Raw genomic sequence first — 144,179 nt, 5'->3', positions numbered from 1 at the left:
TGAAAACTAACAAAATAGAACCAGAGTCCTATTTCATTATTCCTAGATTGGGTATCCAGAAAGACTCAGGTCTGCTTTGAAGACTGATTTTTTTTCAAAGTAAACAAGCTTAATGTGGAGTTAATCAATGAAAGCCTTGCCCACATGAATATACAAAGTGGGCTCATCCTGACATGATCCCTCACATGAATTTGTAGACATATGTGAGTATTCTGCGACTGTTTCCAGTCGACTCAGAACATGACAAGAGGAGAATTTTTTTCTATTGGCTCCTGAGCAAGAAATGAACATGCAAAGTCCCCAAACTAGGCCTTATTCTCTTTCTTGCTTGACTGTATTTGAGAGGGAGGCAATAACTTCTGTAAGTCAATGATTAGGGAGAATTCTAATAGTTTATTCTCCCCACTCTAAGAATATGGTCCTGCTGTTGCCTCTGAATTTATTGTTTCTATTTTTCCTGCCTTAGGTGAAGAATTATCAGAGATAGAAAGGAAATGGCTTTGACCTTGTGAGCTTTGAAAAGTCTGGAGATCATGAGGGATATAGAAATTAGAGTCCATGCTAGTGTCTGCGGGCAGTCCATGTTCATGAAGAGCAAAGTTCTAAGCATCTTGCTAGACCCAACCCAGGCATGTCATGAAGCATGGATCCCAAAGAGTCACTGGTTTCTTCAAGCAAATGACATCTTCATTCATCAACTCTGCCATTTTCAAAAGCGAACTTGGAGGAGTGTAACAACCACTTTAACTTTCCCCAGGGAGCAAGGATGTAGAAGGGAGACTGCCTTCAGTTCAAGTAGAGGGATGTACTGTACTTTTGAACTTGCCATATTTTCTCAGTGACCTGGAAAAGAATTTAGCTTAAAAAGACCAGGGTCTCCTATTGCATCTGGGTCATTGCCAGCCATCCTGACCTATGTCTTGCCACTGGATACCCAAGACTCTGGAGGAGAAAGTGAGGCTGATGCCTGCACAACTCTGCCTCACTTAAATCCAATTTACTTGCCCCCAGTCAAAACATCCCCCTCCTAATGTCATTCAAGAATGAAGAATGAACAGCAGTTTTCTCAGTAAATATTCCTTTGTTAAAGCTGATTAGTTTTAATTGATTAAATGATACTCAACTGAGATTCACTGGTGATTGATATTGGGAAAATCAACAAACATTTACTATGGGTTAATCACTGGAAATGTAAATACAAGAAAAAAGAAATTTTAAAAAAGAATTTAAAAAAGAATTTTAAGATAGGAAGAGCTGAGTAGAGGAGAGAGGAGAGAGGAAAAGGCATTTGGGGTTAGATGGAAGGTCCTGAGAGTTAAGAGTAGAACTGAAGGAGGAGTGGATTGTGACCTGCCAAAGCATTTTCTTGAATGGAAGATCTGAGTAGGAATTCACCAGTGGGAGAAGGTGACAACTGCAGGGATAGACTCATTTGCATGGTGATAAGACCACTGAAGTAGAAATAGAAAAGTCCAGCCACAGGAAGAGATGTGGGAGAGAAGTGAGAATTTGTCAGAATAAGATCTCAAACTCATAGCTTTAGAATGGAGCCCCAAGCCCCCTAGATCCCTGAAAAAAAAATCACCTTGCTCTCAGAGACCTTTTTCTCATCAGTGAGAAAAAGATTTCCAGAGTTTACATAGGCTACCCTTGGATTCAAGATCCTTCTGTATTATTTTGGTGTTGGAATCCTTTTATACACTTAGTGAATGCATTAAACACATGAAAAATATTAGCAATAGAATAATCAAAAACCACAATAATAATCAGACTGAACATTGGCATAATGTAGTAGAAAGCAAGAGAGAGACCTGAGGCAGAAGAGACCTGGGGTTACTTCCTACCTCCAATATACTTTATGATCATAGGCAAGTCACAACTTTCCCAGTCTTAGATTCTCCTCTTGTTAAATGGACAAATAATTCCTGTAGTACTTGGCTTACAGAGCTGTTGAGATGATCAAAAGAGATAATATGTACTAAGTGCTTCATAAACCTTTTTTCATGCCAGTTATTATTATACAGCTCATATTCTGGTGTTTTCAAAGTTAAAACTGTGAAAAATACTTTTGGCAAGTGCAACCAAAATTGCCTGATGGTTCCTAATGATTTATTCATGACATCATGCATAAATTCTTAGGTTTTGCTCTTTTAAATTCTTTGGGTAAAATATGCCTTGCCTGTGTGTTGCAAAGTTAACATGTAATTTGGGAGAGGGGGAGGACTGAACTTAAAAGGTTTACCAGGACTTTTCTCCTGCTAATTACCCACTCTTTTTTGTAAGTCTGTTACTATTTCTTGGCTTCCTGTTTTTGGCATCTACTATCTGAAACAAAAAGTCCCTAATGTGTTCCTTTCTTGCCCCCACCCCCAACCTTGTAAGTTATGGATGAGCCGTCTTTTTTTGTAATTGGACTTTTCCAATACCCTTGTGGTTTCTTTCTCTTTGTAATCATTAAGATTCAGGTCCATCAGTAAAGTTAAGTTCCAGAATTGGAGTTTTACTCATCTTGAAATCTAGCTTTTAAAAATCAAGTGAATCCATATATATATATATATATATATATATATATATATATATATATATATATAGTGGGTACTATTGTTACGTTATCCTCTTGAAAAACATCAAAACGAAAAAAAAATCTATTCTTGGAGAATTCATTTGTAATGTTGAGCACCAGAAGTATCTTTGGGGGGGGGCTGTTATACTCTTTCTATGGCAAGGACAGATGCATAGCACCCAAATTTCCTCCCACTGAGCAGCCCCTCCTCAGCAACCATCCAACCCTTGCTGAGGTGTCTCAGGCTACTCTCAGTAAAATCAGGAGTTATTTGTTAATTTGAGTGTTGCCTAGCAGGAGATACTTTGTGAAGCTGACTTTCAAAATGTGAGTTCTATTTGTCTGTCATGAGACCAGTTGAGAGTGTCTCCATTTGAGACAGTCCTCTGATGTGCTGACCTGAAATAGAACAACTGTAATGAAGATATAGCATTCCAATGGAGGCAGATGACAGTTTTGCCATGTTCAACCCTGGCCAGGACATATCTGAATCTTGTAGTCACTTCTGAGTACAACATTTTAGGAAGAATATTAATAAAGTAGAGAATATCCAGAGAAAAATGCCAGAAGGGTAAAGGCACTAGGAATCATGCCATCTATCACAAAGGCATACATTTTTTTTTTTGTATTCTCTTCCCTAGTTAGTTTGGCAGCTCCTTGAGGGCCAGAAATGTCTCACTTTTCCTAATTTTATTCCCTCTGCTTAGAACAGCACTTAGCACAAAATAAACACTTAATAAATGCCTTTTTTTGTTCATTTTTTTCTTTCAGAGATATTTAGCACAACAAAAATCTTATTTGAAAAAAAAAACACCAAGCAATTTTTGTTGGTTATAATAAATACCAAGATTGTAAAGCTCTCAAATACTAATTTACTCTGCTAAGTTCTTTCATTAAAGATGGTATTTAGTAAATAAGTAATTACTTTGATTCTAGAATGCCTTAACTCTGAGAGCCAACAGTCTGGTTCCTTTAAATTCAAGAGGGAGCATGGCTGAATGGTTCATCATTTAAAAAAAAAAAAAAGGAAGATGCATCTTATGTGGTATAAGAAAAAATGGTTTCATTTCCCCTTGTTATCCTGATCTCTCACACCTTAATAAATGATCTTAATTTTCTTTTGGCTTATTTTTGTCTACTTATCCTCTTTCCTGATTGCCTATTCATTTATATTCATATGATTTTGGCATGCTAACTTCTCTCCAATTCACCAGTCTATCATGACATAACCTTCCTGATGTCATGGTCTTCTTACAAACATCATCATTTAGGTGTCTCTGTATTGTTGTACTCTTTTACTACTCCTAGCTTTGACTTAGTTGGGGGTATTGAGTGGAATATTCCCTCTTAAGAATTAATATTCCTAGTGAAGTCCTCTCAGGGTTAAAAATCATTAAAACAAAGACAGACTATTACTCTTAGACTATTCTTGAAAGAAAGAGAGGGAGAGAGACCTTACATTCCAAGTCAGGCACCCTCCTAATTCTGTTGGGGGGGGGGGGGGCACAGTGCACTATTTCCAGAGAGCCCTTGCATTTTTAGTTAGTTTCCTATTTGATGATTAAACTATCTTAATTTGGGCATTCTCATGAGAAAAACTTTGCATTTCAACAAAGCTCATAAGACTCCCCTTTTTTGATGATAAGTAGACTGTTCCTAGACCTTGTCTTCCAAGACAAGTTACATTACTTCAATTAGATAGTTATAATCCTGAAAGTTATTCTCACCATCTGGATGGTGAGATAATATTTTATGAAAACCTTTCATTCTTTTCTTTGTTCTGGGGTAGATTTTCACAAGTAGAATGTAACTCTCACAGCTAAACTATGAGTCAACAGAGAGGGATGACAGGAAGGAAGAAGGGATCGCATTAGGCCATATAATCTTGCTTGACTGTTAATTCGGGGTAGCTCCTTGATCTTCAATACCTTTGTGAGACTTGGAGTGTGCCCTTTTCTTGAGAAAAGCCAAAATAAACTTTTTTTTTTGCTCAGAGGAGTTTCTATATATTTTTAAGTGGATTTTTATCCCACATGTATGAACTCCATTTCTTCTCTGGTCATAGTTTTGAGGCTTTCACTATCTGATTCCATCCTTCTACCAATAACTTCATATACAATCCCAGCTTTCACTATTTGATTCCATCCTTCTACCAATAACTTTATATACAATCCCAGCTCTTTCTTTGAACCAGAATCTTCTGATAGCCATTGGCTATCTTTCCATTTAATGGTAACCCATAGCTTTTTCTAAGTTCTTCAAAGATTATAGATCAAAAATCAGAAAATTCAACAGTCTACATTAGGGAGGACAGTTTTGTCCCAAATGAGAGGTCGGTTGTGTCCCAAATGGCTCTTAGGTAAAATAATGGAGAGAGACTATGCTGGATTTGGAGTCAGAACTAAGTCCAAATCCTATCTCAGACACTTATTGTGTTACCCTGGACAAGTCACTTAACCTCTGTCTGAATCTTCTAGGTGACTCAATGGATACAGTGCTAGACCTGAAGGCAGGAAGACATGGTTCAAATCTGGTCCAGAAACTAACAGTCTAATGCTGGGCAAGTCATTTAATCTCTGCTTTCCTCAGTTTCCTCAATTGTAAAATGAAGGTAATAAAAGCACCCACCTCACAGGATTGTTGTAAGGTTCAAATTAGATAATATTTGTAAAGTGACACATATAGATACTATATAAATGTGTTGACAATAATGATGATGATGATGACGTGGTCTATGAAATGGGGATAATAGTACCTACCTCATAGGGTTGTTGTGAGAATAAAATGAGATAACATTTGGAAAGAAATTTGTAGACTTTAAAATATTATTTAAATTATGCCTATTATTCTCTAATGAATGCTAGTTTCTTTCCTCTTCTATTATTTTCCTTTGACATGTTATTTCTTATACAATTACTACTTCTGTTATGGAATTATAGAAACTATATTTTAGTTTTCTAGGCAAATTTCATGATTAGTTCCAAACTTAGGAAAACTTCACTTACCTCAAATGATAGTAGATTGGGAGAGGGTAATTTCAGGCTGACTGGACTCAGGGAAATTGTAGAATGATTGTAAAGTGCACACTTCTTTGAGAAGAAATAAAAACGGGGAGACAGGAACTTGGAAACAATTTTCTTGAGTCATGATACTCCAGAGGGAGTGTCACCAAGAAAAAAAAACAAAAATGTAAATGATCTCTGTAAATGATTTCTGGGGACAGAAAACTGGACAATTTGACTGATTCAATTAATATTTGAAAGACTGGAAAATTCAGAGATTAGAGTTGGGGAGGATGCTAATGGAGAAGTTCATATCAAGGATGCTATGTAAAGGTACTGTGCAGAATGGGGAAAAAAGGGTCGTTTAGAGAACTTCTGTGAGTAGAATGGTGGACATACTACCTTCAGAAGGTTTCAGAAAAAATAATTTTGTCATTTACAGAATACTTTAAAATTTACCAGATCACATTAACATTCTACATATGTTATTTCATTTGATCCTTACAACAATCCTAAGGGAGGTAGGTTCTATTATTAGTCCCATTTTCTAGATTAGGTAACTGAGGCTGAGATAGATAATGTGCCTACAATCACACTCTTAGTCTTTTTTACTCCAAGTCTGTGCTCTATCCTCTGTGCATCTATCCCTAGAGAGGATATCCACCTGTATCTGAATTTTAATTCTCTATGTTTTTGGAATCTTCATTGACTGGAAACAACTGCAGATGCTGCCTATCATTAATGGAGGTCCTGGGTTTGTGCCCACTGAGAGAGAGACCATGAGGGATCCCTATGGACACAATGCTTTGAAGCACCACCTCTGAATTACATACGTCATTAACCAGTAAGAATGAAAGTGAGGGCATAGTTTAGGCATTGTCATCGTTTACTTTACAAGTAAACAAATATTTCATCTGCGTTTCCCTTAGCTCCCTAGCTGGTGTGCAATTCAATTCCCAGGACTCTCTTTGGGCTAGGCAATCATTCAACATATCCTTCAAGAGGACATCTTTCCCTCCCTTCCCTGAAAGGGGTAGAGAGAAGATATGTGCCAAGAACTGGTCTTGCAAAAGTAAAATTGGCCAGGAGAAGCATAGGGTAAATCTTATTATGCCCCTTTAAAGCATTAGGTTGTTTTTTATTTTGTTTTGCTTTAGGGTTTTTTTTTTACAGTCCGAAAGAAGCATCATTTAAAAATTCTTCATACTTTGAGAAGCTGACTATGATAAATATATTGATAAATATAGGTTGATTTGTGAGTCACATTTGATGGATGGGGAAAGTTAGAAGGAGTTAGATAATTAGTAACTTTATGAGAAATCAATTCCTAATAAATACAAGAGTAAGCAAAAGATTCTCTCTTTCTCCACTGATATTTGACTTAATTCTAAAAATAATGGCAACAACAATCAGACAAAAGAAAGAAATGAAAGGAGTAAAGCTAGATAAAAACGAGATAAAATTATCCCTATTTGCCAATGTCATCATGGTTTGCTTGGAAAACTATGAAGAATCATTCAAAAATCCCACAAAAAATCCCTGAGACTATTAAAAGTTTCAGGAAAATAGCAGACTAAACACAAAATAGACTCAGGAAAATCAATATGTTTTCTATTTAGCAGTAAAAAAAATTCAGAAGGGAATAATAGAAGATAAGGATGCTATACAAAATAATTACAAAATGCGTAAAAGAACTGAAAGTCAATACCAAAGCATACCCAATAGCTATATGAATACAATTTTTAAAGAAAATTAAAGAAAAAAAGAATAACTTGGAAGAATGTTTAATGTCTTGACTATGATAATGCCACCTAAATGATAAATGCTACCTAAATTAATTTATAGATTTAGTTCTATACCAATCAAATTACCAAAGAAATATTTTATATAATTAGACAAAATAATAACAAAATCCATTTGAAGGAACCAAGATCTAATGTAGCTTCTGGTAGCATAATCAGTCAACATTGCAGCTAAGTTCATGGAAGTTTGAGATACCTAAAAAACTCACCCCAAACACTTCAGAAAAAATAGCCTCTGATTGCTTATTGTTGGCCATTATATCTGAGAGATTCATACTATTTTGCAAGGAAAATCTTTGAAATATTACTAAACCAGATATACTAAAAGGATAATCCTCCTTCAGGCCTCTGCTTCTTGTCAACCTCAAAGCATGAGGATGATTGTCTAAGCTGCCCCTGTGTTCATGGCCTCATTTATACTATCATCCTGGTTTTTTTCAAAAAACATATCAACTCTTGACTCCTAGCATTTTCACCATCTCTGGAATATTCTCCCTATCTCCACTCCCAGTACTGACCTTCCTGACTTCTCTCAAGTCCCAACTAAAATCCCACATTCTACAGGAAGCCTTCTTCAACTGCTCTTAATTCTAGCACCTTCCCTTTACTAATTGTCCTTTATATAGCTTGTTTTAAATATATTTGTTTTCTTGCTTTCTCCTACTTTTGGCTTTTTTTTTTTTGTTCCTAAGCACTTAGTTGTGGTGTATGGGGTGTTTAAGGAGGGCTGGAACCTCTGGGATAACTTGCTATGCATCCACCTTTGGCTCTCAACATTCACCTGTGTCTCCAAGAAGCTACAGCATATGCATTGGTCACACCTAATCATGGTAGATGGGCTAAAGTAGGTTGAAAGTAACCAAGAGAAGGGGTCAGCTAGTAGCATAATGGATAGAATACAATCCCTGGAGTCAAGAGGACCTGAGTTCAAATATGACTTTGGACACTTAATAATTATCTAGCTGTGTGACCTTAGGCAAGTCACTCAACCCCATTGCCTTGCAAAAACCAAAAAAGGGGGAAAAAAAGAAAGTAAACAAGAGACCTCCAATCCATTAGTGAGTTAGTGGGTGTCTGCCCCAAGCACATGAAGACTTCCCTTAGGGGAATGGGCAAGTGAGAACAACTGATTCCAAAGGCCATGAAAGCCTTTAAGTAGGTTCTGTGGAGGACTCGAGCTTGGTCAGACATTGAGGATACCAAGATCATTTACTGCATTTCAGGGCATCATTGGTCATCTTTATTTTCATCTTGCCATTGAAGTTGAATGACTCTGGAAGAGAAAAGAGGCAGACAATTTTGTGTAACTTTGCCTCACTTCAAATTAGTTCACCAATAAGTCAACACATTCATAATGTCATTGGTCCTTTTCAAAAATGAAGAACAAACACAACCAGAAGCACTTATCACTGTATCTGCCATATACCAAGCACTAAATAAATGTTTTTTGACTGACTCTGTAATGGAGCCTCTGCCTCCTGATTTCTTCTTTGCTTAGGTCCAGGACTTTGTGAGATATTAAAAAAAAGTAGCCAGGACCCCCTCTCTTCTCAGACACCCAAGTTGGGCAGTGGTTACCAATTAATTGCTGAAGAAATAGACCTAAAGGAAAATTATATAAAGGGAGGAAAAGTCACTGTCAGAGACAGTACAGATCAGAAAAAAAAATCTACTTGGCCTTTAATTGGACTGTAAATTGCTAATTAGCAGCCCTCACAAAGAAACTGTAAACCTCTCAATTAACCTTGAATATCAGTATCCATTCTGTGATTTAAAAAAAAAATTGTTTAACATTTCCTTTTCTGTGTGGAAATAAAACTACCTGTTCCAAATCTGATCATGTCTATATTCTAGATATCTTTTTCTTCTCCCTTGATCACCCATACCCCACCTTGATGGGGAGGATCCCTTAGACTAGAGTCAAAAATAGAATTATTCTTCAGGAATATGATGAGAAGACAGAGCAAACCCTGAGGGTAGGTAAAGGACAAGGAATGATGAAGTCCCTTGGATTATAGTCTAGTGGTGTCAACAAATTAGGTTTTGTGCCAGCTTAAAACCTCAAGGAAAATCATTTTGTAAAAGTAGAAATATGGGGGGAAAGCATTTCTAGACCTCAAATTATATTATAACATAGCCAATCAATAAAATTCTTTGGAATTATATCACTGACCAAAGGACAATAAAACTGGGCATGCCCTTTGATCCAACAATACCATTACTAGGGGGAATGATCCACATGTACAAAAATATTTATAGTAGCTCTTTTTGTAATGACAAAGAATTGGAAACTGAATGGAATGTTCACAATTTGGGGAATAGCTGAATAAATTACAGCATATGAATGGAGTACTATTGTTCTGTAATAAACCATGAGTGAATGGACTTCAGAAAAACCTGGAAAGACTTTCATGCTTTCTGAATGAGGTGCTGAGTGAGGTGAGCAGAACCAGGAGAACACTGTACACAATAACACTAACATTGTGAAATGATCAACTATGGTAGAATTAGCTCCCCTCAACAATTAAATAAATGATCAAGGACAATGCTAAAAAGACTTTGATGGAAAAGGCCATCCACAGAGAAAAACCTATGGAGTCTGAATGCAGAGCAGAGCATAATATATTCACTTTTCAAAACTTCTTTCATGCTTTTTTCTCTCTTTCTCATGGGTTTTTCCTGCTCTTTAGTTCTAATTCTTCTTTCACATCGTGACTAATATGCAAATAAGTTAAATATAATTATACATGTACAACCTGTATCAATTTAATTACTCACTGTTGTAGGGAGGAGGGAAGGAAGAAAGGGTGGTAGAAAGATGTGGAATTCAAAAGCTTGCAAGAAGATGAATGTTGAAAATTATCATTGCATGTAATTGGAAAAAATAAAATAATATAATATTTTTAAATGAGCTATATTGTTGGGTAGTACAATGAATAGAACACCAGGCTTGCAGTCTGGAAGACAAGTTTAAATCTCACCCCTGACACTTAACTTGGACTAGTCACTTAACCTCTGTTTGCTTCAGTTTCCTCAACTGTAAAATGGGGAGAATAATTGTCATCTTTGAAGGGTTGTTGTAAGATAAAAATAACTGTAAAGTAGTGTGCACTATATAAATAAATGTTAATTATTTATTATTTATTATTCATAAAGTGCTTAGCATAGTGGCTGATGTACAGCAAGTGCTATATAAATACTAGCTAATATTATTAATTAAATAAAAAATAAAAATATCATTAAACAGAATATACAAGATATGATAGGAGCAGTACCTGTTTAATGAAGGTTAGGTTTGTTCTCCTTTAATGGAGCAGGGAGGCTGCCCTCACAAGTTATTAGGCTCTAGGGAGCTGGACTTTGAATTACTGGTTTGGCTTCTTAACCCCTTGAACTCAACCTGTGGGAAACTTGAGAAGTTTTAGCAAATCTCATTCTGCACTATGAAGACATCTTTCTGATCAAGTGTTGTAATTGCTGGATTGAATGTGGAAATAGATGAAAGTAGTGTTTGATTTCAACTATTGCAGGATTTTTAAAACCTAAACTTTTAAATTTTGTTGTTATTAATAAAATCGTTTTAATTGTATTTTATTTTATGACCCACAAGTTTCTCATTGCCTGCTAATCCTAAAGCTAAATCACTGGAATAAACTCAAATATTCCAGACCTAGACTACCATAAGAAAGAATCAGAAAGAATTGAATTCATTATCCAGTGTTTAATAAACCTGGAAAAGATAATTTGCTTAGAAAAGAAATCTATTTGATGGAAATTCTGGAAAAACCAAAAGGCAATCTGACAGAAATTAGATTGCTATCTTATACCATATATACCCAAGGAAGTCAAAGAAGAAAATAAAAAAAGAAAGAAAGGCCCAACAGAAACCAAAATATTGAGAGCAACAGTTTTTATTGTAGACAAGAACTAGAACTAAAGTAGATACTCACAGTAAAGTATGGCCAAATCAGTTGTGGTATATGTACTTTTGCTGTTGTTTATCTTTCATTTTTGAAGAGGACCAGTGACAAGTTGTGGTAGATTTGCATCAGAGAACACTACTAGGCTGTAGGAAGCAAAAAATATAACAATATGGATAAACATGGAAAGATTTATTAGAACTGATACACAGTGAAATAAACAAAAGTAGGAAAAGGACTTGCATACTGACTCCAACAATGTAAATGGAAAGACCAACAAAACCAAAATGGTTGAAACTAAAGACAGTGGGCTCTCTCCTCCTTGCTAAGTGGTCTTCAAGAAGAGGCTGGACGACTGCTTGTCCAGAGTGTCTTAGAGTAGCTATTCTTTTCATGTAGGGATGATCACTGAAATCTCTGCCAACTCCTAAATTCTGATTCTTCAGTTTTGTGAGTGCTGCAAATTTATAATCTATCAATAAACAAGGACTTATTAAATTCCTACTATATGTCAGATACTGTGCTAGATGTTAGGGAATGAAATATAATAAAGGAAATAATCCCTATTCCTAAGAAACTTGTATTAAAATAGCAAAGGTTGGCCCCAAAGAAGAACTGTGAGAAGGTACTTCCTCCCACTTTTTTCTCTTATATGGGGGACTATGGATGTGGAACCCTGAATATATCATTATATTTTTTAAGTATGTGGGTTAGTTTTGCTGATCTTGCGCACACACACACACACACACACACACACACACTCACATGTATAATAACTTTTTATAAATTTATTTTATTCCTCGTTTCAAGGGATTATTCTATAGACTAGGAAAAGGGATATGTTGGCAAATGTAGGAGTTATAAAAATAAGTGATATCAAAATTTAATTTCTTTTTTCTGTTGTTCTTAAATTTAATCTTATTTATTTTTTTCATAATTTAAGTTCTGAACTATCTCCCTTCCCCCACTCCAACTCCTGTCTTGCACAAGAGAAGGTTGCCATTTGAAACAGATAGATATACATCTTATATACACATATATACATATATATGTAGTCACAGACATTTTATATATGCATATATATATGTATATATTATATATGTAAAGTCATACTCTACTTCCATTTATCGGTTCTTTCTCTGGAGGTGGTACTTGATTTGAATATTTATAGTATTCAGAATAACTTAGTAACTTCTTTGTTTACAATTATTTCTTTAACAGTATTGCTGTTACAATATACAATGTCTCTTGGTTCTGCTCATTTCATTCTTCCTTATTTCATGCAAGTCTTTCCAGGCTTTTCAAAATCTAACCTGCTCATCATTTCCTTACAGCACAGTAGTATTTTATCGTTTTCATATACCACAACTTGTTTAGCCATTTCCCTATTAATGAGTATCCTTTCAATTTCCAGTTCTTTGCCACCACAAAGAAAGCTGTTATATTTATTTTAGAGCATGTATGTTCTTTTCTTTATTCCCTGATTACCTCAGTGGTGTTGCTGGGTCAAAGGATATACACAGTTTTATAACTCTTTGGGCATAATTCCTCCAAAATGATAGGAAAAACTCACAGTTCCACCAATAGAGTATTAGTGTCCAACAAATTTAAATTTCAAATATGTATTTTCATATATGTATCTACATGCACATATATGTACATATATGTATATGTATATATAATTACTGTTGACAGTTTAGAACTATTTGGTGATGACCATAAAAAAAGTTGAAATTGCTTTAAAATATACTGCTATTCTCTGCTTTGCAGAAATGAGGGACTGTGACCCTAGAATATTACATATATTGTCAAATACAGTTGATATCTTGGTTGGTATTACTGAAAATTTTTTCTTTTTTTTTTAGTATAGGAAGTGCCTCACTGGATAGGGAAGGAAAGGAATTCAGAAATAAAGAATATCACCTGTGTGCTAGTAACTGTTTAACAATTGATGTTCCCATATTTTTAAATTTAATCTTTATTATTAACATTTCATCTGTCACTTTCTTAAGTCTGGAAATCAATAAAATTATAAACCAAACCCTGTATTTGAAATTTTTGCCCATTTCAAAGGTATAAATACTCACCTGGAAAATTTATCAATTGACTCTCAAGAACTGGTAAAAGCTTTTTTCAGCACACCCATGATAGATGTAAAAACAAAATAATAATAATATTTAAAGAATAAAATATAGAATTATAGATTCTGTTATCTAAGGGAAACAGGGAAGTATCAGCATAGGATTTACTTCTTCAACAGAGGAAACAAGAAAGTAATAAAGGCGAGCTAAGTCAAGAAATCAAAGATGGAATATGATTGCACCAAAAGAAATGATGAAATAATTTCAGAGAATCCTCCCTACTAGAATGAAGTGACCAGAACCAGAAGAACATTTTTTACCAAAGAGCAATTTCGTTTTAGGTTTTTGTAAGGCAAATGGGGTTGAGTGGCTTGCCCAAGGCCGCACAGCTAGGTAATTATTAAGTATCTGAGGCTCGATTTGAACTCAGGTCCTCCTGACTCCAGGGCTGGTGCTCTATCCATTATGCCACCTAGATGCCCCAAAAGAGCAATATTTTAAAGAAAAACAACTTGTGGGCAGCTAGGTGGCATAGTGAATAAAGCACTGGCCCTGGAGTCAGGAGTACCTGGGTTCAAATCCGTCTCAGACACTTAAGAATTACCTAGCTGTGCGGCCTTGGGCAAGCCACTCAACCCCATTTGCCTTACAAAAACCTAACCCCCCCCAAAAAAAAACACAACTTTTATCTGGCCTCAGACACTTAATAATTACCTAGCTGTGTGACCTTGGGCAAGTAATTTAACCTCATTGCTTTGTTAAAAAAAAAAACAACTGAACAATATAAGAACTCTGATTAAAACATTTACCATTAGTATGTCCTGAGGACCTATGATGACCCACCCTTCTTACAGAGAGATCATGGACACAAGATAAAGAGAAAAATATTTTTGCATGGTCACGGTCACTGGGGGGGTCTGTTTTACTTGACTGTGATTATTTGTTACAAGAATGTATTTTTCCCCCTTCTAAATTTCTTTTGTTTTGAAGAGATCCGAAGGGAGTTTAGTGATGCCAGGAAAAAAGAGAGGGGCAATTGTAACATTTAAAAAATACAAAGAAATGAAGAGAATGAAATTCAGAAGGAAGCATAGACAAGCAGGATAGTTTTTAAAATAGTACATGGAATTTATTACCTAGCTGTGTGACTTTGGGCAAGTCACTTAACCTCGTTGCCTTGTTAAAATTTTTAAATTTTGCTTTTTAAAAACGCAAAGGCTATGAAATAAAGTTTCATATAGAATTTTGTTAAGTGTATAAAAATGCACTTTTTAAATATTTAATTTCAGAATAGAGAGAGATACTTTTTACATTAAAATTGAAAAGGACTTTAAGCAACCAAAAGCCAGAAGTTACCCCTTTGCTATTTTTTAAAAATCATATTTTATTTTTTCCCAATTATATGTAAAAACAATTTTAGCATTCTTTTTTAAAATTTTAAGTTCCAAATTATCTCCCTCCTTCCCTGCCTCCGTGAGATAGTAAGCAATCTGTTATAGATTATACATGTGCCACATGTTATTTTCCAAGATTGAAGCTACTTTACTTTGGACTCTGTATGCACTTATTTGGTAAGAGAATGTATCGCAGACATTGAGGGAAGGATGTCTTGTGCCTATTTTTCTTCTTGTATTACCTTAGGAAATACTCCTTTCTAAAAAGCTTTAAAAAAAAAAAGAAAGAAAGGAATATTACAGAAGTAAACCCAAAAGGGGGTAATCTCACTCTCTTTGGAGAAATAGATCCAAGAGATAAGCCTTCCAGGCAGAAAGAGTCTCTAAGCAGCATGAAAGAGAGATGACAGTGCTTTCAATAGCGGAGAGGAACAAATCCAGAGGCTCTAGCTATACCACCCACCTAGCAGAATTGTCCATAGGTTGAGGACCTCCTAAGGATAGAAAAGACATCTGAACTCTGAAGTACAAAAGCCTCATTATTAGTATACTCTATTTGTACCCATTCTTTCTACTGATATTGTATGTATACATGTATGAAAGTGAACCTAGAGGTTTATGGGGGAAATATTCTGTAGCTGTTGTTCTTCCTATTCTGACAAGAGACACAGACAGAGGCAGAGTGATAGTGATAGAGACAGAGAGTGAGAGAAATTAAGAGTGAATAAGAGAGAAGAAAAATAATAGAGACTGAAAGAGAATGAGGAAGAGGTAATTAAAAGAAAATGAGAAACAGAAACAGATAGACAGAGAGCAACAACCCCCCAAAACTGAGAAGAAGACAAAATAGATCCATGATGATACCTCATCTAACTGGAAAAAAAGTTGATAGGTCCAAGAGAGGAAGGGGGAATTCCTTTCCAGTACTGGATTAAATGACCACTAGAGTCCTTTCAACTCTCAAATTCTGTGGTTCTGTGAAATATTTTAAAATCACTCAATTGATTTAAGTATAGTCAAGAGCCGAACTCCTAATTTTCAATCTCTTTTTTTAATCCTAGTCTTCAGGAACATTTCAAGGACCTCTAAATCCTAATTCACTCCATAATTCTTTAACTCTAGTATTTACTCATCATCTCTTTCATTAATTCTTATTCTACAATATTTCTTGGACCTGTTCCATTACTCCTTCTTTATATAGGAAGAATATGACATATTAGAGAGTGTGTTGGACTAAGTCAAGCAGACTTAGTTTTAAAATCCTGCCTTTCACTCTTACTAGCTATGTGACCTTGGGAAAGGCATTTAACCTGAATATACATTGCTTCATTTATAAAATGGAGAAATCAAACTTGGAGTACCTGCTACATTGAATGTAAAAAATATTATGAACCTTAAAGAATATTATATATATATATATATATATATATACATATATTATAAAATCAGTTATCATTATAGCCACAGTTTTGGACCAGGGCCTAGCCACATCAAACTTCAGCTAATACAATAGCTTTCTAGCTGGTTTCTCTTCCTCTAAACTATCATAACAGAGCTTCAAAAATCATCTTCCTCAAGGATAGTTCCCTGTTTTCAGAAGCATACGATAGTTTAATTTCCACTCAAGTTAAGCAAAAGTTTCTAACCATAGACTTCAAATCTCCCTAATGATTGTCTTAAGCAACATTCTCTCACCAACTCTCTAGACCCTCCTTCATTTATGTTACATAAAGGCTCAGACCAGTGGTTCTCTTTGTGGTCTGGGAATCCCTGGGGGTCCCTAAGACCCTTTGGGGGAATCCACAAGGTCAAAACTGTTTTCATAATAATATTAAGATCTTTATATTTCTAATGTGGAAAATGCTAATAAAAGTTCTTTGGAGTCTTCAAGAATTTTTAAGAGTGTAAAGGGGATCAAGGACAAAACGTTTGAGAATTATTGGCTTAGACCTTTCCCACCAAAAAAATTTAAATGGTATTTCTCTCTGTCTTTCTAAATAATTCTCTTTTCCTTTTTCCAATATTTCATGCATGCTACTCCTCCAGATCTGAAAGCTTTTTACTCAACCACATCCCTTTCAGTCTCGAAAACACTGTTCCCCAACTTATCTCCCACCCAACTTCCAGATGGCTGTACTCACCCAAACTTCTGATAGCCATCCTCTAAGCAGAAGTGAAACCTATCTGAGTAGCAGTGATTGGCTATGGGCCCGATTTCATCTTTGCTTTTATGTTTTCATATTTTTCCCCTCTGTTTGTCCTGTATCTCCCTCAATTAGGGACCATGTCCCTTATGTCCCACTCCTGCGCCACAGCACCCTCATCTGTAAAATGAAAATGTTTGACTAAGTGGATACTGAAGTCTCTTCCAGCTCTAGGTCTATATCTGGTAACATAAGAAGACTTTCATCAATTGATACAGAAGAAAACAAAGTGGGACCAGGGGAATCCTATACATGATAGCTAAAATAATGTAAATAAAAAGGACACATTTAAAAATAATTGTTTTGAGTAATTTCAATAATTATAATTATTGAGTAATTAAGTAACAATTGAGTATAATAATTGAATAATTATAATAATCTAACTTGATTCCAGAGAATAGGCAATGAAATGAACTTCTGTGTCTAGCTAGGAATGAGTGGACCTAGAGGTGGAACATGCATATATATATATATATATATATATATATATATATATATATACTTTGTAAAGTGTCAGTTGATTTTGTTTAATTCTTTTTCTTTGTTATAAGGGACAGTTTGAGGTAGAAGATACCAGATAAATATCAGGAAATGACTGTGATATAAAAGGGAAATGTATCAATAAAACTTATTTTATAATTTTTTTTTAAATTAACACAGAAGGGAGCGGCTAGGTGGCGTAGTGGATAAAGCACAGCCTTGGAGTCAGGGTTCAAATCCGGTCTCAGGCACTCAATAATTACCTAGCTGTGTGGCCTTGGGCAAGCCACTTAACCCCATTTGCCTTGCAAAAACCTAATAAATAAATAGATGAATGAGATAATTAATTAATTAAATTTAATTAATTAACAGCTCTGTAGACCTTCAGCTTGGTAGTCAGTCTAATAATACCTCTTCTTTCCCTCACTTTCTTTCAGAACTTCCCACACACTGAGCCAAATCTGGCACTTTGCATGTCAACCTCCCTGGAAAGTACACTGCCAACGTAAGTGAACTCATTCACAGTATTCAAAACTTCTCCATTTACTGTGTAGAATTACATAGAAAATATAATATGTGAGGTAAAAGGATGAAACTTAAGACTGGAAAGGTAAGTTTGGACCAAGTGGTGAAGGGCTATAAATACCAGAGGATTAATTAAAAATTAATAAATAAATAAATAAAAAACAGGGAGGATGGATTAAATGACAGCTAAATCACCTTACAGTTCTTCATCCTTTCAATACTGGATTAGCCAATAGATACCCAATGGGGTTTTTTTTCACCTTCATTCCATCTTCCTATCCTGCATCTGCCAAAATTTAAAAGCAACTCTTCATCTACAAACCCTGCCTTCACTCTCAGGAAATCTTAATTCATGATCACATTGCTAAGGCTACAATAATCCAGAAGCAACATGTCCACTTAAACTTTTTGCTTCTAGGTTGGATGGGTCATAGTGAGTAAAATTCTTATTCCCTATTTCCCAGAGAAGCCTGCTCCTTTTTGAAGTAATTCCAGGTCCTGCCAGCTTGGGGAGCCTGAAACCAGGAATCAAACCTCTGCCTGAATTCTATTAAAGATAGTGTCTAAGGAAAACAGGCTCCAGTGAGCACTCTGCAGAATCCCAGACAACAGAGAGTGATTCCTTACTCCATACACCTCAGTGAGGTGATTATAATAAAGGTTGCTGTGGATATAAATTCCAAGGAATGTACTTCCTTGTGCTCAGTGAGTAAAGGCAGACAAATTAGGTAGGGTGCCATTCAATAATAAAAAACTACAAGGGTAAAATTTTGAATCGCCTCAAAGGTGTTTAATCTGGAAGACGAGCATTGTACCTATGATTAAATACAGTTTATTAAATTGAATATAGATGCAAATACAGAGTACGTCTTCATTCAGACAGAGATATTCTGAACTAAAGCATGAAATCTATTTCAATATCAGAAAAGGAATCTGAACAACATAAACTAATAAAAAGTTCTTTTTTAATTGCTTTTTTTTGCTACTAATAAAAAATAAAGGAGGGGAGAGGGAATGCGGAATTCCACCACAATTATTGGACTTAGAAGAGCCATAGTTTGCAAAGATGCATGAAATGTAACTTCACTTCAGTATATTGAATCTTTTCTCTTGTGAATGATCTACCTTATCATCTTTGTCACTTAGCTTCCCTGACCTCTGTCAAAACTCAGTTCAAATTCCATTTTCTGCAAGAGACCTTTTCTAGTCATTTCCCCTCTTCTCCATCTCTCAGCTGCTAATTCAGATTATTTCTATATACTCTGGATATAAATATATATATATAATATATATATATATATATGTTTCCCCAATAAGAATATCTGCTCCCTTGCTACTATCTCCAGGTAGAGAGGTGATGGATTCGTTATTATTTTTTTAATACAATTAAAACAGGAATTTATTTTGTTTGATTCTACATGTTTATAACAGTTTTTTCTTCCTTGCTTTCTCAAGGATATAGTAAAGAAGGAGGGAAAGATTAAAGATGTGAAAAGAAAAGAAATTTGAATTTAAGAAAATAAATTAAAACAGGAAGGAAGAGAAAAGAAAATCATATGTGCCCCTTGAGAGCAGGGTCTGTGTTGGTTTTTTATTTCTTTGTCTTTTTTTGTTTTGTTTTGCCTTTGTCTGGCACATAAGTTCTTAAAAAATGCAGGTTAACTAAGAGACAGAGGTGATTAGGGCCTTCTAGAGATAAGGGCTAGTCTGGACAAAAGCAAGGAGATAGAATTTCATGGGTAAAAAATAGCAAGTATAATAATAAATCTGGAAAGGTAGGTTGGGGCCAGGTTGTGAAGGGCTTCAAATACCAAAAAGAGGGTTTATATTTGATACTAGAAGCAATAGGAAACTGCAAGAAACTCTTAAGCAGGGGGATGAAACAGAGACATGCTTTATAATGGTCACAATTGAAGACAGTGATTTTTCTAAAGTTCCTATCTGACCACACCAATTAACTCCATTAATTTCCTTAGTACCTGTAGGAGTAAGTATAAATTCCTCTGGTATTTATAGCCCTTCACCACTTGGTCCAAACCTACCTTTCCAGTCTTAAGTTTCATCCATTTACCTCACATATTATATTTTCCATGTAATTCTACACAGTAAATGGAGAAGTTTTAAAATACTGTGAATGAGTTCACTTACGTTGGCAGTGTACTTTCCAGGGAGGTTGACATGCAAAGTGCCAGATTTGGCTCAGTATTTGGGAAGTTCTGAAAGAAAGTGAGGGAAAGAAGAGGTCTTATTAGACTGACTACCAAACTGAAGGTCTACAGAGCTGTTGTACTGACCTCATTGCTATATGTCTGTGAAACCTGGACAGTCTACCAGCACCATGTCAGGAAACTGAATCGTTTCCATTTAGGCTATCTTGGGGGGGGGGGCAGCTGGGTAGTACAGTGATTAGAGCACCAACCCTGGAGTTGGCATAATCTGAGTTCAAATCTGACCTCAAACACTTAATCATTACCTAGCTGTGTAACCTTGGGCAAGTCACTTAATCCCATTGCCTTGCCAAAAACAATCTAAATAAAATAAATTATCTTGGGAAGAATCTAAAGATCACCTGGCAGGAGGAGATACCAGATCCTGAGGTCCTTTTTCCAGCTAAACTACTAAGCATTCAAATGTTACTACAGAGAGTGCAACTACAACAGACTGGCCAAGTTGTTTGAATGCCAGACATACATTTGCCAAAAGGACTATTTTATGGAGAACTAATACAGGGCAAGTAGTCACAGGGAGGTTACAAAAAGCTATACAAGGACACTCTCAAGATTTCTCTTAAGAACTTTATAATTGATTGTGCAGCATGGGAGACACTGGCACAGGACCACCCAGCATGGCTTGTCCTTATCAGTGAGGGGGATGCGTTCTATGAGCAAGGCAGAATGGAAGCAGCTCAAAGGAAACATGGGATGCACAAGATTAGAGAACCACCCCAAAAGTTCATATATACTATTCTGCCCAACCTGTGGAGAGCATTCCAAATTTGTATTGGTTTGATCAACTATAGCTGGACACACTGTAACTTGTCTCTAACACAATGATGTGGTTTTTGTCTTCTTTAATAATGAAGGACAAGAATCAACTAACCACATAACTACATATGTAAACATTGTTTCCCTCATTGTTTTAATATTTGTACTACTGTCTCATTGTCTTAATTTTGTCTTTATATTCTCAAGGTACAACATAGTGCCTAGAATACTTAAAAATGCTTCTTGATTGAATTATTGATTACAGGCATGATGATCATATTTTCCTACAGACATCTCTCATGGTCCTCACTGTCTCTTCTTATGGCTTATGACTGGCCCCCTTTGGGATAAAGGTTAGTATGTTCCTCCAATCACTAGGCTCTACATTCTGAAGGGTGCTGGAGATTGGGCATGAGGGAATACAGTGAAGGCCATGAGCTATGAGCAAAGTTAAAAGTCTGTAGAATGGGTCCATCAACTCTTTATCACATTGGGGAGACCTCATCCTTCATCCTGAAAGAGTGGAAACTGAGAATGGCATTAAACATTAAGGAATCTTTGGTTATATATATATATATATATATATATATATATATATATATATATATATATATATATATGTATGTATGGAAGGTAGATTGGCTAATGCTGAATTTGAGGGCTGTTTGTGTGTGGATTCATAGAATGTTAAAACTGAAGGGAGCTTAAAGAGAATATAAATCTAACACTTTTGTTTTCAAATAAGGAAACTATGATCCAAAGATGACCTCCCAGACAGACCTGAGCCATTTATCCATCTACCACATTGTTGCTCTAATGAGTTTAACATCTAGTAGGAGCACTGGAACCCCAGAAGCACAGAATTTTAGAGCTGGGAGTTCAGGGGTCATTTCCTTATATACAGTTTTAATTGTTAACATATTTTTCTAGTATCAAATCTAGATTTACCTTTTTGCCACTTCTAACTACTATTTCTAGTTCTGCCTCTGGGGTCAAGCAGAACAAATCTAATCCCACTTTAATATGGCAGCCTTTCTTAGACTTTCAGATACACAACAAGCTTCTCCAGGGTCTTCTCTTCTCTGGGTTAAATACCTCTAATTCCTCCTTATATAAAATGAACTTAAGACTTTTCACTGTTCTTATTGTCCTCCTCTGGCTGTATCTATAAGAGATGAGAAATATTCTTAAACTGGAAAAGTTCAAACATTGGAATGAGAAATCTTTGTGTAGACAAGCAACCTAGGCAAATTTCTATGATTTATAGCTTCCCCATCTTCTATTTTGCTGCATTCTCCCCACCTTACTTCAGGTTGTCTGCTGAGAACTTTCACTCTAAAGGAGCTAGAGATCTTGTTATAAATGCCAATTGAGTTTTTTTTAACATGACTGTGGAAGATAACTGACCCCAAAAATACATCACTACTATTCCCACTTCAAAGAATGAATTCACTAAACACAAACTTCCCAGGTGATTTACATCCCAGTTCTACCCACCCTATTTGCCAACACACACACACACACACACACACACACACACACACACACACACACACACACAGACACACAGAGTCTTCTGAACTTACTTCCAGACTTTCAGAAGCCAAAGTCTGATTCTTCTCAGATGACTCTATGGCAATTAGAGCCAGGGTAGAAAAGTATGTATAACCCTGATCTAACTCCAGGTAGAAGGCTAAACTGTCCCAGAGAGATCAATCTAGGTTGAAGACAGAGGGACCAATTCAATTTGAGAATCCTAAAATTAACAATGCTGATCTGAATCCTCAACTTGTCTCAGGAGCCCCCCAATCTCCTGCCTGGAAACTGAATAACCCCTGAAAAAGAGACCAGAAATCTCAGGTGGTACTAGACTAGTTAAGACATTAGGCCTCTAAATCTCTAAGACGGGACTTGGTTGAAACTGGTCTAAAGGATAATTTAAATAATTAAAAATAGTGTTTCAATGTACTGTTATTCAACAAATATCTACCAGGTGGTTAGTATGTGCAAAGCACTATAGTAGTCATTGGGGAACAAAGAAATAAGTCACAATCTCTACTCTCAAAGTTCTTTCAATCTGATGATTATAATGATACTATTATATTATACTGTTATATTGTATTGTCTGGTCCTATATTGTATCATAGCATATTATATCATTTATGTTTTATATTATGTTATATATTATATTATATTACATTGTGTTGTATTATATTGAATTATCAAATATCCTATACTGATTATATATAACATTATATTATATTATGTGATTTGCTCACAGTCACACGGCTAGGTAATTAATTATTAAGTTTCTGAGACAGAGTCAGTGCTCTATCCACTGCACCACTTAGCTGCCCCAAGCCAAAATAAATTTAGGAGTTAATAGGACTATAACTTTAGTGCTATTGGGATTTCAGAGATTAGATTATCTAGTCTGATCCATTCAATTTATAAAGGAGGAAACAAGACCCACTTAATGACTTGCCTGGGATCACACAATTATAACACAAATAAAGCCAGGAAACACTGAACCAGTGCCTGAGATGGAATATGTATATTCAATCAATCAACAAGTACTTATTAAATGCCAACTATGTTCCAGGGGACAGATCTATTTGACAGACGTACTATAAGTAGAGATTCACAGGGGGAATCATTGGGTAGAGCATCATTATTTAACAAATGAGAAAACTGAGACAAAAAGGTTGCATGACTTATCTAAGGTAACACAATTAGCAAGTATCTGGATAGGATCTAAATCATGAAAATCTTCTTGATATGATACTTTGACAAAAGTACGTAATGCTTCATTGATAGAAATCATGCCATACAAAAATATGTGCTTGTCCTGTTTTTGATAGAGGAAGTTCAATAATGCCTCAACTCTCCTCTATTTCATCATTTTGTCCTGATGTGGCTTTTTTTTTCTGTTTGTACTGTAGGGCACTGCAGTGTCTCCCAAGTTTTATCAGTGACAGATTTCCATTAAAAAAAATAATAATAAAGAACTGATTGTCTCTAAAGTAGATTCAAACACTGAGACAATGACTACAATGAATTGGTTCAAAGCAGCCAACACCATGAATGCAAGGATGGATTTCAAGTACTAGGTGGGCACTAAACCTCCTAGTCTTCCTGAAAGAGCAGCTTCTGAAAGCCTGGCTAGGATCTGGGGTAAAGTTCAAGAAAGTACGAATTTTGTGCTGAACTTAAATGTTGCTCCTTAGAATAATTTGCGCCTTGGGAAGGAAGAATGACGTTGAAATTAAATGGGTGTCACTGTGTCTGACTCTATCCCTGGCTCTCCCTAAGTCTTTGTCTATAGCTCCCTCTCTAAAGTGGTGTGTTAGAACTCCACTGGCAGCCAAAACATCTGAGGGAGCCAGAGGAACGCCCAATGTGGAACAATAGATACATTCTTGATGTCAATAGTAACCTATTTTTTAAATAATAAAAAATATTTCCTCTCTGTGATGTGACATTCTTCAACTATGAGTCAATTTTGGAGTGATAAGATGAACAAAATATTATCTCTCAGAATCTCTGTCCCCTCACCCCCACCACGCGCGCGCGCGCGCGCACACACACACACACACACACACACACAAAGAGCTAAAAATAAGAGCCATTTCCAAAAAAGTAAAACACAAGAACCTTCACCTGAATCTCTTTAATTTAAAAACATAGCAAACAATAGGTGATCAGGGCTAAAAAAAATTCTGATAAAAATACCAAAGCAAGGCTGTCGCTGACAGATCATGACTCTAGATCTGAATAGAACTTGGAATCATTTGCTTCCGTTCTCTCACTTTACAGATTTTACAGGAAGACCTGACTTCAAATTTGGCCTCAGATACTTACTAGCTTAGACACTCTGGGTAAGTCACTTAACCTCAATTTAAAAAAAAAAATTTTTTAAGACTCAGTTGACTATCACAGGTAGTAGCAACAAAAAATAATCTCTGAACCCAGGTCCCCTAACTCCACAACCAGTGTTCTTGCTGTGAGGTGGATAAGAGGCCAGGAAGTTCCAGGTTCAAATACTGCCTCTGAAAACTCACAAACTGGGGCTCTCTGCAAATCTTTAACCTGTCAAATCAATACCCCGGGCAACTTTGTAACCCTATAAATTGCAGAAGTTGTGGTGGTGGAGTTCCGCACTTAAATGGAAACATTTTAAAAAATATTTTTTTAATCTTTTTTTTTCTATCCATCTTCCCCTTCTCCCCACAATTTAGTTGATCTTTACCTTTTATTTCTTATTTGGCTTGTTGTCATGCAAACAGGGTTTGTTGACAATACTAAGAAAAACTCCCCAAAGCAAAAAAAAAACACAAAAAGACAAGAATATGATTATAGTTACATCTGTTTCTCCTACTGCAGGGACAGCTACTGTCCTGTCCCTGGGCCCTCCCTACTTCCCCCTACTTCCTGTGCCCCAGGGTTTTTGTAGCTTTGGGACTGAAGCCAAATCATCACTGCCCACTGGAATAAAGGAGGAGTCAGGTCTAGGGGCTACTACAACTGCGGCTGCAACTGCTGCTATTGCTACTACCAAAGCTGCCACTGCAGTGCCACTATTTCTTTGCAAATGACTGAGGCCCAAATGCCACTTCCAAAGAGGACAGCATCTCTAAATCCTAGAAGAGACAAGACCTCAAAGAGAAGGGGGGGGGGGGGATAATTTAATTCCAACTTTTGGAATCAATCACATCCAGCCTGGGAGAAACAGCCAACACTCAGCATGTTCCTGGTTTCAAATGAAACAAAACATTTTAATATTGACCCATTTCTTCTTGCTCCCCAGAGATTCTCTGTGGCAAACAGCTCTGGGTGATAAGTGATTCTTTTGTTCTGTTTTTTTGGATTTTTTTTGTTGGTCTCTTAACCCTTGACCTCCAAATAAACTTTATTCAAGATTTTATTGAAGAATTTTTTAGGAAAGAATATGACAGTCAGAATTCTGCAATGAAACTGGTCCAAGACTTCTAGAGTGCATGGTAAGAATTCTAACTTCAGAAATTTTGGTGTGATAAAGGCCAAACTGAGTTAAACTTCATACCAATATGGTAGAAAACAATCTATATGCTGCTCTTTAACCAAAATTTGTCAGAGACATATTCTTAACAGATGAGCTCAAATGAGCTGAGATTTGGCAAATCAGAAATACTCTCTGATCTAAGCAACTTGCAAATGATATTCATAGTAGAAAGGTGGCCTTGAAGTCAGGGAGACCTGAGTTCAAGTCGCACCTTTGACATACCCTGGCTATGTGACTTTGGACCAGTCACTTAACTAGCAGTTTTTGAGGCAAGTCTCTGACATGAAAAGTTACAGGGAAAAACTGTCAACTTGAAAAGGCATTTATGAAATGCCTATGATGAACCAGGTACTGTGGTAAGCCCTGGAGACAATGCTTGCTCTCAAGGAGGAAGAGACAATTCAAAACAACTATGTTAAACAGGATAAGAAGAAGGAATCTTAGAGAGAAGGCACCAGCATTGAGGAAGACAAAGAAAAGCTTCTTATAAAAGGTAGAATTTTACACAGGACCTGAGAAGTCTATAATATCAGGAGGTGGAAATCAGAAGGGAGAAAATTCCAAACATGGCCAGTGGGAGAGTGGAATTGTAGAGGGAAGTGCTGGGAGAAGGGGAGCCAGATAGCAAAAATGTCCAGAATTGAAAGTTAGAGTGTCTTAGGAGGGTGGGGAGGAATAAAGTGTCAAGAAGATTGAAAAAGTAGGTAAGGGGTTCAAATCTGAAAGTCCTTGAAAGACAGAGGACTTTCTATTTGATCTTGAGGGTGGTGGGGAGCCACTGGAGTTAACTAACTAGAAGGGGTGATGTGGTGAGAATTCCTTACAGCAATAAAATCTCTAATTATTAACTATACCTGTAAAACAAGCAAACAGAAAAGGGATTCTATAGCAATGAAAAGCAAAGAAGTATAGCTTAGGTTCAGATAAAGGATGCTGACTCTGAAACTAGAAGACACAGGTTCAAATCCTGCCTCTTACATTTACTACTTATATGACATGTCAGTGTGATAATACATGATTTGCTAAAAATACCTTATTAAAGGTAAGCAAATCATTTATCCTCCCTAGGATGCGGCTTCCTCCACTAATAGCATCTGAGACACTTTCCTGCCTTATGAACGTGTGAATTACTTAATTGACCAATGGGGGAAATGTCTTCTAGAGGTAATCTAAAGGGATACCTCTCTTTATTGGATTGAACAAAAAACAATCTCACACTTATAGATAGCTTGGCAGTACAGAGGGTCAGGCCTGGAGTCAGGAAAAAGTGAGCTCAAATCCTATCTTAGATATTTATTAGCTGTGTGACCCTGACCAAGTCACTTCTCTTTCAAATGCCTCAGTTTCCTCAACTATAAAATGGAGAAAATAATAGCACCTATCTCAACAGGATTGATGTGAGGATAAAGTAAGCTATTTTTAAGGTACTTAGCACAGTGTCTGATTTATAATAGGTGCTACATAAATTCTAATATTATAATTATTTTTCAGCTTTTGACCACCAATAACCTGTCTATGATCTCATTAAAGAAATTAAGTTCTTGGGGCGGCTAGGTGACGCAGTGGATAGAGCACTGGCCTTGGAGTCAGGAGAACCTGAGTTCAAATCTGACCTCAGACACTTAATCATTACCTAGCTGTGTGGCCTTGGGCAAGCCACTTAACCCTGTTGCCTTGCAAAAACTAAAAAAAAAAAAAAAAAAAAAAAAAAAAAAAAAAAGACTGACTTCTAGGCAGAACACAGTCTTTGAAGAAATTAAGTTCTTTCTCTGATACTGATTAAGTCTTCCATTCAAAGGAGACTGATGAGGTCTCCTATTCAAATGACACTCCTCAGACCAGGGCACTGTTATAATAGTTTCTTAATTTTAAAGAAATTAGGAATTTTAAACTGAGGACTCAATATTATATGGTTCCACACTATACACTACAAATACTTTATTAAATTGTTGTTATTGAGTCATTTCAGTACTGTGTGACTCTTCTTGACCCCATTTGGGGTTTTCTTGGCAATGATACCAGAGTGGTTTGCTATTACCTTCTCCAGCTCATTTTACAAGAAGAGGAAACTGAGGCAAATATGGTTAAGTGACTTACCCAGAATCACACAGCTAATAAATGTCAAAACAATGGGTCTTTCTTTTCTTTTCTTTTCTTTTTTTTTGCAAGGCAGTGGGGTTAAGTGACTTGCCCATGGTCACACAGCTAGATAATTATTAAGTGTCTGAGGTCAAATTTGAACTCAGGTCTTCCTGACTCCAGGGCTGGTGCTCTATCCACTGTATCACCTAACCACCCCGAAGTTGAGTCTTTCTGATTCCAGATCTGGTGCTCTATCTACCTCATGATCTAGCTACCTCTCACCTTATTAAAAATCTTAGTCATAAACTCTCCCCACCCCATTTATTGCTGTCTAATTCTACTAGACATATTTTTGACAACACCCCATACAGTATGTTGTTTTTCATTGCTGAGATTTGAGAACTACGCACTCAAATTTGGAACATATATTGACTTCCTCTTCCCCCCCCAAGAAAAGTGTACACTTGGGATCTAGCCTTAGTTTGAAATTTATCATTAAATTTATTGTATGAATTTATACATTAAAAAGCAAACAAATCAAACCTTAAAACAAAACCCAACCCATAAAATAATACATATATTATATTAGAAAAACTTTACTGATGTCTATGTCCCTGTTAAAAAAAATCCAAAGGATTTCATGCACACACACACACACACACACACACACACACACACACACACATCTTGGTTATTTCCATATAGAATATATATATGTATAAATGTAACAAACATCTGTGGAGTTTTTCCTAATATAATACCCATTACTATATATCTATCATATATATAACATATATTATACCTGTATCTATACACATACTTATATAGAGAGAGAAATTTATATATGGTATATATGTATTTTTGAGCATTGAAGATAAAATCTGAATGCAGGTCCTCTGAATCAAGTCTGTGATTTTGTCCATGTTCTCTGATGCCTCCTACTCAAATGAAAACAAACTAGGAAGAAGAAGAAAAAGGGCCAGAAAAGAATGAAAGTGAAGCAAAAAACCGAAATGCTCCCTGCAGGTCATGTGCTTAGCTAGAAGCCCTAGATTTCTAAGCACCATAATAATTCAAGGCCAAGATTCCCAAGTGACCGTTGGTGTTAGGCCACAATATTTTTGGCAGATAGACAGCTGCAATGTCTGTTAACAACCGATGTAATTCAAAGGGCCATTTTTATTAACCTTGCTTGTTTTTCTATGGAAAAAATAAAAAAGGATGTCTATGCATGGTTACCCGACTTCAACACTAACAGGAAGGAAAAGTCTAGGTAATTAGCATTTTAATCCATAAAACAACTTTTCTTTTATTATATAAAGTGATTCACATTAATGATGAGGCATGCTTCATGTTGCATGACATGTAAAAGATTTAAAAAAAATACTACCCAAATTCCCCCCACCCACTCACAGTTCAAACATGGCAAGGTACAGTTAGTCATTAAATGACAGCTGTTGGATCTGTTGAAAGAAATTCTAAGGGCTCTCTCACTTATTGTAAATGTGACCCCAAAGTTCAAAGTGGTTGTCTTTGGTGAAGAGTGTACAGCTTCTATCAATTTACCGTCATAGATATCACATATACACACACACACATATATAAATATAATCATTTTGGGGGGAAGTCCTTTTTGAGACTTTGAGTATGTGATCTGTCTGATGTAGGGTACTGAGAAATGGGGCCCTTGTCTAATGTGATGGGATCTTCTCCATTCATTATGGGAATAACACTATACTTTCCTTTCCACTAAGAATCCCCTTGCTTGGTTAAAGCCACATTAAAGTCAAAGCCAGGAATCAGAATTAGTCTTGATCAAGCAAAGTCTAGCAAGAACTGAACTCAAGAACCAAATTTTCAAACAGGTAGGCTTTTCTTATACAATACAGGCCCTGCAAGATGTGGGAAAATTCAAGGAAGAAGGTACTGGGACCCTTCTCTATATATAGGAACTGAGAGATGTAAGGACAGCCAGAAAGCTGATCCTATTGGCATTCGTGTCCTATTCTTCCTTTCCTAGTAAGCTGCACTCCTATGAATTTTTCCATCAGGCTTCAGGAACTTCTTCAATCTGGAAAATCACTTTAGTCCTGGAATTCATGCCAATACCTGATGGCCCCCCTTCTCTTTAATTAAAGGATGAAAGGCTCCTCTCAGATTCTCTATTTAAGGAAATTATCTCTTCATTTCTCATCAAATAGCACTCCTCTGTATTTTCCTATCATTCTCTCTCTCTGTCTCTCTCTCTCTCTCTCTCTCTGTCTCTGTCTCTCTCTCTCTCTCTCTCTCTCTCTCTCTCTCTCTGTCTCTCTCTCTCTCTCTCTCTCTGTCTCTCTCTCTCTCTGTCTCTCCCCTTTTGTTTCCCTCTCCTCCCTATCCATTTTCCCCTTACTTTTATGTCTGGTCTTCTCCAAAAGAATGCAAGCTTCTTGAGGGCAGGAATCATATTTCCTTTTGCTTGTCTTAAGATATGAAGAGACACTTCCAGAGCTAAGGCCCAGCAAGCAAGCTATTATACCCTGAGATTAGCATAACAATAATTCTTTGTGTTCATCTTCTGGATAGCTTCACCCTCTGACAAAATTCCACATAATTATTGTATTGCTTTGACCAGTACCAGGTGTTCTCAGAGCTCTGACAAGCACCAGACTTGTACCTCAGCTAAGTACCCATGTTCTGGTCATGAAGACCTGCAATGAATCAAACTTGTCTCATTGTTGCTGTTAAACCTACATGGCTACAGCTCACTTCTTAGCCATTGGTATAAGTAGTGAGATCTCCCCACACTGTCTTGGGTCACCCCACTAGGGCAAGACCCCTGCCCATGTATCTAATTCTTCTCCTTGCTTGGAAGCCAATTCCCTCTCTTTGAAATTAACTTCTGTTTGATTCCTGACTCTCCTGTCTCTAGCCTGTCTGTTGTATTTCCAGCACTTAAGCTAGTGAAAGAGTTTAATAAATGTTTTTTGAAAAGATAAATAAATAAATGCTTATTGCTCTAACCATCAGACCACAAGGTTCATGAAGGCAGAGATATTGTTTTATAACCTCCTCAGTGCCTACCTAACAAAGTGCTTTGTACACAGTAGGTGCTTACTAATAATTGCTCTTTTTGTTGAGAGTGTTATTTTTTAAAGGCTGATCAATAAAAGATTCTACCACACTTTGTCCATTGTGCTCCCAAGTGGTTGAAAAATGTAAAGGCCTTCCAGATTTATTTTTCCTTATTACTAATTTTTAAAATTAACTTTTTATTGCTTAGAGATAGGAATAGGGATTGCACCTCTGATTTTATTGGAAGAGGGTACTCCCAGTATAGAACTTCCCCTACCAAAACAGTGGTCAGTATCTTTTCTCCACCTAATAGTCACAGAGAATTTCCTGGAAGTGCTGAGAAGTTAAATGACTTTACCTAACTAATAATATGCGTGAGAATAATAATGATAATTATAATAATATCTGGTTGTTACAGAATGCTTTTAGATTTTGCCAGTGTTACATATATCATCTCATTGGATACTCAAATAGCTCTGGAAAAGAGATATTATTATTATTATTATGATGATGATGATGATTATTATTATTATTCCTAGATACAAATAAAAAAATTAAGGTAGGAAGATTGTTTTGTCCATGGTTACATAACAAGTATGTAACGGCAGAATTTGAACTCAGGTTCTCCTAACTCCAAGCCCCTCAGTCTAGCTTGCATATTACCTAGATGCCTAAAATGAAGCTCCAACTGCCTCAATTTCAGAAGCTTTGTTTTTGTTCTAAGATTCCTGTGGTTCCAGGTCTACATATGAATCCAAATCCTCCCAGGAGGGAATGAGAAGCAGAACCTGGTCGGTTCTTCCTGGCTTTGAGCTTATTCTCTGACTACCATATTCTTCTGGGAAAAGAAACAACATCAACAAAACAACAATAATATAATAGACCTATGTTTCTGTGAGACACATAGAAGAAACAGAAGAAACAGTGGACAGAGTACTGGACCTGGAGTCAGGAAGTCCTGAGTTCAAATTCAGCCTTAGTCACATACTATTTGTGTATCCTGTGCAAGTCACTTTATCTCTGTTTGTCTCACTTTCCAAATCTTGTAAAATGGGGAAATAATAAAGGTGCCTACCTCCCAGGGTTATTGTAAGGACCAAATGAATTCATATTTCTACAGCACTTTTTAAACCTTAAAGCAGTATATAAGTCCTGGCTGTTATTATTACTGTTGCTATTAGGTTTACAAAGTGTTTCTGTGAAGTTAGCATTACTTTTCAATTCCTTAGCTTTCTCATCTGTAAAAAGAGGACTTGGATCAAGTGACTTTTAAAGTCTTCCAGCTCTACCCCTCTCTACCAGAGATAAATAAAGTGAAGCACAGAGAAATTGTTTTAGGTGTAACAGGATAAAGCACTAGAGTTGATATCACTCCGTGTGAACAACCTAGAAGTCTTGCTGCTAGTTGGATCATAATGACAGGCAAGGAGAGACAGACTTTGCAGAGGGTGTAGAACCAAGGCTCTAGGGTTATTGAGGCATTCAACGAGGACGTGCCTGCTTTGACTGCTTCTCTGCCTCACTCACTTCTCGGGGTGACCCTCTGCTCATGGTGTCAGGTGAAAGCAGAGAAATCTTTAACCACAGGATTTGACAAAGATCCAGAGAGAAAGCTGCCAGAATTCAAGACCAATTGTTGCAGCCAGTTCAGTATCAATACCCCTAGGAGCAATATCTCTCTTCTTTAGGAGAATCTTTGGGTTTCCCCATCCAGGGGAAGTTGATATAAGGACTCATCTGGAAGACAAACTGTCTTTGGACATAAATTTAGTGAGACCAGCGAATGCGATGTAGGAACTAAACTCAGTTGAGCCTACTCCCCCTCTTGCCCACCACCCTCTCCACTCAGTAGGACCCAAGAGGTGTTGGATGAAATATTTGTATGTTTGTTTTGGCCAAAGTTTTGAAGTAAATATCTCTTTAGAAAAGTTAATCATTATCAAATGATTAAATGGACTGAAATGGCCCTTTAAAATGGGAAGGGAAAAAGTAAGAGAGGCTTGAACTCACAGTAGAGAAAATATATACCCACAAACCCCTGAGGGTATAAGAGAACTCTTGTGGGAAAATGTAACCTGCCTGGCCCTGATAGAGTGGGGTCAGACTTACTATGTGGTATCTTTTTTTTTTTTTTGGTTTTTGCAAGGCAATGGTCGACTTGGTCGAGGTCACACAGCTAGGTAATTATTAATTTGGATTTGAATCAGGTCCTCTTGACTCCAGGGCCAGAGCTCTATTCACTGCACCACCTAATTGCCCCATTATGTAGCATTCCTTTTTTTTTTAAGGTTTTTGCAAGGCAAATGAGGTTAAGTGGCTTGCCCAAGGCCACACAGCTAGGTCATTATTAAGTGTCTGAGACCAGATTTGAACCCAGGTACTCCTGACTCCAAGGCTGGTGCTTTATCCACTACACCAACTAGCCTCCCGATATGTGGCATTCTTAACATGTAGCAATCTAATATAGCATCAGGATGAAGTTTTATAATTATTCAAAAACTGTTGCTTTTTGAATAAATGTTAAACTGATTTTATTCAGGTAGAGAGGATTCTGGATGTGGAAGGCCGCCCCCTCCATGAAGTCAGATATAAACAACTGCTCTGCAATTCATAACTTTAGAGATTTTCTAGACATTATGTATTAGAAGTGAGACTTGAACCTATGTCTTCCCGACTCAAAGACCAAATTTCTATACAGTGAGTCAGCTGGCTTCTTTTTATGGGGTTTATACTGTAAATAAAAGGTAGCACAAGATCATAGACTGAGACTTCGGAAGGACCTCAGAGAAAATCCTTTTATTTTTATAGATGAAGAAACTGAGGTTCAGAGAGATTAACTTGCTCAAACATGGAATAAACATCAGAGAAGAAATCTTAATTCATGTTCTCAGACCCCAGATCCATTCACCCTGCTTCCTCCTCAAACAGTGTAAATCTGCTTGCTTAAAATAATTCTGGACACAGCTCTCTCAAAACCAACAGGATCTTCTTTGCCCAAAGCAATATCATTTCATAGACAGAAAAATCATTTATTCAATGTTTACTATATGGCTGGTATTGTGTTAAGCAATGAAGATACAAATACAAGTAATGATGACAGTTTCTGTCCTCGATGGGCTTACATTCTTTTTTTTTAGTTGTTTTTTTTTGCAAGACAAATGGAGTTAAGTGCCTTGCCCAAGGCCACACAGCTAGGTAATTATTATGTGTCTGAGGCCAGATTTGAACTCAGGTACTCCTGACTCCAGGGCCGGTGCTGGGCTTACATTCTAATGGAGAAAAACAATATATTAGAGGCATGGTATGGAACTGTCTATGTGAAGCAATATCAAATTCTGGGTAGAATAAGGCAAAAAGTCACTTAGCCAAGCCAAGTAACAGTTGACCAGGAACATACAAGAACATGTCTGTTTCTGAAATACACATTTATGGATCGCTTTTTTTCATTTTTATAAGTTGATTCATTTAACAAAGAGTTGACTTCATTTTTTTTTTTGTACAGCATAGATTCACTCCATTATTTTTGCAAAACTTGATGTTTGGTGAAACCACATTAGGGGGAATGCTTAATTCTACAGTAACAAATGTCATCAATGAAGGGTCAGGAGCTATTCTGTGGTGGGGTTTGGTCATAATTCATTTATAATGCTAATGTGAAATGAGACTTGTTAGGGCCAGTTACACATTATTGGATTAGCTGAGGCTTTGTCACGTAACAGAATTAAAATAACCTTTCTGATTTATCTGAAATATCTTCTTTGTCTTGTTAAAGCAACATAAAAAGGGGAAAATATGTCCAATGGAAGGATTCAGAGATATACATTTCAAAACTTGATTTTCATACATTACATGTCACCTCCATGGGCCTCAGTTTCCTCATGAGTAAAATGAGATAGGTAGGCTAAATGATCCCAAAGATACCTTCTAAGTACTAGGGTCATAGAAGTAATTTTTCTGAATTTTTTTTTTTGGTTAATTTGCAAAGAATGGAATTGACCTAAAGTTCTTCCAACTCTGAAGACAAATTATGGACTTTCCTCTCCCCAGGAAACAGAGAATTCCTCCTGAACGAATGAAAAAATTTATTAAGCACTTATTAAGGTTATGAGCTTATAAATACAAAAGTCAATTCTACCCTCAAGGAGCTTACATTCCAATAGGAGGAGGCAACCACTATTAAGAATGCTTGGTTTGGGAAATAACAAGGGTGGTGACTGAAGTTAACTGACATGTTCTCTCTAGGAAAAAAAATATTCATATTGATTTGATTAGTTTTCCTAAAACCAAAGGTAGAGATGATTGGACTGATTGATTAAACAATGTCATCAGTGAAGGGTCAGGAGCTATTCTGTGGTGGGCTTTGGTCATAATTCATTTATAATGCTAATGTGAAATGAGATTTATCTCATTCTCTATGGGTTGATGGATTAAACAGAATGTCAAGGAGGATTTGGTCTGTGCATTTATAACCTTACAACTTACTATAAAGTTGTTTTCTATTTGGGGGTATGAAAAAGAGTGATTTTAAAAAAAACAGGAAAAATGTATAGACTAAATATTCATTATCATGTTCAAGTAATAATGGAATATAGTCTAAGTACTGAATTGAACCTTTCCTCTTCTGGGCAACCAGCAAATTCTTCCTTGTTTTAGAGTGGAGTAATTGCACTAAGTAGCAAAAAAAAAAAGTCTTAAATGTTAATTAGATCTAGCAATCTAACAGTTATCATAGTAACTAGCACTATCTGCTTCTACAGATGTCTAAAGAAGGTAAAATACTCATTATTTTGGAACAATTTCTTTTCAAAAATAAGTATTTATTGATATATTCTATTTCTTAGATCATGAAAATTATTCCAAGCTTCTGAGACTGGATTATTTAAGATAGCTGATATTCTGATAATTTGTGTATTTTATATTTTAGAGGTATTCTGCTTTTTCTTTTGTGTGCTGTTTTGTTAACATATAATTGTACAATATGTCCTGATTTTTTTAAGGTTTTTTTGCAGGGCAAATGGGGTTAAGTGGCTTACCCAAGGCCACTAGGTAATTATTAAGTGTCTGAGGCCGGATTTGAACTCAGGTACTCCTGACTCCAGAGCCAGTACTCTATCCACTGCGTCACCTAGCCGCCCTGATGTCCTGATTTTAAAAAATTTTATAACTTTAGCTAACTTTTCCCCTTGTCCATTTGCTATTTTAATGATTTGATTTTCTGCTCTTTTTAATAAGATTAGCTAAGGATTTATATATTTTATTAGTCTTTTTAAGGAATAAGGTTTTAGTTATTTATCATTTCTATGAGGTTTTTTTTTCCAATTTATCTATTTCCCCCCCTCTAATTTTTAATATCTCCTCTTTTATGCTTATTTTAGGTTTATATGCTGATGTCTTAATTTTTTTAAAATGTATGCCAGTTCATTAATACTTTTTTCTTCTATTTTTTAATTTATGTTTAAAGGATATGATTTTGCCCCAGAGGACTGATGCACTTCAGAAATTTTGATATGCTGTTCCATCATTATAATTTTCTTTTACATAATTATTATCTCTATGATTTGTTCTTTGACATCCTCATTATTTAGGTTTTCATTTTTAGTCTCCACTTCAAACCATACCTTTTGTTTGTGGTTCCTAAACCAGCTACTACTTTTATTGTGTTACGGTCTGAAAATTTCTCTTTACATTTTTAAAAAATATCTTGGTGGGGTGCAGCTAGGTGGTGCAGTGGATAGAGCACTGACCCTGGAGTCATGAGAACCTGAGTTCAAATGCAACCTCAGATACTTAATACTTACTTAGTTTTGTGACTTTGGGCAAGGCACTTAATCCCATAACCTTGCAAAAACCAAAGCAAAAACAAAATAAAATATCTTTGAGTACATGGTCAATCTTTGTAAAAATTTCATGTGGTGCTGAGAAATATACATATATATATATATATATATATATATATATATATATATTTCTTTTGCTACCCCATTTAGAAGATGCCATAGTTTTTTAATTCCTGTTTCTCCAGTATTTTTTCAGTTTCATAGTTTCCTTTTTATCTTTCTGTGAGACTTATCCAAAGCTAAAAAAAAAAGGAATAATGAAGTCTCCTGTCACTTATGTATTATCATCTGTGTCTTCTTGTAGGTGAATAATGTTTCCTTTTATAAATTTAAAATGCTTAGGCATTTAGAGTATGTAAGTTTATTATTGATATTGGCTTGGTGTTTATGGTTCCTTTCAACAAGTTTCCTTGTTTATCCCTATTTATTTTTTGAATGTTTGTTTTTACTTTGTTAGATAGCATGATTGAAACTTACATTTTTGGATTCATTTAATGTATAGCAAATTTTTTTCATCTTCTCAGTTTTCTTTTGCATGTGTCTTTGTTTTGCATATGTGTTTCTTGTAAATAACAGATTGCAGCCTGTCCTTTTATGTTTTGTTGAATTGTTTAATCCATTCACATTTAAAGTTATAAGAGTTTAGGCTTATATTTTCCTCCATCTGTATCTAATACTGTTTTTTTTCAAGATTTGATTATTTTCTCTCTTCTGCTTGTAAGTTCCTTTTTCTTAATCTTAAAATGACCATTCCCACTAGCTTTCTTTCCCTCACATCTAATCCCCTCCATTAGATTGTGACCCTTTTATTTGAGGGGTTTTTTTAAGTTCCTTTTTCTCTCCTGCTTTTATTTGGTTATATTATTCTTCCCCCTTTTTCCCCTTTCAATCAAGTAGATTCTCCCTTCCCTTCTACTCCTCCAACTAATGCTGTTCATTAGTTTGGGGATTTTTTTTTTGATCTTTAGAGTTTTGGTGTTATACATTTTAATAGCACACAAAATCTGTCTTTGAAGGAATTCATTCTCAATACAGAAATAATTTAGTTGTCTAACATGGAAGCTTTGAAATGGGGCAGGCAGAGGAAACATGTTTAAAAATAAATATCAAACATAAGCTTAAGATTCTGGGAGTCTATAGAAAAACTTGACAGAATAAAGATAGATTAAAGTAGAAATAATAACCAAAAATCTTCCTCATTTCCACAGAGGATTGCTAAAACTAAATTGATCCCTCCCCCTCTATTACACATTCTTTTCTGATGAAAAATGTCCAAGTTCTCAAAGAATATTTTTATACATTCATGACATTGGTGGAATTTTTCTTCACTGTGTCTTCACTGATATCTAAAAAAGATTTGAGCTTTGACTATAAGCTTTCCCATACTCACCACATTCATAGGGGTTTCCCCAATATGGATTCTCTGAAGATTAATAAGTCCAAAATTCTGACTAAAAGCTTTCCCACAGTCATGACATTTATTTAGTCCTACTCTAATGTTGAATAAGAATTGAACCCCAGCTGAAGGCTTTCCCCACACTCATCACATTCATAGGATTTCTCCTCACTTGGATTCTTTAGTGTATAATAAGAGTTGAGCTTTGGTTGAAGAGTTCATCACTTTTATATTGTTTTTCATGAATATTTCCCTGTTTTCTTTCAAACCTGCCTTCACACTTGATAAGATGTCTCCAAAATTGAAATCTGAACAATGTCTATATAAAGGGTGCCAGAAATATAATCTTGTGATTCTATGCCCTAAGAAATCTCCTGATCTGGAAGGGACATCTTATTCTCAGTCAGAGTATCACCATCACTGCATCTTAAGGAGTGAAACTCCCAGGTTTCCCACTTAAGAACATTCTCCAAGGGCAGGGGTTGTGTATTTGATGACTCTTCAGCTGTTTCTTGAGATTCCATCTCCTCCATAAAATCTTCTTGTGCCTGACAACTGAAGATATGTGATGTACTGGTTCATCAAGTTCTCTCTCCAAATCTTCCAGAACGGTCGCTGCCCCCTCTCCACTTTCTGGATGATGTTCTTGAACCTAGATCTGGAATTCCTTGGGGCAAGTTGGTCAAAAACTGCTTCAAGACCAGTACCTCTGGGATATGCTCATTTATGTGTTTCTTTGGTCTAAGTTGGAGATGGTAAAGCTGATGGAGTTGGCTCAGGGTTTCATGGGGCCTTAGTGAATCCTGGTACCTAAACTACCTGAATTGTTGGTGAAAAATCTTTAGACCATGGCAGCTATTCCACTGGACACTAGATCCCTGATCTTAGATGTGTTCCTCTTCTATATTCACTCTCAAAATACTCTCTTTTTCAGTTATAGTGGGAGAAATAAATATTGAATCCTTACTCAATTCGACAAACATTCTGAATTAGAATACCTCAGAAAGAAACTTACTTTAGCTGGGATCCAGTCTTAGTTACCTTTGTTTTATTTTTTTATTAAAGATTTTATTTATTTTCAGTTTTACAATTTTTTCTCTAATCTTACTTCCCCCCCACCCTCCACAGAAGGCAATTTGTCAGTCAGTCTTAGTTACCTTTACCTCTTTTTCAACATCACTCCTACTTCCAAGAAGACCTTTTGAAGACTTCCCCACACCCCCAGCCCTCACTATTCTACCCAGAAGCCCTCGTCCACAACCCTACTTTCTGCAGAGGAACCTTCCTCAGAATACTCAATTCTCAATGGGTCTGTAGCTGGGAATGGAAATGGAATTTAAATGTCACAACAGGGTTGCCATGGAGAATCTCAAGTTCTTGCTCAATCCTTTGCTTGCTTCCCTATCTTTCCTCACAAATCTCTGGCTGTGGGTGCAAGTGTCTCCATTTGGAAGCCTTCATAGACAAGGATGAAAATCCTTGCCCCTCAGTCTCAGTATCCCCATTTCTGGTTGCCGGACTTCCAGCATTTTTGTACCCCTTTCCAGAAAGTATTTCTCTCACTCTTTTCATTGTCCATCTTCCCTTTATGTCTACTCTAAATCCTCATTATCTGATTCATAATGCTAATAATTATCTGGTCTCTCTCTCTTTTCTTTGTATTTCTCAAGAATCAATGCTTCTGGGGCAGCTAGGTGGCAGAGTGGATAGAGCACCAGCCCTGGAGTCAGGAGGACCTGAGTTCAAATCCAACCTCAGACACTTAATAATTACCTAGCTATGTGGCCATGGACAAACCACTTAACCCCATTGCCTTGCAAAAACTTAAAAACAAAACAAAAAAAGAATCAATGCTTCCAGTCTAGGTCTTTCTTTCTAGGTAGTTTTTGCTCCTGCCTTGTTGAGCTTGCCCCATGGATTCCCCTTTTCCACTTATGTGTCACACCCAAAACAATGCTAACCATTGTAGTAGCCACTGTCCCATTGTAGGACTCTTCCATACTGCATCCTGAATTATGCAGCCCAACATTGGCTCTATAATTTACTTCTCCTGGTTACTTTTTCCCCCAATCGCCTCAGAATTCTCCTTTCTAGATCCTAGCATTTCAAGTGTCAGTTGCCCTTAGGAATTCTAATTCCCCCCCTTCCTCCCAAAGTAGTCTTTTCAAGCACTAAATTCTCCAGGTCACATTCAGTGAGAGGTCCTTTCACCCTTCTACCAAGGGGTTTACTGGGGTGGCTGCTACATATATTACCTCTTTTTGGAGCCATAGGTGAGAGTTGAGTGAATCAGGTAGACACTAAAGTCAAATAAAGCAGCCCTGAAAAGGATCCAATAAGCTATCACACAATCATCAAGCACCTTCAATAAGCTAGTTATTGTGCCTAGATACTCAAAGGCAAAACAAAATCGGTTCCCTACTCTCAAAGAATTTACAATATAACTGAATAAGATAATATATTTTATACACACAAACAGACACACACATGCATTATGCACATAAGACAGAGATCGATATAAATTTGGGAGGAAAGTACTAGCAGAAAGGTAAATCAAGAAAGACAATCCTTGAAAGAAACTAAAATATCTAAGAGGAGGAGATAAGGAGAAAGTATATTTCAGACATGGAGAACAGTCACTTCAAAGGTACAGTTGGAGAGTTGTGTATGTAGAACAGTTTAAAAAAAAAAAGCTAGTTTGACTGGACTATATAGGAAAGGAAGGGATATCCAAAGAGAAAGAAAAAGTAAATGAGTGATAAACACGCCTATGCCAGTTCAGGTAAGAATCTGGAGGTAATAGAACATTTCGCTCTGTATAATTGCTTACACAATTCTCAATGCAGATCTACTATGGAACAGGTGTTTCAATACTATTCTAAGAAGACTGTAAAGGAATACACTGGAGCAGATGTCCTTCACACTGAATTAGTCATGATGATCTGGATCATAGTTGATGATTAATATTTATTATTATATAGACAATATTTGACCTACTGTGATGGATAACTGGCTGGATATATACAGATGGATCTGTTTATGTGTAAATAAAGACTCTGGAAGAATTAATTTATGATATTCACATAGAGCATCTTTAGGAAAATACATTTCTTAAGATAGTCTTAAAAGCTTAAGATAGACAACTTTGGAAAAGAAGAAAGGAAATGTATATATTTATGCTGCTGAGTGACTTGGAGTGCTATTGACTACAGACACTAGACTTGCTAATTGAAGATGTGGGCTCAACTTTAGCTTTGTTTTCTAAGAAAAGTCACCAAATTTCTCTGAGACTTGGTTTCTCTTCTATAAAAAGAAGGGTTTGGATTCAAGATTGCTTAAGCTTCTTCCACCTCTGTTGTTATTATTGTTGTTATTCAGTTGTTTTGGTCATGCTCAACTCTTTGTGATCCTATTTGGAGTTTTCTTGGCAAAGAATGGTTTCTCCAGCTCGATTTTACAGATAAGAAAACTGAGGCAAACTGGGTTAAGTGATTTAGCCAGAGTCTCTCAGCTAGTAAGTGTTCAAAGTTAGATTTGAACTAGCACAATTTGAAGAAGATAATTCTTGCTGACTTCAGGCTCTATGCTCTATTATAAATGAGATGACAGTTTTTCTTCAAAGCCCTTACAACTATATAAGATCTGTCAAGAGTTTATAACCTACAAACCCCAAATCATTTCCATGCCACAATGAGGTATTAGAGTAAGATTTCAGGGGAGAAATGTAGCTATCTAAATAACATTTTCTTATATGTTGAGGCAAAGATGTCTAAGAAATTTGTTTTTTCTTGCACAGTGAGAGTTTCATATGCCCAGAAAGAAAACACCCCTGTCTACAAGAAAGCCAAGATTTAAAAATGCCAAACTGGCTGAACTATAGCTTCAAAACCCATTTTAAATTAACCTAAAAATCTGCAAGTGGTCATTACATACTGGGGTGGGAAAAAAGAAAAGGTTCCAAGACATCAGGTGAAAATTGGCACAGAATCAAGAGCTTGGGGAAGGGGAAGAAGGGTTCTCTTTGAAAAGAATAATTTTTATAAAAGTGAGAAGCAAAGAAGGAAGAAAAAGGAGTGAGAGGAGGAGAAAAAAGGAGGAGGAAGAATAGGAAGAGAAGTAAAAGGGATGAGAAGGAAGTGAAGGAGAAAGAGGAGCAGGGGAAAGGAGAAGGGGAAAGGAGGAGGAAGGAGGAGAAGGGAGAGGAGGAGAATTTTTTTTACAGCTTTTGTGCTTTGCAAAACACATGTTATTTAATTAGATCCTCACAACACCCTATGAAGTGATCTTATCGTCCTCATTTTACAGATGAAGAAACAGACTGAGTGAGATTAAATGATTTGTCCACACAACAAAACTGAAATGGTCAAGTTCAGATCTTGCCTTCAAGTCCAAAACTGCAATCACTCTCCCAGCTAACTGCCTGTATCCTATCCTCTCTGATAAAGAAAAGACTCTTTTACATTAAAAATTCTTAATGACCAGGAACTTTCTTTTCTATATTTGTATTCCCAATATTTAGCATAATAAATAATAAATGTTTATTGATTGACTTTCACTCTATAAACAATGATCACCCAGTCAAAAAGGATTTAGCTAGGGGCGGCTAGGTGGTGCAGTGGATAGAGCACTGGCCCTGGAGTCAGAAATACCTGAGTTCAAATCCGACCTCAGACACTTAATAATTACCTAGTTGTGTGGCCTTCGGCAAGCCACTTAACCCCATTTGCCTTGCAAAAACCTAAAAAAAAAAAAAGATTTAGCTAGCATTTATTTTGTGCAAAGTATAGTTCTAGGCACTACAAAGACAAAAATGAAAAATTCCCTACCTTTAAGGAGTTTATTCTATTAGATGAACTAGTTAGCTTTTCTTTTCTTTTTTTTGCTACTGTAGTTTCACATATTGAGTTTCTTACAGTGAAGTATACAATACATAGGAATAGCATGAAGATACAAATCACCAGAGTAGAACAAACTGGAAATGTGCTTTGGCAAGAGACATCAAAAAATCACTCAAACATTTTTTCAATTATCTTAGGAAAAAGAGGACCAGAGAAAATCACACACCCTTTTATAGACAGGAAGGGAAAACTAATAACAAAGGACTGTAAATAGTCAGAGGATTTTAATGTCTTTTTCACTTCTGTCTTTACAGAGATCAAATGTAAACAATTGACCAGGGCAAATCGTAGTTGTGAGAGAAAAATGAAAAGTTCAGTTTGAATAAGGGAAAAAGTGTATCCACAGAAACTGGCAGGGTCTGCTGACATGTCATGAATCACTAAAGGAATCCTTTATGAAAAATATTCTAAAGGACTTGACTTGAGGTTTTTTGGTCTAGTGAAAAGAAGGTCAAGGCATAAATTGAATGTCACCTCCAAGGACATAAAGTTCATTTTTAGAGTTCTCTAACCAGTTCTCTGTCTGGAGGAAGCTAAAGGAATGGATCAATAGGTTCTTAATATGGGCCAAGTATTACACTAAGCATAGGGAGACACAAGTACAAAGGCAAAGATATCTGCCTTTTTGGATCTCACATTCAAATGGAAGAGTGGGCTTCAACTGAAGTCTGAAGCTTGAAGTGTAATACAACTTCCCAAATTATCTGCTGGCGTATTGAATCTCTCCACTAAAGCCCTACTCTACCACAGCATCATGGCAGCGGATGTGCTTAAAGAGTAACCATATGTTACACATATTACAATACTTCAAATATTTGAGACAATGAATGTATCACTCCATATCATCTCTCTTTCAAGTAAAACACTTTATCCTGAGTATATCTTTTTATTATTTTCAAATTACATGTAAAGATAGTTTTCAACATTCATTTTTTGTAAGCTTTTGAGTTCCACATTTTTTTCCCTTCCTCCCTTCCCTCCCCACTCCCCAAGTCAAATAGTAATTTAATATAGGTTAAACAAATACAATCGAGTTAAATTAATTTTCATTGGTCAGATTGTGAAAAAAGAATCGAGGGAAAGGGGGAAAAGCCATAAGAAGGGGAAAAGGGGGGGAAAGTCACAAGAAAGAAAAAATAGAATAAATTTTTAAAAGTGGAGAAAAAATAACTTTTATCCTGCACATAGTTTATTTGTATAAAGTTGTTTTCATGTTTCACATTGTTTCTCCCATTAGACAATGAGTTTCCTGGGAGCAAGGTCTGTCTTTTGTCTTTCTAGGACTTGGGACAGGAAGTGGGATATAGTAGTTGCTTAATAAGTCTTTCTTTTTTTTTTAGGTTTTAGCAAGGCAAATGGGGTTAAGTGACTTGCCCAAGGCCACACAGCTAGAAAATTATTAAGTGTCTGAGACCAGATTTGAACTCAGGTACTCCTGACTCCAGGGCCAGTGTTCTATCCGCTGCAGCCACCTAGCCACCCCTTAAGTCTTTCTTGATTGACCAAACAGCTTAATTTTTTTTTCAACTAATCTTTGTATGGTTTGATCTTGGAGCATCCTACTTTCCTCCTCCAGTTTCTCCTCTGAACAATCTCCAGTTTTTTAGAATTCTGTATTGATTGTGAGACATGGAAGATACTGGCATAGGACCACCCAATATGACATGCCTGAATCATATAAAAGGTGCTGTGTTCTATGTGCAAAGCTAAAAAGAAACATGAGACAAAAATTTAGAGCTATTTCTACTCCAAATGTTCATATTTGTGCCAACCTAGGGTTAAGCCTTCTGAGTTAGCATGAGTCTGATCAGTCACAGTCAGTCACTGAACATTGATTTTGGTACAGGGATGTCATTTTGGTCTTCTTTGAGAACAAAAGACAACAATGGATTCTTCCTTTGTCTTATACCTTGCCCAGTGTCTAATCACTGATTAATTGTTAATTGATTAATAGATTAATTTGACATTTACACATCAAGGACAGAATGAAGACCTATCTAAATAGATAGATAGAGAAAATCTCATTTGATTCTCATAAAAAAAAATTCTAGGAGGTAGATGCCATTATTTATCCCCATTTTATAGATAAGGAAACTTGTCATGACATAAGAAAAAAGATTTGAGAGGTTAAGTGCTCTGCCCAGGGTGATATAGTTAGTGTCAGAGTCAGGATTTGATTTGAAGACCTTGAGAGCCAGTTAGAAAGAAACTCAGAGGAAATCTTGTCCAATATCTCATTTACAGATGAAAAAACTGAGGCCTAGAGAGGTTAAGTGATTTAGCCAAGGTTACTCAAGTAATCCACTTCAGAAGGATTTGAACTCAGTTCCTCTGAGTTCAAAACTAATATTCTTTCCATTTTACCACATTGAGAAAGATTTTTGCTCTATATAAAGAAATACTTCCTCACAATTAGATTTTGTTATGTGTATATGTGAATGTATATGTATAAATATGTGTATCTATATCTATCTAAATAGATTTAGTAAAATGTATATTTTTAAATATATAAAATCTCATTTGAGTCTCACAAAAAACCTAAGGGAAGATGCCATTATTTATCCCATTTTATAGATAAGGAAACTTGTCATTATATGTCATTTGTCATGACTTGAGGAAAAAGATCTGAGAGGTTAAGTGAACTATCCAGGGTGAAACAGTTAGTGTCAGAATCAAGATTTGAACTGAAGTCTTCCTGACCCCAAATCCAGATCTCTATCCACTAGAGCCATCTAGCTATTTTATCAGCTTTTGACACTATGTAAGAAAAGCCTTAATGATTCAAAAATGGAAAGCATGGACTGACTGCCATGGGATATAATGGCTTCACTGGAGACTTCCAACTAAAGGCCACTTTGGGATTCTTGTTCCAGATAGTATTGGATTAGATCATCTGGTTCTTTCTATTTCTTCCAGAATTCTCTTTCATAGGATTTTATTGTTTTTGAGTCATTTCAGTCTTATCTGATCCATCAGGACCCCACTTGGGTTTTTCTTGACAAAGATATTGGAATGGTCTGCCATTTCCTTGTCCAATTCATTTTATAGATGAGGAAATTGAGGCAAGCAGTGTTGAGTGACTTCCCCTGAATAATAGTAAGTATCTGAGGCCAGATTTGAATTTAGAAGAAAAATCATCCTGAATTCAGGCCTGGCACTCTAACCACTGTGCCACATAAATGCTAACTATAATTATTATTCTGAAATTTAGTTCACTCTTCTCTACTTCTTAGATTCCCTGGCTTATCTCAAGGCTCAACTTAAAAGTCACTTTCTACATGAGGACTTTCATGATTCCCCTAAGTTAATGTCTCCTCTTTCTCCCTGAAATTACTTTGAATGTATTTGTGTATTTGATTTGGATATATATTTTGTATTTTATCTATATGTTTTCTTTGATAGAATATCAGAGCTCCCTTGAGGTAAAAAATTTTACCTCCCACATCTAACACAGGATCTAGTAGGCCCTTAATAAATAATAATAATTATTAATAATAATAATATTAATATTTCTATAGCACACTACTATTTGCTATATAAAGTGCTAAACACTTTACAAATATTATTTCCTTCTATCCTCACAATCCTAGGAGGTATCTATTATTGTTATCCTCATTTAACAGAAGGAGAAATGAGGCAAACAGAAGTTAAGTGGTTCTCCAAGATCACACAGCAAGAAAATGAGAGCAGATTTGCACTCTGTCCTGCCTGAATCCAGATCTAGTATTCTTTCCACTACTTCTTGTTGATTCTTGATTGATTGATTCTTTTTTTTTTCAGGTTTTTGCAAGGCAAATGGGGTTAAGTGGCTTGCCCAAGGCCACACAGCTGGGTAATTATTAAACGTCTGAGACCGGATTTGAACCCAGGTACTCCTTACTCCAAGGCCAGTGCTTTATTCAATACGCCACCTAGCCAACCCTTTAATAGATTCTTTAGAAAAAGCTTCACTGTGGAATATTATTGTTCTGAAAGAAATCATGCTTTGCCAGACTTCAGAAAAGTCTGGAAAGATTTGCATGAATTGTTGCTGAATGAAGTGAACAGAACTAGCAGAACATTGTATACATCATCTGTGAAATAGTAAGGTGATCAACTACGTTGTATGCAGCTCTTCTCAACTATTCAGGGATAAAGGACAAACCTAAAAGACCAATTATGGAAAATGCCATCCACATTCAGAGAAAAAGCTATGGAGTCTGAATGTAGAGAAAAACAAACTATGTTCATTTTTTAAGCTCCTTTTATGTTTTTTCTTTCTTTTTTGTGGTTTTTTTCCTCCTTATCTAATTCTTCTTTTACAATATGACTAATATGGAAATATCTTAAACACAATTGCACATGTACAACTTATTTCAGATTGTTTGCTGCCATGGGGGGGATGGTAGAAAAAATGTGGAACTCAAAAGTTTGGAAAAGATGAATGTTGAAAACTATTTTTGCATGTAATTGGAAAAAAAAACCCTTCACTAGTTCTCAACCATCCACCAGATAAAATTCAAAATCCCCACTCTGACACTCCTTGCCCTCCATTTACCTTGACTGTTTTCCAGTCTCCTTCCCAATCCTACTCCATATATCCTGGGCTCCAATCAAACTGGAGCTAGGTGGTACAGTGGATAGAGCATTGGTTCTAGAGTCAAGAGTACCTGAGTTCATATCCAGGCTCAGATGCTTTACATTTACAAACTGTGTGACTCTGGGGAAGTCACTTAACCCTGGTTGCCTCACATCAGGACCATTTCCAGTCACCCCCAACTCTTCTCTGTTCCCTGGACCCAGATGTTTCCAGAAGAGAAAATGAGGCAGGTATCTTGTCACTCAATCAAATCCAATTCACTTGCTTGTCAAGACATCAATTTCCTGATATCTTGGTCATCTTCAAGAATGAAGGACAATATCAAACCTTTCACTTCTTGTCTCTGTACTGTCCATGCTGCTTCCCCAGCCTTTCAAGCAGGGGAATTTTCTCTCTCTCTCTTCCTTACATTCCTCAAAGTGCCCTTCAAAGCCCAAAAGAATTTTGGCCTCATCTATGAAGGTCTCTCCCACCATCTCTGCCTTCAGAGAGTGTTCATGAAACCTTGAAACTTTCTGCCTTTCATTTCTTTCATTCTAGTGCTAGCTTATGACTGGCTTATGACCTCTCTCCCTGACTAGACTACAAGTTTCTTTGGGAAGAACTGATACTTTTTTTTTCAAAATTCTTGATAGCATGCAGCAGTGCAGTGCTCAAGTGAATACTCAGTGAATGAATCCAATAGTGAACCTGTCATAGGATCACAGGACAGCAAGGACCTCAGAGGCCATCTAATCTTTCAACTCCCTCTTTTCACAGATGAAGAACATGAAGCCCAGCAAGGTGAATGACTTACCCAAGGCTACCTAGGCAATCAATAGCAGTGCTTGGGTATGAACTTAGGTTGCCTGTCCCTAAACCCAGTATCCTTTCCACTCCTTGAGGCAGCCTCTCCAAAAGGAAGATGGGCACTGCCCTAGCCCTATCCTTTGTTTTTGGACTGTTAGTTCCTAACAAGCAGGGACTGGATTTTTGTCTTGAGTTTTCAGCCCTGTTGTGTCTAATCCTTAAATCAGAGAATGTACTCAAAGTGTTAAAATCCTGTGAGGAGGTAATTTTTATAAAAATAATAGAAAATACAAGGTCCCTAGTACAGATTCCTTTATTCAAAATGAGGTGTGTGAGCAATAGGAGTTACCCTTCATTCACTATATACATATATATATATATATATATATATATATATATATATATATATATATATGTCTTGTTTGTACACAGCACCTTGTATGTTGTCTTCCCCTTTAGAATGTGAACTCCTTGAGAGTAGTAACTAGTCTTTGCCTATCTTTGTATTCTCAGTGCTTAGGATGGCAGATGCTTAATAAGTCCTCTCTGTTCCCCAGCTACTCTCCTTGATACAAAACAGTAATTTGTTGGATTCACTGTAGTCACTTGCCTGGGACCAAAATGCACTCTTTTCTAAGAAACAAGGACATAGATGTATCAGATTTCCCAGATGGAGAAGACCACTGATGGAGAGTCCATGGAACTGTGTCAGTCAACCCACCAAAGAGTGAGGTGACACTGTGGTATCTTCATTAGAATATTCTAGCATGCCACTAATAAGCCTAGATGAGGGAATCGGGTCAGAGGGAATGTCTGATGACTATAGTGTTTATATTTAGAATCAATCCTTGCTTTGAAAAAATGAAATATTAATCTTCAAGGCTTCTGTGCTCATTCTAGATGATCTTTGCCATTTGGTAGCATCCCTCCCCTCCCCCCCCCCCAGGTATCCTAAAGTTCTCTGAATTGCCCTGGACCTCAGTTTTCTCATCTGTGAAATGAGGGGCTTGGACTAGCTGATCTCTAAAGTCCCTTAAGAGGCAAAGATCATTTTGTTTTTGTCTTTAGAGAGAGGTAATAATAATAATGATGATGATCATACACTGGATTTGTATTTGAAGTCAAAATGAATTGGATTTGAATTCTTCTTAAAATCCTTAAAAGCTAGATGACCTGGACTAGTCACTTAACCTCTCTAATACTCATTTTTCTTAAGTAAAAGAGATAATGGCATTTACCTCATAGAACTCTGAGGACCAAATGGGAAAGTCTGCAAAACACTTTGTCATCTAGATAAAGTAGGTGATTAACAGATGCTTCTTTTTTTGTTTATTTTTTGCAAGGCAGTGGGGTTAAGTGACTTGCCCAAGGTTACACAGCTAGGTAATTATTAAGTATCTGAAATTGGATTTGAATTCAAGTCCTCCTGACTCCAGAGCCTGTGCTCTATCCACTCTGCCACCTAACTGCCCCAACATATGCTTCTTTAAATTATTATCATTTCTGCTTTAAGAACCTAGAAACATGGGGCGGCTAGGTGGCATAGTCGATAAAGCACCGGCCCTGGAGTCAGGAGTACCTGGGTTCAAATCCGGTGTCAGACACTTAATAATTACCTAGCTGTGTGGCCTTGGGCAAGCTACTTAACCCCATTTGCCTTGCAAAAATCCTAAAAAAAAAAAAAGAACCTAGAAACAGAACATGCACCATTAGGCTTTTGGCTGCCTGTCCCCTATCCCTTTCATCATCATGAACTTTTGGATGAATAAAAATCCAAGAATCACATAAATTATGACTGCTGGCGTGACATATATACATGTACATGTGCATGTATATATGTATATCTGCATGCAATGGCATACATATGTAGACCCGTTCAAGAGAAGCTGTGTACCATCATTCATTTAGCAAGGAAGCTGCAGCTTTAGGTCACATTCTAGAATCTTCTCTATTTAGTATCATCTCTATTCCTTCCTGTCCCCCACTCTAAGTATTACTCTAAAGCTCTCTAGGACCTCATCTGTAAAAAGAGAGACTTGGACCAGCAGGTCTCTAAAACTCCTTTAAGAAGCAAAGATCACTTTGCTTTTGTCTTTTTTTTTTAGGTTTTTTTTGCAAGGCAAATGTGGCTTGCCCAAGGCCACACAGCTAGGTAATTATTAAATGTCTGAGGTTGGATTTGAACTCAGGTACTCCTGACTCCAGGGCCGGTGTTCTATCCACTTAGCCACCCCTGTTGTTGTTTTTATAGAGAGATTGTTCCCTTCATCTAAGCCAAGCACACTCTTGGTTTTTAATTTTTTTCCTTTCCAAGAATACTTGTTCCAAGGGGTGGGGACACTTCAAGGCCCAGGAAAAAAGAGGAAAACCTCTTCCCCAAAAGAACATAGTTGTGTAGTTCCAATCTGGCAACTTTTCAGAAGTCATACAAGTAGTACTGAAGGAAATTCAATAAGTTAGATGGAAACTCAGATCCCAGCTAAGATGAGAAGCAACATGGTACTACCTTTTGTGAGCCAGTCACTTAATATCCCTGGGACTCAGTTTCCTCACCTGCTAAATGAGGAGTGGACTAGGTCGCACCTAAAGTCTCTCCCAATTCTAGGGTTATGAACATATAAATCCCAATGTCCTTCCATATAAGTCATCCATATAAGTCATGGGGAACTTCAATACTACACATGTAAAATAAAACAACAAGCATTTATATATCAGTCATTAGAGGGCACTTGGAACAAAGGGTAAGCAAATAGTAATGTGACATTTCTGACAACTGTCCTATGCTTTCTTGGTCATGGACACTAGACCTACCCCTGAAGGGACTATTAAGATCATAGAATTACAGATTTAGAGGTAGAAGGGAATTTAGTGATTACCTAGTTTGACATCATTTTATAGACAAGGAAATTGAGGCCTAGAGAGATAAAATGACTCACTCAAAGTCACATATATAAAAAAAGGCCTTGGGGCAGCTAGGTATCACAGTAGATAGAGCGCAGACCCTGGAGTCAGGAAGACCTGAGTTCAAATTCAGCTTCAGACATTTAATAATTGCCTGGCTATGTGACCTTGGGCAAGTCACTTAACTCCCCATTGTCTTGCAAAAACCAAAAAAAAGTGTGTGGGGGAACCTTAGGTGGGATTCAGTCTCTTGATAATCACTGCACTACACTTACCTGATTTCTGTACCCTAACACCTAGCAGTGAGCCTCATCCATGGCTAGTACTTAATATTTGTTGAACATTTCCTCTGAGGAAATAATTTTTCTTTTTAAAAATTTTTTTTCAAAATAAATTTATTTATTTTTCCCAACTACTTGCAAAGATAGTTTTTCAAAATTCACTTTTCCCTAAGGTTTTGAGTTCTACATTTTTCTCCTCTCCCTTCCTTTCCCTCTAGCATGAATAATCTAATATAGGTTATACATATTTAACTATGTTAAACATATTTCCATATTAATCATGTTGATAAAAAAAGAAAAAAGGGGAAACCATGAAAGGGAAAAAACATAAAATATAAAACAAATTTGAAAAATTGACAATAGTATGCTTGAATCAAAAGAACATCTTAAAATTGAACTATTTATAAAGTATTGGAGGTAGCTAGGTGGGGTCTAGATAGAGCTCAGAGCCTGGAATCAGGAAGTACTAACTTCAAATCTGGTTTTAGACACTTACTAGTTGTGTGATTTCTGGCAAATCACTTAATCCGAATTGCCTGTTTGTTTCTTTAACTGTAAAATGAGCTGGAGAAGGAAATGGCAAGCCACTCCAGTGTCTTTGCCAAAAACAAACCTAAATGGGGTCATGGAGAATAGGATGCAACTGAAACTACTAAACAAAATAGAAAAGCTTAAAAAAATGCCCCCCCCCCCAAGTTGGAAGTTAGTATGGAAGAAACTTAGATTAGTCCAACCCCTCACACCCTATAACAAGATAAGTCCAGATGGATACAGGATTTAGACATAAAAAACAATACTATAAGCAAACTAGAAGATCAAGGACTAGTTTACCTGTCAGATCTATGGAAAGGGAAGCAGTTTATAAACAAGGAAGAGATAGAGAACATCAATAAAAACAAACTAGATGATTTTGATTACATTAAATTAAAAGCTTTTACACAGACAAAACCACTGCAACCAAGATCAAAAGAAATACAGTAAACTGGGAAACAATCTTTACAACTAGGATTTCTGACAAAGGACTCATTTCTAAAATATACACAGAACTGAGTCAAATTAAAAAAAAGCCATTCTCCAATTGACAAATGGTCAAAGGATGTGCAAAGACAGTTTACAGATAAGGAAATCAAAGCAATACATAGTCATATGAAAAATTGCTCTAAATCATTACTTATTAGAGAAATGCAAATTAAAGGATATCTGAGGTACCACCTTACACCTCTCAGACTGTCCAATATGACCAGAAAGGACAATGATCTTTGTTGGAAGGGTTGTGGGAAATCTGGGACACTAATACATTGCTGGTGGAGCTGTGAACTCATCCAGCCTTTCTGGAGATAGATTTGGAACTATGCCCAAAGGGCAACAAAAATGTGCATACCCTTTGATCCAGCAATACCATTACTGGGCCTATACCCTGAAGTAATGATGGAAAAAGGGTAAAAACATCATATGTACAAAAATATTCATAGCAGCCCTGTTTATGGTGGCAAAGAATTGGAAATCAAGTAAATGTTCTTCAGTTGGGGAATGGCTTAGCAAACTGTGGTATATGTACATCATGGAACACTATTGTTCTATTAGAAACCAGGAGGGATGGGAATTCAGGGAAGCCTGAAGGGATTTGCATGAACTGATGCTGAGTGAGATGAGCAGAACCAGAAAAACACTGTACACCCTAACAACAACATGGGGGCGATGTTCAACCTTGATGGACTCGCTCATTCCATCAGTGCAACAATAAGGGACAATTTGGGGCTGTCTGCAATGGATAATACCATCTGTATCCAGAGAAAGAACTGTGGAGTTTGAACAAAGACCAAGGACTATTTACCTTTAATTGAGGGGGGGGGACTGCTATCTCTTATCCTTTATGTTTCTTCCTTACAGATATGATTTCTCTCTCATCACATTCAATTTGGATCAATTTATACCATGGAAACAATATAAAGACTGGCAAATTGCCTTCTGGGGGTGGGTGGGAGACAAGTAAGATTAGGGGAAAACATTGTAAAACTCAAAATAAATAAAATCTTTAAATGAAAAAAAATGCCCCCAAATTAATCCTGGATCCTTTCCTCAAAATGTGCCTTTTCTATTTAATAATGGACTTTTTAGGGGCAGCTAGGTGGCACAGTGGATAGAGCACTGGCCCTAGAGTCAGGAGGACATAAATTCATAATTCGACCTCAGACACTTAAGAATTACCTAGTTGTGTGACCTTGGACAAGTCACTTAACCCCATTGCCTTGCAAAAAAAAAGACTTAAAAAAACCTGACTTTTTAGCAAACAGCTGGGTACCTCACAACTAAGACTCAGAAACATCCAATAATCTCAGACACCTGCTAAAACAAATGCTAGAGATGGTCTATAATAATTAAACTAGAAACTTCAGAAAAAGCAGATAGTTTTGCAAGTGCATACTATTAATTCTTCATGATCTAAAATTTGCATGATGAGTTAAGACAACAATAACCCCAAACTTGCAGCTGTTCAACCACCAATTGGTAAAGTCCTGTCCCTCTGGCACAAGCAGCTGCAAACTAGCCTTCTCTGTTTATTTAAGTTGGTTATTCCTGTGCAGCAGAACAGATGCTTCAGTCTGGTCCTAGGTAAAATGTATTTGAAATAATTCTATCCTTGTATTGCAGTCTGGTCTTATAACCTCTCCCGAAGAGCCCTGAAAAATATGAAGTCAAGGGTCAATAGTTCCCTGACCATGTAGACCTCTGTGATAAAACTTTTCCAACACTTGAGGCTTCTGTGAGCCCTCAGCTCACTTCAGATGAGCCATGAACCATATTGCCCCTGTATCTTCCTGACTTCTGAGGGTGGACCATAGGATGATGTCATGCAAAAGGAGGCAATCATGCCTAAAAAGGCCCCAGGGCCAAGACACCCCCCCCCAGGAGACTAGGTTCTGTATTTCTCCCTTTCCCTAAACATTAAATGGAAAGGGAAGAGGAACTTTCTTCTTAAGTCTTGGTGATTTCTTGTTAAGGATATAAATACATGCATGTTGAAAGCATATTCTCAATAAGATTATTAATAACTCCGTGTCAGGATGGGAGGAGTCATCCAAGGCAGGATCACAGGGTTTTGATTCTAAATCTGTTCCCTATTTTTGTGGTCTAGATATGGATATATACAGGGTAACCCTTTAAAAACTGATTCTTTACTTGAATACAAGTGGACTTATGTAAATGGGGCTGTGCATACACATGCAAAGCTCATTGTAGGGGCAGCTAGGTGGCGCAGTGGATAAGAGCACTGGCCTTGGAGTCAGGAGTACCTGGGTTCAAATCCAGTCTCAGCCACTTAATAATTACCTAGCTGTGTGGCCTTGGGCAAGCCATTTAACCCCGTTTGTCTTTCAAAAAAAAAAACCTAAAAAAAAAAGCTCATTGTAAATTAATCTAAACATTGTAGAGGCTATGGATGAATTTGAAGTTAAAAAAAAAGTCACTGGGTACTATGACCTCACTCACTCTTATTAATCCTGGGTGGAAGCTTAAGGACCATCAGGTCCAGTTCCTCTGTTGGTTGTATTCATGTTAGTCCTGGGAAGGAGCCTAGGGACCATTAAGTCCAGTACCCCTCTTTTACAAATGAAGAAACTGAGGCAATAGGGCTAAAATGACCTACCCAGGGGACATGGTATTATTAGTAGATTCCAGTCAACAATCCAAGTCTCTTAGTTGCTGGTCCACTGAGCTTTCTATCAGACCACAATGACTTCCTTACACACATATACTCACACATTTTCTCTCTTGTTGGGGGTAAGTCTTAATATAATAAAATGGAATTTTAATTTTTAAAAATGTTTATCAAATTGTAAATTGAGCCTAAAAATATTGCCAACCCCCCCTCCCAAAAAGCAGTGAATGGAGTTTAGTCTAGTCCTTCATCTACCACTACTTGAGTTGGTGATTTTGGACAAGTTGCTTAATGTTTTGTTCTTCATTCTCCAAGATCACCTTGATATCTGGGAGGTGATGCCATGACAAGCAGTGAATTGGATTTGAGTGAGGGGATGCAATGCTAAATGACCAGCCTCACCTTCTCTCCAGTCATCTGGGTCCAGCGACCAAATAGGAATCAGGATGACTGGAAATGGCCCTGGATGGGAGGCAATCAGGGTTAAGTGATTTGCCCAACATCACACAGCTAGTGTCAAAAGTCTTGAGGCCAGATTCGAACCCTCATCCTCCTAACTCCCAGGCCAGTGCTCTATTCACTGAGCCACCTAGCTGCCCTAACAAGTTGCTTACTGGCACAGTGGATCCATTTTCCCAGTGGTAAAATTAGGGTAATCCAACAAGGTAATCTCTGGGTTTCTTTTACAGAACTGATATTATATGATGCCTAACTGGAAGACTCTAGTGAAGTTTTGATTGTAGGTAAATGCAGATGTCCACAATTCTGAGTTTCCTTAGACCAATCCCCATCCAATTCATTGTTTGAGTACTTTGTATCAAGCACTATTATCAAACAAGGAACATCTTCCTTCCTTAACTCTACCTCTTAGAATTCTTACAAGGAAAGAGAAATAGAGAAAAACTGAGAAAGAAGAAAAAGAGGAAGAAGGGGTAGGAGGAGAAAGGGAAGGAGAAGAGGGAGAAGGAAAAAGAGAACAGAGGGTTATATGCAGAAGTTAAAATTTTTAAATGTTCAAAATGATAACAGTTCCTGTATTCAAGAAGTTTACATTCTGGTAGAGGGAATGGAATAAAGATCTAAAAATAACTCTTAATTCAAGTTGTTCCCTGAACTCAATGTTCTATCTCCTCTGTCCATGCCTTTGCAAAGGTTTTCTGTTTCAGAAATGCACCCCCTTCCTCATCTCTACCTCTTAGAATCCTTAGAAGAAAAATAAAGAGAAAAAGAAAAAAATGAAAGAGAAGGGTTAAATCTATTGATATTTATCATAGCAGAAATTAACATTTAAAATCACAACACATTAGATGTCAACATATTTTTATGAAAAATGTTTTTCCAAATTAAAAAAAAATCAGAAAAAGGAGGCATTGTTGTACTTATTTTTACAAATATTTCAAATATCTGACTTAATAGAAGACAGCTGGATTCTCTTATCTCCTTCTTGATGAGACCTGTTGCAATATATTGTTTTGGCTGAAGCATGTGAAGAAAAGCAAGCCTCAAACAGCTAGATAGTTGGAAAGGAAAGAGTATTTTAAAAGACAAGTTAGATTAATGAAAATAGTTTTGACCCCCCAATATTCCCCCAGAAAGGGTCTTGGGGGTTCTCTAGAGAATCTATGGAACACAAAGGTGGAAAAATTGCTTTTACTAAAGCTGGTTGATATCTTCTCATCGGTATGTCATCTCAGAGCAACAGTTTTTAATGGCATTGGTTTATTTGGCATTATGTTGAACTCTATGGACTTCCCCTGCCTTCTTAAAGAGTAATGTTTTATATGCATGAAATAGATACCATTAAAAAGAAACCAATTATATTGAGGCTCAGTTATCAAAATAATTCAAACAAAAACAGCAAAAAAAAAAAAAAAAGACAGTCCTAGGTTAAGCCCAACAAGGGTAACATCACTTGCCCAAATCACACGGCCAATATATTCAGATGGGACTTGAACTCAGATCTTCTTGGCTTCAAGGTCAGCTTCCTATTCATTATACTATATTGCTTTTCTAAGACCAGGGTCCATTTTTTGATCCACAATAAACTGTAAGACAAGACTTAAACCTGAGGACTGAGTAGCCAGTTCCAGACACTGGCCTCCAGTTTCCAGTCATGCTAACATTCATGCTAATCTTTTGGGTCTATGATCTCAGAATCATTCAGGATTATAGTTTTATAAGCCTAGATTAGAATTAGCCTAACTCATGATGACCTAACACCCCAATGGCAACATTCTTCTCAATAGATATTACTTAGTTCCTACTGTTTCCTTCCTAATAAAAAGTAGAGAGAAAAGCTCAGTAGAGACCAAAGGATATGTATTGGAGTGGAAGATGTGTAGGAAACAGCAAGGGATTGATACCAATAGGCTTGACACTTAATTTCAAGGAGGGGACTACCTAAAGCAAAATTATAACTAAGTCAAGGATCATGGTAAATGAATTAATAAGCAGCTGTCTACCTGGCAACACCATATGCAGAAGATAAAAAATATGTTGATAGTGATGACACCTTGATCTATTGCCAAGCTTATGAGGTTTGATAATGCTACCTCCCCAAACATATCCATATATTTTTAAGATTTGCCTACAAATCTGAACTTGGATTTGGTGGTTCCCTCCTCCATATAAACCAGGTTCTATCTGCCCCAAATATTGTGATAGCTGGAAAGTTGTGCAGATTCTATGTATGTGGAAAGAATCAACATTCTTACCTATGCTGCTTCAAGTATACTCTTCTGGAACCTAAACCAACATTTCAAATATTTATTGGGGAGCTGTTTTGATTGGTTGTTTCTCTTTTTGAGAAATGCTCCTCAGGGAGTAGTCAGGTGTCATCCTTGCCAGCATTTTCTCAAAATCTTTCCATTTCTCTGGATGACATTTTCCCATGGATTGTAGTCCCATGAGTACATGGGAAAATGAGAACCAGTTTAGATTCAGCAGTCAAGCCTGCCACCTAGAGTCTAAGGGCTCAAATCCGTCAGCTCCTGGACTCACCTGCCCTGGATATGACTGTTTGACACCTCAGAGGGCTGAAAGAGGACTTGCTGTCACAACTGGACAGAAAACATGCTTTTTAAAAGCATCTCATGAGATGAGAATGGTCAAGGTGGTAAGGAAGAGTATGTTCTGAGTTCCACAAACATATTAAGTACCTACTCTGTGCAAGGAATTTGGGATATGAAGATGAAAAACAATAACTTCTGGGGCAACTAGGTGGCACAGTGGATAGAGCACTGGTCCTGGAGTCAGGAGGACCCAAGTTCAAATTCAGCCTCAAACACTTAATAATCACCCAGCTGTGTGCCCTGCAGCAAGTCACTTAACCCCACTGCCTTGAAAAACTAAAAGAAAAACACCAAAAAGACAAAAAATTCTAATTTCTGCCATAAAGGAGTTTATTTTCCAAAGGAAAGAAGGATGGACACCTATGCAATTATGTTAAATATAAGACAGTCTGGGATAGGACAAAGTTCTCCCAGAAAATTCAGGGAGAGAGCTCACTTTTACCTGGAAGGAACAAAGTTTTCATGGAGGTGATCTCAGCAGGTATAGATGGGGAGGGAGAGGGGAAGTTTCAGGCATGAGTTAATTTGCATGGAGGTGGCAGAGAGGGTAAGACTTGGAAATATCCTGGAAGTAGTCAGTTTTCTAGATGAAGAGCAAGAGAAGGGGAGTGAAATGAAATTAGGATGCAAAGGTAGACTGTAGAAAGACTATTTAATTGTTCAGTCAATTTTCAGTCTGACTCTTTATGACCCCATTTGGGGTTTTCTTGGCAAAAATACTAGAGAGGTTTGCCATTTCCTTCTCCAATCCATTTTACAAATGAAGAAACTGAGGCAGAGTTAAATGACTTGTCCAAGGTCATACATCTGGTAAGTGTTTGAGGACAGATTTGAACTCTGAAGACTCAACTTTCTGACTTCAGGCCTAGCATACTGTCCACTGCCCAACCAAACATCTAGTAAAGGTGTTTTTTATTTTATTCTACAGGAAATGGGGAACAACAATTGCTTTAGAGCAGGGGAGTGGGATGGCTTAAACTCTGAATGAGGAGGATTACTTGAGCAACTATTGCTCAGCTAGACTAACTGAATCAATTCTGGGAGCCTAAGCTATCCCTTTGTTTCCTAAAGGGGGTCCTACTATTTGATTCCTTTCACTGTTAATGACTCTTTTCTCCCAAGGTGAAAATAATTCATATTCCACAGTTTAGAAAAACTCCATATCAAGAGATATAATAGAAATGGGGAATACAAAATGTCAAAGCAGTCCATGATGTCACAATCAAAACTGGAATCTCATTCTGGAATGTCTTACCTGTAAGAATAAACATGACTATTTTTCAATGAAGAACAAGTACAGTGGTAAAGTTAGGAAAGGTAGTCTTTATTAATAAAAACATGGAGCTTTGATTAAACACACATCACAAATGAAATACATCATGGAGAAAATACAAATGGGGTGAGAAGCTTTGCACAATGCCCCCCTGAGTTGCCAAAGAGCTCATGGGATGAAAGCCCAAAGATCAACAAGTTCTCCATCCAAATCAAGCCTAAGAAAATAATCACTATTCCAGACACCAGTTTAGGGAAAATATATCTAAAATGCTGAATTGTTGCCCCCCCACCTTTATCCAATTTTAAATCCAACTAAAACAAGTTTTTAGTGTGCAAATAATTTTCTTTTGGCCAAATAGTAACCCCAGTTCCTAAAGCATACACCTTATCATGACAGAGCATTCATTTCAATCAAAAAAGACAGGAGTCTAAACAAGATCAGTAGACACTTAAAACTAGAAATCTAGAAAACAACCAAAAATTATTTATTTTCCCTTTTATTTTTAATTTTAATAGTACAACCCAGACCACTGAGAAAAAGCTTGGAAAGAGCAAAGAACAACTCCCAGCAACTATGGCAAGAAGCAGACATCTTCAACTGTCCACTAGTCTTCTTAGCAATGCCAAATATTTCAGAATTCCGGTTGTTGCTGTGGAGAAAGAGTATCACTGGCAAATACTATTTATGGCATTTTGGATTATGCTTGATGTTTAGATATTCAAAATCACACACACATTAATATGCTTAGAAACTAACAACTCAATATTCTAACTAAAATAAAATTTCCTTTTGGGGTTTGACAAAAATACTCTTACAAGGCAGCAGTTTTTTCTGATATTGTTTGAAAAGCAAAGTTATACCTGCATCAGTAGCCATCTCCCACCTCCAGTGCTACATTTGTGGCAAATAGTTTATATCTAGAAACATAGGATTCCTTTTTCCCTGTCCCCAAATGGCTCACCTTTTTACACAGACACTACAATGCACTGGATAGCTTCTCTTCTTATTCAGGGGCTCTTTTTTGGTGGAATTCAGAGGAACAGGGTTGCAACATCTTTTTAGGGAGAGGACAGGCACATTTTTTCATTCTCGGAGCTCTGCGTGCTTAAAAAGTCTGAGTTGGCATAAGGTATTGGAGCCCCTCTAGAAGATGCAGTGCCCAGCAGATGATATCTACTGCTGCTTCCAAGTGCATACAAGGCTCTGCTTTAATTCTTAAGTTCTGACCCATCAGAAGCATCATTATTCAGGGCAAAGTTAGAAACTTTCAAATGGCTTGGGAGGACAGTGAAGTCCTTCCATTTCTCTTCCCAAAAAGATGGTGTGTATCTACTCATGGGTTGGGTTCATTAAGTTCAAAAAAACAAAAAAGAAACCCAAACCAAAAAACCAATCATTTTCTATGAGGTAGCTGAGGTCAACTCCCAAGTCCACAGTTTAAACAAAAGTGTTTAATCAATACTCAGGCATTTATTAATGAACACTGTTCAGGTACTTAAAACACTTTCTTTGGGCACAACACACAGATCCCTACAGACACATAGGAATCCTAAGAGAAGCCTATTATAGAGTGAGGGTAAAAAATAAACCTATGCAAGAAGGAGCCTTTGAGGTGGTCCTGGTGACAAGGACTGGGATAGAGCCTCCAACAGAACTCTGAGTGAGCAACCTGCTCAAAATTGCCCTAACTTCTCAGAAATACCTGGACTGAGCCCCTGGTTTAAAGACACCCCTCACCCTCAGCAGGTTCAATGGCTCAAGGATAACTGGAGACCAAATAGGGAACATGGATGCTCTTCTATCTCATCTCTTTCTTCCCCTCTGGCATCAACCCTAAAATCACCCAAAACAAGGATCCCAGAGAATCACGCTGCTCTCCTCTAGCCCTCTAATTGATGTCCTTGAGTTTTTTTAATTGTCAGCTCTCATACATACAATGCTATTTTCTTCCAGAGGTTTTTTTGGTTAATGAATGGCTTAAATATTTCTGCATAGAGGCCTGGACCCACAAAAGCTACTCATGATTCTAATACTAGTGGCATATATATATATATATTATATATATATATATATATACACACACACACACATAAGATATATATATATACACACATACATAAGATATATATATACTCACACATGTATATAATAATCATCATATATACAAAGACACACATTTGTGTACATACAACAGACACACATACATGTGTGAGTGGGCACACATGCCCCTCCCCTCCATAGTAGTGCACTGTAACTGAGCAGCATCCCTTTTGCAAAAGCAAGCTAAGGCTGGGATCACATTGGGGAAGAGTCTGAAAAAAGAGAGGGTACCCAGAAAATGAATGGAGAAGCCCTTGATTCCTTCACCTCTACAACAGTCCTCCTTCACCATCGTCCTATTACCCCTGGAGGCCCCTCCTATCCCAACACCACATGGACTGCAAAGAGGTCCAGTACACTACAGCGCATACAGAATAATATGAAAGACAAGCAGGAAGAAGAGGAGGAAGAAGCTGCATCCCGTTGAGTTATGTTTCTGTAGTATAGTTATTGCAGGTTAGTGATGGCAGGGTCGAAAAGCTATTCCACCGCCTCCCGCCAGGATTCTGCTGGGGTGGTTCTGCACGAGCTTGCTCTTTGTAATTACCCAGAATGTTTTTGGCTTCTTCAGCATCCTTCAAAGGGTTCTCTCCATATTCTTCTTTTAGCCACTGCCGAAACTAGAGAGGTTCAAACACAAAACCATCACATACACACACACACAAGGACTAATAACCCAAATTGTTTAGATTTTCTCATATGGCATCGGGGACACTATCTTGATGCAAGCCCTCATCTTTTTAGTTACATGTTTAGTTCATTGGTTTCCTCTTTCTCCAATTTATTCATGTAAGCATTTAGAGCTATAATATATCCCCTGAGAGTCACTTTGAATGAATCCCATAGGTTTTGGTATGTTATTTCATTATTATCATTCTCTAGGATAAAATGGTTAATTCTTTCTATAATTTGTTTTTTGGTCCACTCATTTTTTAAAATGAGGTTATTCAGTTTCCAATTTGTTCTGGGTCTATATCTCCTTGGCCCAGTATTGCATATGACTTTTACTGCATTGTGGTCTGAGAAAGATGTATTCACTATTTCTGCCTTTCTGCAGTTGATCATTAGGTTTTTATGTCCTAGTACATGGTCAATTTTTGTATAAGTTCCACGTACTGCACAGAAAAAGGTATATTCCTTTCTATCCCCGTTCAATTTCCTCCATAAGTCTACCATATCTAATTTTTCTAACTATTTACCTCCTTAACTTCTTTCTTGTTTATTTTATGATTCGATTTATCTAGATCTGAGAGCGGGAGGTTGAGGTCTCCCACTAGCAGAGCAAGCCCTCATCTTAAGGTGAACTACAGCTAGATCTTCTGATAAAAGAGCCTTCTGCTAGATCTTCCTCAAACTATTTTTCCCCTCTTCCACAGCTATAATGATCTTCCTAAAACACTGTTCTGACCTCCCTCTTCATTAAACTCCAATGGCTCCCTATTACAGATCAAATATAAAATTCTCTGATTGGCTTTTTAAAGCCCTTCATAACCTGCCCCCTTCCTGCCTTTCCAGTCTTTTTAAATACTCTACTCTTCCCAATGAACTTAGTAGCTTCCTTGATGTTCCTCCATATCCTATTTCCCTTCCCACCAATGCCTAGAATGCTCCCCCCACCCTCTTTACCACTGACTCTTATTTCTCCTCACTACTAAGTTCAAATGCAAGAAGTCTTTCCAAGTCCCCCAGAGTTCCTTCCTTCTACCGTTAGCTTCCTTTTAAACTTTGACAACAAAGAATGAACAAAACCCCCTTTTTTCATTTACACTGTAATATTTTGCATGTATATCATTGTCTGAATGTTATGTTCCTCCATCAGAAGAGGAGATCCTTGAGGATAAAGACCATCATTTTGCTTTCTTTTGCAACCTCACAGTTTAGCACAGTGTCTCCCTCATGATGTTTGTTGAATAAGAACTGAATGACCAATGGCTGTACCATCTGCTGTTCCAATAATAACAGGTTGAGAGACATCATTATCCTTGAAAGATTCAAGACTGAGGTCATTGAAAAAAGCAAAATGAAGCCATAATGTCAACAACCTGAGTGTGAGAAAATGAGCCATGTACAATGCCTCAAGACTTGAACAGGATGGAAGGAATTGAGAAACCTGGAGCAAAAAGACAAAGAAATGTTCTGCAAGTCATCCTTTCTGTAAATTCAAAATAGAATGGAAATGTTTAATCCCAAAATGTTGTTTGGGCTCTGAGTTCTCTAGCATAAGTCAAGGAAAGGGTTTTGCTATATCTGAAACTGTCAATATGCTTTTAGGGTCTCATTGAATGCCATTTCATGAAATGATTTTCCATATCTAGTGGTCCAAGAATACCATCTATACCACAGAATAAATAACTGCATCTAAGTTACTGTTCTCATAACCCTCTCTGTTCCTAGGCTCACCTCCTAAGTACACGACTCCTCACCCTCTATGCAAAGTTTCTTTATTCCATTGTAGCAAAAATGCTACTAAAGAAATCTTGACTTGTTAAGCTAAAATGTGAGCCAGAGGGTTCCAATAAGCCAAAGACCTTTTGAGTGTTGGGTAAAGAGCAAAGGAAGGGACATCAGATGCTGGTTCAATCACCGCAACTCTCTGTGGGCCTTTGGGCAAGTCATTTTCCCAAAGCTGAACCTCAGTTTCCTCATCTGTAAAATGAAAGAGTGGGGCTGAGAGATGATCTATGTGGCTGAAGGGGATTGTAGAATCATGATTAATTACACAAAGGATGCTTTATGATCCCATAGTTTTAATAGCAGAAGGTCCTAGTGAAGAAGCTTCAGTCAACATACAAGGAAAGCTCCCAAAATTACCTGGTGAACTTCATTCTTTTCAAATTCCTGGAGCTGCTTCTGGAAGCCCAAGTTGGGATTGGCACAAGACCTTCCTGCCCGAACCATGTGTAATGCATCTTCCCAGCCAAAATCAGTAATTGTCATAATATAAGCTACCACCAAGGTCACACTTCTAGAAACACCAGCCAGGCTGAAGAGCAAAGAGATCAAATGCAATTTTTTTAAAGAAGTTTTTTTATTTTAATTTTTTCAACTAGCATTTATTTTCTCTTCCTCTTATCTCCCCTTGGGGGAAAAAAAGTAAAAATGAAACCCTTGTATAAATATGCAAAATTGAGCAAAATAATTCCTACGTTGGCCACGTCCAAAAATAAATATCTTCTAGATTAGGAGTCCATCAACTCTCTTCTGCTTGACCAATCCTTCTTATACCAGGACATGTTCCATTTAATTGGCCAAGATCTTTTGACAAACCTTCACTTTACTTACTGTCTAAACTCAGTGCATTTCTGAGTAAAATCACCTCTGTCTTTCCCCCCACTGGGGAACTTTGCTTTAATAGTGTTTCATCAGTACAGTAAGATGCTTCACCAGCCCCTTTCCAAGGTGTATTTTGCTCTATGGATTCTTCAAATACTTTTATGAAGTCAATAAACATGGCAGGAGCCTATAGCTCCCACTCCTCTTAAGTGAGAGGCTTTTAAAAATCAAACATTTAATTAACTTCCTACCTGAAGGGCCATTTCAAACACAAGCTTATACACAAAAAAGCAGTTCAGTTAAGCTGATGCTCTGCATCACCCTGAGAAGTAATGTTATCTCAAGGTCCAAGTAGGATTCTGGGGAGTCCCAAGGAGGGGATGTGAGAAAGGGAAGCAAGACAAAATTCTAAGTACTAAAAATTCAAGTATTCAGAAGGCAGTCTGCCTAAAGTATGAGTGCTCAGGTCAACAGAAGTAATTATATTCAAATACAGGTTAAAAACACACTCTAACTGCCAAGAGTATATGACTATCCACCATTTGATTGATTACCTGCCATTTTCCAGTAATTCTATGGAAATCTCCATTTGCCCATATAATTAAAAGGTAACTGAAGACTGACTTTTAAATTAAATATTAATCAGCATCATATTAAAAATTTTCTAAAATAATTGTCTTCCTAGAACCTATTCTGAAGCAACTTCGTTATCTGGCTTGCTTTCTTTTTTTTTCTTTCTTCTTCTGGCACAGTGATATCATCATCCTTTCTACCAAGAAGGAATTATTGACATTTATAAAGAGTTGTTAATTCACTAAATACCAGTTTATTCAAATAGAAACTTCATTCCAGACTTCTCAGAAGCAGGTGGAGCTATCCCCACCTCATGTGAGATAGGAGTCAAATATTTTCTTTTAACAGATAGAAAGGCACTATTCAAAAATTGTCACTGAATTGTCAAATGAAGTCAGTAATGGTACTAGGTATGGTCATGGGAAACAGCAAGGGCAGTCAGACAGCACAATGGATAGTCTTTAAACTTGGAGTCAGGAAGACTTCTCTTTCTGCATTTTCAAATCTGGCTTCCCACTTAGTATCTGTCTGACTTTGAGCAAGTCACTTAACTTGCTTGCCTCAGTTTCCTCATCTGTAAAATGAGTTGGAAAAGGAAATGGCAAGTCACTCTGGCATCTTTGTCAAGAAATCTCTAAACGAGGTCATGAAGTCAGATATAACAAAACAACCAATCAGCAACAATAATGGAAAATAGCATTATATTCAAGTTAAACAATTTAAATTAAATCCTGACTCTGAATTACCTGGAGTGCTGTTTGCAAAGCTCTGGGAAAAAGCAGCATATCATTATAAAAATGACAGTTATTACTGCTATTAATTTGCATAGACAGGAAGGGAAGAGTCAGGAGCTATGATGAAATTTCTTTTCTCCTTAAGTGCTGGTGTAAGCTTGTATCCTACTCTTCATGACTACTATCTTATAAGGGTTTCTTGGCAAGGATACTGGAATGGTTTGCCATTTCCTTCTCCAGCTAATTTTGCAGATAAGGAAACCAAGGTAAACAGAGGTAAGGGATACTGCACTAGTGTCCGAGGTCAAATTTGAACTCAGGTCTTCTTGACTCAAGGTCCTATGTACCATGTAATCTAGCTGCCCCTATTATTTACCTATAAAATAAACACTCGCTAGTTCATTGCTGTATCTGAATATGTAGTACAAAATCTGCAAGATAAAGCTGGGAATATTCTTTCATGTTTCTAAGATAAAATATTTAGAAAATATGCTTAAATCCATCATAGTTTACTGTTTTGCCTTTTAAAATAATAGCTCTTTCCTCCCTTTAATTCATTATATATATATATATATATAAATATGTATGTATATGTGTGTATCTATCTATATACACACACCAATATGTGTGCAAGTAGCTACCAGTAAAATGAATCAAGTTTTAATATGCTCCAATGAATGTATTTAATCATTAAAAACAAATAAAACAGTTTATAATTAGAGAACTGGTAGAAAATGCCCCAGTGGTATCTTAGTAACTAATACTAAATAAGATGAAACACCTACGTGTTAAATGAAAATTTCCCAGGAAAGGGACAGAAGTGTCTAAAGGCCATTCAAGTTTCAGGAGTGAAACTTGTCACTGGTAGCTATGCTACTGGAATGCTAGGGGGAAGCTTAGAAAGTGCAGTTTCTTTTGCCCCTAAACCTCAAGGGTCAATGCAATCCCTAACAGCAACTCAGAATGAAAAACAACTGGGATCTGGGTGCAGTCTTTGGTGAATGAAAACATTAACTAAGATAAATGTATAAAATAGTAGGAGGGGAAGGGAAGGGGGATGTGAAGCAGAATGTTGAATTCAACAAGAATTTATTAAGTGCCTGCTATGTGCAAGCACTGCTCAGGTACTAGAAAGAGATAAAGGCAAAAATGAACAATTAATTACTTGGGTTGAAGGAATATTAGAGATCATTTAATCCAATCTAATAATTTTCAAAAAGAGAATACTGAGGCTTAGAATCATTTAAATGATTCTTCCCAGAGTCACAGCAATATTAGATGGGCAAAGCAGGGAGTCTCTTGACTCAAGAGCTTTTTCTGCTGTCATCCAATACTAGGAATGAAATGATTTGCCCAGGGTCATACAGCTAGGAAGTGTCTGAAGTCAGATTTGAATCATGTGCAGATAGAAACTATAAGGAATCAAACTAATAATTTCACAGAAAAAACCAGGTGGCCAAAAAATGGATCAGTGAAAGTACAAGATTGTTCACAAACATATTCTTAGGTAGTAGATATACGTACCAGTGTACAAGACAGCCCTCACCTCTAAGCCGGCATTCGTGAATAAATCTGATACTCTCTTTAAAATGTCTTGACCTGGGTAGGGGAGAAAAAACAAAAGAGAGAAGCAGTAAAACTCAAAGTTAAGCGGCCTCTGAATAATAGAAATATCTAATTGGAGCTTCTTGTAAAACCTCAAATGCCCCAAAATGTGGCCCAAGCTGTCTTGGTCTGAATCCATCTTTGTAAACGACACGGATGAACATGTGAAACTCACAAGAGTGAAGCCCCTAAATATTATTTTCCTGTTTTCCACTCAGCAAAGGATCCACATGGTGTCCTTCTGGTCAACCCTACCTTCCCAAGTCAGAATCCATGACAAAGAATCCCGTGGTTGAGCTCACCACACCCTCGGTCAAGTCTAAGGGTGATAAATATGATAACTCAGACTAAGCAGGGTATTGTGCTGCCACAATTATCTATTGTCTATTTGGGAATAGGCATAAAGTTTATTAGGCTTCCATTTCTTAGCTTCCAAATTCCCAAAAGTCAATCTGTTGAGAGCTACCAAGGCACATCAGAAAATGTATGAGACCTGAATCAGGGACTGTTGATGCTATTCAGTACTGAGTTGTTTTTTAGTCATGTCTGATTCTTCATGACCCCACTTGGGATTTTCTTGGCAAAGATACTAGAGTGGTTTGCCATTTCCTTCTCCTTATAGATGAGAAAACTGAGTCAACCAGGATAAAATGACCTGGCCAGGGCCATACAGCTAGAAAGTGTCTGAAGTCAGATTTGAACTTGGGAAGATTGTCCAGGCTTCACTGTAGCACCTAATTGCCACAGGATTCAGAAACCTGGACTGATATAGACTAGATCAGGAATCTCCAAACTACAGTCAGAGGATCGAATTCAATCTACTCTTTACTTCAGTATGATCTTTAAGCTACGAATAGTTTCTACATCTTAAAATTCAATAAAACTTTAACTTAAAAAGGAAAAAAAACCTTCTTTGCTCACTTGGAATTGGCCTAGTTTACTGATCCCTGGACTTAGATGACTTCTGTAATCTCTTTTGCCTCAAAAATCTATAATCTTATGACCACACTAACAAACTAAATCTTAGTCCTATATAATTCTCTACAACTCTGGCCAGCTTTAACTGTACAATCAAACAGGTCTTCCTTCAGAATGGCATCAACAAAATAAAGGATATGGGGCATAGATGACATTCAACAAAAAAGCAGATTTTGAAAACTACTTCCCTTGGCCCACCCTCCCAAACAGCATGCTATACCTTGGATGGCTCTCTTTTTTTTCCTATACCTATACCTATACCTATACCTACTGGGAACTATACCGTGTTACTTCTGGAGAGAGAGAAAAAAATCTTGGGGTGTTTATAAACTGACATTGAGGACATCTTAAAATAATTATTTTTGTGCCATTCTTGTACCCTAATCCCCCCAGCCAAATCATAATTAGAAACATTTTCTTTTTTAAAGAAGCAAGGACATATTTCAGGGTGAGTGGTTTCTCACCCTGTATAACTAACCTGAGCATAAAAACACAAGGAATTGTCCTCGGGTTGATATAATGGGGAAAATAACATGCAGTTAACTACTTTGTTAGTTCTATAGTGTAAATGATAATCTATGATGGAAGAAGTTAGCAGCTGAACAGAGCAGGAAAGACCTCCTACAAAAGATGGGTTTTGGACTGAGTATAACAAGAAGCTAAAGGGTAGGGTAAGGAGGAAGCACACTCCAGGGATGGAGACCAGTCAAACAAAAAAGGCAGGGAGATCAGAGATGGAAGGTGGTGTTCAAGGAGCAGTTGTTTAGGGGGCGGTTAGGTGGCAGCTAGGTGGCGCAGTGGATAAAGCATAGGCCCTGGAGTCAGGAGAACCTGGGTTCAAATCCGGTCTCAGACACTTAATAATTACCTTGCCTTGGGCAAGCCACTTAACTCCATTTGCCTTGCAAAAACCTTAAAAAGGAGGGGGGGGGGGGGAGCAGTTGTTTTCAGAACAACTATGCTTTCCTGCCTAGTCCAGAGCAGGGTAGGGTAAAACACCTCAAGGATAAGAATTTAGGAGTGGGAAAAAACTCAATCAAAAAATCAAACAGTAAAAGATAATCAATTTGCAAAATTCCAATAGAAAAATCAATTGCCATGAAGCAACACTGAAATGAAAAAAATCAACTACTTTCTAGACACACACATATATATGCACACAAATATAGAGAGACATATAGGTATATATCTCTATATGTATGTCTCTATAATTGATATTTATACGTATCATAAATGTTTTAAAGTTTTTAAAGACCTTTTATACTTTTTTTTTAATTTAAGCTTCACAAAAGTTCTCTTGTATAGGGAACACAGGTGCTATCTCCATTTTACAGGTAGGAAAATTGAGGCTCAAAGGGATGACTGATCTTGATCACAAAGTTATGAAATACAGAAGGTGGGGTCTGAACCCAGGTCTTCCTGATTCTCATGCCCAGCATTCAACATACTATGCTACACTGCCTCTCTATGTTTATATATCTAAGTATATATGCCTATAACAAACACATGTGGAGTTATAAATATATTCTACCCAGTGGAAGATTCTAAGTAGAGCTAAGATCAGCCTTTGATTCCTACTCAATTCTCTCCTTATTAGAGGCCTGGAAAATTATGCTGTCAAATTATTTACAAAGCTATAAACTTTCATCATGAGTGCAGGAAAATGGATCCACCTCTTCCTCTCAGATGTGAAGAGTAGCCTCCCTGAATGCCTGCATTCCCAAGTCAGTTAGATAAGAGGGAAGGAACACAGAGCTGCCCTCACAAACTCTGGGGCAGTAAAGTATAATGGGAGGAGCAGAGGAACTGGCATAAAGGGGGATGAGTTCAAATCCCAACTCTACATTTTAGTTACTTCCTGTAACATCTTGGGGAAAGTCATTATTTCTCCTGGAACCTCAACTTTCTCATCTATAGTATTTAAGATATTTAACCAGAAACTCTTTTAGGATCCTTCCAATTCTGAATCCTAGGATCCTAACCAGAAAAAACCTTTACCACTCACCCTATCCACCTCACCATCACCATCCTCCCCTCCCATACCTCACCCCCTCCACCCCCTTTGTAAACCCTCAGGTCTGAGTGTCTTTCCCCTTCTTTGTGGTATACTTTGCTGATAGAGGGGAGATCTGGGTCAATGATAAAGGGATATATAAGAACAAACCAAAAAGAAAAATCGAGAAATGACAACCATCTAAGAAGCAATAAAAGGTTCTAAGATGACAAAGCCACATTTAAAATTAGACTGTCATAAAAAATACACCCACTACCATGTTCCAAGATGAGGCCCTCCAAAATCTCATTGAGCAGCTCCAAAATCAACGACAGAGTGCAGGTATCTAAGTTCAATGATGACGATGGCCTTTTACCGAAACTTTAGAATGGGGACAATTTCTTGCATCTGGTTCTTACACCTGCATGCCCCAAACCACTCCCACTATGAAACCCAGTTTCTTGCAGCTTATTTTTGGGTACCATGTCTATTAAAGTCAGGGCCTCTCTCACATGTAGTAACCAAGGGGATGGAGGATCACTGTCAACAAGGCATCATCTTCCTGATTCAGTACAAACTAAGGTTAACCAAGACTAGAAATGACACAGGCCTTTTAGAAAGACAAATCATAGGGTCACAGGCACATTAAAAATAGCAGTCCCTTGAAGAGTCATTTTGATAGCCTCTTTGCTTTATAGATGAGGAAACTGAGATTGGGAAAGACAAAGCTCAAAGGTAGTATCAGGACTGCCTCAAACTCAGGCCCAAACCCAATGCTCATTCCATCATCCTACTTCAGTCTATAGGTGGGTCTATTATGATGGATGATAAAAATAATGTGACCAAGCCTATAGGATGGAGTTCAGAATCTTTCCCACCACTTGGCAGCAACATAGGAAAGCATCTGGGACCCCAAAGTCAGGTCTCTCTGGCAGAATTACTGGCTATATGGTTTCCTCCACAGCTACTAAAGAGGCAACAAACAGAAAATGTTAGGAAGGGAAATGTTCAACCAGGACTTATGACTCACAGCTCAGCCAGGCATTAGATTAATTTAGACATTCCTAGAAATGTCTTTTTCCAAGAAAATCAGAAGGTGGGAAAGCACATTATGACTTCGGTGTGGACCTCTGTTGTTTGTGTGTCTCAGGGTATTTCCAGGGAAGACTTGTGACATAAGACCTAGCTATGGTCATTAAATTTCTCTCCTCCACCCTGGGAAAAACCCCAGACCTCAAATCATTATTATTACTTAATTCAAATTTGGAGCAGAAACACAGGCTGCCAGTATAATACCTACCACAAATTGTTTCAATAAATGTAAGTTTCCCTTTTTCGCCACTCATTTGATTGGCAACTCACTCCTAGGTCAATGAGAAGTTTTACAGAAAAAGCAGTGAGTGTGAAAGAGGAAGGATACTAGGTCCCACTAGAGGGAAATACCTCCTTCAGGCTCTATGTGTATCTGCACCAATTATACAGAGGAAAGACCAGAAATAATTACCTGGATAAATATGAATAAAGCACACTATCAAACCTCAGTCATTTAATTTTTTTAAAATGTTGTTAAAAATATTTTCTGGGGGCAGCTGGGTGGCACAGTGGATAGAGCACTGGCCCTGGAGTCAGGAGTACCAGAGTTCAAATCCGGCCTCAGACACTTAATAATTACCTAGCTGTGTGGCCTTGGGCAAGCCACTTAACCCCACTGCCTTGCAAAAAAAAATACACACACACACACACACACACACACACACATATATATATACACATATATTTTCTGATAAGATCAAAATTGGACTTGGTATAAAGATACATTTTAAGAAAAAGTTGACAAGTCTGGCTTGCAAATAATTTTCAACATTTTTTTGTCAATTAGTATCATAAACTTTGGAATAAATTTGACAAAACTGTCCTTACTCTTCACTCACTCTTATACCTAGATATACATATATGCATAAAAATATTTTATATATCTATATCACCAAACACACACATAAACACACCTAGTCTTTTTCCTGAAGTTCAATTCTTTAACAACTGCCTATTCAACATTTCAATCAAGATGTCCCCCACATGTATCTCAAATTCATCACGTCCAAAATTAGACTCATTATCTTCCCCACACCTTCTTCCTTCTTCTGAACTTCCTTATTTCTGCCTAGGGGAACACTATCTTTTTGGTCACCCAGATTGTCTGAGTCAATCTCGGCTCTTCCTTCTTCCTCACACCATAAATTCAATCAGATGCTAAATCTTGATGCTTTTAGCCCTCTAATAATCTTTCCCATTAGTCACCTTTTTTCCCCAACTCAAGAGATTCACTGCTCCTGTTCTGGCACTTATCACCTCTCACTTGGATTACTGAAATATCCCATTTGGTCGAGTTTCTCCATCTTCCAATCTATTTTTTTTTTCATTGCTACCTAAGGAACATTCAGAAATTGGGTCCAACTATGCTAATCCTCTACTCAATAAACTTCTATAGCTTCCTTTTACATATAGAACCAAATAAAATCTCCTTTGCTTTGCATTTTAAGACTTGAAATTTGGCTCCAATCTACCTTCCTAACATTCTAGATCATTTTGCTTTGTATACTCTCTGGTTCAGTCAAAACTGCCTTCACGCTGTTCCTTTTTGTCAGTCAACAAGCAGTGTACAACAAAGCACAAGATTAAGTACAGAGAATACAAACATTAGCAGGAAGAAGACAGCTCCTACTCTCAAGTAGCCTACACTCTAACAGGGGGAAGACAATTCAAAAAGAGAAGCTGAAGTGTGGTGGAAGTGGAGGACTAGTCAAATAAAGTCCAGAGTTCAGGCTTAAGAGGAATGAGATATGGCTGGCCTGGATGCTCGCCCAAACTGAAGATTCTGGAAGAAGTCATTCAATCAGAGGGAAAGGTCCAAGGGAAGGAAGGGGTTCCAAAGTATGTTGTAGTTATTGTTCATCCTTAATTCAACAAAAGGACCAATAATGCCAGGAGGGTGATGTCTTGTTTTGCAAACGAATTGGATTTAGGTGAGGCAGAACTATGCAAAGTTATGAGGATCACTCTCCACTAGAATCACCCAAGTCTAGTGGCCAGATATGGATCAGAACAACTGGCTCTTTCCCCATTCCCTTCCCTCCCCAGCTATTAGTGCTTGTCAAATTACCGTAAACTTATTTTCTATATATTTATATGTATTTAAGTTGTTTATGAATTCTCCCCCATAGAATATAATTTTCTTGAGGGTAGGGATTTTTTTTTTATTCTTTTTATTTGCATCTCTGGCACATGAAAACATTCAATAAATATGGATGATTACTGATTACTCACTCACCAAAGCACGACCGAATCTTCTTCCTGCCTAGCCATCTTTGGCTACAACTTATTCTTTCTATGCATAAACTAAGAAAATGCAAGCAATTTCTTTCCATAATCAGATGTTTTCCTAAAAGTTCAATATAAAAAGATCATGGATTAGTAAAATCTATTACAACCCTGCTACCATTAGGCTTTGCCTCATTTAGGCAGTATTGTTTTCCCAAGACACACAATAAGCCATATTGCCTGGAACCTCTCTTTTCTGATCTACTATCAATAGAAGTTCACAGAACTAGGAATAGTTCATGAATGGCTGTGCCAAGCTTTGTGAGGTATACTTACCCCACAGACAAGACTTGAGTTGAGGTAGCACCTATAAATGAGACTTGAATCACCCAGAGTCGATATCATAAAGAGCCATTTGAACAGAGGTCATCAACTTAATAGTACTTCAACTTATTCCAGTTTGAAAGCAGAAGTATAAAAGGATTTCAACATGTCATTTTGGGATTGGGATTGAACAGATTGATAGTTTTGACTGCTGTCTTAAAGTCTGGTGGTTGCTCAGCTCTTTTTTTTTCAAATTGTGGTCATTTCCTTTCTTAATTTTTTAATTATGTATCTGATAATTACCAACAAACATGAAAAGAAAGGAAAACAGAATTGTATATGAAAATGTGTACATTTGTTACTTATGGTATGCTTTTTAAAGCATCCATTTAACATGATAGTAACAAACCCTGTTGCTGTCTGCCTCGAGCTTTCTTCTTCTCTTTTCTCTATATTGTTTTTAATGTTTCAATTTCTTCCTTTTCTTCTTGTTTTGTGGCATTACTGTCATTACCCAGCAACTCTCTCTCCCCAAAACATTAGAGTTCCCTCCCTCGCTCCTACCACTTCCACTTCCCAATGACTCTCTCCACCCCCTATCCACCAATAGAAATCTCCCTTATAACAAAGATTGAGCTGGTAAACAAAATAAATTCATCCTTAGTCACATCTGACAATGGATTCCTCATCTAGGTCAACTATGCAACAATGTGGATAGAGTACTAGGCCTGAAGTCAGGAAGATTCATCTTCCTAAATTAAAATCTGGCCTCAGACACTTAACCTCAGCAAGTCACTCCACCCTTTATGCCTCAGTTTCCTCATCTGTAAAATGAACTGGAGAAGGAAATGGTAAAACCACTCCAATATCTTTGTCAAGAAAACCCCCAAAAGGGTCAGAGAGAGTTAGACATGATTGAAATGACTGAGCAACAACAACAAAGTCCACCAGCTCTTTCTCAAGAGGCAGGAAAAGGTATACTCTGGTTATAATTTAACTTGCATTCATCCAAGTCTTCCAGTCTTCTTTAGTCATTATGTAAAACTCCCTGTTCTTATTTGTTTGATATTGGTTTAATTAAGTCTTCACAAGTATCTCTAGGTACTACTGACCACTGAAATATATTCATTTTAACATTTTTATTATTAAGGGATAGACAATATGCTCATCACATTTGCAGAAGACACAAAGTATTGCTATTGTTTGTCTCTCACTTTCAAGAGGGCCAATAACATCACAGAAATGGACTTAAGGGAGGCAGAGTTGCACAAAGCCATCAGCTTCATCCTCTCTGCCTGTTACCCAAATCCAGGTGGACAAGATAAAAGTCAAGACGACTAGCAATAGATACAGTGGATGACCCTAGTATCTTGGATGCCTGACCCAAGCACTTCACAGCATCTACTAAAATCCTTTTGTGTCCATTGGAACAAACTGTTATCCATCCATTCCTCACTGGAAATTATCACATGCTTAGGTTAGATACCCCACTAATTCAGTGATGACTTTGAGACCTGACAGCTACATGCCAATTGGTTTAGCTTTCTGCTGAGTAAGTGGAGTCACTGGGAATAGCTTCTTGGAGTTCCTATCTCCTGGGGGGCAGGTGGATACTAAAGGCAGAAGAGGTCTCCATAAGCCCCACCCAAAATATGCATTCCCTAGACTCTATGCATTGAAAGGGAAGACACAAAGATAAATAAGACATAATCCTTACTCTCAGGGACTTTATAAAATAATCCAGTAGTTAAGTAATTGAAGTAGATTCACCAGGTATAGAGGAAATACTCTTCCTTAGCAACCACTATGAAATAATATTTTAAATATCATCTTTCTTTACTATAAGAACCAAAACCAAGGATGGGGGGGAATGAAAGAAAACCCTGAAAAACTCACGAGATCTATTAAACCTGGTGCTAAATGTGACAAGTACACCAAGGCTATAGACATAATAGGTTGAGGTGAATCTAATCTCCTTAGGGTTTAGAGGGAAAAAAAACTCCCCTTCTAATATTTAAATATAAATCATTGCACAGCAGGTACTTATGACATATTGGAGACATTCTGATATATATATATATATATATATGATGACAGTATTTATATAGCACCTACTATGAGAAGTACTTTACAAAAACCTCATTTGATTCTCACAAAAATCATGGGAAATAGGTACAATTACTACCCCATTTTACAGTTTAGGAAATGAAGGGAAACAGAGGCTAAATGACTTACCTGAGGTCACACAGCCATTATCTATCTGAAGCTGAATTTGAACTCAGGTCTTCCTGACTCTAGGCATAGATAGCATTCTATCCACTGCATCATCTGGCTGGACAGAATACTGTATATGCAACAAGGAAAAAAGACTTGTGTTCAAATCATATCTCAGATGTTTACTAGCTATGTGACTGAGTGGGAAGAAAAACCCCCATCTAATTTTTTTTCTCTCTCAGTTTTCTAACCTATAAAATTAGGATATTGAGGATCAAATGAGTAAAGAAAAATACACACATACACATACACGCACACAAACATGTCATGTTTGTTATATACAACATATTTTATAAAAAGTGTTTTTATATACATATTCACACACACATAAATACCCATGCGTATTTATAAAACAACTTATAAACCTTAAAGCATTACTTGAATGTTAACAATTGCTATTACATTATAAATATAATCTTTTCTTGTTATAGGAAACAGAAAAGAAAAAGCAAAAGCAAATATTTCTAAAAGCTTTTGATTCTCACCCCCTCCACCCCAATGTTTCCTACATCATGTCAATTATATGACAGTTTAGTTAGAAAAGATACAATGTTAATCAGTTATGAAGTCATTCTTTCCTTCATTACCTTATGAGAGGTGTTCCTGTAACATTCTTCCTCCCTTGTCTTCCCTTCCCCCACCCCCAACTTGGTTAGTTATGAGGTTATTTAACTCTGAGAACTTGAACTTTCACATTTCCTGATTCTGAAGAACAAAATATTGGCAGAACTGAGGTAAAACTCAGAAGCCTTAATGTGATGTCATCATGGGTTTCTGCATTTTAAGTTGCTGGAAGGACTTGGGGAAATGATTAGGGACTAACAAAGATACAGACTGAAATGACCTTTAGATAATTAATCACCACCCCGGAAGCAAATGGGAGCTGAAAAACCAAGAAAACATACCAATCTTCAAAGGTCAAATTATGTTGCACCCAGCCTAAGAACAATCATGACATGTTTGGGTAATTCATTACATCTACTGCCAAAGTTGTGTGGACTGTGCTACTAATTACAAAGGGAATGGTGGCATTTGATGCATAGATTCTGAGTCAACTGAGGAACAGCTATATGGTCCAAATACATAGACTTAGGAATCAGAAAGACCTGATGTCAAATTCTGCCTCAGACACTTATTAGTTCTGGTACTCTGGAAAAATCACCTTACCTTTCGGCCTTAGTTTCCTTTCCTGTAATGTGCAAATTTTAAAACACTAGTTATATTATTATTATTATTAATTGAAACCACTTAAGGTAGATGTTATTTGGTCATTTCTGACTTTTCATGACCCTATTTGTGGTTTTCTTGACAAAGATATTTGGAAAGATTTGACAATTCCTTCTCTAGCTCATTTCATAGATAAGGAAACTGAGGCAAACAGGGTTAAGTAGGGTCACAAAGCTAATGAGTTTCTAAAGTAAAATTTCTTAAAAAATACAATAAAACTTTATTTTCAAAAATAAACAATAGTCTTAGCTCATGGGCCCCACAAAAACAGGCAGGTCACATGTGGCCTGCAGGTCAAGAGTTGCTAACCTCTTACATAGACTATTAAAATATAGTTTATCCTTTGAGACTAAACACTACCATAGGATATAAAAAAACCTAGTGTATTTCATAAATTACCAGGTACATACATAGCATCATCATCAGTATTAATATAACAAATTAAGCTGTACTACAGCAATAAAAATGAAAAGTTCATTATTAAAAGAGAGCTGAATGCTTGAATAAATGGAAAAAAAAGGTCTCAAGAGAGCAGATAATGAAACAGAGCTACCCCCACATGGTAGCGGATGATAAGGATAGAATATATACATTCAGAAGTGGTTACTGTCTTGGATATTTTTGCTTCATTGTTTTCCTTTTTCACAAGGGAAGAGTCAGAGGGGAGTGATCGAGGGTGGAAGACTGATATCAAAAATAAAAGGCTTCAATAAAACATCTTTAAAATAATGATCTCAATAATCTGTCAATAATAAGGGAAACAGAACAATTACAGTAGGACTGTTTTGTGTTTTAAAACTTTCGGAGTACATAATTTCACTATTTTACTAATGTCTTAAAACTTCAAGTTTGAATGTGTCCTTTAATGGTATTTGCTAGATGTTTAATATTAAAATATCTCCATGAGAGAAATTATGTTCTTTGCTTTCTCGCCAACTGAAACAGAAAACTACTGGTTCACAGAAGGCTTCAAAAGGAAGACAATAAATCTTTCTGGTTGTACTTATCAGCTGTTTGGCTGTTCTCTCGGCACATCCTTTCTCCATATCCATGCAGCTATAACTACTTCTTGAGACCCTAATGTGAACTCTCATCCATCCAGCATGGTGGAATTATGCAGGAAAGCAAGTGATCTGATACAGTGTGACCCGTTTAGATCACTAATTTAGATGAATATGTGTGGACAGGAACTGACTCACACCCAATAAAAGAACCATGTAGGATTATCAGGTTGTGCATGCACTTCTGCTTTAGGACCATGGATTTGACAAATAGCAGACTGAACCTATGTAATAAACAAACCAAATTCACATATTATGTGTTCATAATTACTAAATGAACTGACTCACATAAATGAATTCTCCTGACGACTGACACTGACCCCCCTCTCCTTTAAGGGATAAAAAAAGTTTTAACCATATCTGATCAAAATCTTTCTAAAATGTACCACACACTCCCCCTGCCTTATCAGATTGCTCTTAGCAGAACTTCATCTTTTCCCACTGACATAGAAGCATCAATGATGCTGACAAGGTGTGAGGCAGCAATGCCCTCCATGGTACCTGGGATAGGCAGTTGCCTGCCCTTCTAAGGTTCAGAGCACTTTACAGATGGGGATTCTGTCAAAGGCTGAACCATGAAAAACCAGAGAAAGAAGTTCATTAGCATGGCAGAAATCCCTTGAGATTAGAGAAATCCTACCCAGTTAAAAATAGCTACCAAAAACATCAGCCAGAACAGCACTATGATCTTCAGAGAAACCCAGATCTGTACTTCCTTCCGTTCAAAGCATGCCCTTTCAACCACTTCTGTTTCTCGGCACAGCTTGTTACCAGGGAAGTTCTGAAAACTTTCTTCCCTTCACTCCTTCCAAATCCAGGGCCTGTGTATTGTGGGATTATTGATTTTGATCAATGACTGGATTCCCTTTTCCACCATGGCAGATGGAAGATCTGATTTGCCAAGAATTGACAGATTAAATTTTCCTTCTACCTTTTCCTTACCTACGCATGCCTCCTCTTCCTGACTATGATGTAATCCTAATCACTCTTTCCTAAAATGTGTGTGTGTGTGTGTGTGTTTATAGAAATAGCAACTAGCAACACATAGTGAATAGAAAGTTGGCCTTGAAGCTAGGAAACCTGGGATTCTGGGCAAGTCACTTACCTTCTCAATGTTCTAGGCAATCTCTAAGACAATTGAAAAGATAAGCACTTGTATTGGCAAAATTTCCTCATCCAGGAGATCCCTATAATCATATTAGGTCTGATCCCTATCCCTATGTGTGTGTATATATATGTATGTGTGTGTGTGTGTGTGTGTGTGTGTGTATGTGTGTGTAGTCACACACACATACACATATACACACACAGATAGAGCCAGTTTGGAGAGTCCGTGAACTAGTATCCAATCTGTCACCTCTCTATCCCAGGGGCTTCACTAAAGAGTGAAATCAAAGCTGAATGACATGGAAGTACTGATAATCTTCAGGAACCATTTATATCCCAGTAAAACACAAAAATTAGATTAGTAAAATTAGTATAACAGCTATATTATTAATACTTTAGTATCACATATTACTTTTTCCTCAAATAGGTCTTATTTCATTTGTCATCACAATATTCTTGTGACCTGGATATGTGGGCAGGTGCTATGAACTCTATTTTAATAATGGAGAAACTGAGGTAGATAAAACTGAAGTCGCTTACCTATGAAGAGAAAAAGAAAACTGGAGCCTGACAGTTTTTGACATGAAAGAACTATTCACCAGACCCTCAGGGAGAAAACTAATAACTTCAAATGAGTTTTTCCTTTAAAAAACAGTACACCAACTGGTTAAGTATGGTTTCATGATTGGGTGTGAATGTGTTGTTTCTTTAAAAATAATTAGCTCAAATCTTCCATGGGGCAGTGAAAGTATAACAAAGAGTGTTCAACTAGTCAAAAAGGATATATAAGTTCTAATCCCATTTTCAATGCGCTATCCACCTATGTCCTCCAGCAAGTCACTTCACCTCAGATCTTCACCAGTAATAATAATAAATTAAATAACAAACAAGCATTAATGTAGTATTTTTTATAATGTGCTTTATAATTATTCTCTCACTCTGGGAAGTGGATGTGATTATTATTCCCATTACAGATAAGGAAACTGAGGCAAAGGGAAGATAAGTGATTTGCCCAGGATCACATAGCTGGTAAGTGCCCGAGGCTGGATTTGAGCTTATGTCTTCCTGACTTAAGCCTTGATGGCTCTATCCACCTGCAACTTAAAATTTTATCTGAATAATCACTAAGATCCTTTCTGGCTTATAATTGCTCGGCTCTTTTATTTAGCTTTTAATATCAAAAAATAGCAAGAAAAACTTACAAGTTCTGAGAGGGTGAATCAGCAGCAGGAATACACAGATACTTAAGTCCCTGTAAAATAAAACAGAATATTGTTATTCTGACTGTAAAGCAAACACACATGCACACATATACAGACAGACACAGACACATACAAAGTTTAAAGGAACCACTTGATCAGGTTAAAAAAAGAAAGAAGTTTTTCATGAGCATTTTGTTGCCAAGAAACAACCCAAATTAGTACTTTCCTTCATATTCCTGATTATTTTCCATGACCAAATGCTCCTATGCCATAATGTAAATACTCAAAATGTTTTTAGAACAAATCCTTATTCTGAAAAGTAATAGTGAGTGGTTTCCAGTTATTAGGTTTCAAGCATCCCCACTGTCATTTTGTATTGTGTCCATTCCATTTAGGATCCAAAATTAACAAAGCAATTGTTAACAAAAGGCTTTAAGCATTAAACCAAATGACTGATGCTGTGCTATACTACTCTTTGATAATAGGCACCACTTAATTACTTCTACAACCAAAACTGCTTTTGCTTAATTTGTTAACTTTTAAAATATTTAGTTGTGTTTTTGGTGCTAAATCAGTGATTCATTTAGAACTATGCATTCTGAGAAAAACGTCCCTTTGCCTTTCCTGCTTCTGCACATCTCTGAGGGTAAATGGGGACTACCCTACTTCTTGCAGAGAGGTTTAAAGTAGTTCCTAAAATGAGTTCTAAACATACAAAATAAGTACCTGGCTTATGAAATAGTCCTATGGCTGTGCTCAGAAGATAGGGCTTTTAAAAAAGTTGGGAAAGGTCCTTTAAAACCCTTCAAAAAACGAACTAGGCTTCCAGAGCTCTCAGACATATTCAAAATACATCTCACAATGTAGACAATAGAGAAAATAAAAGTACTATCAAGAAATGGGAAGTTTGTATCCAGATAAGGAGCTGTGGAGTTTGAACAAAGTACAAAGACTATTCCCTTTAATTTAGAAAAAAAAACAGATATCTTATTGTCTGATCTTGTTACCTCTGAGAATTCTGTTCTCTTTAAGGATATGATTTCTCTCTCATCACACCGGATTTGGATCAAGGTACAACATGGAAACAAAGTAAAAACTGACAGTGCTATCTGTGGGGTGGGGGGGGGGGGAGGGAAGCAAGATTGGGGGAAAATTGTAAAACTCAAATAATATCTTTAATAAAAAAAATTTTTAAAAAAATAAAAGATATTGGAACTGAAAAAAATATTTTTAAAGAAAAAAAAAGAAATGGGAAGTTATCATCACAAAGTTACAGGATAACTCTGTGTAAAACAAGGAAATACAAATAAAGTCCACTGGTTCTTGCCTTGGTCAATCTAAGAGAGCTGGGAGTGATTTCTGCCTCAGGAGAAAAAGGAGAAAGAAATAAAGTACTACTGTCCTCTGGGTGGAACATGCAAACTTGAAAAGAAGATGTTCCAACAAGGAAGAAGAGGCTAGAGTCCTCTATCCTTTGTATCAATAGAGTTCAACCATGGCCTCGTACAATGCCATTTCTCCATGCTATTTAAATTAGTTTCTGAGTTGCATGCCAACACCAATTCACCAGTTAAGTCCTTAGATACTGCCCCCTCAAGAATTCTTGCCACATTTTTTCTTGGAATATTCCTTCTAGTCCGCTTCTTCCCAATTTTGAAAAGTCAAGAAAAACTGTTTTCCCTGCACTATCTTCATTCCTCATACATTATTTCCTGCTTTTCAACAGCAAACAGCTATCAACAGAGACTTCCCTAGGGATTTTATGAAGTTTAGTTTCCTAGGAAATATGTGTCTGAAATTCCAATGCATCTCCAACTCTACCCTGTGATATCAAGGCAGTGAGCTAGGGTCAGAGTAGCAAGTCTCATTCTCCCAGACTCAAAATAATAAAGCCACAAACCTGAAACTTGAAAGGAAAGGAAATCCTGAATGAAAACATTACCTTTTAAACATTTGTTTTCTTTCTTCATTCTTCTCTCTCAGAAACATGCAGGCATACAAACAATGATACCTTCCTCATCTGGTTTTCATTATAATGCCTCAATTAAAGGTATCTTGCCATAAGCTCAAATGGTAAGATAACTGGAATACTCTAATTAAAAGTAATTTATTCTCCTGTCTCTGTATTAGATTTAATTTTTCTGAGTAAAAAAGGAAAAATTACTCAAGTAAATATAAGATATCTTCTTGGTCAAACACCTACCTCCCTATTAGGAGGAAGGATGATACAAATCATTTCTATTGAAAAAACTAGCAGTTACCAAAATGGACAGAATTTGGAATCTAGATTCTATTGGGGGGTAACAATTAATAATAATAATAATAATAATAATTATTATTATTATTATTTTTCAGCATTATTTTACTTTACAATATTTCTGTGAGGTAGGTAATATATTATTAGCTCCATTTTTCAGATGATGAAATACCATAAACAATACTTAGAAAAGATTATTTACCCTCCCTTAACTTTTCTCTTGCTCCCTAGATCCTATAGGGAAAACCAGTTTAATCAATTCATTTGTTTGTTTGTTTTAGGTTTTTTTTCGAGGCAAATGGGGTTAAGTGACTTGCCCAAGGCCACACAGCTAGGTAATTATTAAGTGTCTGAGAAGGAATTTGAACCCAGGTACTCCTGACTCCAGGGCTGGTGCTTTATCCACCTAGCCACCCGCTAATCAATTCATTTGTACAAAATGTCACAAGTAGTTTGTTAAGCCCAAAGACATCCAATAAATAGTATCTTTATAACTAACTTCACCAAATCCTGAAGAAATCCAAAATCTTCCCTTAATTTGTAGAGAGGAAAAGAAGGAAAAGCTGAGGGGGGGGAGGGACTACTCAAAGGATCATAATTAGGAGGATTCATTGTAAAACATCACAGTGAAGTGACAAGAATATGTAAGGACTCTAGTTTCCCTTAGGTACTTTCAGTAGGAAAGAGGGTTGGGGTGGGGGAGAAAAAGACACCTGCATTTATGTGTTCAAGGTTTTACAATTTACAAGTATTTTCTCAAAAATTATCTCATCCAATCTTCACTCCATTTTATAGCTGAGTAAAACAAAAGCTTGGAGAAGGAAAGCCTAATATCACATAGCTAATAATCAACCATCAATCAAATAAACAAATCAACAAATGATTTAAAAATCAACTACTATCAACAAGTTTATATTCCATAGTGAGCAGCCTAGTTGGGACAAGAATCCCACACGTTCTGAGTCTTTTTTGGTTCTTTGTTTTTTTTTAATTAAATATTTTATTTATTTTGAGTTTTACAATTTTTCCCCATCTTACTTCCCTCCCCCACCCCCCCCACAGAAAGCAATTTGTCAGTCTTTACATTGTTTCCATGTTGTACATTGAGTGTGATGAGAGAGAAATCAGATCCTTAAAGAAGTATAAGAGTATCAAGTATATAAGTATATATAAGAGTATCAAGTATAAGAGATAACAAGATCAAACAATAAGATAGCAGGGTTTTTTTCCTAAATTAAAGGGAATAGTTCTTGAACTTTGTTCAAACTCCTCGGTTCTTTATCTGGACACAGATGGTAGTCTCCACTGCAGACAGCCCAAAATTATCCCTGATTGTTGCACTGATGGAATGAGCAAGTCCATCAAGGTTGGTCATCACCCCCATGTTGCTGTTAGGGTGTACAGTGTTTTTCTGGTTCTGCTCATCTCACTCAGCATCAATTCATGCAAATTCCTCCAGGCTTCCCTGAAATCCCTTCCCTCCTGGTTTCTAATAGAACAATAGTGTCCCATGACATACATATACCACAGTTTGCTAAGCCATTCACCAACTGAAGGACATTTACTTGATTTCCAATTCTTTGCCACCACAAACAGGGCTGCTATGAATATTTTAGTACATATGATGTTTTTACCCTTTTTCATCATCTCTTCAGGGTATAGACCCAGTAGTGGTATTGCTGGATCAAAGGGTATGCACATTTTTGTTGCCCTTTGGGCGTAGTTCCAAATTTCTCTCCAGAAAGGTTGGATGAGTTCACAGCTCCACCAGCAATGTATTAGTGTCCCAGATTTCCCACAACCCTTCCAACAATGATCATTATCCTTTCTGATCATATTGGCCATTCTGAGAGGTGTGTAGTGGTACCTCAGAGAAGCTTTAATTTGCATTTCTCTAATAAGTAATGATTTAGAGCAATTTTTCATATGACTATGTATTGCTTTGATCTCCTCATCTGTAAATTGACTTTGACCATTTGTCAACTAGGGAATGGCTTTTTTTAAAAATATGATTCAGTTCTCTCTGAATCTTTTTTCAATGCATCTTGCCTTAATGCAGGGAATATCCCATGTTTGATCCCAACTCAATAACCAAGATTAGGTTAGCAGCAGGTGAGATAGCACCTACAGCCTTACAACTTAATAATATTTTCAGTGACAATCTAGGGGAAGGTAAAATGATGGAGTTTAAACCTATACCCTCTGCCAAAATGGAAGACATGAGATTCATTCAGTATCAGGCAAAGAATAGATGTTCTAGGGACCCCTTCTTTCCTGCACACCATAAGCAAAGTTTAATAGGAACAAAATGTAAAAGAGAGGGGAGTCAAAACTGCCCAGCCTTGATTCATTGCTAATGACCTAAGAATACCATTTAGCCCAGCTTAGTCATTATCAGAGGTTTCCAAAGTCAATCCCATCAAGACTCCAAGTTATACCAATCCTGGGGTCATTTTTTATTTTTGGTTTTGTGGGCAATGAGGTTAAGTGCCCAAGGTTACACAGCTAGCAAGAATCAAGTATCTGAAGCCAGATTTGAACTTAGGTCCTCTTGAACCCAGGCCCCAGGCATCATCCACTTCACCACCTAGCTTCTCCCAACCCTGGTATATTACTGGGGGTGGGGAGAGGGGAATGAAAGAGTCTATAGTTATCACTCATTTCTGAAATTTAGGACCCAGGAGTTAATGGCTAATTTATTTTTTATTTTTTTTAGGTTGTTTTTTTTTGTAAGGCAAACAGGGTTAAGTGGCTTGCCCAAGGCCACACAGCTAGGTAATTATTAAGTGTCTGAGACCAGACTCAAACCCAGGTACTCCTGACTCCAGGGCTGGTGCTTTATCCACTATGCCACCTAGCCGCCCCATTAATGGCTAATTTAAAAAGAACAAACACAGAATTCAGTTTCAAGATAGAGGAAAAAGGAGAGTGACTTCTGATTTTTTTTTATTAACAGGAATTTAGATTAGATTTTTCATTTACTAGGTCCTCCTGAAGGTCCATTTTTTTTAGTGCTGGCATCCAGTGCCTACAATTCATACCCTGTCTAGAATCAAATTAAAAGAAAATCTATGACCAATTTATGAGCTGAATGTTAACACTTAAAAGTCAGAAAATTAAAATTTTTATAAATTCTAGTACAATTCAAAAACTTCATAATCACCAATAATTGAGAAAACTTTTTTATACTTTAAAAATCCTCTAGGCAGCTAGGTGGCACAATGGATAGATAAAGCACCAACCCTGGAGTCAGGAGGACCTAAATTCAAATCCAGCCTCAGGATATTTAATATTTACTAGCTGGGTGACCTTGGGCAATCACTTAACCCCACAAAAACAAAACAAAATCCTCCAGAACTGATATTCTATATACTTAGGGTTGTTTCTAGTCTATCATTTAATAATTCTATAATTCTATGAATTGTTTATAAGAAATAGAAAAAGAATAGAAATGAAATTAAAAAGAAAAAGCAAACAAAAACCCCTCTGTATATTGTTAGCCTTCTGTTTAGGACACAGTATTGATGCTTATTACCTCATATGATTTTTTTCTTTTTCTTTTCTTTTTTTTAAAGCACAGAGAACTTTTATCCTTTATTTTGCAATTCTAAATTCAGGTCTCTTACTTATTGAAAAGTAAAAAAAATTTAAAAAACTATTATAAACACATGAGTATCCATATTAGTCATATCCCCCCCCCACACACACACACAAAACTCACAACTTTGCCAAAAGAAAAGAAAAGAAAATTTGCTTCAGTCTACCCTGTCAGTTCTCTATCTTATCATGAATTATTTGGAATTGTGATAGATCAATGTGCTAATCATTATTACTAAAGGTCTTCAAAATTGATTATCTATAATATTGCTGTTGCTGTGTTGGTTATTCACTTGGTTCTACTCCACTTTATATTAATTCATATAAATTGTCTCAGACTATTTCTGAAACCATTCTCTTCATTATTTTTATAGCATATTCCATCATAGACATATATCCTAACTTTTTCAGTCATTTTCCAACTGAGGAGCATCCTCTGTTTCCAGTTCTTTACTATTAAAAAGATAGTTGCTATAAATATCATTGTAAATATGGGCCTTTTTCCTCTTTCTTTGATCTTTTTTGGGATATAGTTCTAGAAATATTACTGGGTCAAAGGATATGTAAACCTTAATTAATAGCTTTATGGGTATCATTCCAAATTGCTTTCCAGAATGGTTAAAGCATTCACAGTTCCATCAAAGTACATTAATATGCCTACTTTCTCATATCTCTTCCAGCATTTATCATCTTAGTCAATCTGACAAGTATGAGGTGGACCCTCAAAATCAATCATTTTTGCATGATTTCTACCACCAGCACACTGATAGTTCTTCCTTGAAACAAAATGAGTAAGGAAGAAGGGAAGCACTGGGAAATATGATAAATAAAAGTAAAATACATCAATAAAATTTTATTTTAAAAGAAACTACCTGCCTTTGCTATTTTTTGCATGTTCTTGGCTTGATTTAAGTAATGTTGATTCCAGATTTTCCATGTTCACTCAACCACAGACTAATCTAAAAGGAACTGTGATGGCCTTGTGATGGCATACACATAAAATATTACAGATATTTCCTTTCTTTCAACAGTCAAGACTAGAAACATTTCTAGTGCTTTCTTGAGTTTCAGGGTAATGCAGAACACTTTGCTTTATACAATTCAAGGAAGAGGGAGTAGAGATGAGAAGCAGGTATAAAAGAGTTTGATAATGGGAAAAGTCCATTTGATAATCAAGGGACAATACAAATCAAGCCATCTCACTAAGAAATAATCAAACCCAGAATTGCTAAGTCATATCAGTCACGCTGTTCTGGAGTAGGTCAGCTCTGAGTCAGGTTTGGAGGGCAGCAAAATTCATACATTAAGAGAGAAAATAGTGGAAAGTGAATTACAGTAAAGTCTTCTCGAAAAGCTATTGAAGAAATTTGTAAGTCAGTATTTTCAAAATTCTAATATTTTTCAGTTTTCTGTTTCAACAAACATAGTAACCACCAAAACTTAAATTTCTTCTTTTCTCTGGCCCTGAAACTAAGAGCTACACTTAAAACCATTCAGTGAGAGCCTGAAAAACCAGGGCAAGTATCCTGATTTCAAGACAGTCAAGAAATCTAACTCTCGCTTGTTTCAAGTACAATTTCTAAAATCTACCATCCTTAACTCTCTGTAATATCACTGAAAGTAAAGGAGTTTTGAAAATATTGATTGCATCAAGGAAAAAGTCTTTCCAAGAGGTTGAAGGGTTTTTCTAAAAAAAATAAGAAAAAAAATTTCCTTCAACTTACTTTTCTCCTATATCAGAGGTTCACAAGAACAACTTCTAAGATTACAGCCTAGGATGACAACAAAAAACTTCAGAAATAGCTCTAGCTTTAGCCTATGTTAGAAAGGAATAAGTGAAAGAAACAAACAAACAAGCAAAAAGTAAGTAATATCAAAGACCTGAGTGGAAATAGTGAAAAAAGATGATCAGAGGCCCAGCTGGACAATCCTGAGGAACTGTGCTCTAAACAGCTTCAAATGATGTGTCCACATTTAGAAGCATTTGGATACCTCATTTCATTATAACTGTACCTCAAGTTACACATACTTGTAGGCATTTTCAACATAAAATATGTTTGGTTTTTTTGCAAGGCAATGGTAAGGTTAAGTGGCTTGCCCAAGGCAACACAGTTAAGTAATTATTAAGTGTCTGAGGCAGTATTTGAACTCAGGTACTCCAGACTCCAGGGCCGGTGCTCTACCCACTGCTCCACCTAGCCACCCCAACATAAAATGTTTTTAAAAAAGTTTTATAAATTGAACCAAATTAGAAATCACCATGAAGGTTCACTGTTTCACAAAAACCTTAAGTGAGCTTTCCTACAAGTTAAAGAAACCTCCCCTCACCTCAATTTATTTGCTCTAAGAATTCAAATTTTTAGTATTGAGTTTCCTTTAAGTAAAAGAAACAGGATAATACAAAAAAGAAACCCAACAAACAAAAAGGTGGATCTACCAATGTGGACAGAATTTGGAATCATTACATTGAGGGTAACAGCAATAATTATTTTTAATTATTGTTTAATATAATATTTTATTTTTTACCAATTCCATGAGATAGGTAATATATTATCATCTCCATTTTTTTCAGATGAGGAAATGAAGACTACAATGCCTCCATATTCAAGGGAAAGCATCACCACAAATTCTATACCATTTTAACTCTCCCTCTTTCAAGAATCATTGTATGAAAATAAAAAGAATTGTTCAATTTTGCAAGACACCACCTTTAAAATCTAGTTCTCAGATGGAAGATTTTCTTTATTTAAAAGGCAGACATGTGACATCAATTCTTTCAATATTTGTTAAATTTCTGAAACATTGCCAATAACGACTTCCAAGAAATATGTGTGTACTCCATGGGGGGAGGGGCAGGAGTGTCGGTGGGAGAAGATTCAGCCCCTCTGGCTTGAATTTTAAGACCAAATGCAAATTCTAAACCTCCAACACCTGTAGGCTTCTTTCAGGTTACTCAAAAACTGATGTGTATTTTACTTGTCACACCAACAGATGAGGGTTCAAGGACTTATTTTTGTTTAGGGTATTTCAATGAAAAAACCAAAAGTAGGAGCAATCAGCACCCAGAGTTTCATCAAGTTGGTGAAGAGTCATTAGAATCAGTGGAGGATGTCAACCAGAGAAACATAACCGAAAACTCTTCCATCCATACTGCCCTTTCAGTTAAGTTTCTGGATTGCAGTGCGGATATATTAATGACTCATGAAAATAGGGCCAGGTTTTCAACAATAAGACCAATTTGGCTGATTTTACAGAATTATTTCAAGAGTTCTGTTGAGCACACAGAAGAAAGAAAACTGCTTGAGATGAAATGGGATTCTTATAGGAAAGCAAAAAAAACCCTCAAAAAGCAGTGAGGGGACCAAGAACCAAATCAAGATGCCCCACAACACCCCATCCAGGAATCTTTTCTGATCTTAAGTCTCATCTTACTGGCAGAAGAGATTCTCAAATATATGTTACAGGGATAGCATCACTCAAGTTTGTAGGTTAAGGGTTCCAGTTCCAGGTTGGAAACTTATTATTTCTTTTGACCTTTGGTAAGCCGCTCAAAGCCACTACCTCTCTGGGTCTCGGGTTCCTCATTCTATGAAATAAAATATGACCCTTTAAGGCGCACATACTTTCTATGATCCCATGAGCTGAAAGGGCAGCTAGGCGGTTCAATGAGGGGATACAGTACCAAACCTGGAGTCACAAAGAGTCATCTTCCTAAGTTTAAAATCTGGCCTCAGAAACTTAGTAGCTATGTGACCCTGGGCAAGTCATTTCACCCTATTTTATCTCATTTTTCTCATCTGTAAAATGAGCTGTAGAAAACAATGGCAAACCACTCCAATATCCCCAGACATAACTGAAAGAAAAAAAAGCTGTGAATCTATTACTTCTTGGAAGTTATTATAGCTACCATCCTCTCTTTATATCTAAATAGAGATGAAGGAAATGGGGGAAAGGAAGGAAGGGACTTAATTTTTCAGAGTCCCCAAAATGTTACCCCCAGCAATTCCAAGTATTACCTGGAAAGAATACAAGATGAATAAGTTTAGATCATGGTCAACAAACTACTCTATAAAAATGTCCCAATCTTGAATCTCTGTAGGCTTTCATAGATTATATAAAACATAATGGCAAGACCAGATAGCAATTAAGAATGGAAAAAGAAAGTGCAGATGGCAGCAGGCAACAATACTGAGTCACTTAAGGGACTGCTATGACCTTGGAGCACTCAGATGGCAAGTCTCATAAAGAACTAGTTTAATATTTCACTTTGTTCCTTCCTGGATAGGAATCTCCAAGTTACAACAGGAGAAAACGCATTTATATTACTCACACACAATCGGTGCCTTTTTAGGTGCAGAGAAAAGTGATACTACTTTTTAACAAAGATTACAAAAATCCTAATTTATTTCTCACAATTTACATTCTCACACTCTTAACAACAAATACATTCTCATAGGAAAGTAAAAGAGACAGCTTGATGAAATAATGTGCTAGTATGTGAGACCTTTCTACTGAGAATTGTGGGGAAGAACATTTCATATACAATCCTTACCAGACTCCACACTAACTACAAAATCGGGATGGGTGTGATAACCGTTGATCATTTACATAAGATCCCCCAGTGAGTCAGTGGAAAAAGAACCTGGTCAGTCCCAGGCTCTCTTTCTCTTGAACCGCAGTTTCTTGAAGAAGGGTAATTATCATCAGTCACCCTCTCTTCTTTAGTAGATAATTCAATTCCTTTTAAAATGCAGACACGGACATGAGGCCACTTTGCAGTGAGATGGACAGCCTTGTTCATTCCATTATAGTTCTCATTATTAACCTTTCCTATCCGCTAAATGAAATTCAGGTCTTCAAAAGGGAAGGGATTCACAAGGCAAAAGCCAGGGGGATATTGGACTTTCTCTGCTTGACACATTTGGAGCTACAATCTACTTTGTAGAGGATCAATGTTTAGGTCCTTGACTTTTTGGGTTTTTTGCAAGGCAATGAGGTTAAAGTGACTTGCCCAAGGTCACACAGCTAGGTAATTATTAAGTGTCTGATGCCATATTTGAACTCAGGTCCTCCTGACTCCAGGGCCATTTCTCTATCCACTGTGTCACCTAACTGCCCCATGGTCCTTGACTTTCTAATCCCTTTCCTGAGGTATACACATTTTGGAATTTGTTCCTCAACAACTAATAATTTTCTTCTCCCCATTCAATACTCCATCCCTTGCTTTCAACTGGCATAAATGTTCTTTGTAATCACTCCCAATTTTTGAGTATCATTCATGTAAAAGCCACTGACTTCTAGCCAGTTGAAGAATGCAAAAAAAAAACCTTGGTCTCCAGAATGCTTTCAAAAGAATTATCAGATTTAATAAAAGACATTGATCTTTGTAATCAAGAAACTTAAAGACTTCATGGAGAAGGTGGCATCTGAGCTGAACTTTGAAGGAAGAGAGATTTCAACAGGGAGAACTATATATGGAGAAAACTTATGAGTATGTACAGAGGCAAAAGGAGGCAGGGTGTACTGGATAGAACCCTAGGGCTAGAGTCAGAAAGACCTGAGTTCAAATCCAACCTCAGACACATGCTAGATGTAGATAGAATGAGCTGGAGAAGGAAATGGCAGACCACTCCAAAATCTTTGTCAAGAAATCCCATGGGGGGCAGCTAGGTGGCGCAGTGGATAAAGCACTGGCCCTGGAGTCAGGAGTACCTGGGTTCAAATCCAGGCTCAGACACTTAATAATTACCTAGCTGTGTGGCCTTGGGCAAGCCACTTAACCCCGTTTGCCTTGCAAAAAAAACAAAAAACAAAAAAAAAGAGAGAAGGAAAGAAAGAAAGAGAAATCCCATAGACAGTACTGGCATGGTATGTATGGTCCATGAAATAACAACGAGTCAGATACAGCTGAATGATGATTCAACAACAGAAGCAGAAAGAATGGATTGAGAAAGGAGTGCAGCAAATTTGGATAAAATGTTAAATGAATCAAGGAAAATTGGAAAGGTAGTTAGACTGTGGAAAGCACTGACTGCCGGGTCAAGGCACCATTACCCTTCTCCCAAAGATGAAAACTTGGACAATGCAATGTGTTCAGAGAAAAAGAAATGTAATGGCCCTAGGGGAGCTATGTAAATTGAAAGAAGTCTAAATAAGGGGAAGTGACTTTGTGTCAAAGATGTCTGCCAATATGGATTATGACAGATAAAGCTTATTTTATTCCCAAAACTCAATCACATGCATAATAATGGATATTTTTTCTCTGAAGACTCCCTGGGACAATAGAGACGAAAAGTCCAAAGTCTCCTGATGACTAACAAATCCTAGGCTTCAAAATGGTCCTTTTAAGAAACACCAGCTCATACAATGTTCTCCTACACCCACTTCTCTGCAGACAGATGGACCCATTTAAAGAACTCTGACATAACTATTTCTGTTTTCTACAGCTGCATCCTCTTCTACCACAGTGCAGGAGGAAGCCCCCGACTACCTTGGTTGAAACCTCTATCACAATCTCAGAGCTCAGGAAAAGCTCTGCTTGAGGATTCAGGACGCTATGACTCTACCAAAAAAAAAATTTAAGAGGGCAGGGAGCCAAAAGGGAGGTATTTTAGGGAGAAAATGACAGCCTAGATCTAGATGGGAAGCAACTTGTGTTTAACAGAGATAATTTTTTCCCCAGTATATTGCTTCTACAAGAAAATCTTACTGAATGTCAGTAGTGTAGTCAAGCTATTTAAATGCAAAATCCTCTCTAGTGAAGGACTGTACAGAAATTCCAGGGTATGGTGGGCAGAAATCACAGGATCATTTATTTAGAGTTAGAAGGTGTCACAGTGGGGGCAGCTAGATGGTACAGTGGATAGAGCACCGGCCTTGGATCCAGGAGTACCTGAGTTAATAATTACCTAGCTGTGTGGCCTTGGGAAAACCACTTAAGTCCATTTGCCTTGCAAAAAAAAAAAAAAAAAAAGGTGTCACAATGGATAGAATGCCAGGCCTGGAGTCAGGAAGACTCTTCTTCATGAGTTCAAATCTGATATCAGACACTAACTTAGCTGTGTGACCCTGGGCAAGCCACTTAACCCTATCTGCCTCAGTTTCCTCCTCCATAAAATGATCTGGAGAATGAAATGGCAAATTGCTCTAATACCTCTGTCAAGAAAACCACAAAAGAGGTCAAAAAGAGTCTAACATGACTAAAACAATGCCTGAACAGAAGAAACCTTAGGGATCATTTTACAGATGAGGAAACTTTGAGTTGCCCAATATCATATTAGGTGGCAAATGCAGGTGTAGGATTTGAATTAAAGTCCTTTCCAAATCTTTTCTCTTTTCATTCTTTGTTCCTTGAAAAAAAAATACGTGGGAGATAAAAGTTAACTTGTACCCATGTTACACTCTCCAGACCTCCAAATAATGCTGCACCATGTAGAAATACATGAAAAAAATAAGAAACCTTAATGATTTGAAGACTATCTGATTAAATAGTTTCCTACCTCAGAAGTCAAGAGACCTAGGTTAAAAAATCCAGACACTCTGAACAAAACACCCTCTCCTATATACTTGATTTTTCATTCCTGCAAAATGAGGGCAAAGTTTGTTTTATCTAACAGGGACAGTAAAAATCATCTGCCCCCTCCCCATCCTCCTTTATAGAAGAAAAAAGAAAACAAGTGAAATGAAAGTCCATTTAAAGCACTATTTTCTTTTATAGTTGCCACAGTTTTATGAGAACATCAAAGAACTGAAGAGTATCTAGAAAACAACAGTAGGGTAAAGGGCCTTGAACCCATGTCACATAGGAACTGGAAAAGAGTAAGTTCAGAGGGGACAAGAGAAATACCTTCAAGTGTCTGAAGAGTTAGTTATCATGTATGAAGAAAGGATTACCACTTGCTCTGAGAGCAGAACCAGAAGCAGGAGGTGGAAAAGAGGTCAAATTCAAGTTTGCCATCAGGGAAAACTTCTCAAACTCTACAAAAGTAGAATGGGCTGCCTCAAAAGGGGATGAACCCCCCCTTTCCTGAAACTTTTCAATCGGAAGATAAAAAGCCATTTTCCAAGTAAATTATGAGTGCGTGGGGAGGGGGGTTCCTTTGTGTTTGGGTTAGATAAGTCAGTTACTACGATCTCTTCCAAATCTTAAATTCTATAATTCTGTACTTCACCAGAGGTACCAAAGTCAGATCCGGAACTAAAACTCAAGCCTCTGGACATCAAAATCCAGGGTTCTTTAAATTCAATCCCACTGCCTCGATATAATGCTGGATATATGAATTATTGACTTCTTCATCTAGGTTTCTGGGATCTCTGATCACCTTACTGTTTCTCCTTGGACTTGGGAAACATGGATAATGTTCACATGATGGTCCTTAAAGAAAAAGCTCCAAATCAGGGATCATGGAGGGTGTAGTGGTCTTAAGGAAACTAAGGTTTTGTCAGACCATACTTTCAGCCCTCATTTAAGACCTTCCTCATCTGAAAGTTGCCATTAAATAACTGGCAGTGCCCACTCTTCTGATGAATGCTGACACATTTGCTCCTGCTATGGTGATAACTGAAAGGATAGAGAAAATTCCTTTTTCCAAACATAGGTCTTGCCTTCACACAAGGAGGTGTAAAAGAAAGGCTGTTCGAGTCACAGACATTGCTACCTAGAATGCTTCAACAGGGGTTAGGACTACATTTGGGGAAACCTAGACAGGAGTCAAATGGGAACTCTCCTTGGTGATTTTCCTAGAGTGCCTTCAGATTGGGCCAGGGGTTACAGCTTTTGAAACACTACTTCTATCCACTTCTAACACAGACCCTCACTCAGAGAGACACTGGTTGCTGACTGCCAGAGCTACTCCAATGCTTAAAGAGTTATCCAGCCACAAGGATATTATCCCTGCCCAATGCACAAGACTGACAGAAGTCTGAGAGTTCAGTAGCAGACAGAAAAAGCATACAAAAAGCATACCTACATTAGAATATATAAGGAAACAAAAGCAGGATGTGTTCCAAGCACTTACCAACTACTCAATTAGAATGGAGGTGGTCAGACCCTTTAGAGGTCACAGAGTTCATGCCCCCTTAATTCAGGTAAGAAGAGAAGAATAAAACCTGGTCCCCCTCCTACTGAATCACCTTCTTTTCCCATGATTCCTGCAAAGTACTATCCACTGCTCCGATCAGACTCATCCCCTCACTAAGGCTTATCCAGGTTGAGTTCATTGATGAAATCATGCTGTTGGTGCACTATTCACTTTTATTTCCCTGTTTCTTACCTATATCCCATCTGTCTTTTAAATACAATAAAAGCGTCAAGGAATAGTTTCAATGAGAATCATAGGGGAAGAGATAAATATAGGAGAGGGAAAGGACTGAGAAATCACAAACTCTCTAAAGCAATACAAAAAATAAACTAACTTTAGTTCTTTCATTAGTGATTTAAAGAGAAAGCTTTTCAGGAACAGGGTTAGCCTCCTAGAACAACTTGAATGTAAACCTACCTAAGCCCTAGTCAAAGCATCTTCTAGTTCTCTGAAAGCACTAAGGAGCTCCAGCTCAATGTGAGATTACTCTTTACCAGCTTAGGAAGCCAGATACAGGAAACCTTTCCATGCACTTGACTCCCTGAATACAAGAAACTCAGATACAACTTACGACTAGACGGTTTCCGATACCTGCTATCAACATTTCCATTTGAGTCATTTCTATTCGAATCTCAGCTGGCTTCAAATAAAGTTACCTACACACATCAAAGTTACTGCAAGCCTTTTGTCTTTAGGGCAGAGATGGCACTGGAGATGCAATAGAGTTCAGACTGTAGGTTCAGCTTTTTGAGGGCTGTGAACCTCACCAAGCCACAGAACAGCAAAAGCCACAGGCATTTTGCACACCCATAAAATGCAAACCCTTTACTTTTGCCTTAATGATTCCTCTAGCATCTCTGAAAATTGGAACTCTCAAGACCTCTTTAGAATGCTATTCTTCTGTCCAAACAATTCAGCAACACAATGACTCAACAATTCCTCTTGGAGTCATTTGAATAAAGAATTTACTAGTTGGCAATCTATGCCTTTTCCTTTTATGTAATTTTTGTCCATGTTCTACTTTGGAGAGGGATGGAGAGGGTCTATTCCTCCAATCCCAGAATTCTTATTCTTTTGTGTCATGGACCCCCCTTCGATAGTCTGGTGAAGTTTATGAAACCCTTTTCTGAATAATGTTCTTAGATGCATAAAATATTATACAAAGTATTACAAAGGAATTGGATTACATCAAAATGGTTATCAGTTTTTTTTAAGCTAGCAGTCTCCTGGTTAAGAAGTCACACACAAGAACCCCTTGATTCAACAAACACTGCTTAAATGCTCACTATAAATGAGGTCCAGGAATACTGTTGCATTATGTCTTCTCTCTACAATCCATCTCTTTCACTGATGTTCAAGTAATCTTGTTACTACAGTCACTCTGATTATGATTCTTTTCCATAACCTTCATTGGTTCTCCATTAACTGTATTATATATTAAACAATTCAACAGAATAACAAATTCAATCCAATATTTATTATGTGGTAAAGACACTAGAATCTGCCTTCAAGGAAGTTACAATTGAATAAATTTGGACACAATGCAGAATTTGTTAGGCAGGAAGGAAAAAGCTCTGAAAAAGTTAATTAGAAATTTCAAAACACAGAGTTCTCTGACTCAACTGGGAGGAATCTGGGAGAGTTTCATGGACATGACACCTGAACAAAGTTTTGAAAGAAGGGAAGAAATTGAAAAATGGATATAGGAAAAGATGAAGAGTCCATGGCAAGCAAGAGGCCAATATGATGAACAAGGATACACAGGAGGTGAAACAGAATGGGGTACCAGAAGACAAAGAATATAGATTACTCCTCCTAGATGTTTGGCAGTAAAAGGAAGAAGATAGCATTGTAGCTTGAAGAGCCAAAGGGTCAAGAAAGAGAGTTTTGTCTCTTTGTTTTTTAGGATGGAGGAGACCTGAGCATATTTAAAGACACAGAGACAGACGCCAGATTTAAAAAAAATACAGATAAAAAAACTGAAGCACAGAGAAGATAAATTCCATATCTTTATTTCTGAAATACAATATTTGAAGGGGAATAATATCAGAAAACTTCAATCAGGTTATGGGAGACTTTGAATGCTATACTATGAGATTTATTTTTTATTTGGAAGGCCCTTGGGAGACAATGAAGATTGTGGAAAAGAGTCAACAATGCGATCAGAGTGACTGCATTAGCAAGATTCCTTGAACAGCAGTTTGAGAAATGAATTATAGAGAAAAGACAAGGCAAGAGCACAGAGAAGGAATAGTTAGCCAGATGGATAGAGGGATGGATGGATAGATGGATGGACAAATATCCTTCAGAGTCTAATACAGCACCTCATAGGAGACATTTAATCAATGCTTATAGATCTAAACTGACCAGATGTGAGGAATGAGAGGGAAGAGTCATAAATGATTCTGAAGTTTAGAAGAATGCTGATACCAAAAGAAGAAGGAACTTGGAAGAGAGAAAAGGAGAGAAAGAGCAAGAGATGAGTTCAGTTATGAGTATATTGATTTTGAGATGCTGTCAAGTCCATTATCTAGATCTTGACAAGGAGAGATATGTAATGTTGGAGCTCTGGGGAAAGATCTGGGCTGGAGAGTCAGACTTAGAACTCATTTGCATAGGGATGATAATGGAAGCATAGGAATCAGCAAAGCAAATATTATAGAGAAGAGAGGGACAAAAACAGTATTAGGAGTTTTATTGACTGCTTAAGGAACAGAAAAAATTAAGGAGCAAGAATATTGTCGTGAAAGTAAAAGAAAGTAAGATTATTTTTTTAAAAAGTCAAATGCTGCAGGGAGATTAATGAAGGCAAAAACTAAAACTGTTTTAGATGATAAGGTCATTAATAGCATTTTTGGGGAAAAAAAAGTATTTCTGATGTCGACTTGGAGAAAGTCAGATAACATTGCAAAGGGTTAAAGAGTGTAGTCAAAGTGTAGACAAAGAATGTAGATTACTCCTAAAGTTTGGCAGTAAAAGGGAGTAGATAGCCTTGTAACTTGGAGTCAAAGGATCAAGGAAGAGATTTGAGCATATTTAAAGACATAGAGAAGGATGCCAGTTTAAAAAAAAGTACATTTACAGATAAGAAGGCACAGAGAAATTAAATTCCTTATCCAAGGTCTGGCAGGTGGTGATCGTCTGAGATGGGATTTGAATTCAGGTCTTCTGACTGCTCTGAAGCAATTGTTCTTTCCACAACCCCCCAGGACTGTTCAGTGATGCAATTAATGACCTTTTGGGAGGGTGGGAATTCTGATTGATTTTGGAAAAAGCACTGACTTTAAAATCAAAGGAAGGGCAGCTAGGTGGAGCAGTGGATAGAGCACCAGCCCTGGAGTCAGGAGTACCTGAGTCCAAATCTGACCTCAGACACTTAATGATTACTTAGCTGTGTGGCCTTGGACAAGCCACTTAATCCCATTGCCTTGCAAAAGCCTAAAAAAGAAAAAAAATCAAGGGGAAATAAATTCAAATTATGACCTTAAGCAAAGGCACCTAATCTCTGTCCTGTTTTCTCATCTATAAAACTAAGATGTTAAGATTCCTTCACTTTTGAGGGCCCTTCCATCTCTCTCTAAATGATCTAATGATTCCTGCATCTTACAAGTTCAATTCTTTGGTCATGTCATCATTTCTGCCAAGTGAGAGAGAGAAAAAAAAAACTATTTTTGGTATCTTCAAGAACAGACACTGTCAAAATTATCTCATTTTTATTTAAGCTTAATTCTTCCTGCTACAAAATTTAGAAGTCATTATTTTTTGAAAGAAAACGTCAGAGCTAGGCCCAGAGTCTCACAAAATCAGACATACACTCAGTACATTAGTTTGCATAGGGGTATGTTATCTATGGAGGCAAAAAACCCAAAGTATGGAAATTAACATTTTAATGGCTACTTTAGCACTCACTGCACAGGGAATAAGGATACTTAAAAAAAATTATGTCAAAAAGTAAATATCTCAGCTTCCTGCAGGTGCTCTGTTAAAAGACAAAGAATGAAAAATGAAACATACTTTGAAAAATTTACATTAGAAAGACATATGGGGGAGGGAGGTAACAATCCTTTACTGGCAGAGACCCAATATTATTTCTTCTGCACCAACAAACAACAGATGATACTCCACATGTTCAACAGTGGAGTTTTGACTCAAAAAAGCAACTACTTTGGTAAGAAGGAATGACTATTCCCCAACCCAGTGATAAGAGATAGTTCATGACCGAAATAGTACCAAGTTCACACCTGTTCACTCTACATAAGACAAATATCATTCAGCATGTTCAAAATAAGAAATATCAGTGGCAAGCAACTCTATAGTACAGGGTCTGAAATAAGTCTTGAAATTAAAATGCTGCCCTTCCAAGTTATCTGGTTATTATCCTAATGGGCTGTTGTCATCACATCATTTCTCTATTGAAAAATAATCAGTGCTTCCTCATTGCTTATTAGGATAAAGTATAAATTTCCAATCCTGGCATTCAAGGTTCTCCTCAATCTGGCACTCAGCTATCTTTTCAGCTGAGTCCCTTCACATAATCTATATTTTAGTCAGTCCTTGGCTATCATTCTTGTCTTGCTCTCTTCTGTCTCTGTATCTTTCAATTAAATCTTTAATTAATGCTGTTCCCCCATGACTAGGATGGAGTCCACAGAACTTTACCCTATTTGGGACTGTTCCTCCAAAGTATGATTCATTTGTCATCTCTTTCACAAAGCCTTCTCCTCCCTCAACCCTCAGGCAAAAGATTCCTTCCTTCTTTCTCTCTCATTCTCTCTCTCTATCTCCCCCTCCCACTTCCCCTCCTCCCATATCCATCAGTCTGATACAGTTTTGACAAACATTTCTTCATTGTCAGGGACAGCTAGGTGGCACAGTGGATAGAGCACCAGCCCTGGAGTGAGGAGGACCTGAGTTCAAATCCAACCTCAGATACTTAATAACTCTCTAGCTGTATGACCTTGACTCCATTGCCTTAAATAAAATGTTTTAAAAAACAACATTTCTTCATTGCCAAAGTTCTACCCTCCAAAGAAAATTCTCTTGACTAAAGATTCAAAGGTGACCTGGGAGGAGCTTCCCTAAAAAACAAAGTTTCAAATTCAGAATCAAAAATTAAAAAAAAAAGACCTAGGTTGCTTCTGCCCCAGAACTAGCCCTATATAGCTTTATGACTGAGAAACATCCAAATGAATGTACTAACTATGGCTGAAAACTGGTAAGATAGTTCTACAGGAATAACTTTGACTCATTCTATCTCCTTGGGGCAGCTAGGTGGCAACAAAAACAGAGTACTGGGCCTGGAGTCAGGAACACTCACCTCATGAGTTCAAAACTTGCCTTAGACACTTACTATATGACCCTGGAAAAGTCACTTAACCCTGTTTATTCCAGTTTCTCATCTATAAAATGAGCTAAAAAGAGAAATGGCAAACCACTCCAGTATTTCTGCCAAGAAAACCCCAAAGAGTCAACAAAGTGTCGGAAACAACTTAAAAATATCTGAACAACACATCTTCCCTTAAACTTTCTACTTAAAAAAGGAAAATTTCCTTAGAAAAGAAAACTTCTAGAATAATGATTATTTTTTTGGTAGCCAAAACATGCAGATCAAATATTCCTACTGAAATCAAAGTATGTCAGGTACCCTAAATAACAAGCAGATCAGAAGATAGACAAAAGAGTGGGAAAAACCTAGAACTAGGATTCAGGAAGAGCCTATGATCCTGGAGAAGTCTTTTTACCTTTTCAGGGCTGTTTTCTCAACTGTAAAATGAGTATATGGACTCATGGGATCCATTAGCTTTTTTGTTTTTATATTTTATAGATAGATATTCACATATACAAATATATGTGTGTGTCTGTGTATTTTTTATAACTATATTTCAAGAATTAATTTCCTTTGTTATCCTATTTTATACATTGAAAAACATTATCTGGAGAAAATAATCAACACCGGATTGCCAAAAAAGCATATGATATTTATAAAAAAAAACAACCTAAAAATCCCTGACTCAGAAGCTCTCCAAGTTCCTTCCAATTCTGTATCATTTTTCTATGTAACTTTTTTCAAGTGTGCAATTTAGCTCCCCACCCCCAATATACTGTTAGAGAATCTTGGGTGACACTGGAAATGTATAAAACTTTTTTGAGGGGGCTTCTTATTAAGTCATAGCTCCCATTAGCTCAGTCTACTAAAATAAATTGATTTTCTCTGATATTCCCACTATTTCACCCTACAATTCTTTAAATCAAATTTTTTAAAACAAATACAAAATAAAAAATATGATCCTCATAATGTAAAGCAATAAATTTGAATTTCAAAAAACTATTAAATAAATATTCACTCTACAATTCTAGGTAGGATCACAGGATTGTTGATTTAGAGATAGATAGAAATATAGGGGTCCAAATGCAATTCTCTCATTTTTACCCCTAAAGAAGCTAATGACAAGGAAGGTTACATATTTTTATGACTTCATAAAGATAGATTCATGTGGGAAAGCAATATTTATAATATCCTTTCTGTTAAAAATACTGGGTTTACTAGCAATACCACTACTGGGTCTATACCCCCTTCAGATTATGAAAAAGGGTAAAAACATCTCTTGAACAAAAATATTTATAGCAGCTCTGTTTGTGGTGGCAAAAAATTGGAAATTAAGTGAATGTCCTTCATTTGGGGAATGGCTTAACAAACTGTGATAAATGTATGTCATGGAACACTATTATTCTATTAGAAACCAGGAGGGACAGGATTTCAGGGAAGCCTGGAAAGACTTGCACGAACTATGCTGAGTGAGATGAGGAGAACCAGAAAAACATTGTACATCCTAACAGCAACATGGCAGTGATCATCAACCTTGATGGACTTGCTCATCCCTTCAGTACAACAACCAGGGACAATTTTAAGCTATCTGCAATGGAGAATACCATCTGCATCCAGTGAAAGAATTATGGACTTTGAACAAAGACCAAAGCCTATTACCGTCAAATTGGGGGGGGCATTATATTATTATGTAATTTTACTATTTCATACTTTATTTTTCTTCCTTAAGGATCTGTCATCACATTCAATTGAGATCAATGTATAACATGGAACCAATGTAAAGACTAACAGAATGACTTCTGTGGGGGGTGGGGGGAGGGAAGCAAGAATGGGGGAAAAATTGTAAAATTCAAAATAAATAAAATCTTTCTTAAAAAAATTTTTAAAAATCAGGAAGAGAAAAAAAAATACTGGGTCTAATTCTACTAACAATATATAATTGAACACTGGTCCATCAAAGAGGCAATGAAAGTCTTCCCAAATTGCATCCCAAAATGCAATGAAGTTATTCCAAATCACTCTATATATTCAGATACATTTTTGTTTCAGGTTGTTGAAAAAATAATGATCCTAGCCAGCACTGTTATGGGAAGCTGATGATGGAAATCACTAAAAATCAGTTCTAAATTTCTTTAACTTTTTAAGTTTAATTTGTAAAGTCTTCAAGTTTATAAGTCCCATAAGAGTAGGGCCCTGGAGATATATCCTTATGTATAACCTGTAGCATACCTAGTAATTCTGGGCTCAGAATAAGGACTCAATCAATGCATGTCAATTAATAGGAAAGGCTTTTAAAAAACAAGGATATTCAGATATCCCTTATCCCAAAGGTAAACCTAGACCTGTCTCTACTATCCTGGGCATGTCATAGTACTATTATTCCTTGAAGATAGGTTTAGGAGTTAATTCAACAAATTGAAAAATGTCATTTCAGTTATATAGGCAATGGATATAAAAGTGAAATCAGATAATATCATTCTACAAAGCATGTGCTGACAAATCCCACTTAAAATTTATGCCTATTAAATTCTATCCAAATAGACTGATTCATCTCTTAAGGCAAAAGATGTGACAACCCTAATTTAGGCCCTCCTATTCTGAACCTAGGAACCTCATCTTTGCATTCTCAGCAACATATTATAAGCATTCAAATATCTGTTTAATAAATGGTGTTCAATGCTTTTGTGTGGGCTGTGATATCCAGATTGGCCCAGGGACAACAGAATCATGAAGACACCGGGCTATACTGAACTAGAGGATTCTGAAAATAATCAATTCAATTTTCTAAAAGAGGAATTTCAGAAATGTCTACTGTACAATAATCAAAGACAATACTAAAAAGACTTGTGAGGGAGAATACTATCCATATCCAAGAAAGGGACCTCTGGAATTTACTATCTTCAACTTTTAAGTTTATGATCTTCAATTAAAAAAAAAAGTCCTTATGAACTTTGCCATGTTTTCTAATTTTTTTCCTTCTTTTTAGATGTGATTCCTCTTTCACAACATGATTAATATGGATCTATGTTTAACACAGTTATAAATGTAGAGCCTATATTACACTGTTTTCTGTTGTAAAACCAAATGATTGTTGAAAACTTCTGCTACATGTAGTTAGAAAAATAAATGAAAAAACAAATGCCTACTTTGGGCAAGATGGTTCTAGTTCTCTCTCTCTTTTCCATCTCTGGTCATCTATCCTCCTAGTCAACTGATCAGGTTGGTTGGTAATCTGTATACTATACTTGCTTCAAAGAACATAAGATACCCAAGGAAAGTAAAGTCCATCTTCTCAGTTTGTTCCCTATACTATGCATCTCCACCAAGGTTCAGGAACATCTTTACAAACCTACAAGAACAAGAAGCTCTAGTTCCATACCCCATGGTCTTTAAAAAGGCAGTCTAGGTAGATATCATGTCCCTACTGGGTCTGAGCCTCTCTTTTAACTCATTCCCTGCTCCTGAACCTTTGCAACTAAGCTTGAAACCTAAGCCAGAACAATGATTTGGAGTATTGATTGGAGTATTAATTATATGGTTCATTAAAGTAAGAAAAGAACTTAGAGCCAAGGAAATGCTAAACAACTCTACTCCAATAGTCTTAAGGTGGAGACAAGATGGTGAAGGAGAGGGGACATTCAAGCTGAACTCTCCAACTTTGGAGGAGGATTGCTCTCCAAACAGCTTGTATTCTGGAGCAGCATAGTCCACAAAGGTTGAGATGAAACATGTGCCCAGTTCAAGACAACTTGGAAGGTCAGAAGGAGAGGTTCATGACTGTGGATCTGAGGCTGACCCAGAGTACCAGCTGTAGGACTTCGAGGCAGTGGCAATAGTAGCAGTATCAGGAGATATCACCAACCAGACAGTAAGAGGAATGGTCAATTAGCCAGAAAAAGAGTACAAGGGACCACTGAAGTGGCCCTGGATGCAGGACTGGGTACTGTTTGGCAATGCCAGAGTCAACAAAATGCTTCCAATAGACCACCATATAACTTCTTTTCCCTGGCTTCCCTACTTCTAAAATAAAACTAAATTTCCTAATACAAAATCATCAGAGAACCTTTGATAAATATTCAATATTTTATAAATGCTTAATAATAATAGTTTTCATATAAGATGGCAGGATTTTGTAAGACTATTCAAACGGAGGGGAGAAATAATGTTTACTCTTCATTTTTTGAAGAAGACCTTGACATCAGGAGGTGATAACATGGCAAGCACATGAATTGTATTTGAGTGAGGGGAATGCTGTGCTAAGTCACCAGCCTTACTTTATCCTTCAGAGCCATCTAGATCCAGGGTCCAGATATGAATCAGTACTACCGGAGACAGCCCTAGATGCAGGGCAGTCAGGGTTAAGTGACTTGCCCAAGGTCATATAGCTAATAAGTGGCAAGTGTCTAAGACCAGATCTGAAGTCCTGTTCTGAATCCAAGGCCAGTGCTCTATTCACTGTATCACCTAGCTTGCCCAGAAGGAAATAAACAGCAATATAAACTCAGAACTCTTTTCTTTAAGACATATCTTTATGAATCATATTAATGAAAATGGGGGCAGGGAAATAAATGTTAGGATAGGGAAAATAGTTTGCCCATTGTTTTCTGATTTGAATTCTAAGCCTAGTAATGTCACTAAATCAGCTATGACCTTGGATTCTTCCATTATTTAAAAAAAAAAGAGAGGGTGAGGCTAATAATAACTCCAACTTATATAATGCTTTAAGATTTACAAAATGATTTTCTCCACACAATTTTAGCAGGTAATACAAGCATATTATTCCCATTTTGCATATAAAAATATTGAAGCTCCAAGAAGTAAAGCTATTTGTCCAAAGTCACACAACTAAAGAGAGCAGAGATTCATAACCAGCTCTGACTTCAGATCTGGTCCTTTCCCCATTATATTCACCATATTGCCTTTTATAATAGACTAGATGATTTTCTCTGCATCTCAAAGATTCCATGATTCTTAATTTAAGGTCTAAATATCATTTAATACTGCAAAGTTACAGAAAACAGTCATATAGTCTGATCTACGCTTTTAAGTATCATAAGGAATGGCCAATTTTTGAGATCTTTCTGATATTTATCAAAATGAAAATCTCATATCTCATTCTGTGAATTTAAAGACTACTCAATGCAAATAAATTAAACAGAATATAATCTTGGCTACCCTTCTGCTAATGAACTATTCTCAGCAAACAAAAACTTCATTTCCTCTGCCATCAGAGAGCATTACAAGGACAACATTATCACCTATCTGGAATCTACCTTCAGTTCATTCTTCATAAAGCCCATAGGTAAGATTACCTTTGGTAATGTCAATTACTTTCAATGACTCTCTCTCAGTTTATCAGTAAAGTTTAAACTATATTTTTTAAAAAAGAGAGAGAAAAGCATGTCTTGGCAAAGGAATTGTGGGAGACAGGGATGAAATGTCCTCAGAAATAGCACTGCAATTAAATCCAGTGTCTGATTTCAAAGCAAAGCTTTGATATAGGAAGATGCAGATTCACTGATTTAGAGATGGAAGAAACTAGAGGTCACCTAGACCAAAGGTGTCAAACCAGTGACTAGTCCCAGTGACTTGAGAACCAGATTTGCTAATTAGAAAATATTTAACAAAATAAATGAAACCTAACAGAACATAGATAATGTTAATATATGGCTTTCTAAGTCAACATGTGCATGATTTATGAATTTGATATCACTGACCTGCACAAACCTCCTACAGAAAACTAAAGTGATTTCCCTAGTTCATCTACTTGGTAAAGGAGAACTGAGAGCTTGATTCTATAACCAATAGAGAGTACAATCATTTCCAGTTCTAATTCACTTAGAAACCTTAGCATACTTTATAATCTCTTTGTTAACACAGATGTTTAAGGAGCAATTAAAGGTTAGCAAAACCGCTTTGCAAATATTATATTCTTTGATCCTCACAACAACCCTGGGGAAGAGGTACTATTATTTCCCCCATTTTACAAATGAGGAAACTAAGACAGACAGCATGTGACTTGCCCACATCACATAGCTAGTGTCTAAGGCTATATTTGAACTTAAATCCCAGTCTGATGCTCTATCTACTATATAATCTAAATAGCACTTCATATATTAAATCCCCAGCTATACAAAAAACAGGTAGGTGGAAAGCAGGATAAAACACCAGACTTGGAGTCAGAAATTTCTAAGTTCAAATTTTAACCTCATACTTACTACCTGGGCAAGTCACTTAACCCCATTTGCCTCAGTTTCCTTATCTGTAAAACAAACTGGAGAAAGAAATGACGAACTACTGCAGTATCTTTCCCAAGAAAACCCCAAGTGGAGTCATAAAGAGTCTGATAGGAATGAAAATGACTGAATTTATATAGAGTATTAAAGATCCATCAGTTATTACCCTATATTCAGATAAACTTTATGACATTCTTCTTGCTTACTGAAACTGACAGATGCCGTACCTAAGAAAAACAGGAGAAATTATAGGCAAAAGCTACAACCTCCTGCCACATTTGAATTTCAATGAAAACAGGTTAAAGCAGTAGTCTCTCAGAGCAAGCTTTCCTGGTCCCCCACCCTCCAGCACCCCACCCTAAAAAAAAGAAAAACATACACACCTTTAAAAAAAATTGGTTTTGTGGCTATCATCTGTAAGTTAATTGGTCAACGCAAATTTACAGAAATAGATTTTACTCCGGACTAACAGCTCAAACCATCCATCAGTTTAAACTTGAAAATGTTTTTGGAATTAGTGTACATCAACAGGCAGACACACCCTGTTTACCCTGATACACTTGAAGTACAGTAACAGCTTCTGCCCTAGACTTTTCTGCTGCAGAGCCCCAGAAAAAATAACAAGCTTCAACTCACCTTTAATTGCCTTTTTCCTAAATAGAAATTATGGATAATTTAGTCTAAGTAAGACAAACCAGGAAACTGAAGTGCCTAAGCTTTTCTGAGCACTAGACATAGGAGCTGGTTTTGGAAGAGACAATGGAAATGATTTTTTAACGTGCTTTAAATTCATAGGAAAATGCTGAGAGTCAGGTTTCTCTCCCTTTCTTCTGAGTCAATGGGAACACGGTTACCCCACCACTATGAACCTGACTTTACTTTTCACCATCATTACAGATAATGGTTGAAATTAAGGTTTTAAAAACACTACATATATAGACATTTTTGCAAAGACAGGTAAAAATATACTGACATACACAGGACAAGGTTGTGTTGAGCTTACCTCGAGCATAGGCCTGGCACTATCATGGATTGAGAGAATGTGTGTAACCTTATTCTTGTTCAGTTGCTCAGCATCTCTTGCATCTGAAGACGAAAAGAAAAGAAGACAAAGCATATTTACAATTTTTGACAACTCATTTTAAAGTTCAAGAAAGGACAAAAGAAATATTCCTATGAACTTGGCTCCCAAGAATACTTAGATTGCATCTGGTTCTAAAAAAGAAAAGCAACTTGAAGAACAATCTATGACTTTATATTTTACAAGCTTCCAGGGATGAAACTGATTAAATGCTTGATTGTTCAAAGAGAGGCAAAGTCTTCGGATGACATTTGTAAATTAGAAGCTAAGCTGGAATATGACCAACTGACAATTCAGATGTTTTAAAAATTAAAACCAGGTAATTATCTTTTAATGAGAAGAACCTTAATTAAAACAAAAACAAATCAGCGCCACATGGAAGGAACAGGAATCAAGTCTATATTCTTCTATACTCTATACTTCTAGAGTCACTGTAGACCAATGGGAAAAATAGAAACTCTCCAGTCTGAGAATACCAAAAGAATCTCTGTGAAATCATTTGCCATCTATTGAATAATTTGCATCCTGAAACAGTAGGTTTCCAGGACCATATTTTTCCCCTGGAATCCCAGCAAGTCTATACAAAGAAAAATAAGACAATCTTGTTTTCATGGAAATCAGGGGCTACTCAGGTACAGGAGGAATGGGTACCTTCTATAGTCCCAGAACAAATGAGCACCCCACAAAAAAAAAGGAGGCAAATATATGACTTATCACCATTCTCCTCTCCCATCCTGGACTGGAGTCATCACTTAAAAGATTACTGTCAAACAATGATTCAGGAAGATTCAAAGTTTTCCCCCTTTTCTAAAGTCTTGATTTTAAAATTCTCTTGAAGGACATTGCTGATAATGAGACTAAACTAACTTTCTTGTTCAAGACTGTAACCTAGTGGATGACCACTGTGTTCTAACTCAAGTTTGTGTAGGGATAAATCCTTTAAAGAGACTGCTCAAGGCTAGAGGTGGTCTGGATATAGTCTGTGCAAAGGTGATATGTTTTTTCTCTTAAGTCTCTCATTTTATTATAGCCCACTTCTCATTGTGTTATTCAATCAGTTGATTGCCACCCTTCAGGAACACCTACTTTTTGAACGGTCTATAAACTGTGAGTCAGTCACCATGATTATCTTTGGTCTAAGAGAGAGATGTGTTAGATAGTAGATTAATAATGAGCTGGTCTTATTAATAAAAATTATTCAATTACCAGAAACTATATCTCAACAACCTTTTTAATCATCACAAAGACTAAATCAATGCCATGGATTTTACTACAAGATGGCAAAAGGAAAAAGTTATTAAAAGGTTAAAATTCAAATGCTGATTTTACTTCACAATTGTCTCCACAGATCATATCTCTTTTTAAATACAGATGCCCCCAGCTGCTAGAATTGCCAACATGCTGACCTCTCTTCTTGACCAATAGTAATTGTGCATTGCAATGTCAAAGTAAGGACAATTAGGCATTCATCCAACACTAAAACCTCATGGATATAATTGGAGTTTCCAAAAAATGCATATCATCAGAGGCTGAACATTAAATACTATGTTTTGTACAAGCACATACAAAAGACACCGTTCTTATTTTTTTTAGGAGCTTACCCTACTCAATGAGTGTGATACCAACAAAGATAAGCATAAAGGAAGATTATGTCACAAAAGTAAGGTCATCGCCTCTGTAATCACACCATTTTAGCTGTATGATCAAGAGCAAGTAATTTAACTTCTGGCCTCAGTCCTACAATTGGTTTCCCCTGTAATCCTATGTATTTACGTTATGCATTTAAAACTATAATTTTGAGAAGAGGTTCACAGGCTTCACTGGATTGCCAACATGGTCCATAACACACAAAAAAAGTTAAGAAGCCCTGAACTAGAGATTATCCCTTCAACTCTAGAATTTATGACACTATGTACAAGAATTCATTTAACTTTTCCTGATATTTTGAACTTTATTAGATCTGTAGATTTCAAATCCACTTTTAAAACATGAAAATAAGGTGGGCAAAGCCAAGATGATAGGAGTCAAGGCAGGAACTCACCTGAGTTCTTCCACAAACCATTCCAAATTCCTTCAAATAATGACTTGAAACAAACTTTAGAGTGATATAGCTCACTAAAAGATTGAATGAAACAATTTTCCAGCCCAAGACAGCTTGGAAGATCCAGGAGAAGGTTCTGTTGCCCAGGTTAGAGAGGAGAACAGAACAGCAAGGGACACACCAGAGCAAAATGGTCCCAGCAATCCAGTAAGAGATGGGAGTGCCTGAGTCAGCGGCAAGTCAGCAGAAAAACTCTGCCCCACCAGGGGGAGAGTGGACCGGTCCAGTGATGGCCTCAGCAAGGCAGACTAGACCCCAGCAGATTAGGAGCAGATCTCAGAATCAGCAGTTGCTTCCAGAGTTCCCAGCCCAAAGATGCTAAGAGGAGTCAGAGGAGACTATAGGGGTCTCTATGCTATCACTGAGGCAGGACTCTGTTGCTTTGTCCCCACTTAGACTGAATCACAGTCTGGGATCCTAGTCCCAGGAAGAAGAACAGAAATACAACTGAGCCTACGGCTGCAGCAAAGCAGGAGTGCTTGTGGTCACCCACAGACCAGAGCACAGGTTAGGATAGTAGTACAAACCTTTGCTTAGATCATAAGACCTTGGAAGAATTGAAAACTTGCAGGTCCCTAGTAAACAGCTGCAAAAATCCTCAAAAGTTTGGGGTAATGCTGTCCTCCACCTTGGAAGCAAAGCCCACCTTTACAAAGAGTTAAAATCAAGTCAAAAGCTGAGCAAATTCAGTAAACAACAGAAGTAAAAAAAAAAAAATCTGATCACAGACAATTATTATGGTCATGAGGAAGATCAAAATAACACAGTCAGAAGATGACAAAGTCAAAAGCTTCTACATCCAAAGCCTCCAAGAAAAATATGAATTGGTCTTAGGTCATGAAAGAGCTCAAAAACGATTTTGAAAAGTAAGGAGGAGAAGTAAAGGAAAAACTGGGAAGAGAAACAAGAGTGATGTAGGAGGGGCCGCTAGGTGGCATAGTGGATAAAGCACTGGCCCTGGAGACAGGAGTACCTGGGTTCAAATCCAGTCTCAGACACCTAATAATTACCTAGCTGTGTGGCCTTAGGCAAGCTACTTAACCCCATTTGCCTTGCAAAAAAAAAAAACCCTAAAAAAAAAGAAAGAGTGATGTGGGAAAAATCATGAAAACCGAGTCAGCAGCTTGTTGAAGGAGATAAAAAAAATACTGAAGAAAATAACATCTTAAAACGTGAAATAAAAGGTGCTTTTGGATTTTAAAAAATCTGTATTTTGTATCCTGTTGATTATAACCTATTCACAAACATGTCCATGTAATTCAACCTAAATATAACATATAAAAAAAAACAACTAGTGACCCTGGATAGGTCCCTTAACCTGTTTGCCTTAAACTACTGGAAAAGAAAATAGCAATCTATTTCTGTCATCTGTGTCAAAAAACACCTTGGACAGTATAATTCGTATGGTCACGAAGAGTCAGATCCAACTGCACAGTATTACATTTCTATAGAATTTTAAAGCATTACAAAATATTTATTTCCCCCACCATCTGTGAGGTTAAGTAGCTCAAATATAATCATGCCCAGTTTGTAGGGGAAGAAACTGCAGTTCTAAGCACAGTGGATCATTCACAAACACATAACTATTAAGACTCTTCAGACTCCGAATTCCAAATCCAGTACTATATCTCAAAGATCTATTGATTCACAAGCTGCACTTTTTCCACATATTTTTTCAATGTGCTATACCCTTCTCTGCCCACATCCTTATCTGCTGAGCTGATGACTGAATGCACCATGACTACTTCATTTCTCTAGGCGATAACCAAACAGATGAAAGGGGATAAGGGAATAAATCTAAAGAGAAAACTCAAGAGAGCTATGAAAGCTGTTTTCAAATACCCAAATACTCAAAAAAGCTGTCCTATAAAAGAGGGATTAGACTTGTTTTTCTTGGCCCAAGAAAACATGACTAAGAGCTGTGGGTGGAAGTTGAAAAGAGAAATTTTAGACTGGATAGCAGGAAAAACTCTTTAACCATTTTAGTTAGCCATCAAAAGGGAATGGGTCCCCTGGATAAGGATTAGTAGGCTGGATAAGTAGGTGCCCCCTTTCACTGGGGATCTTCAGAAGCAAGATGACCCCTTGTTGGGTACATTACATGCTAGCTTGACCAAACTGGTTGCTGAGATTTCTTCCAAGTCTGAAATTCTATAATCTCTGATAAGTAAATACTTTTTCCTCATGACAATAAAGATCACATACTTCTAATTCCTGTTCACTCAATGAAGGCTCCAAATCTTGGCTCTAGAGTACACTCATTCAAAAATTGTGAGATTAAACACCTTTTTATAGGTCTTGAAACAGCCCAAAACTACAAATCATCAGTACAGGCATAAATTAATGCATGGTCCCTTAAGTTTCAAGCAGGTTCCCCCTCAGTACAAAAAAAAAGCAGTGGGATCACCTGAATAAATTTCTAGAAAGATATACAAAAGTTGACTGGCAGAATAGACTAGGTGTAAAAGCAGGAGATAATTATAGTGATCTGTTGTTTGATAAACTCAAAGAGTCCAGCCATAGGGATAAAAACTCCTGCTTTGATAAAAATTGCTGGGATAATTGGAAATTAGTATGGAAGAAACTTAGATTAGACCAACACCTCACACCCTTTACCAAGATAAGATCCAAATGGTTACAGGACATAGACACAAAAAAACAATACTATAAGCAAATTAGAAGATCAAGGACTAGTCTACCTGTCAGATCTATGGAAAGGGGAGCAGTTTATGACTAAGGAAGAGTTGGAGAATATCACCAAAAACCAATTAGATGATTTCGATTACATTAAATTAAAAAGCTTTTGAACAGATAAAACCAATGTAACCAAGATCAAAAGAAATGTAGTAAATTGGGAAGCAATCTTTACAACTAATGATTCTGACAAAGGACTGATTTCTAAAATATACAGAGAACCGAGTCATATTTTTAAAACAAAAAAGCCATTCCCCAATTGACAAATGGTCAAAGGATATGCAAGGGCAATTTACAGATGAGGAGATCAAAGTAATCCATAGCCATATGAAAAAATGCTCTAAATCATTACTTATTAGAGAAATGCAAATTAAAGCTTCTCTGAGGTACCACCTCACACCTCTCAGATTGGCCAATATGACCAGAAAGGATAATGATCATTGTTGGAAGGGTTGTGGGAAATCTGGAACACTATTAAATTGTTGGCGGAGCTGTGAACTCATCCAACCCTTCTGGAGAGCTATTTGGAACTATGCCCAAAGGGCAACAAAAATGTGCATACCCTTTGACCCAGCAATACCACTACTGGGTCTATACCCTGAAGAGATGAAGAAAAAGGGTAAAAACATTACTTGTACAAAAATATTTATAGCAGCTTTGTTTGTGGTGGCAAAGAATTGGAAATCAAGTAAATGTCCTTTAATTGGGGAATGGCTTAGCAATCTGTGGTATATGTATGTCATGGAATACTATTGTTCTATTAGAAAGGAGGAGGGACAGGATTTCAGGGAAGCCTAGAGGGATTTGCATAAACTGATGCTGAGTGAGATGAGCAGAACCAGAAAAACACTGTACACCCTAACAGCAACATGGGACTGATGTTCAACCTTGAAGGACTTGCTCATTCCATCAGTGCAACAATTGGGAGCAATTTTGGGCAGTCTGCAAAGGAGAGTACCATCTGTATCCAGATAAGGAGCTGTGGAGTTTGAACAAAGTTCAAGGACTATTCCCTTTAATTTATTTTTTGTTTTTTTGTTTTTTAGATTTTTGCAAGGCAAATGGAGTTAAGTGGCTTGCCCAAGGCCACACAGCTAGGTAATTATTAAGTGTCTGAGACCGGATTTGAACCCAGGTACTCCTGACTCCAGGGCCGGTACTTTATCCACTGCGCCACCTATTCCCTTCAATTTAGAAAAAAAAAAAAGATATCTTATTGTCTGATCTTGTTACCTCTTAGAATTCTTGTCTCTTCATTAAGGATATGATTTCTCTCTCATCACACCCAATTTGGATCAAGGTACAACATGGAAACAAAGTAAAGACTGACAGATTGCTTTCCATGGGGGGTGGGGGGAGGGAAGTAAGATTAGGGGGAAAATTGTAAAACTCAAATAATATCTTTAATAAAAATTAATAAAAAAATAAAAAAATAAAAAAGTTGACTGGCAATTGCTACCAAGTCTTTTTTCTTCCTTTTTAATTTTTAAAAATTTATTTATTTATTTATTTTTAATTTATGGAATAAATTTCCATAACAGTATAATATAAAAAGTGATAGTTCTACAAGTTTTAACACTACTTTTAGACCAGAAAACTGAATTTACCTATGACTGTAACATCATGATAGACCAAACAATTGTTTTTATCACACCATCTTTTTCCTGACATGGGGTAGGGCAACATAATGTATTCTCTATAAAATGGATTTCAACATTTATTAATTTTCCACTAAGACTAGACATCTAGTAGAAGCAGTGGAGTCAAGTTCTAATCCAAAAATTTAGTTCTAATCTTTAAATTTTTAATCCAGAAGCTTAACCTACTGAGTCACCCTGGGCAAGTCACTTAACCCTATTTACCTCAGTTTCCCCATCTGTAAAATGAACTGGAGAAGAAACTAGCAAACCACCACAGCATCTGTCAGAGAAACCCCAAAGTGGAGTATGATTGGGAAATGATTTGAATAATAAGTCCACGACACTTTAGTAAGTGATAGAGATTCAAAGATAAACAAGTTCAACTCTGCCTTCACAGAATTTATTTTCTATTTACTGGGGAAATGCGAAATATGAGGATAAGTAAATTACATTTCTGGACACTTCTAGCTCTAAATCTAAGATCTTATGATCCTATAAGTTCCTCCTCAGACAATCAGATCGGGATTCAATTTAGTATATACATGTCAAGTTCTGAAATATGCTAAATCAGGGCTAAGTAAAATGTTGACCTTTCTCATTTCCATTCCCTACCTTGCTGCTTATCTTTTATCACAAAGTTCAAGCAGAACTGCCTACACTATTATTATTAAATATACTCTAATTAGATTGCGTGTATTAGATTAAAACATTGTCATCTTCTGGAGTCTCCTAATCATGCTTTAAAGAAAATAATAATCTCTCATTTTCTAACTTTTATCAGAGCTCTAGACTATAGATCGGATATTGCTGGTCTCTTTTAGGGACAAATCTGTTTCATCGGGCAGCTAGGTGGTGCAGTGGATAAAGCACTGGCCCTGGAGTCAGGAGTACCTGGGTTCAAATCCAACCTCAGACACTTAATAATTACCTAGCTGTGTGTCCTTGGGCAAGCCACTTAACCCCATTTGCCTTGCAAAACCCTAAAAAAAAATATAAAATAAAATCTGTTTCATCACCAGCTTCTTTGCTCTGTTCCCCTGTTGGACAAAGCCACTTCTATACTTAACAGTGTTAAGCTATTTCAATGATAAACAATTCCCTTAAATTGCAGAGAACTGCAAAGTTCCTCAGATTTGCTCTCTGGACAATAGAGACAAGCCCAGTCAACAATTCACACAGCAGGACTCTGCTTCTTCAATGAATTCCCAGGAGTTCAGGGTTCGAAACAAATTAAAAAAGCTCTTAGATCAAGAACAGCAGGGACTTGCTTGCCTATCCTACAGTCAGTTCTCAAACTTAACTGTAATCAAGCCAAACCAACAACTCCTATAACAGGATGCTGCTTTCTCCCATAAGCCCTGAGCAACAATATAGTTCTCCAAATAAAACAGCTCCTAGAGCAACTTGAGATCCTACTAGGTTTAGTCTGAAGCAGCTACTCTCCTCATCTGATGCAATTTTTCCCCCAAAATAGCAATAGGTTACTCTACTTCAGAATCCAGTTAAATTTCTCTTCAGGCAGCAGAAACTGTCTTGTCATTACCTTGTTCCTAACATCTCATTTTCTCTTGTAACTAAAACACAAATTATAAGTATTAAAAAATGTACTTATAGTTTTCTCAAAGTCCCTGAATAGTTCTTGATTTATAGTTTCTAAAATAGATCCTTCAAAAGTCTGAAAACAGTCATATGTAAATGCAGTGATAGACAACTCAGTTCAACTGTCCTTGCCTTAAGTAAATTCTTCTGACTTTAATGGTCATGCTTTCCCTCAAGACCTCTCTGCTCTCTTCAAAAACCCAGATCTGAGGGGCAGCAGTTTCTCAAGTTGCCTTGATCTGTAATCCTCCCATAAATGTCTTTTTGTGCCTTTTTCAGGAAGAAAACTACACACAACAGTAGTAATATATTATAGAAGGAAAGAATTAGTTATCACGGTCTTAGACACTTTAAGCATGTGTCCTATCACTTTGATTCTCTTACTTCCCCCAAATCAAGACTTTAAAAAAAAAATCCTTTGTGCTACCTTTAGTTTTTTCTTACTAGCTTATTCTGAACTTTAGCATACCTTTTACTCTTATATAAGTGTACTATATTTGGCAGTCCCCTTTCCTTACATGATCTTGCAAGTAGCCTCTACTCTTTAAAGATTTAAGCTGATTCATGATTTCCCTACGTATCCACACGAAATCTCTTTAGACAGCTTCTTTCTTCTACCTTGATCTTCTCCAAAATCCACTGTGCTCTCTCTGCTCTAGCTCTTGAATTCTTCATATGACTATTTCCTCTTAACAGATGATACTTTTTCTCCTTCCTTTTACATATTCTATTTCTTTTTAATGAGGACAATATCAATAAGTAAACATTTATTAAGAGTCTCTACCATGTGAATGACTAATACAGAAATGTGTGAAGCACGATTGTACAGCTTTTACCAGATTGTTCACTACCATGGGGGGGGGGGCGGGGGGAAGGAAGATGGTAGAAAAACGTGAAACTCAAAAACTTGCAAATGGACGAATGTTGAAATGAAGCCTTTGCATGTAGCTGGAAAATAAAATAAAATTTAAAACCAAAAAAAAGTCTACTGTATACTGACTATAAATAAAATGATCAGGAAGACTGGTATTTAAAAAATGGCATTCATGGTCTCAATGACCCCTACGCCACAGCACTAATTATGAGTAACAGAGAAAGTAAACTAGAAATCTTAACATGAGTCAGTTAATATGCATTCACAGATGCCACCAAGATCTGGTAGGACAAACAGCATATCTTAGAGTACAACAATGGAAAAACCACACCTCATTCAAAAGAAAAAGAATGGTTAGTAAAAGAATTAGGGTAATGCTAAATAAAAAAAATTAGGTAAATTGGATATAAAAAAAGTAGAATCAACAATTTAGCAACTGACTGGATATGGAAGGACAAAGGAAGGGAAGAGTCAAAGATACTTCTAAGATTATCTGTCAAAGAGGAAGAAGCAAGAACAGGTAACATTCATGAAAATTAAAGTGAAAAGCATGGCACGGTGGAAAACAACTGGGTAAAGATCAAAAGGGAATAAAAAGAAAAGTACTTGATAAGAGAACACTATTCAACTCAACAAAAAATTTATACAACATCTCCCATGTTAAAGGTAGCACTACAGACACCTCAGATCACAAAGGCAAATAGCTGATGTACTCCTGAGGAAGACTGAAAGGCTGGAACTGAAGCAGATATAGGGGGAAGGGAAGAAGTTTTAATATAGTACCTACAATGTGCCAGGCAATTTATAAATTTATATCTTCCAAATTATAAAATACCATCGTGTATGAATTCATTTGTGATTTTTTATCCTTTTAAGACTTAAGTTTTATGAGACAAGGTAATATTTTCACCACCACCATCCCATTGCCCCTTGCCCAGGACTGGACACACACAACTAGCACCAAATAAATTCTTGTTGAATGGATTGAATGTAGAACCCACAATATTTGACAACATGCTGGAAGTTAGAGGAAGAGAAGAATGAAAAATGAGGTTATCTGTACAAGAGAAAGAAGCAAGAACAGGTAACAGGATAATACAAAAGAATGGCAAGGCCCTATAAAAATAGTGTTAAAGGGGCAGCTTGGTGACATAGTGGTTAGAGCATGAGCCCTGGAGTTCAAATTCAGCCCCAGACACTTAATAATTACCTACTTGTGTGACCTTGGGCAAGTCACTTAACCCCACTGCCTTGCCCAAAAAAAAGTTAACAAATGCTAAGGTCTAACATGAGCAAATAAATACAAACGCTTGATTTTTTAAAAAGGGTTTAACTAAAGCTATGTGGGGGCCAGAAGGAAGAGAAGGGAAAGAACAACTCTTTAGAGAAGATAAAAAAATAATGAAAAAATAGGGAGAAGACAAAAAATTTCAGCTCCTTTGTTGCTTCTATTTTCCTTACCAAGAAGAATGATCTTGAGACTGCTTATGTTTGTTAAATAGTAATAATGAGCTAGAAGAGACTTTAAGAAATTGCCCAGTTGCCCTCTATTAGTTCATCACCTAGCCCAAGTAAATTTATGACCATAAAAAGAAATTACAGATGTGATTGTTGAAACGCTAAAGTTATCTCATTAATGATTCTCCAATAGAAGATATTTCATAGATATCATATCAAAGAAAATACTGATAAAATTGTGGAATAGAGATTGAAAGGCCTGTAAACAAACAGAAAACAAAGAGGTGATTACTTTGAGCTTTTAAGATTCATTAAGAAAAAGTAATGTCAAATTGTTTGGCAAGGTTACTAGGCTATTTCATCAGGGAAATGAATGAACAAAAAAGAATTTATTAAGCAACTAGAATGTAACAAGTCTAGACAAAGCACTGGAGATACAAACAGAAAAGCAAGACACTCTTTGTTCTCACGTCACTAACTTCTAATAAGGGGAGACAAGATAGAGGGAAGGTTTCAGTTACAAGTCAAATGGAAACTCCCAGTGGTCCTTAGGGTGAAAAGCACCCTGCAAAGCAGATGGTAATGCATCTACTTCAATGACATCTCCATTAATAAAAACTGTATCTATTTCTGTTGTTGCATCATTTGACAGTCACCAGAGCTTTCTTTTCTGACCCTTCAAGTACTATGACTGCTAAGGATGCAGGGATTGCAGAAGGATGCAAAGAAAACTGCTAGGTAATTCCAAAAGAGTTCCTTCCCTGAATGATGTCTTTAGGGGTAGAACTTGAAACCAAATTGGTGGTCTGAAGGTTGCTACTGATCTCAAGGCTCATTTGCTTACCTGCCAGTCAGTGGCGGTTAGCTGACAGTTGGTACTAATGTAGCAAGGATACTGGGCCCCTTCTCTACAAGATTCCCTTCAACAATGTCCACAAGGGCTAAAATAGAGGCAGGGTCAATCATTTGGAAGGGCATGGGGACCTGGCACTAATATTTCTTGGGCTTGACATCCTGGGATGTTTCCACGAGGGTCTAAGGGGAAGTGGCACCTCCTTTCTCTTCCTCAGTGACCTTGATGCTTCAACTAGATTTGCTTACCTGGACCATTGGTGGTACTTGTTAGGCGGCTAGTATTTGAGGCCGAAAGCATATTAAGACTCCTCAAGATTTGCTTCTCTCTACAATAGCTGCAGGAGCTAAGATGGAATGGGGAAAGAGAACTGCTATTGCCAAGGTTCAGGGTTTTGGGCTATCTCCATCCTTACCTGGGGGGGGGGGGGGAGTAGAAGCAATAATCTGACTGTTTGGTACTTTCTTGTGTCTCCCTTTCTGGGTGGGCTACCTTTGCTGATTACAGTTTTGCTCCTCCAGGAGCATTTAACAAAATCAGTTACAATATCCTTATTGTAAGAAAACAGAAGAAAATTCTACTCCTGACTCTCCCAACTTCACCACTATTCTCCCATCAGCCTTTTCACCCTAGGAAGTGGCTCTATTCCTGTGAGCCCCCTCCAACCACTGCTGAATTCTTTTCAAAACCTTCATTTTGTATTCCCAGCATCTCACATAGTGCCTAACATATTTAATAAATCTTCTCTCATATATATGTGTGTGTGTGTGTATGTATTTATTTATGTGTATATGTACATATGTATTTATTTATATGTCCATAAACTGCAAGTTCAATATGAGTTATCAGGATGTTGTAGCTGCCAAAGAAAAAAAGATAATAATGTTATTTTAAAAGGTAATGTTATCTTTGACTTAACCAATGGAAGACCAGTGTCCAGAGAAGTAATAGTCCCATTTTATCCTGTCCTGGTGGGATCACAAATGCTTTATAGAATTTAATGATGATCACCGCATTTTGAAAAGACAGAGACAAGCTGGAACACATTTGGGAAAGAATGGTGAAAGCCTTGAAACTATGTCCTCATAAGGACCAGATATATGAACTGGCCAGGTTTGACTTGGAAAACAAGTGGCAGGGAGGAAGTTTTATGGGCAGAAGGGATGACACAATGGTCATCTTTAAATTTTGAAAGGCTACTATATAAAAATGAATTACATTTGCTGGAGGAGCAAAACTGCAGCCTAATTATGGGAAGAAAAATTTTAGATTGGCATAGGAATTTTGATAAAGCTCAAACATTTCTTAATTAACAATTAGAGACCTATCCTAGGAAGGAATCAGCTTCCTTGGGAGGTAGTGGGTTAATCACTTAAAGGTTTCCTCACTGAAAGTCTTTGAGAAGATGGTAAACTACCATTTATCAGAGATGGCACAGAGAGGATTCATGCCTTAGATAGGCATGAGACTTGATTTCTCTAAAGTCTTTTCAATCCAAAAATTCAATCATTTTTTAATGGGCTCTCAACTGGGCAATATTGTGTTACCTCTAGGATCAGTTAGACATTTGTTCAGTTCTCTGTAAGATAATCATTAGTCTCAGTATTTGATGAAGAGGGAAGACCAAAGTGGGGAGGGGAGAAGAGTAAGGATTACCAGTCAACTAGCCAAACATTCTGCATAATAAGCCTTTAAGGATTTATAAGTACTTGACTGTGAAGGAAACCTAAACTAGTACCACCATCCAGAAAAATATTTTAATGATAATAAAATGGAGTGGGGAAAGGAAGAAGAAATATTCATCAAGCTCCTAATTTATGTTAGGTACTATGCTCAGTACTTTTTAAATATTATCTCATTTGATTTAGGAATCAAATCACAACAACTGTGATGTATAAGATAGAAAGAATAATAGATAAAATTAGAGAAAGGGAGGAAAATGAAATGAAGGTCAAGTCAATAAACATTTATTAAGCCCTTACTATGTAACACTAATTTACTATGTACCTAAACTCTGGGAATACAGATAGAAACAAAAAGATAAGTCTTGTCCTCAAGGAGCTTATATCCTAATAGGTAAGGCAACACATAAAAGGAAGTTGAAAGACAGTAGGAGTCAGGAAAGGAGAGAAAAGAAAAAAATACAAGTCAATGATAGAAAAGCAGCCTGGTATGAAATGAAGATGATGGGCCATAGTGCCCTCCTTAAATGGAGGTTCTAGAAGAAAGTCTCCATGGGGGGGGGGGGAAGCCCTGGGGCAGAAGCATGAATTAGTGAGTCTCAGGGTTGAAGTGATCTTCCAAGATAAAGAGTTTTGTGGGGCATGATGGAGAAACTGAGAAGAACTTAGCCTGTTGGTACTTGTTTAGGGTCACACTGTTAATAAGGTAGGGGCTACATTTGATGCGGAGAACCTTGGGCATAGGGAATACTGAAATTGGAAACAACATTTTGTAAAAATTCACTCTTTCTCTATCACTTTATTAAAACATTCCATCTTGACCTCCAGTCTGACCTGGGCCACATTCTCATTGGTAAAGTAAGCTAGGTTATGAAAGGGCTGAAACAATCACCCAGGCCAGAATCCAAGACCCTCAACCCCTCCCCCAAAGGAGAAACTCTTGAGAGCAACAAACAAGTCACCATCTCTTCCCATGAACTCGGAGAGGGGAATTTAAGGAGATTTCAGGTGAGGCTCCAGCTCTCTCTTTAAGCTTTAGCTTTCCATTTCTACTTAACCTGAAAGCTAGTCTGCCAAGATTAATTAGCAATCCACATGGCATTTCTTCAATCTCTTCTTAACTTCTCTATCACTTTCTTTTGAGTTGTAACTTTTTTTTTTTAATAAATCTCCATTTTTTTTTACACCTGCATTCCTGAGTCAAGGAGTGATCCTTCAGAGGGGAATATAGAACTCATAGCCACACATTTGAACTCAGAGCTTCCTGACTTCAGGTTCAGAGTTTTGGGTCACCTAGCTCTTCTCCCATAGAGGTAGCATGGCATCAAGGCTAATAATTCAAGCACAGTGGTTAATAATCAAAGCCAGGAAGATCTGAGATCAAGTAATATCTCTAACTGTGGAAAGTTATTTAATGTCTTAAGGCTGTAGACAACCCTGTTAAGGCTCTTTTAAGTTATAGGGACAGCTATCTGAATGTATCACATATATTCAATGCAGCAGTAACCCTTCAGCTTATTGTTAATAATGCCTATGTCAAATACAGAGTTCAGATTAAGATAGTTACAAAATCTGTAACATAAATTTTTTAAAGTTTCAGAAGAACTCTGTGTTCCTAATTTGATGTTTGCCCTTTTAGCTCTGTTACTGATTAAAATCTCAAGATTCCAGCTGATTTTCACCCATGACTAGTATTGAAATCTACTGAGTTCTCTTTATGAAAAAGATTTTAGCAGATACATTTAAGGAGTCTTTACAAGTAAATTGGAACAGGGGCAGCTAGGTGGCACAATGGATAGAGCACTGGCCCTGGAGTCAGGAGTACCTGAGTTCAAATCCAACCTCAGACTCTTAATAATTACCTAGCTATGTGGCCTTGGGCAAGTCACTTAACCCCACTGCCTTGCAAAAACCTAAATAAATAGACAGACAGACAGATAAATAGATAAATAAATTGGAACCAAAGAGGAAGACTACTGAAGTGGTATGGCATAAGATATTTTCTGGACTTCCCCATGGAAAGATGTTCCAGAGACTCAACAACTGCATGGGATGTCTGTGACCAAAGGACTGTGTTGACTGAATAGACATTGAGAAGAGTTAACAAATTGCAAGGAGACTTAATGTTTGTTAAGATTGATGTCCATTACTGTACCCCTTTGGTTTTTATTTTTTGTATCTGTATATAAAGTTCTTGCCATTATTTTGATGTTGTTTTAGTTTCCTCCTTTAGATCAGACCTTGATTTTGGACATTTTTCCTATAGTTTGTACTGTGCTTAGTTAATGGTTCTGAACTCACTTTATAATTGGGGCTATCCTTAGTAGTAAACACAGTGATGTTTTATACCAAGTGTTTTCTCTGTGGTCACCAGCATACCCAGGGGTCATTTTTGACCAAGCTGGGGGAGGAGGGATAAGGGAAGGGAATGTTAAGGGGTCCTTTGAACTTGTCTTTTTTGACTTGAAGGGATTAAGGAAAAGTAAGGGAAAGAGTAAAATAAGCAAGATTGTTCAAAATGCCAGGTCCCAAGGGCTCTCCCTGATCTTCCCCTAGGAAAACCCCAGAGAGACAGCAAAGACAGAGAAAAGGAATGTGACAATTAGATAAACAAATAGAAGAAAGGTGCCAGGGACCAATCTAAAGGACCCAGAATAGATTATCTATTATATGTAAAGCACTGGCCTCTTTACACAAAGAGCCAAAATAGGTGGAGTCACATCCCTAAACTAAGTTACACAAGAAAGTGTGAAGCAATAATAAGACAACACAGCAAGCCAAGTAGTACAAGATTAATTTAAAATGCCAAGTGAGTGATAAGAGGATAAATGCTTATCAGTTTGTTTGTTTTGGGGAGGATAGGGTGATTAAGTGATTTGTCCAAGGTCATACAGGTATGAAGTAACAAGTGTGGGAGGCCAAATTGGAACTCCTGTACTCCTGACTCCAGGAGGGATGCTCTATCTACTGCACCACCTAGCTGCCCTAATGTTATCAGACCTGGTTAAAGAGAGAGAGAGAGAGCTCTGTTAAAGAACCAATGCAATATTATATACACCATCGGTTTTTTCTTTCTTACAAAAAAGCAAGACTGCACCCACTGAAGTACTGAATCTGGAATCAAGGGGGATTTGGCTTGATTCCTGCCTCAATCACCCACCAGATGGTGGGTAAGTCACAGAATCTTTCAGCCTCAGTTTCTTCCTTTGTACAATGGGGTTGACAGCACCACCTACCTCACTGGGTTGTGAAAATTAAATGAGATAAGTTAAATCAAGTGTATGCAAATCTGTTAAAGCACTATTGTTATTTCAAAAGGTCAACTGAAAAGAATTCAAGTGAAATAACTACAGGCTGAAAAAAAGTAATGATAAATTTCATAATACTGTTATTACAAAGGAATAATTCAATGGGATTAAAGGGAAATAACTGTGATGTGGAACAAAAGGCAATGGTAAACTTAGTAATCACCTTTGTTGTTACTACTACCGAGTTTCAATTAAAAGGAAAATGATATGACAATGAAAACAAAAGGCAATGATCAACTTAAAAATAATTATACTTGACATTTACAAAGCACTTTAACATTATCTCATTATCCCACCTACCTAGGAGGTAGGTGCTGCCACTATCTCTAACTGAACAGAGGAGGAAATAGAGGCTAAAAAGTCTCACCTGCCATCCTGTACCAAGTATCTGAGGCAGAATTGGAACACAGCTCTTTCTGACTCCATTCCAACACTCAAATCACAGCTACACTATAGGGTGGTTAAGACAGCTTCAAGGAGTTGGTAGAATTTGAGCTGGGCTTTATAGTATTTATTTTGAAAGACAGAAAACATAAATGAGGAGGGAAAGTCAAAAGCTAAGTTACAAAAATACATCAAGGTAGCCCACTCTGACACAAGATAGAAAAGGTAGGGTGACAGGCTTTATATCCCCAGAAGAAGCTTGGACTTCAGGGGCCTTCCTCAATCTGATTGAATTTATTTTTTTTTATCTCTCTTTCATGACTCCACTTCAGGAACTCCATGTTCCAGATAAACAGGACTGTTCCCCAAACTCCAAAATCCATTCCCACTTGTGTGTATTCACAAAGGCCACTCCAACATGTCATGTTCCTTCACCTCCCCCTCTCAGGATCTTCTTGGTCCTTCAAGGCTCAGTTCAAATGCAGCCTCCTCTGGGAAGACTTTTCTGATTGGTGCCTCTTTTTCCCCAATCCTCCCCAAGTCCTTCGAGTGTTCTCCTTTCCCCAATTACCTTTTGGGAGGGGGGGCAGGTAGGTGGCAGATCAGATAGAGCACCACCCCTGGAGTCAGGAGGACCTGAGTTTAAATCTGCTCTCAGACACTTAATAATTACCTAGCTGTGTGACCTTGGGCAAGTCACTTAACCCCAATGTCTTGCCAAAAAAAGAAAAGATGAAGTGAACCTAATTACATTTTGGTGGATATATCTGTATTTACCATCTACCCCAAAGGTTGACTATGCAAAACTTTAAAACACTGTGAAAGTGGCAGTTCCCATTATGTGGTACACCTGTCCCCAAAGCAATCTAAAATCTGAATTGTTTTCAGTGTTTTCCAATTTTTATCTTTGCAGTTTCCCAGCTCTCAACTAGGTGATGCAGGGGATATAGTGCTAGAACCTGGGGTAAGAAAGGTTCCTCTTCCTTAGCTCAAATCTGGTCTCAGACATTTGCTCACATACCAAGCCATTTCACCCTGTATGACTCAGTTTCCTCATCTGTTAAACAGCTGGAGAAGGAAATAGCAAACTACTCCAGGATCTTTGCCAAGAAAACCTCAAATGAGGTCATTAAAAAAGACATTGATCCACAGCCACTAAAACTAACTAGGATCAGTGAAGCACCAGAATGGGTATCTCAAACTCAATCTTCTGAGCAGAGGAATAAGATGCTAAAAGCAAGGATTTAGAAAGATTATTCTGGTGCTGGTATTCAGGATGGGGGTGGAAAGACAAAAAAGATAGGGTTCAGGGGCAGCTAGGTGGCATAGTGGATAAAACACCAGCCTTGGAGTCAGGAGTACCTGGGTTCAAATCCGGTCTCAGACACTTAATAATTACCTAGCTGTGTGGCCTTGGGCAATCTACTTAACCCCATTGCCTTGCAAAAACTTAAAAAAACCTGAGGTAGAAAGGGTCTGGGGAGGGGAAAAAAAAACAAAACAGGACCAAGGAAAATAAAATTCCAACATATATAATTCATTAAGTGAGGACACAAAGGTGTCTACACAGGAGTCACCCACCACCCTGGCTCCTTTTTCAGAATTTCACAGCATACTAGGTTAGTAATTCAAAACTAATTATAAATGGTACTATTTTTAACAATATGCTCTAACAGCAATAGCATCTGTCAACTCCCAGAATTGAGTTCCCTGTAAAGCCAATTAGTTGGTACTAGGAGTCTCAGGAGTAAAGAGGAGAAAGTAAATATTATGTAGGAAAACAGTAAGGTGTTTATTTCTTTTTAAAATAAATCGATTTTAAAGAAAAACCATTCCAAGGACCTGGAAATACACACACACATTAAAACAGTAGCAAAAAATGCCTGTGACTCTGCCACCTCTAGTCTTATATTTGGCTTTTTCAGGAGGGAAGAAGGTATGTTAGGCAGGTATGTGTGGGAAAAGACCACTTTACTGTGGTCTGGTAACTGAGGCAACATGTTCTTACCAAGTTTCTTAATCTACTCCACTCCTCCTACTCACATCATCTCTGGTTCTATATAGAATTTCATATATACATGGGCCAGGACTCCCTATCATGAAGATGTATTTACTGGTCTGCCAATTCATGACTGATAACAGGGATGTTGTGAAAATTTAATGAGTTAACTCACATTAAGTGTTTTGCCTACCTGAAAGTGATATAAAAATGTTAACTATTAAAAAAAATTAAAAAATGTTAACTATTATTATTGTTATTATAAAAGTTCTATTGAAATGGATTAAGGAGAAATAGTTGTTGATGCAGGAGTTATGGATATAGGAGATTTGTAATTAGCAAAAGATTTTATATTCTTTCCATTACTAAACTTTGTAAAAAAAAGTGTTATTTGCTCTTGTGATGTAAATTGAGTCCTATTGTTCTACTGTTAAATGTAAAATTTGTAGTCTCCTCATTTTCAACCCCCAGCTTCCAACCTTTTACCTGATTTTGGTCATGTAAGAGAGGGAGGGATTTCTTCTTTACCCTCAAGTCTCCAGACCCATGAATACCCAAAGAATGGGCAAAACTATAAAAACCTGGGCTAAACTTGTGGAGCAGATTTCAGCCCAGCCAGTTCTCCCAGGTTTTCTGTCTCTGTCTTCCAAACAAACCTCACCTAGTCTTTTGTTATTCACTTCTATCCTCAAAGTGCTTGTTGCTTCACCAGGAGAAAAGATTTTAATCTGTCCATAATAAATCCTGAGCAGGTTTAATATCCCCTGGGCTGTATGTGAATTCTTTCACTATTTAAAAAAAAAAATCTTAAATTGGCTACCCCCCCAAAAAAGCAATGATAAACTTAACAATTATCACTATTATTGTTATTATTACAAAAATGGAGCCACTAGATGGCAAAGTGGAGAGAGTGCTGGGCCTAGAGTCAGAAAGATTTATATTCCCGAGTTCAAATCTGGCGTCATATATTTACTATCTATATGACCCTGGGCAAATCACTTAATGCTGTTTCCCTCAGTTTCCAGATCTATAAAATTAGCTTTAGAAGAAAATGGCAAACTACTCCAGTATCTTTGCCAGGAAAAACACAAATGAGGTCACAAAGATATGTGACTAAAAAGATTGAACAAGAGTTCAGTTGAAAAGGTATAAAGGTGGAGAAGTGGATACAGCACCTACCCTGGAGTCAGGAGGACCTGAGTTCAAGTCCAGCCTCAGACACTTAATAATTTTCTAGCTGTATGACCTTGGATAAGTCATATAACCCCACTGTCCTGTAAAAACCAAAAAAAACAAAAAAAAAGGAGTAAAGATATCCATCCCAAAGAAGGAGTTGATAGTATTTGAATACATACAGACTGAAACCAAAAAAGAGAAAAAAGAAAAAGAAAAGAATTAAAGGGAAACTGGGAAATTCCCTAAAGGAAAAGAATTATGGTATAGGGAAAAAAAGGTATAGAAAAACTATGGTGTAGAAAAATGTGTCTACCAGATGAGTTCTTATCATGGAATTAGGGAATTGTCAAGAATTTAGAGTATTTTATAATCCAGTTGCCCCTTTTCAACCACAGAGCATTTTATAATATATATTCACTATTTATTATGTACATAGTTTATTCCCCAGTAGACTATAAATTGCTCTTTTAAGTCAGAGAGGATTTCACTCTGTATCCTCAAGGACTAGTGCAATATTTGGAATATAATAAACACATAAAAAAAGTTTATTGATTGACTGACTTAGGTGGTAGACTTTAAATCAATATAGATAGTTGACAATGAGTATGTATGTAAGAGAGGGAATGTAAAACAAATCTTCTTCCAATGTTATAATCAAAATCAAGTTTTTCTCTATGGTGAAAATAGACATCCAGGAATTTGTACAACTAATAAAGCAGGGATTCTTAAATGGGGGTCTGTGAAATTTTTCTTTTTAAAAAACAAGTTTGATAACTGTATTTTGACATTAATTGGTTCCCTTTGTAATCCTATTTCATTTTATGCATTTAAAAACATGTCTGCCTCCAAGTTCCTAAAGCTCCTTAAGAAGTTCCTTTAAATTAGGCACTCACCTTTAAAGTTGCCAATGTACAGGCCAGGCAGGATCTGGGGAAAGAGAAGCACACAAAAAAGTAAATGTTGGGACAAAGGTGGACAAAACTTTCATTTGCATTGAGAAAAAGGCAGGGTAAAAAAGTAGCTTTCTGGATGTATTCAGAGTATATTTGGGCTCCATTAAGTTCAGCAACAACTTCCAGGGTGGCAAGGTGGATAGAGTACTGGCTCTGGAGTCAGGAGTTCAAATCAGACCTCAAACACTTAATAATTGCCTAGCTGTGTGACCTTGGGCAAGTCACTTAACCCCACGGTCTTGCAAAAAAAAAAAAAGTATCAACTTCTAGTCATCCCTTGGGGTAGGCCTAGTTATTATTGTTCCTTTAATCATAATGTGTTTTAAGGAGTCTAGGATCTGACCTTCAAACCCATTAGAAATCCACTCCAAGGACTTTTTGGAGGTCATGTCATTGTTAAACTCATGAGAAGTAAGATTAGGGAAAGGGCCTCACTATTACCCATTTCTTTCCCTCCAGGAGGGTGAGCCATTGACCCACTTTCTAAGAAAAGACCCCGAACTTGGGAGGTGACACTTCTATCACCCAGCCCTTCTCCTGTGTTCCCATTTGTAAAATGAGAGTTAGTCTAGTTTTAAATGTGTAATCCAATGGCAATGAATAACCCTGGGTGGGCACAAGGAAAAATGCATCAAAATTGGAAATGGCACTGGACTGGGGAATTGGGGGGGGGGGGGAGGGAGAAGGAGGGGTGAGAAGAAATAGATTTTGTCTCTAAGCAAAACATTGAGGAGCTAACTTCATCATAGTGGCATCCATTTTCTCCATAATAAAATAAGAAATGTGTACTGGATCAGTCTTAACTTTTTGTGTCATGGACCTCTCTTTGACAGTCTGATGAAGTCTGTATATTGTTGGCAACATTCATAAAAATGTTAAGTTAGAAGATAGTAAAAATAAACATGTAAGTTTTTTCTCCTATTCAAATTTATAGATCCTCTGAAACCTCATGGACTTCAGGCTAAGAAATCCTATACTTGACCAATGCTAAGGTCCCTTCAAGTCCCATACATCCCTATGATTCTAAGCACAGGAATGGTTGGGTGGGTATGGTGCCTTTCCCTGGGGCCCTTCTCATCAAGGTGATGAAAAGCAGATGTTAAGATGAATCCTTTAGTTCAAATTCTCTTGGCTATTCTTCTCTGTCCATTCTGTCACCTTAAATCCCTCAAATCCTTTTTCTTCTTCCTCCCATAATTATCTTGAATCTGTAAATTCAGATGAGCCCTGAACAGATACAGGAGTGTGAAACTTCACATAAAAAGCCAAGGGCTGGGGTGGCTAAGTGGCATAGTGGATAAAGCACTGGCACTGGAGTCAGGAGTTCCCGGGTTCAAATCTGGTCTCAGACACTTAATAATTACCTAGCTGTGTGGCCTTGGGCAAGCCACTTAACCCCATTGCCTTGCAAAAAAAAAAAAAATCTAAAAAAAAAAAGCCAAGGGCTTTTTCTTCCACTCTTCCCAAAATCAGATGGTAGGTACAATCAAGATTCTAAAGGCAGTCAAGGCATCTTTCTTTCTCACTCTGTTGTTCTGGCTTCCTACATCTAAGAAGCTTTTTGATTTGCCAGCATACCTCAGTAGCATTCGCAAATCCATATATGTCCAATAATTTGGGGCATCTAAAAACAATGCCAGCTCCAATGTATGGTATGATTTTTTTAAGTGCATACCAAACATACCAGCATTAAAGACATTTCCCTCTTGACATCTTAGCAACACCCTCCTGTCAACACAAGGGCAGCACATACTCTTTCAGATATTACTAGTTCCAAGGAAAACCTTCACTTATTTTATTTCAGTATTTCAGTCTAACCAATCTGAAAGTTCAATTGGTGTGCAACACTTCCTGATGCAGAGAGCCACTACTAACAAAGCCACCTCTTCAAATTTAATTCTAAAATACAGGAAGATGCCTACTTTTCTAAATTTATTTCATGTTATTTCCTGTCATATAACCTGGGTTCAAATTGTGACTGACATTTACTAACTATGTGACCCTAGTCAAGTCACAACCTCCCTGGGCCTCAGTTTCCCCATCTCTAAAGAGATATTTTGGATTAAATAGCCTCTGGGGTTCTTTTCAGGTGCAGAGCTTGTAACTCAAGATCCTACAGTAGCTATCTGGGGCAGTGTGGAGTACTGGACTTGGAATCAGAAAAAGTCAAGTACAAATCCTGTCTCAACTCTCAGCATCAGTTTTCTCCTCTGAAAAAAAGAAGTTAGGGGTGGCTAGGTGGTACAGTGGGTAGAGCACAGGCCCTGGAGTCAGGAGTACCTGAGTTCAAATGCGGCCTTAGACACTTAATAATTACCTAGCTGTGTGGCCTTGGGCAAGTCACTTAACCCCATTTGCCTTGCATTAAAAAAAAAAAAAGAACTTAGATTCACTGGGTTGTAAAGTCCTTACCAACTCTCAATCTCTGCTTCTACACCTAAAGAATCCTCCCTTCTAACCTATTCTAATAATCCCCTCTGTGAAGAATGAAAAATCTGAATCAAAAGTTTCTGAGTAATTAACAATCAATTTATAAATTAGACTACTTAATAATACATTAATGGTTAGTGATTTCTCTCAATAATCAAAGTAAACAAAACAAAGACATGAAGAGACTGGAAACCTAAATGTGTTTTTAGAAAAGGGGGATACTCCTGACAAGTGAAAATCAAATTTGATTAGTAAACAATTAATGGGGGGGCTAAAATTCTTCAGTTCCTCCTATTGAAAATGTGGTCTGATCATGAGACTCAGCTAACTCCTACAATATAAACAAAGGAATCCATATTTACCCAAACCATTTTATGAGTTGGGTCACTCCAAACTTCAAAGAAGTACAAGGGCTTCACTCACTCAGGGCAAGAATTTTTATAGATTAAAAAAAAGTAAGGTCTCCTTGTTAGGTGAGGTAATGCCCAAGATGGCAGATGCCAGTACAAGGATTAGAACAAATATTCTCTATGCCCTTCAGAGATTCCCTGACTGACCAAAGGGGCTGGGCCCTGAGTGAGAAAATAAAAAGCCTGGATTCTAATTTTAAAACTGGTCATTAATATAACAGAAAATAATAACTTCTCTCACCTCCTTTAAGACAACTCAGGTGCCACTTCACATGGGAAACTCCCAAAACTAGTTCCCAAGATTCTGTTCTCAGTCATCTATAACTATAGTCCTCACAATCCTAGTTTCTACCCTTAGCTCTGCAGAAAACTCTTATCTATATGTCTAGCCCCACTTCTTTGCTCAAGTCCCATCTCCTATTAGATTTACAAATTTCCACAAGACTGGAACTTAGTCACCTACTATGAATGGTGATTTGCATAAAGTAGCTAATAAATAAATATCTGTTGATGAAAGAGCAAACATCACAAGAAAATGCAAAGTATGCAAGGCAGATGAGAAGAGAAGGATTGTTGACCATAAATCGTCTGGATTTTCTCTCCTGCATTCTATGGACTTCCACAATGAGGTCACTAATCATAGACATATCAGAGCAGAGAAGCAGGGGCTAAAAAGTCAACCAGGAATACTGGAAACACGATGATTCTGAATCATCGGCACTTCAGATTTGAAGAGAACTGAGAAAGAGCAAAAGGAAAATAGGCACCTCATATTCAGTGTGAACAATTTTATTTCTTGGTGTAAGCTGTTAGAAAATGTAGCTATGCTGCAAAACATGTGTAAGGCCAATAAGGGGAAATCATTCCACTATTCAGACTGAGAAATCAAGGCAGATTTTCCAGAGCCAGAGATGGAATTATGATGGTACAATGATAGTCAGTCCAAGACTCCCTTATTCCTATAAACAAGATGTCAGATTGTATGGTTTGATGGAAAAATCATTAGCTTTGGAGACGGAACTCCTGGGTTCAAATCTCAACTCAGCAACTTATCTCTAGGCAAGTAACTCACCCCTCCTAAGCCTCAGTTTCCTCATTCATAGAAAGACGGGATGAGATTAAATGACCTCCAAGGTCTCTTCCAACTCTAAAGTTTATGATTGTAGAACCAACTAAAAGCCAAGAAGGCAATCAGAAGTAAATAACTTTAGAAACTAATATTCCTAGGGAAAGTGAAAAAAAACCACCTCCCCACTACTTAGTCAAGAGCTCTGAGTTGAAAGTATTGAACCTGAAATCAAGAACATCTAGGTTCCAATTTCAATTTAAATAATGCTGTGTCAGCCCAGGCAAGTGGATCAATCTCTCTGGGCCTCAGCTTCCTCATTTGAAAACTGAGGGGGGGTTTGGAATCACTGAGTTCTAAGTTCTCTTCTAACTACAAATCTATGATCCCATAAACCTCAATATCTGCAAAAAAAGAACAAAAAAAATCTCACTATGTAACAATCTCAAATACTAGTCAGACAAATTAAAACAAAAGAAAATGAAAGATACATGTATAACCTTTATCAGATTACTTAATCTCATGGGGGGGCAGGGAGGAAAGTAGAAAAATGTAGAACTCTCAACCTTGAAGGACTCACTCATTCCATCAGCGCAACAATCGGGGACAATTTTGGGCTGTCTGCAATGAAGAGTGCCATCTGTATCCAGATAAAGAGCTGTGGAGTTTGAACAAAGTTCAAAGACTATTCCCTTTAATTCAGGAAAAAAAATAGATATCTTATTGTCTGATCTTGTTATCTCTTAGACTTCTTGTCTCTTCCTTAAGGATATGATTTCTCTCTCATCACACTCAATTTGGATCAATGTACAACATGGAAACAAAGGAAAGACTGACAGATTGCTTTACATGAGGGGGTGGGGGGGAGGGAAGTAAGATGGGGGAACTGTAAAACTCAAATAATATCTTTAATAAAAAAATAAAATTAAAAAAAATGTAGAACTCAAAAGTTTAGAAAAAGATGAAAGCTGAAAACCATCTTTGCATGTAATTGAAAAAATAAAATAATATTTAAAAAAAGGAAAGAAAATCCTCAAGAAAGATAGTTTGTACTGAATGACCATAAGAGAGATGGAAATCTTTAACAGTAGCAAGTGAATAACCCTTGAAGAAAAAAAAAAAAAAGATGGGCCCTGAAACAAAGTATGGGCACCCGGAAAACTCTTTTATGACTGTTGCAGGAATAAACAACAAAACCTTGAGAATGGCTGAGACAAAAACCTTAAACCAATACTACTACCTCATAAACAAAGAAAGAAGCTTTGACAGAATATCAGTCAGAAAGGAATATAAAGTTCTGGCCCATGCTAAAGAATTGTTGGTGGATAAATAATGAAGGCATTCCACCTTCCAAGGGAATGGCAACTTATTAATATTTTGAGCTATTCCTAAATATTCTTAACAACAGATATCTGAATCCTGAACAATGTCTCCCATTCTCAGAATTTGTATACTCTATTAGAATATATGGCAATGAACTAGTCTATATTCTCAGGGATGGACAAAGCTGACCAAGAGCTTCAAAAAGAATATATCTGGCTTACCATATTTTATTCATATTTTATGATATTTGTGTCTCCACCCTATCCCAATTCTGTCTGAAGCTCACACATCACAAGTTACAAAATATCTCAATAAACAAGACTGGGAACCAGAAAGACAGGAATTCCTTTATCAAAGTCAAAAGTGGCTGTAGACTTTCCTGGGGATCCAAGTCACCAAGTATAAAAGTAGAAAGACTTAGCTGTCTCTCCAAAGGATTACATGTTACAGACAATTACTTGATGTCACTTGGCCACACAAATTCAACCAGTCTGCAATAATATAGGGAAAGTTCTCAAAACTGATGCAGGTAGAATTTTAATGTTTAAAATTTTAAAAAAAGCTTTTAAAGGGAAGGAGGGAAGGGAAAGGAACTAAAAATCAAAGTGCACACATACATAGATTGGGAAAGTAAAGGAGAATTTTACCAGTTAACTAGTTTAATGAATTCATCTGATAGGTAAAGGAACTAAGCTACAGAATTTAAGTGACTTGCATAAAATCACAATTAGTAGGGCAATTTGATAGTATCAATTATGCTCCAGGAACTATGCTAAGAGTTTTTTACAAATGTTATTTCATTAGATCTTCGTGATAACCCTAAAAGTTGGTGTAGTTATTCTCCCCATTTTACAATTAAGGAAACTAAAGCAAACAGAGGTTAAATCACTTGCCCAGGACTAAGGTTGGATGTGAACTTGAAATTTCCTGACTCCAGGAAAATGCCTCTGGTAGGTAGCAGAGACAGGATTCAAACTCAAGTCTTCTGCCTCCAAAGCCATCACTCTTTATTTCTTTTTAAGGTTTTTTTTTGTTGTTTTTTTTTGGGGGGGTGTTGCAAGGCACTGGGGTTAAGTGGCTTGCCACACAGCTAGGTAATTATTAAGTGTCTGATGTAGCATTTGAACTCAGGTACTCCTGACTCCAGGGCCAGTGCTCTATCCACTGCACCACCTAGCCACCCCTCATCACTCTTTCCAATGCACCAATCGGCCTCCCAAGTGAGGGAGACAGACACAGCATCATGACAAGGCAATTGCCAAGAAGAGTATTGTCCCTTTTCCTTCCTGTGTCTTCCTATGATTCATAAATATCTTTGATTGTATCTACAAGAGGAAAATCCTGAAACTAGCAAAAAATGCTGATAATAGTAGTAGTAGTAGTAGTAGTAGTAGTAACAATAACAACAATAATAAAGATCATCATTGCTAGCATTTAATTACTCTTTAAAGTATACAAAGGACTTTCTCCAAATATCTCACTTTGTTTATAGAACAAGTTTAGGGAAAAGATGCTATTATTATGCCCATTTTTCAGCTGAGGAAATGGAGGCAGACAGAGGTGAAGTAACTTACTTGGTATAGCCCAGATACTAAGTATCTGGGCCAAGACAAGAACTCAGGTTTTCCTGTCTGTGGCTATCAAAAAGATGTCTTATCCTCCTCTGCCTCTGCTCTGTAGCTTGAGATTTGCCCTACCTGAATCTTTCAAAGAATGACAGAACCACTCCATGTGTCAAAAGTCAGCTGAATGAAAAATTACAACATATGAAAGATATTGCAGCTGAAATCACTTTGAAGGGACCAAACGGTAGCACAACCTTGCAAACAACAGGTGCTTAACAAATATTTGTTAGATTAATCTTATTTAAATGGACAATTTTGAAAAAATAAAATGAGCAGAACCAGGAGGATAGCTTATGCCACAAATTTACTATAAAGACAAACCACTTTGAAACGACTGTAAAGAATTATGATTTTAAAAAAGAATTATTATCAATACTATGAACAAGTTGTGATTTTGGAAAACTCATCATGAAACTGGGCAACAAGAGGACCATGAGCCTTTTCTTGACAGTGAAGGAACTAGCAACTTTGATGCAGTGAATAAAATCACTTAGCCTGGGTTTTGCCATTCATCAATTGGAGGAAATAAACTTAAAACTCTCTGGGTCTTCTTTACTTCATCTGTTAGGTGGCTCAGATGGACATCAAAGGTGGAAAGCAGTTCTGAAAAGGACTTGCAAGCCCTCACACCAGAGGTAATAGTAGTCCTCAACTTGAAAAAGCTAGAAGTCAAGACCAAAGGGGAGGGAGTGTTGGTTCATGATTTTCTGTCTGCAGATGATTGTGCCCTCAATGCAACCTCTGAAGTTGAGAGGCAACAAAGTATGGATCAATTCTCTGCTGCTTGCCTTACAATTAACACCAAGAAAACACAGGTGCTCCATCAGCCAGCACCACACCATCCATTTGTGGAGTCCTCAATACAGCAGTTTTGAATACTATGGCTAAGTTCACTTACATTGGCAATATACTTTCCAGGGAGGTACACATTGATAATGAGGCTGACACACCCATTGCTAGAGCTAGTTCAATTTTTTGGGAGGCTCCAAAACAAAGTGTGGGACAGAAGAGGTATTAGTATTAGACTGCCTACCAAACAATGGTCTACAGAGCCAGTGTGCTGATCTCAATGCTGTATAGCCTGTGAAACCTGACATGCCAGGAAACTGAATCCCTGATATTCAAACTGTTTTCAGGAAGATTCTGAAGATCACCCTGCAGGAGAAAATACCAGACACAGGTCTTTTCTCTAGCTAAACTGCCAGGCATTCAAACATTACTACAGAGAGTGCAATTACAATGGGTTGGACACATTGTTATAGAATGCCAGATGTATGCTTGCCAAAAAGACTATTTTATGGAGAACTCACACAGGGCAAGTACTCACAGCAGGGGTCAGAAGATGTGAACTTTGAAACTGATTGTGCAGCATGGGAGACATTGGCACAGGACCAGCCAGCGTGGAGTGCCCAGCACAGGGAGGTTGCTGTTTTCCATGAGCATGGCAGAATCAAACCAGCTCAAAGGAAACATGAGATAAGTAAGCTTAGAGTAACCACCACAGGTGTTCACCAATTTGTGCCCCACCTTTGATAGAGCATTGGACATACTATATATAACTCATCTGTAACAATAGTGTTGTCATTTTGGTCTTCTATATAAAGGACAAGAACCAACTTCATCTGTAAAATGGGGATAAAAATACCTTAACTATATACCTTACAGGATTGCTTCAAGGTAAGAAAGCCTTCCACACTTTAAAAAATTATGTTATATTTATTACCCAAGTAGCCACCCCAAACACATGTGGATGCTCAGAAATTGAAGGGGTCAATAGATTATTGATTTAAGTTTACAGATACCATCAATACCAGTATAAAAATCTAAATCCTTTGCATTTTCAAACCTTATTACAATCTCAGATTTTTCCAAGGAAGCACAAAGTACAATATTTACCTACAGTACAGATTTTGAATACATTTAATATTCAGCAAGAGTTTACCTCTGATGAAATCAATCATCAGACAAACAGGTGACCCAGTGGATGGAGTGTTGGAGTTACAACCTGAGTTCAAATTTTGCCTCTTACTGACACAGTTGTATGCCCTATGGGCAAGTTATATAAGTCATATTCTCTCTCTCTCTCTCTCTCTCTCTCTCTCTCTCTCTCTGTATCATTCTTGTTTGGAGGTTCAAATGAGATAGCATAATATAAATGAAAGCTGTTATTATTACCAATATACTTCCTGGAAGTTGTCTACTAACTTCTAATCTGCCTGAGAACTTGAAAACAACACTCTCAATGGTACATTAAGACAATGCATTCCCTCCATGTTCTGTCTCTACAGTCTCTTAGTAACTTCATCATATCCCATGTTTAATTATCATTTCTACATAGTTGAGTTCCAAATTTGTGTCTCTACATGTAGTCTCTCTTATCATCAACTGCTTATTGGACACTTCCAACGGGAAGTCCTATGAGCATCTCAAACTCAACATATCTAAAAACAGAAATCATTGTTTCCCATCAAACCCCCTTCTCTTCCAAACTTCCTTCTTTGGAGGGCATTACCATTGTTCTAGTCACTGAACTAGTCTTCTTCAATTCTTCACAACCTCTCAAATTAATCAGCTGCCAGATTTGCTCATTCTATCCCCACAAAATCTCTTCATCCACTATCCCCTTCTATCCACTAATACAAGCAGCACCCTAGGTAAGACCTATACTGTCTCTCACTTGAAGTATTACAATAGCCTTCTAAGTGGTCTCCCTTCAGTCTCTCCTTTATCCAAACCATCTTCCACACTGCTTCCAAACTATTATATCAAAAGCACAGATCTAATCAGTCTTGTCAGGGAGTCAGGAGATGAGGTTCGGATCCCATTTCTGTCAATAATTGAGTGCATGATCTTGGTCAAATCACTATGTCTGTTTGCAAAATATAAGAGGCTGTCCTACTTAAACAGTGCTGCTGCTGTAGTAGAAGAAAATTAGCAATAACAAATAACAGATTTGGAAAAAAATTTTGGAAGAAATGGTCAAATAAAAACAAAGACTTCAAAGACTAAAACTGGACTTGTAGAATGCCTAAAACCATTTTCATTTCTATATGTTTTAATGTTAAACAAATAGTGCTATCAATTAAATATTCAGTGGTGGCAAAGGGGGCAATTCCAATAAACACTTTTAATGGGAACTCAAAATTGATTAGAGTATAACCACCATCAATTCAAAGCCTAACCTATCCCACAAATTGATGACAGGCACTTTTTTTTTAAAGCAGAGAATCAAAGAACTTAAGGGTATAATAAAGGTTTATCTCCAATTTGAGAAATTGTTGCTCTGATTCAAATTTGTTCTCTCTTTTTTTTAAGGTTTTTGCTAGGCAAATAGGGTTAAGGGGCTTGCCCAAGGTCACACAGCTAGGTAATTATTAAGTGTCTGAGGCCCAATTTGAACTCAGGTCCTCCTGACTCCAGGGCCTGTGCTCTATCCACTGCGCCACTTAGCCGCCCCTCAAATCTGTTCTCTTGAAAGGAAAAAAAAAGTTAAGGTATAAAGACCCTGCTTGGTGCAATGGAAAAGATGTGGCATTGCAACACATTCAAATCCAAACCCTTCTAAATTCTGAGCCTCGGTATCTCAATTTTTAAAATGAAAGGGTTGTACTAGATAAGCTCTGTATTTGTGATATTTTGAACCAAAACACAACTGGTGACAACCCTGACCAAATACCCAAAATAATTGCTTCTCACACTACTTCTCAGTTAACACTCGGAAACCAGGCATTGGTTTGGAAGGTTTTAGGCAATTTTTGCTATTTTTCATTCTGTGGCCTTTCTCTCTTATTCTACTATCCCTGTTTTTCCTTTCACCTCATTTAGTATTTCCACTGTTGGCACCCATGGATCTAAGGATGCTGGCCCCAGAGTTTAAGCCAACAATTCCCACTAAATCCAACCATTAAAAAAATGAAACAAATGCACCTATCCCGGGAGTGGTAGACTAAGAAGGAAAGGATCATTTCCTTTCAAGCAATCTCTGGCTATCAATTCAATAGTCTTCCCAATAAACCAGAGCGGAGCCGGGACTCTTCCACCTTCCTAAGACATCACAAGTACAGCCCGGCCACAAGACCCGGGAGTTAACACCCGCCTAGGGGTGGGGCAAGGGGGAAACTGGACACAAGGCCAGGGTGGGGCGGATGAGCTTGGAGACAAAAGCACCCAGATGGAGAAAAATGGGTCCTACACAAGCACAGCCAGCAAGGCATCGATTATCAGCAGGGCTGGGAAAGGGAGGGGGAGGAGGAGGGAAGGAATTGACAACAGGTTTCGTTTATAGTGGAGAACCCGGGCTCTGTGGATAAAAAAAAAAAAAGCTGATTCTGAATTCTATTCCTCCAAGATGGGCGGTTGTCTTTAAAAAAGGGTCCCACCCTCCACCAGCCTGATAGGTAGCTGTCCCGGGCAACTTCTACTGGCACATGGGGGAGGAAAGGCGAGAGGCAAAAAACCCAAATACACACAACTCAAGTCAAGGGGAGTGGAGGATGGGGAGGTGCCCAAGAAGATAAAGGAAATTACGGCAGAGAAGACTCAGGGCAGACGCCCAGATGACCCACGAGATGGGTGGGCGAGGTTTAAAGCGCCTCATGGGGAGGAGAAGAAGCGAGATGAAACCACAAGCTCTCGGCTCCACCGCACTCCCGCTGGGGCCGAGTCTGAAGCAGCTCCCAGCCCAGCTCGTGTAAATAGCTTTTAAAAGGGCTCAGTGGTTGGGGAGCACAAGTGGTCCTCGGCTGCAGGGCAGCGCGCCTGGGGGCTGTTTGCCGGGAAGCCTTCCCCAGAGGGAGGGCGGGGGGTTTTTTCAATAGTATTGACCTCTATCCGCCTCCCCAATAAAAAAAAATTGCAGAAGCATCCCTCCTATCCCCACTGCTTGCATCACCCCCCGGCTCCCTGCCCCAAACTGATTTTAATAGTATTTTAAAAAAAAATTACACCTGGTCTTAATCTAATGTGGTCTACACGGAGAAACAGCATGCTTCCCCCCGAAAGGCGGCTGAGCACAAGGAAAGGAGGAAGGTGCAGGGTTCGGAGTGGGGGGAAGGGGGCCGGGGCAGAAGGGGCTTCCCACGCCTGGCGAGGGCAGCCGGGCGGGCAGAGCCGCAAGGAGCAAGCACAAACAAACAGAACCATACGTTACCTTGTTCATCCCATTCCCCATGGTGGCTATAAGCGAGATGAACTTTAGCACCCCTGGAAGTGGAGCTGCAGGATCGCTAATTGCATGTTACAGCAGGAGGAGAAGCAGGAAAGGGAGGAGGCGCTGGGGAGGGATGGAGGACACGCGACAGAAATAATGACCATGAACGCTAGCGGAGGAGAGGGGCTACACTTTGCTATTTTCTTTTTTTTTTCCTTTTTTTTTTTTGGTTTTTCTCCCGCCACCTGGAGAGCGGCCGCCTAAGGGACTTCCCTCACCCGGGACCGACTGAACTAAAAGGATCCTGATGCCAGGAAATGGGTTCTAAGCTTGGCCCTTCTCCGCCCCCACGTGTGAGTCAAGCGAAACCTCCCCCGAAGCCCTTGGCCGAGCCGCCGCCTCCCGCCCCGCCGCGACGCTCGCGCTCTTCCACGGGATTTGTAGTCTCCCCCTCGGAGGGGCCGCAGTCTCGGCCCCGGGCAGGGGAACTACAACTCCCGGCGTGCACGCGGGTCGGGAACGGGAGGGGGGAGCGGTGACATTGACCGCGCTGGAAGCGCGCAGCCGCCGCCTCTGTAGCTGCCGCGGCTGCCGCTCGTTCACTTTCATTCCTGGAAGGATGCGCCAAGCTCGGGGCCCGGTGGGTGGCAGACAGGGTTCCCAAAATAAAGTCCCCAAAAATAAGGTCACCAGAGGCCGGGTCGAAGTCTGCTTCTAAGTAATCCGCCAGGCCGGGGGCTTTTTTTTTTTTGCTTTCTGGCACGCCTGCTTGGGTTTAAATACCTTTAATAAAACAGGGAGGCCTGTTACCAGAAACGGTGGCTCTTCTTTAATGCCTCACTGAGCAAGGTGCTAATCAGAAGCCCTCGGTCCTTGTGACTAACCTGCTTGGGTTTTCTTGGGATTGCCCGGACTGGGGCAAGGGGGATCCCCCTGGCCCCGTCCTCCTTTCTGATAGACGGGTTAGGATAAATGGGGAGCTAGTGCCCCATATTCATTTTATACTTTTACAGTATTTCCATTCAAGAAACATTTTCCCCCTTTTTACAGTAATTTTTTTAAATTATCAAAAATATTTTTCTCTCCATCTTAAAATGTCTAGTGTTTTTCAAATGGTATTTTTCTCTCTCCCATTTCTCCCCCCAAAAATTAATAGAGCTAAAATTAATATTAATTAAATTATTAAAATTAATATAGCCAATATAATCAAACCAAGCAAATGATTTTAAACTCCCCCCCAAAAAATACGGTTCATTCTGCACCTAAATGTACAGCCTCTCAGTCAAGAGATAGAATTTTTTTAAATTTTTTTTTATGGCAATGGGGTTAAGAGTGACTTGCCCAAGGTCACTCAGCTAGGTAATGGACTTGAACTCAGGTAGTCCTGACTCCCTGCACCACTTAGCTGCCCCTAGAATATCTCTTTGTGTGTTTGTTTTTTAGATTTTTGCAAGGCAATGGGGTCCAAGGTCACACAGCTAGGTAATTATTAAATGGCTGAGATAGGGGGACCTCCTGACTCCAGGGCCCTTGCACTATCCACTGTGCCATCTAGCCAAGCCCCCCCCCCATATCTCTTGATAGACATTCTTAAGTCTTTCAAAGTTATTTGTCATTATGTTATGTAAATTGTTCTAGTTCTACTACCTTGGTTTAGTCAGTTTATAAAATACCAAGATTATAAACTTCTTGAGTATAAGGGTGCATCCCTACAAACCTTGCCAAGCTTAGAACCCATTTCCTGGCACCAGGATCCTTTTAGTTCAGCTGGTCCCAGGTTAGAGAAGTCCCTAGGCAGCCACTCTCCAGGCAGTGGAAGAAAAACCAAATGTTCAATAAATAGGGAGGCTACTAATCTAAAGGGCAGCTTGGTGGGCCTTTGAATAAGACACTGGGACCATACTCAGGAGAACCTGAGTTCAAATTTAGCCTCAGACACAGTAATGTGACCCCCTAGGCAAGTCTCTTAACACTGTTTGTCTTAGTTTCCTCATCTGCAAAATGAGCTGAAAAAGGAATTGGCAAATCACTCCAATATCTTTGCCAAGAAAACCCCATTTAGTGGGGTCACAAAGAGTCTGACACAAATTAAAATGATTGAATAGTAACAAAAAATGAGCCAGACACTCTGCTAAAATACTTTACAATTATTATCTGATTTGATTCTGATACACGTGGGAGGTAGGTACTTTGATTATTTCCAGTGCTACTGTTATCTCCATTTTACAAATGAGGAAACTCAGGCAAAAAGAAGTTAAATTACTTCCCAGACATTCTCCAATAGATGAGTG

The 144,179-nt window shown here is 37.4% G+C and overlaps 1 protein-coding gene across 2 annotated transcripts; it reads right to left on the bottom strand.

The window, feature by feature from the left end:
* Positions 1-59,458: 59,458 nt before the first annotated feature.
* Positions 59,459-142,229, bottom strand: DUSP22 (dual specificity phosphatase 22). 2 transcript variants are annotated; one of them, XM_074199419.1, is made up of 8 exons: positions 141,889-142,229; positions 129,826-129,859; positions 109,087-109,169; positions 81,588-81,637; positions 68,023-68,097; positions 64,730-64,901; positions 62,466-62,538; positions 59,459-60,467 (listed from the first exon to the last, which is right to left on the bottom strand). In XM_074199419.1, exons 1-8 carry the CDS (start codon positions 141,907-141,909, stop codon positions 60,412-60,414), a joined length of 564 nt encoding a protein of 187 aa, XP_074055520.1. In that variant the 5' UTR covers positions 141,910-142,229; the 3' UTR covers positions 59,459-60,411. The 2 variants fall into 2 exon arrangements, with proteins under 2 accessions (XP_074055520.1, XP_074055519.1); XM_074199418.1 differs by having other exon boundaries at positions 59,460-62,538.
* Positions 142,230-144,179: the final 1,950 nt, after the last annotated feature.

This window comes from Macrotis lagotis, chromosome X (assembly GCF_037893015.1).
Source record: "Macrotis lagotis isolate mMagLag1 chromosome X, bilby.v1.9.chrom.fasta, whole genome shotgun sequence".
NCBI classification, from domain to species: domain Eukaryota; kingdom Metazoa; phylum Chordata; class Mammalia; order Peramelemorphia; family Peramelidae; genus Macrotis; species Macrotis lagotis.
Note: the sequence above shows the minus strand (reverse complement) of the source record. Positions and strands in the feature narration are given on the sequence as shown.

Bases quoted from the DNA above. Each gene is read 5' to 3' on its own strand.
- DUSP22 (XM_074199418.1), bottom strand. From the start codon at position 141,909: ATGGGGAATGGGATGAACAAG. The intron at 109,170-129,825 runs GTGAGTGCCTAA...TTTCGTCTTCAG, and splicing joins GTACATTGGCAACTTTAAAG to ATGCAAGAGATGCTGAGCAA. The intron at 64,902-68,022 runs GTACGTATATCT...TTTGCTCTTCAG, and splicing joins GAGGGCTGTCTTGTACACTG to CCTGGCTGGTGTTTCTAGAA.